Here is a 140,045-nt window from a genome sequence, read left to right as displayed (position 1 = left end):
GCTTTGCATTCTACAAAAGAGGTGGATTTGTTGTCCCAAACACTGTTCCTCTCTAACCTTTCCTCCCCTCCTTCCCTCATCCTCTTGTCTCTTGCTGTGGTTCCTAAATAAATAAATAAAAATTAAATTCAGGTTCCACTAGTGTAACTGTGTGAAGAGCTGCAGCTCTGGCACGGTGCTCCTTTGCCTCCCAGAGCTCTGGTAATAGCCATGGCCGGTTAGTTTCTACACTGAGATGATGAAATACAACTTTACAACACAAGTAGTGAGTTGTGACCCAGCCTGAGTGCGGTGCAGGCTGTTTCTGTAGTGCAGAGGGATCTGGAAAGGACAGACTAGAGCGGATGGCATCACAGCTGCAGGGCTGCCCCGCATCCTTTTGAAATGCTGTTTCTCACCCACGTTGCATGTTTTATTCCTTTTTCCCCTCCCCTGGGCACAATGTTCCCACATGCCTGAGTCTCCTTCCTCCTGTCTTGTACTGGAGCTGAGGCCAATGTTGCCTCCCAGAGCTGCCAATTACAGATTTTGGAGGCTACATCTCTGCTCTCACTGCTGGGACCCGGCAGCTTCTGCAGGACCAGTTCTGCCATTTCAGCATCGCCCTCTCCAAATCACTGATAATCAGCCAAGCCTTGCCTGCAGTCTCCAGTCCCCTCCAGCCCAAGTGCTATTCTGCTTGCCATCAAAAAAAATTCATCTTGCCTGCAGCTGGTGGGTGAATGGGGCTTTGCTGTCAATCGCTTGAAGGCTCTGGAGTGGTAAATGGGACACGATGAGCTGAGTGACCATCCCTGCTCTTGGGGAAGCTGTGCCAGCAGGGCCAGTGCTGGAGATGAAGCATGAAGGTTTGCAGGCAAGCTGATGCAGAGCCCGGGGCTGCGATCCCAGCAAGTGTCAGCCTGTGACACTGCTTCTCCCGCTCGGGTGCATCTGTGGGACGGCTCAGCCCTGCGGCTGCAGCAGGGCCTGGGTTATTCCCAGGGCCCCACGGCTGCGGACAACCCCAGCATTCCACCACAAGTTGTGGCAATGTCATTCGTCGCACCAGAGCGGTTTGTTACACACAGGCTTTCCACTGGACTTATGGGATTCCCTCACTTGCTTCCATTTTATATTGGGTTTTGATTAAATTAGATACAGCTGCAAAGGCGATCAATTCAAAGCCCATTTCCTATGAAGTCACACATGATTTATAAGCGGAAAGGAGAATAAAGCATGGAACAAGAGCAAAGGGACCTGGGTGGTGCATAACTGGTGCAAAGGAATCATAAAGTTTTTGTGGCTGCCAGTTCTACTGCAACAGGTCTGGGGCTGCAGGCTGCAGCTTGGCTGCATCAGTCCATGGCCATGCCCAGTGCTGCTACCTCCTCATCCCCACAGCTGGACATCTCTGGGCCACAGCGCACACTGGTTTGGGAGTAAACACTAGAACAATTAATAGAACACTTCCCATTAGATGGAAACAAGGAGACTTTAAACTTTGGCAGTTCTGCATGCTTAAGGGAGAGAACTGTTATGAGAAGTTATCCCCTGCAAAAATGGACTTAAAATTATCACTTCTCACCAACACCTAGTGCTGGATGCACTGAAGAGATCCAGCACAGCGTTTGCAACTCCTTTCCATCACACTGCATGCAAGAGACCCCAAAGCTTGTCACCTGGGGATATTTGCTTTGTGTCAATACCTACATTCTGCTGCTGCTCAATGGACAGTTTTTCACCCTGTCAAATTTTAGGTACAAATGGTTACCAAACCCACACTGTGTTTCAGTAGCACAGTCTAACAAAAGAACACCAGGGAATCCCATCAGTTGTGCCAGACAGCTCCTAGGGGCCCATATGGTGCCATGTAAAAGCAAATCAGCGCAGCCCCTGAGACAGCTCACAAGGGCTGAGTTAAGGTGATGCTGAGTTAAGGTGATCCTTAATATCTCGGTTCGGGATTGCAGAAGTTTGGCTCCCTCTGGGCTAAATGACACAGGGGAGACCCCACCATTGGGGTGTCCTTTGCTTGTACCCGAGCTTCAAGGGAGTATTTACCGGCACCTGGGAAGCAAACAGCCCCATAAAGACCAACAGTGGATTTTTAGGGCCCCAGCTCCATATCCCCGTACCAACAAGGCTTTGGGAACACAGCTGGGCAGGTCCGCAGTGGAGAGAAGGCGACGACGAAGCAAGGACCTGTTTTCCCAATTCGTCCTGGCTGCAGCCTGCCAGCAGCGTGGCAGAGGAAATGAAGATGTTATCGAGCAGCAGCACGCAGCAGTAATTGAAAGCCTTTTTGCTGCTGGAAACCCTCAAGGCTGCCAGTCTCTCGTCTGAGCTGCCACTTGCAGATACTTTTTCTTCTCATTTCCTCTCTCTTTTGCTTCAACTTTCCATCGAGTGCGCCGATTCCTCATCATGCATCCTGAATCACAATGTTAAATATGTAAATACCAGAGGTATTTACACCCCCACTCCTGGGTTATTTTGTATATAAATTTGCCCTGCTCGCAGCCTTCTTGTCTCTGCAAATGCTGTGAGCAGTGAGCTCTGCCTGGGGCTTGGCAGGGTGAAGCTTTGAGGAAACCAGTGCAAAAGAACATCCAGCATCACTCTGGCTTTGCTGGAGGATGCTGACAGCCAAATCTCTGGGTCTTCATAGAGAAAAGTATCAGCAAAAGGGATGGAGCAAAACAGGCTGCTCTCCTGCCTCCTCCCTGTGCCTTCTTGCTCCCCTCCCCCCCAAGGATTTTGGTGCTGGTGTAAATGGGTGAAAGCAACAACTGAAGAGCTAAAAATGTGAAGTATGAAGAAAGGCTTCAATTTTCACAAAATCTCTTAATCCATTAATCACAGTGAGACTTCTGTATGGAAACCTCCCTCTCGTTTAATACCGCCTAAAGATCATCAAGATAGTAATGACTGTTTTGCGGGGGAAGAGGAGGAGTGAGGTGGGACAGGCTGAAGGCGTGGGCTTGTCTCCAAGGAGAGGAGATCAGCCCTTACCAGCACTGAGCCAAGCACACGGAGCTGCTGCAGAAGCTGTGCAAATCCACTTGGGCATCCAAAACAGCTTATAAGAGTTTTAGGAGCAGTCTCAAACGTCCCCTCTCCCACTCCACCACTATGCCTTTCCTCCTCCACGTCCATGCTGTTCCTTCCCTTGCCCTCAGAAGGCTCCAGGATGCAGAAACTATCCCAGACACAGAGAGAAGCATCACCGGCTGACGCCCCAGCCCTGCACTGAGGGGAAATGGCCCTGGACACCTTTGGGATGTCTTTGCTGTGGACTGGATCTGGAGTCTTCCTTCATCCTTTCATCTTTTCATTTCACACAGCACCAGTGGGAATCAAAAGCAGCACAACAGCAGGGCGGAGATGAACACAGCCATGAACTCCCAAGCGGGCCCAACGCTCAGGCTCTGCTCCCTTTGAGAGGGCTTTTGCGGTGGCTCCAAATGTAAGAAGCCCCCAAAAACCACTGGGAGTCTCTGTGCCTTTCTGCTGGGCACTGGGGCTCTCCTCAGCAACTGAAGGGACTTTTTATTCTTCTGCCACCTACCACTGGATTTCAGCATTAACATAACAGCAAGGGGTGAGAGACCCCAGTAAATCCTGAGGACAGTAGGATTAACACAGTGGAAACGTTGTTTTATTGCTTTGCTGTTCTTCATATAAGGAGAGGAGAAAGGGGAGAGGAAAGGGAGAGCCAAACCCTGCAGAACGTGGAGGAGGAGAGCCCCTGAAATAAAGGCGATGCTGTAATCCCCGCTCCAGGGCTGCCCTTTGCATTTGGGTTTTCACAAGGCACTGCTCATGTTAACTGTAACACACCTTCCCCTTGCAAAGAAACATTTGCAGCTGACAGCTGTTGTGCGCTGTCTTCTCTGTGATGTCACTGGCACTAACCTCTGTTGCAGGTATACCAGCTGCAGAGGGAATGGTCTTGCACGATTCATTCGTGTTACAAGTTTGATAATGTCTCCATCCACCAAAACCACCTTCCAGCCCAGGTCCCCTTGTCCAGAAACAACCAAGGTATATTTCCATGAGAAAGGATGACAGGTGAAAAAAGATTTGCTTTCATGAGTTGTGTGGCATGTTGTAGGGGCTGCAGAGCACCTCGGACCCATGATTCTTCCTCTGGGACTCCAGCTCTCCAGGTGGGAAGCTAGTAAGCACCAGTTCCCAGTGCAGCAAAACATGCAGTGCTGGTCCCTTGGCTTGTGTGCCATGATGGAGACTGATTTTCTAAAATGTGGAAACCCTTTGATGTGTCACGAATGTAAACTGCAGTAAATACACGTATCAAAAAAGAGGAGAGAGCCGGGAAATGAAGTCCCTCGGAGCAGTTATACCACTCTCACCTCTTGATGCCTTCTCCCCGCTTCTCCAGGTGCATTCACACGACACAAACCCTACCCTGCACCCTGATCCAACCGAGGGTCACCACCGCTGGGGGCAATTTGCAGAGTGATCCATCCTTTGTCTTAGATGCCGCCAAGCTGCTCTTGCAAGGACACAGCCTTCAATTCATCCTAGGTTCAGCTTTCCTCAGGCTTAGCACATTCTGCAGTAGCTCCATGTGCTTCACTTTAGCAGCTTCAGACCCAGGAGCCAGTCAGAGCAGTCGAGGTTCCCTCCTTGCCACGATGGTTGCACAGACCTCAGACTGTCCTGACTGTGATGGGGAACACAACATCTACAAATCAGAGTGCTTTCCTGAAGCTGTTAGCCTGCTTTCCTCACGGGAAGAAGACAGGAGGAATTAGTATGCAGCATCTTCCTCGGGAAATCAATGTGATTTCAACTCGCTGTGAAGTTCCCTGACTGTGTTAGATATGCTGCACTGGTAAAAACTAATTCTTGGAGGAGAAAGAGTGGAAGAAAAAGAAAGAAAAATGCCTTTAGACAAGGCTAAAATATTGCAGAGGCTACATCTTGCCAGTGCTAGGGCTGGCCTGGAAGTCTCAGAGCTGAGAGGGCTGTGCAGTGCAGTCATTCCAGCTACTTATCACACAGCTAAGAATTGCTCATGATTGTAAATTCTGATTAAAGCTGTTTTGGGAAAAAAATAAAAAATCAAGAGTGTCCTTTAAAAAAAAAAAAAAAGAAAATCAGATATTTCAGCTAACTTAAAAATTCAGGTTTTTTAAAATAGGGAAAATGTTGAAAAATTTGAAACAACCCATTTCAGCACTTTTGGGATGAAAGGATGTATTTTGTGTTGTGAAATGCATCATCGATTCAAATGTGTTTTATCTTACAGTATGAATAACAAAAATAGTTTCCAAACCAAAGCAAAACGGTATTTTTAGGCTTTCTCTTTAAAAAAGCCTAACTGGAGGTTTCTGTCCTAATTAAGACTGATTTTTTTTTCTTTTTTAAAGAAATTGAGTAATTTATTTCCAGCTAACTCCAGTCTAAACCACTTGTTCTTTCTTGGCTCTCCCACCCCGTGTTTACCAGGCGTACAACCTGAGCACCCATCCGCAGTGCTTCCATCAGCTCCAGGTTCCAGCACAGCCAGAACCCCCCTGGGATTTGGCTCGGGCTTGGTAAGACCTCACAGAATCAAACCAGCATCAGCAAAATGGCTATCAGAGCACCTGGGTTTCAGTGTCTCAGTACGAGTTGGAGTGATTTCAGAATCTGTGTAGGCACTGTTTTTTGACATAGAAGGCTGAGATGCAGAACAGCCCAACACCTCTGCGGGATCAGCACATCGCTTCCGCGGTGCCAAGGAGGTGTTTTAGGATCTGTTAGATGAAAGGCACCGGGTAACTAAGAGGTGACAGTATGCAATGTATCTTCTGGATGAGAGCACGGGAGGGAAAGAGAAGAGAAAAATAGGGTTAAATGGGTACTGGGAAAAGAAGGGGGACAGCAGGGGAGGGCACTCAGCCAGAGGGGAGCTCAGAGAGGGGAGTGGAGGGGAGGGAAGGGAGCAGAGCATCTGCAGAGCTCTGCCAGAGACCAAAGGGAAAAAAGAAATTGCTCTGCAGTTAAATGAGAACCAAGGGAAAACTGCACAGATGCCTGAGTCGCCTGAGTGCACTTTGAACAGTAAAAGAGCCAGGCACTGGCAGCGAGAAGAGACACAGGCAGGCCTGAAGGGGGAAAATGCAGAGGGTCTGATCCAGCTACAGTCTCAGATCTGGCTTCCAAAAAAATGAATGGAAGGGCCTTTGGGAGGCTGTGGGGCCCTTAGCCAGGAATTGAGGTGCAGTGAGACCACTGCTGCATCTCATACGTTGTTCTCACAGGAAGCACTGGTGAATGAAGCCTGGAGTGCCCATTACCTGCAAGAAAACTGAGACTTGCATTAACACAGCTCTGTCACAGACAGGGAACATCGCAGCAGGACACCCCTTCCCACGGGGTGCCAAGTAGGCCCATGGTATTGTAGAGTCAATGGAGATGAAGAGTGTTTGTATTTGCTTTTGCAACAAGATAAGATCAAGTGTCAGTTGCCCCTAAGGGAGATAAAGCAAAGATGAGCCCGGCAGCAGTACCATCCTCACCAGCAGGCCGTGTCCCCCCAGAGAGCAGTGGGCAGAGCCAGGCAGTGATTACAGGGCCCAGCTGCAGCTCCATGCACAGCACACAGACACTCAGGCCCCACCATGGAGTTCAGGCAGGAATAAGATGCCATGAGACTGAGATCAGGAGACATGGCCACAACATGGGTCAAAAGTCCTTCTGGGAAGTGGGAGGGGACAGAGCTGCAATGCACGTCCAAGAAGTCTGTCCAGGAGAAAGCCTGGAATCAGACACTGCTGCAGCATCACTTACAGAGTGCATGTAGCTGCGGGCTGAGCTTAAATGGGGTCCCAGCCCATGGATACAGGTGGAGGCAGGTGGGGTCAGGGTCACTGAGAGCATCTGTGCCTTCAGAGCTACACAGTGTGTAACTTCAACAAAAATGCACTTGGGAAGCTTGAACAGGGTGCAGCAAGCTAACAGCAGCTGGAGGGAGCGCAGTCCCACATGAGCCAAAGGCTGTACTGATAACCCTTCTGAGTGTGAAGGAGGCGGCACTGCGGGGCAGGAGCTTTCCCACTGAGGGATGAGGGAGGCCGAGCTGTGTCCATCAGCCCTGTCCTGCTGAGGGTCGTGCCAGGGGCAGTGTTGAGGGACACAGAGGGGTAACGCAGCAGGGCTTTGTGTGCCGCGCTTGGAGCACTCTTTGGTTTTTAACAAGACATATCCAGCAGGAGCATTTTTTCTCTTTTGTCTTTATTTTACAGCTGTGAATTATTGAAAGCTTTACTATTGCTCTCCCAAATCATTCTTGGGCAAACAAAAGATAGTTCTGAATGTGCTTTCCAACAAAAGCAATCGAGATGCATTTCACTCATGGTTCAGCGTTGCCTCTCTTTTCCCACATCTTAAACTACTTCACCACTTGGGCTGATCAGCAGTGTCCACTCCACAGCAGAGGAGGCAGCGGAAGAGCCTGAGGTGTTGCAGGTCAAGATGAAAATGCTGCGTGTGCCATTAGCTGTCAAAACTATAACGAGCTTAGATCAGTGCAATTAGATTGCTCATGGATTACAGGAGCAACCGCTGCAGCTATCCATTGCACACGCTGTGTGATTAAACTGCGGTCCTGACATTAAAGTGACATGATTAAAAGCAAGTGTCGAAGGCTCAGATCTATGGAAAGCTCAGCAGGCAGGGTTAAGTCCACAGCTTCTTTAGAGGTCTTCTGGGGTTGAACACTCCAGGGTCTGGGAATGATCTCCAGCCCCTCAGCAGAGCCAGCTCTGCTTTTAAGTCTGTAATGCCATCTTGTGATTATATCCGGGAAGTGGAGACCACAGGTCCCCTCTGTGGAGTTTGATGCAGCACGTGGCTCTTGTTCAGGCAGATGGAAAGCCCAGAAGTACCCCTGTTTAACAAGTTTGGGGCTAAGAGGAAATCTGTCTCTGACAGAAAAGTCCCTACTCTTGCTCTGAGAGAGTGAAAATGATTCATTTCATTAATATTTATCCTTCTAGTCCAATTCTCTGGCTAAGAAAGCAATTTCTTCCAGGCTGAAGAATTTGATTTAGATCTCTCTTTAGGTACTGAGGGCTAATTTTCTCTTTCAGTGTGGAAGGAAACAGTGCCACATTCAAGCAGTAAAGGCACTTTTCTTCCCTGATTGAAGCCAGAGAGTTCAGTGAAGTCAGCTTTGTTGTAAGCATCCACGCTAACTTGAATGCTGAGATGCACTCTGGAGGGCATGGAGAGCCAGCATAGGAAACACAGGATCTGTGGAGCTAGAAGCAGCAAAAACAACCACCAGCTGCATCAGCTGTCAGGAAACGGCACAGGGCAGCTGGCTGTCTGCTCACCCCTCGCACTGCGCTGCAGACACACAAGGCAGGACGAAGCCATCAACTGCTTCTTGGCCAAGGGGGGCAGATGTTCTTCCTGGGTGCAGGGACACGTGTTCATGGAGGTCATTCTGTGTAGGCTGCTCCCCTCCTACACAGCCTACCCTGCCTCGTCCCAGGTGGTGCTGGGCTTGTTCAGCACACAGCAGCCACAGCTCTGTGCTGGGAGGGTCACTGGTGCTCAAGGTGAGGAGCACTGGCTGCTCTCCATTTAGCACTGAGGCTCACAACTCATTAACTTCCCCCATCCTATCCCTCGAATATCACAGCAAGAAGATACTGTGCCAGAACTGCACAGAGCTGCACCACAGGCCAACAACAGCCCATCGGTGGAGGCAGAGCCCTTGGTCTTGTCACATGTGAGCTGTCTCCATGGGGCTTTCTCAACACTGACTGCCCACAGAGGATGCGCTTGGAGGAGATCCTCCCAGCACAACAGGCAACAGCCAGCAGGCACATCACCCCAGCTGCACACAGACCAGACGGGATGGTCAAACTGGAAAGGGCCTGAACAAAAGTCACCAGAGGAGGCATGCCAGGAATGAAGGACAGTATTTTCTCAGCTGTGCTCCAGGATAGAAAATCCAGGGTTATCACAAGGCTGGTGCAAAGTTTCAGTGATGGAGGAACAAGCAAACAGAAGTACTTTGTGATCTTTTCTTGAAGTCTTTCTGCCTGTGATCAGGGCCCAGACAATGAGCCCTGCCAAGCCCTGACAGGCTGCTTAAGAAACCACTCCAGTTTGAACCAGTATAATTCATGAATGCAGTGTGGGCCCATACTCATAACCTTAAGATGTCTTCAGCAGCACCAAGGAGATGCTTCCAAAGCTTTCTGAATGCCAAATATCAGAAGTCGGCGAATCTGAATGTCAGGAACACCCTGTAACTTCACAGCAAGGGTTTCCTTGTGTTCCTGCACAGCTTTCCTATCTAGTAGTTGGGCACGGAGCATTGTTTCATCTCGTGCAGTGAGGCAGGCTCAAGCACACGCTTGCACATCACTTACAAACCCTGGATAAAGGCTGTCGCGCCAAGTGAAGCACGTCAGCTCTGCCTCGGGTATCAAGTCAAGCACAGCTCCTGCCACAGCTTCCTGGCAAACGTGCCTCCTACACCTACCACAGCTCTTCTGACTGCTGAGAGAATGCTCCTGGGACGGGCTGAGCCCAGCAACGCCTTGCTTGGAACCTGTGCCGCAGCAGCCCTGCCAAGCACCGGCTTGCTGAGCTGAGTACAGCTGCACAGTGAGCGCAAGCAGTGCCAGTCCTCCTGCGTGCCGAGCTGCCTGCTGAGCACACAGCGCTGCCTGCCTGGGCTGACCTGCTGCCAACAGCTTTCATAGAGGTTTCATCTGCTTAATTGTGCTGTCCTTCCTCCTCTCCCAGGCAGGATTTCAGCTACAGCCGATGTCGGCAAACATCTCATTATTCTTTGATACTCAGGCACTCGCCGGGCCTGTTGTTCATCATAGCCTGGTGGAAGCGGAACGCATTCTCTTTTTTTCCCACAAGTGTGGCGTCAGGGATGGACGAGCGCAGACGCTTTGTTTCAAGGCAGATTAGAGATAGAAGCTATCACAAACAGAAGCACCGCCAGCCTTCACAAGAGCTCTTCTCGTCTAGACACAGCATCCCTGAACTCCGCGCAGCCCAGTCAGCACCGCAGCGACACAAGCGGCTCCAGCAGCCCACCGAGCCAACGCTCGCCCACCTCAGAGCCGCGGGGACGGCGGCTTCCGGGCGGGTTGGCGCCCGCCTGGAGGAGCGGCCCGGGCTCGGACCCGCCTCGAGGGGCGGCGCCTGCGGAACCACCCGGGCGGCGCGGGAAGGCGCGGCCTCTTTGCGCGCCGGCGGCCGCGAGGTGAGGCTGCGTTCCGCCTTGCGCGCGTGTCCCGCAGCGCCGCGCTGCGCCCAGCGGTAGTCAGCCTCCCCCGCTGCCGTGCGCGGGCGGTGTTATGCCGCTGGCAGAGCAGCGCGCTGCCGCGCAGCCCCGGCGCGCCGTGCCGTTCTGGCCCCGGGGCGCCGGGGGTCGGCAGCCTCCGCGTGCCGAGAGTGGGGCGCTCCGGCGGGTGGAGCTGCTCCTAGATGGCGTGCGGACAGCCTCGGCTCGGCTCTCCGTGGGGCGCCTCGTTTAATGCTGCGTCTTTCGAATGAAAACGGAGGCCGGGGGGATGAAGCGGGTAAGGAAGGACTGGGTACGACTCGTGTTAACTCTTCTGTGTGTGCTTAAATTGCAGGCACGTGGATTTGCGCGCTCCTGCTGGCAATCCGAAGGCACAAAAGAAGCTGCCGGCTCTGCTCTGACGGTCCCACGTGGAAGGGTTTGTGTGGAGGAAGCTCAGAAGCCACGCTGCTCCCAGAGGAGCGATGGTTTCGGGATCCGGCCTTAGCAGATGGAAGTAGCGAAGGGCGCTGCGTGAGGTATAATGAGAATTTCACGGTCGGTTGGTGGTTAAGCCACGCTCACTGCTAGTTCAAAATCGTATGGTTTTCTTTGGCCTATTAAACTTACTTAAACGTGATCACTGTTGTTTCTGTTGTGTGGTACGGCTGTTGGATATGGAAGGATCTGTGGTGTTGAATGCAGTCGAGAGGGACAGGGAAGTAATGCAGCACCCCGTCCCTGCCGTGTGTGCACGCTTCCCTCCATTGCTTCTGCAGGGAGATCTGTGCCATGGCTTGCCTCCTGTCCTCCTGCACCGTTGCAGGTCTGGAGGAAGATGCTGCTTAATTCAAAAGTGGGTAACTGAGGAGGGGGGATATCGTTCCCACCATAGTGCCTGACCCATCTCAATCAGCGTGGTGAGCAGAGCCCCGTCTTCTGTGCACTGTGATGCTGCAGGATGAGCAGCTTTTCAGGGCAAAGTTTTCCAAGTTATTCTGTGGTTTTGAGTCACATTACGTTACAGTTAACATACAGATGCTGCCGTAGCTGATGTGCATCTGTGTACAAATAAAATGAGAGGCAGTGATGTGAGCCTGCCCCTTTCCCAAACGCCTGGTGCTGTTTCCTTGGGCACACAGTGCTGAGTGCTGAGCTGTGGGGGCACGCAGGCTGGCTGCTGCCCTCAGGAGGGACAGGGGCTCATGTTCTCATGGCTAAGGCTTTTAACCTGCCGAGAAAGAGACGTTCTGGGTCAGAGATCTCCTGCTGAATTTCTGGAACTTGGCAGGAAATAGGAATGTCTGCTCTCAGCCACAGGAAAGCATGGGCGATGTGGACAATAAACACGTGCCAGCTGGCTTCTTTCTTTGAAAAAAGTCTGATAGCTTCACCTCTGGGCTGCGCTGAGGCTTTGAGGGCCTGCTGCGCTCTGACACAAGAAGCAGTAGAAGGGGCGGAGATGGTTCATCGGTGTGACCCCAAAGCTCACCTGCTGCTGGCAGCAGTGCTTGGGGTGCCCTGCAGAGCTCTGCTCAGCACAGGGGATGGAGATTAAATCCCGTGGGGCGGGAATGGGGTCAGGAGCAGTCAGGCCCGGGGTGCTCCCAGGAAACCGCCTTTCCCCGGGAGCTGTGGGCTCCCACAGCGCAGCTTCCCGGCCGATGGAGACGTGGATTACACGGCCACGAAACGAGGCTGGAAACGCTCCGACTGCGAAGGACTTTAAATGATAAATGTTCCCGTCGTTTCGGCGCTGATGCCGGCGGAGGGCAGGAGCGAGCGGCGCGCTTCCCCGCTGTGGCGCGAGGTGGCGCTGTGGGCCGCGCCGAGGGAGGCCGCGCCGCCGGTTCGTGGTGCTTTTTTTTTTCTTTTTTTTTTTTTTTCTCCTTTGCCAGAACATTCTAACGCGCCCAGCGGGGCCCGGAGCCCGTGCTGACAGACGCCTCCGCGCAGGTAACGGCTCCGTCCCGCCGGGCGCCCGGCCTAGGAGCGGCGGGACTATGGGCGGCCGCGGCCCGGGGCAGGTAACGGCGGCGCGCGGGGCCGAGGGAGGCGGAGGGCGGGCGCGAACCCGCAGCCCCGCGGCCGGGGGGCGGAGAGGCGCGCGGCCAAGCCCCGCCCAGGCGGCAGCGCGCGGCCATGAGGCGAGGACCGGCGGAGCGGCGGCGCTCTCGCGAGAGCTCGGTGAGCGGCCTCCGCCTCTCGCGAGACCCGGGCCGGCGGCGCCTCCCTCAGCCCGGCCACATCCCCACAGTCGGAGCGGGGCGGCCGGCGCCGGCGAGCGGAGCGGAGCGGCGGGGCGGCCGCCGGGCACGTGAGCGGGGGGCGGTGGGCAGCGGGCACGTGAGCGGGGGGCGGCGGGCGGGCGTCGCTCTCGCGGGCGCGGCGGGACGCGCAGCCGCTTCTCTCCGTCCCTCCTCCCGTCCCTCCCCCGCCGCCGGCGCGACGGCGAACGGGAGGCGCCGCCGCGGCCCGCAGGTAGGAGCGGTGCCGCCGCGTGCCGGGCCGCGGCCGCCGCTCCGAGGGAGAGGAGGGGAGGGGGGAAGGAGAGAGCGGGAGGGACCGTTAGAAGCCGCGGCGGGGGAGGGGAGCGGGCCCGGCGCGAGGCCGCTCCGTGAGGCGCTGCGCGCATGCGCGCCCTCCGCCCCTCGGGATCGCCCGCAGCGCCCCCGCCCGGCGGCAGCGCCAGGCCGAACAAAGCCTCGGAGCGCCGCCTCCCGCCGGCACGGCGCTGCCGGCCTGCTGCGCGAGCGCCCGGGCGTCCCGTGCCCCAGCGGCCGGTTCATCCGGAGCTGGTTAACGCGCGAGGCCGCAGGAGGCTGACGGAGGAAATGCTCTTTCTATTCAGTTTCACTTTCGTGTAATTGGCGCTGCGGTTCCGAGCCGCGCTCAGCACTCGCTATGTGCGCGCAGCGTGTTTGAAATAAAACGTCGGGAGCGGCTTGAGCCTCGGCTGCCGCACTGCTCCGACGGAGCCTTTGTGCTACGGAGCGGAAGCTGAAAAATCCATCTGAAGTCTGTGGCCGTTTTCCTTTCGGTCCCTTTGGGAAGATCATCCGGTGCTGTTCTCAGCCACCCACCAGGGCTCTTCCTTCCATCCATCTCCCGGTTCTTCGGGGCTGTGGGTGGGTGGGTGGGTGCTCTGCTTCCCCAGCCCCGACTGGGCAGAGAGCTGCTCCTGTCGGAACGTCCTGTGTGCTCCCCGCAGCTCTGTGCCTTGCCAGCACGGCGGCAGTCTTTTGTGTTGCTGAGAGGGCTGCTCGATCCCTGTGAACCGCGGAGCACAATGTGTTAGAAGTTGTGATGTATCCAAGCACCTTCTCTTCAGAATGTAGCAAACCGTATGTTAACGTTTTTAGTGTGTTATTCTGAAGCTAATGAACTTTTGTCTTGGAATTGTATTTGGAGATGCAGGAAGTGATTCATGAGTGAATGATACGGAATAACGGGATGTGAGCGAGGATGCTGGCAACTGGAACTGACCCTGGAGGTGTACAAGGAACGTTTAGGCATTGTGGTGAGGGACGTGGTTTACTGAGAACTGTTGGTGACAGGTGGATGGTTGCACTGCATGATCCTGTAGGTCTTTTCCAACCCTGGTGATTCTGTGATTCTAACTGAGCCCTGTGCAGATGTGTGCTCAGTGTCCCTGCCCTTTGTCCTGTGCTGGGCAAGGAGATGAACTCAGAGTGCAAATATGTTCTCTTCTTTTTCAGAGGAAAGATCTCTTGTGGTTCTTATGTTGGTTGCAGTGCTGGGAGCCTGTTTTGAAAAGCTCTCTGAAGTTACTGTGTTCTGAAAACTTCAGTCCCCGGTGCTTGTGTGCCCATAAAAATGCTCATGAATTCAGAGAGAATTGAGCATGTATTGCACGCAGCCCTTCTGTGCCACACGCACACTGAGCTGAACGCTGGGGCAGCCCTAAGGTAGCTGTGGTAAGCAGAGCTGCAGGGAAACAGTTTTATTTCAGCCTCTTAATTTATGAACATATTGGTGCAGCCTCTTTGCTGCTTGCATTTTTTCTCAGCGCTCTCAGTCAGCAAGTCTTAATACCAAATCCCCCGCTGTGTTTCTCAGCTAACACGCCTTGCAGGGCTCTCCGTGCTGTGTTGTGCAGCCAGAACTCAAACAGGAGGGTTTTCCTTTGGGCACGCCTGCAGCTAGAATGCATCTCTGGCATCGGGAGCAGGGTTCTGCTTGGGAAGGAATGCACTTTTATGCCAGTTCTTGAAACGCCTGCAGGCAGACTTGCACTTGTTGATTTGTCAGAAGGCTTTTTAATTGCTTAACAGAACAAAATACAGAAGTTAAAAATTTAAAAAAAAAAAAAAAAAAAAAAAGAAGACAATTAGACCTCTGTTAGAATGCTGCTCTTGTTCTCTGGTTTGATCTGCCTGCTTTGAACAAGTGGTGACGGTATGGGCCTTGCCTGTGAGAGTATTCATCTCCAAAACTGCTGAGAACGAGTAGGAGCTGCCTCCTTTGATAGGAGCATGGGTGTGTGGTCGTTGACACCGGGGCGCACAGCCTGGGCTCACAGATGGTTCTGCTCTGCAGGGCTCCGCTGCTGGCACAGTGCTTAGTGGGGCAGTGCTGCAGGCAGTGTGTGTGCAGTGCTGCAGGCTGTGTGTGTGCAGTGCTGCAGGCTGTGTGTGTGCAGTGCTGCAGGCTGTGTGTGTGCAGTGCTGCAGGCTGTGTGTGTGCAGTGCTGCTGCTGCCCACAGCCACAGATTGCCGCAGGACTGGAAGGGAGCGCGTGGGAGCTAGAGAGGTACCAGCCTGTTTGTGGAGCGCTCAGTGCCCGTGGTGGCTTTTATTCTGTGTATTCTTGGCCACTTGTATTTCCGTTTCTTAAAATACGCTTTTTCCTTTCTTTACTCTTCCTGTGGTGTTCCAGGGGTGTTTGTTTGCTCCTGTTGTTTGTGTAAGGGAGTAAGTGCACTCTGCAGCTTTGCACAGAAAGGGATGCTTGAGGTGATGAAATTATGTAGTGAGCAGAAATAGGAGCTCAGCATCTTATTGTTACAGTGCTCTGTTGTGCACTGAAGCGGTAGAAACCTGGTCAGTTCTTTAGGATGTCTTAACTGCTGAAGTAGTTAATTTCCCTCTTATAAGCAAGGCTTTTCATGTGTAATTTCTCTGTTCTGAAGCAGTCTTCTGTTAGTAAATGCAGATCTCACCTGCTCCTCTGATGAAGCAACTCACTGAGATGAAGCTGAACGTAAGCCTAAGAATCGGGGCTGTTTCAGTTGTTCCACAAGGCCTGTAAGGCTGCCCAGCGCTGTGCATGCTGCCTTGCAGCTCGTGCTGCTGAACTCTTTTGAGGTCGTAACCTTTGAAGATCACTCCAGCATAAAACGCTGTTTCCTTGCCTGCAGTACTGTGGATGCTGTTACCTGAGATGGGTGATCATCTCTGTGTTCTGCTGGGCATTTTGATCTTCCTCCTTTACCTTTGGAAGAACGGCGGCCTTTTATTGTCCGAGCTGAAATGATTGCTGTCGGTTGGGATCAGTGCTCTGGTGGTTCAGCAGCAGAAAACATCTGCATCCAATTTCCGTGCAGGTCCTTGTGTTCACTGCTGCTGTTTCACAGAGCAAAGTGGGGAGCTGTCGGTCTGAATCTGTAACTTGCAGAGCTCCTATAGAAAACCTTTGTGCTGTGATGTGAATGGTTTGCTGAGAAACCTATGGCTTCTCCCCTGGTAGAGTAAGTTGTTGCAAAACAAATGGCTGCACTGTGAGTAACACCTCAAGGAGAGGAAAAATCTGCACCTCTTGGTCTGAAAAGTGAGGATTTCAGAGGGGAAACTTTATTTCAGACTTTCATTTCAAAGCTGCATGCTCTTCAAAAGTCTTATTGCTGCAATCTGAGGATGTATTTTTCAGCTTCTGAATTACTCCATGACTTCATTGTAGGTGGATTTACTCAAAGCACATTGAATTTAATCAAACTTTGTGGGTTTTTTTTAAGTGAAAGTGAAACTGAATAGAAAGTGAACATCATTTCTTATTTTTGAGACTTTTCTATCCATAGTGGAAGAAAAATGGGTAAAAGATGTGTTGTAAGAAATTAAGGAATTCAGGATCAATGTGTACACGCGTAGTAAAGGAACGGGGTGGTGAAAGGAATAGGAAGCTGAAACACTTCCACAGGAGGTGGTCATTTAACCTGGGGACCAAACTTTGTGAGAAACAAAACTGATTTATGTGGAACCAGAGCTCAGTCAGTTCTATTGGGGTAATCAGTTCTCCATAAAAAACAGAGTCATTCCGTAGTTGGAGAAACCAGCCTTACGGCCTTACCTGGGCCTTCGTTTGGCAGCTGTGTATCTGTAGGATTCAAATCCCTTGCTTTTGTTGTCTGCCTTTGCAGAAAGCTCTCGTGCAACTTTCAGATACAGTTTGATCATTGTCCACATTTGTCTGGAAATCTGTTAACGCTTTGGCTTTAAACTTATTTCAGGACAGCTTCATATGGTGTATTTTCAAATCTCGCTATGTCCAAATTTCTGACCACAGATCTTAAAAATGTATATCTGAAAGCCTGTCTGTTCCTGTTGTAGCTGCAATTACGTGAAGAGCAATTAGTGCAGTACTTCCAGCTGAGCTAAATCGTACCTGGATCTTTAGATGGCTTTGTTCAGCCGCACTCATCTTGTTGCTGGGACTCAGTTGATGGCACCCTTGTTGAAAGCCAGCCGACCTCGGCTGCTGAGAGCTTCTCTCTGCTGGATGCTGCTGTGAGGTCCTTCCTAAGCAGTCGGTGCACAGACCTGACCACGTGGGAGTTAAAGTTCTTCAGTCTGATTTTTAGCCTTCTCCCCCCTCCTTCGTTTGTTGTCTGCTTCCGAACGGAAAGAATGGGGCTGGTTGTGAGTGGAGCACAACAGCTGTAGTGAGATGAGTGATGTGACGGAGCAGCGAGTTATGTCACAAATGTTCAGCTCTGGGTAAATCACTCAGATGAAGTTTCCCTAACTCCAGCACTCGGATCGCTGCTGCCAGCTGCTAAGGGCAGAGCGTGCCACCAGCACACAGTGTCCTCGTGCTCTCCTTTCTGCTTTTCCCTAACATTGCCTCTGTTTCTTTGTCTCATTCTCCTCCTCATTTTCCTGTTTTCACTTTTCTCCTGCTTGCTTCTTCGTTCTGCGGGGCTTTGCATGCAGCAAAAAAAAGCAGCATGGTGAGGTTGTGCAGCTCTGTGTGGTCGAAGCCCTGCTAATCAGGCTCTGCAGCCCTGTTCCATGCTAGGCTGGGCTGTTAGGTTTTGTTCTCTGATAATCTCTGCAAAGCAGTGGACAATGAGCTGCCAATTGAAAATTGTGACGAGAGGATTAGCGAGCATCTGTTCGAAGAGAAAGGGTTATTTTGGAAAGCAGAGAACTTTCCTGATAGAGCAAAATCCTGACTTGTGGAGTCCTTTACCAGCAGGACACACCGTGCCTGGCCACAGGGCTTGTGCTGCCTCACTGTGACAGCCTGCTTTGCAAAGCTCTGCAACACCTGGCCTGATGAAGAGACTGTTAAGTTTGGTTTCCCACCATTCTGTGAATGCACGAAAGAAAGAGAAGGAAGTTTTCCATAGAAATGGGGTAAGGACTGTGGGGCTGTTAGAAGAGTGCCAACTACATGTAAGACAAAATGTGATGGATATAGATGGATATGACTGTCTTCTCTCGTTTGAATGACTCTTGATTCTTATAGCAGCCCTGAGATGCTGTTTGTTAGTCCTCAGGACGTTCAGCCTGTCCTGGATGCCTGCTCAGCATTTGCCTCTGCCCTCCCCTGTTCTGTTTCACCGTTTCCCCCTGCAGCTCTCTGCAGTGCTTTTGTGTCTTCTGCCTCAGATACTTCAAAGGTTCCTTTCATCCTGTGTTTCTCAATCTCAGAATCAACCAAATACTGCACAATTAAACTTGCTAGGAGCTAACTCCAAATTATGTGGGTTTTAAACCCACAGGTGAACCCAAAAGTTTAAACAACACAATCTGCAGGAAATTGTATAAAGCAGATATTTTCAGGGATGGAATTCTGGCTAGGTTTTGGGTGCTGTTTCTCTTGCAGTATTCATTATTTTTCTCCCTGGAAGTGCAGTTTGGTGACAGTGCTGCTTTTGTACGTAATATGAGAAGGAAATGGGAGGTGCTTTACAGAGTAATGAAAACAAAGTGGAAGAGCTTTATGCAGTGCTGGAACAGGGCTCTGAATGGAGCAGGCAGCTGGGCAGGAGGCACACGCGTAACCGTGACCTTTTTTCTTGTTTCCAGTACAAGAGAAATTGCCTTCTGCACAGCTGGACTGTTCAAGGAAAAAAATCCTTGCTTTTGTTTTACCCTTTCCATTCCTCCCTAAACGTGGCTGCTCTTAGGAGCTGGTTTTGTTTGGAGCTGTGCGATTTCTGCCTGTTTCTTCTTGAAGCCATAAGGAAATGAGGAGCAGCGCCAAAGCAAAACATGGCTGCAGAGGTTTGGAAGGACGTGACTGCATTGGGGGTGCAAGAGCAGCGTGTCCCTCGTGGAATGGCTTCATGTGTGTCAAATCACTTTGTATTTTGTGTCCGTATCCCAAGGCTGAAGGACTGTGGGAGAGAAGTGTCGCAGCTTATTCCTGCTGTGCATTAAAAAGAAATCCCGGAATACAGGCACTGGTCTGTAAAGCATACTGTTACAAACGTAGGCTAAATGGGGTTAAATCGGGCATTGAAGCACCAGGTTGGGATGTGTGTGAGGACACCGGGGGATGAACATCTCTCCTGAGTGCTGGCTTAGGATCTTTAACTGCCACGTGTGGTCACGGTCCCAGAAGTGCCAGGAGTGAAGCAGCAATAGGAGCCTCAGCTGCCAGCCCCACAGGGCCGCGTGGGGCCCAGTGCCATCTGCTGACTCCCAGGTCTTTCTGCAGGTTTCCCTTGGGCTCCCAGCCCACAACTAAGCCTGACCTTGCTTAGCTTGAGGTCTGAAGGTACGGGCTGATGTCACAGCTGCGATATAACAGTAAAGATTCGCTTCCTGTGTGCTGCTATCTGTATAACTGCAATTTGAGCAAGAGGTCTTATTTACTTCCTGACAAAATTGAAACTTGTTTTTCTTGTTCACATCTATCTTCACATCGGTAATTTGATTTTTTAACTGCATAAAGATTGGAATACTGTGGTTGGTCTTGTTTACCAGATCTTACAGCAGAAACTTGTTACCCAAACTTCAATTGCTTTTAACTTCCTTTCGTCCTGTTCTGTGGTGGTATAGGTTTCATTTTCAAGTGTGTGTTATATGCCAAAGTCATCTCTGATTCTGGGCACTGAAGGTTTTTATATGGTCTTCTCACAGAGTGTAGTGCAGCACTGCAGGCTAGAAACAAAGCCGTAAAACGGAGATCAGGGCTTACATGCTAGTAAGCTTTAGATGCTTTCAGACATCCCAAACTTCTGAAATTCACTTGTCTTCGGTATGAAAGTAGTCTGTTTATTTTTTTGTTTGTTTGTTTTGTAGAAGAGTGGTAGTATGTACAGGAAATACTGCTGTATTTTTGTCTGAAACAATATTTGTAGGTTCTGGGTACATCTTGTATCTGTTTTATTATATGATGAAAGCCTTATAAGATTGAGATCTTTAATGTTTTAGATCAACATGATGCATAAGTTTAAAACTGCATCTGTTTAAAGGGATTTATGACTAAAACTGCTTGTTTTTCTACAGAATTGTCTGGTGTTTCTCAGCTTGAAGAAGATCTGCAGTCATTATTGATCCTCTTTCTTGGCGTTGCCGCTTTCGAAGTGAAGTTTGCCTAGCTTTGTAGTGCGAGCTTTCTTTTCAGCCATCTTAAACCCAACCAAACAAACAAACAAAGATTTTGATCCGTAAAGTAGACAAGCGATAGCTCTACAATGTCCAAGTCATTCCAGCAGTCATCTCTGAGTAGGGATTCCCAAGGTCATGGGCGTGAGCTCTCTGCAGGAATAGGCCTTCTTGCTGCTGCTACCCAGTCTTTAAATATGCCAGCATCTCTTGGAAGGATGAACCAGGGTACTGCACGCCTTGCTAGCTTAATGAATCTTGGAATGAGTTCTTCATTGAACCAACAAGGATCTCATAGTGCACTGTCTTCTGGTAGTACCTCTTCCCATAATTTGCAGTCTATATTTAACATTGGAAGTAGAGGTCCGCTCCCTTTGTCTTCTCAGCACCGTGGAGATGCAGACCAGGCCACTAATATTTTGGCCAGCTTTGGTCTGTCTGCTAGAGACTTAGATGAACTGAGTCGCTATCCCGAGGACAAGATCACTCCTGAAAACTTGCCTCAGATCCTTCTACAACTTAAAAGGAGGAGAGCTGAAGAAGGTTATGGTAGAGATGGCAGATCATCCACACGGGAACCACCGTACAGAGTACCTAGGGATGATTGGGAAGAAAAAAGGCATTTTAGAAGAGATAGCTTTGATGATCGTGGTCCTAGTCTCAACCCGGTAGTTGACTATGACCATGGAAGTCGTTCTCAAGAATCTGGTTATTATGACAGAATGGATTATGAAGATGACAGATTGAGAGATGGAGAAAGGTGTAGGGATGAATCTTTCTATGGTGAGACTTCGCATAACTATCATAAATTTGACAGTGAGTATGACAGAATGGGTCGTGGCCCCGGTCCCGAGAGATCTCTCTTTGAGAAAAAGAGAGGTGCTCCTCCAAATAGCAATATTGAAGACTTCCATGGATTCTTACCGAAGGGTTATCCCCATCTGTGCTCTATATGTGATATGCCAGTTCATTCTAATAAGGTGAGTTATGCACCAGATACTTCTATTTTCCTTTACGTTGTAGTACCTGTTCTGTTTTTACCTATTTCTTTAATTATTTCTATAGCCTGGTTGCTTTTGAAATGATCTGAAAGTTGGTTTGAGAGTGAGAAAGGCACTTGGTTTATTTACAAGTAATTGTTAACAACCGTTGTAAACCAGGGCTTTACATTAATGTATTTTGTTTGCCCAGATTGCTTAACTTCCAGTCAAACAGCTATCATCTACTGGGATGTCTTATTTATATTTTACATCTACATGTTCTCTTAACCACAAACATCTGGCATTTAAGCACTTTTTTGGTGGGTTTTTTGTTGGTTTGGGGTTTTTTGCAGTGTATCTACTGTGCCCTTCAGGAAGCTAGTTTCAGCTCTCCTCCACATCTGTCTTGATTGCCGATTTATATGTAGTTAAGATGCACTCTTGCACAGTTCTGCTTTTTCCCTGTCCAAAGGGAAAGAGTTAATGTAGAGCCCTGGAACCTGTTTGCAAAAGTTTAAAATTGAATAAGTAAAAATGAATCACGTTTTAGATGAGCTCATTCTTGCCTTTTTAATTTCACTTTAACACTCTATCTCATACTATGGCTGAAATTTGTCGTCATTTTTCTCCTTTTTCACAACTTTCTTAGACACTTCAAACTCACTTTTTATTGTCCCATGTTGCATCTATCCCTGTAGACTCTCCGAGCAATCAGCCTGCTGCTGCAGTGTCTGCTCTGTGTTCCTAGTAGCGTTCTTTACTTGGCTGGCAGGTAGAGTTGGGTCTTCGGGTGCCTTCAGTCCCGCTGAGGCTTCCTCTCCGTTGTCCGCCAGCGGTTCAGCTCTGTGCAGCGGCAGCACCTTGCTCACAATGCCCCGGTTATTCAGACGGTGTTTTCAGAGCCTTCTCACTTTCAGCTTTTCCAATTTGACTCGTCTTGCTGATTTGCAGGGTGCTAGGCGATTTAATTGGCTAATTGGCAAACGCAGTGCCCCTCTTGTCACGAGCAGTGGCTCATTGGCCTTCAATTGGAAAGGCAGCGCATGCCGTGGCTGTGAAATTGGTACCCTGTGGAATTGCTGTTACTAACCGTTTCTTTACAGTTACCTCTCAAAGTGCCGCTTCGGTGCGTCCCATCTTGTTGAAACGTGAATTGTCCCCACCAGGAGCTGATGGACACACATTAGAGCACGTGCTGTGCTGCTCCAGTTGATCTGACGCTTTACAAACTTGTTTTGCTTTAATGACTTTATATAAGTTAATCACAGCAGTCTGGGTTTCTCGTCTCCGTGCTTTCAAGACATTCATTTTTGTACAAGGTTTAACTGAACAACTGAACTGCCACACTCAGTTTTGTATAACAGACTTCATTTGGTTAGATTGAGAACGTAAACTTCTGAGGCCCTTGGAGATGGCAGCCAGTACTCCTGTAAGTAGGGTTCTTTTTAGCCTTTATTCTTCGTTTGCTTTGGTATGAAGGTCTGTTTAATTAAAGGCTATCCAACCTGAAGTATCTTTCCAAGCACAAGAGACACCAAATTCCTTTGACAGCATGACTTACATGACTGACTCCTTCCACGACACACAAACCCATCTTTTTTAGTAACACGTTTGCCTTAAGCTGCTGAGAACACCACAAAATATTTGAGATTGGATCTTCTGTTTCTTATGACCCGAGTTCGGGTTTTGTTTCTGTTTCGGAAATGACGTTATGGCAAGAATTGTTCTCTTTCTCTCCTTTTTTCCTCCACTTTGCATATCTAACAGTTACAGAGTTTCCTATTCTGTATCTCTCACAAAATTAAATCAAGTAGAACTTACCGTTTGAAGTAATTTGATTTGAACCAGAATGTATGGAAAGCAGAAAGGGAATGCTTTTCTTAGCTAGGACAATATAAACTCATTATAATAATATCAAAACCTCACTTTCCCAACCCCAAATAAAAATACTATGGAATATAAAACAAGAAAAAGTATATGACAGCGCAGCGTATCTGTTTTAGCCCAAGGAGACAGGCAGCTACCCTTGGAGCCTGGCAGGCCAGTCCTCTTTTTGCTCTTTTAGTGATGTTACCACCTGCTTCATTAATTTGCTGCATACAGACTCTGGTCCAGCTTGTTTGGCTAATGAGGAACAAAGTTTAGCCCAGCTTTTCAGTCCATCTTGATCCCTCCGTCAAGGAATGGGGTGTTGAAGCTTAGCGACTGCTTTCCCTGCACGCAAAGAGCCTGGTGCAGGATGAGCAGAGGAGTTTGGAGGTTAAACGCTTGGAACTGTGATATATCTCAGAGGGAGAACACGGCTGTGTCCCCAATAAGGCAGTATCTAAAATTAGGCGCTTAAGTTTGGCCTGCTTTTCTAGAGAGCAGCGTGTCCTCTTGCATCAATTGAAGCCAAAGTAATCTCCATTTTAATAAACTCGATCGAGAATTTCCTTAGCTTAACACAAATGCCCAGAATTAATTAGTATCTGTGAATATCCAGGGCCCTGCAACCTCAGACAAGCGGCGCCTCAGCGCAGGTACAGGGAGGGAGCAAAGCAAAGTGTAGATGAAGAACTACTTAATATGAACTGAATAACATGGATGAGCCGTTGTTGTTCTGCAAAGTTTCCCCGGGGGAAAAAAAAAGCCCAGTTTATACATCAGATCTCTCCTCTGCTTATTTTTTTTTCTTTGCCAATTTAAAAAAGTGTTTGAAGTATGAGAATCAGATCCCCAAACTTTGGCCCTGGTTTGCAGATAACTTCAGTTTCAGTTTATAATAATCTCCAAGTACGTGTTAAGGCAGCTCCGAAGGTGCAGTGCTTGCAGTACTCTGTACTTGCAGAGTCAGCCATTGGGGCTTCACATTGAGGCTGAGTGCAGCTGAATTTAGGGGGCTGCTAGTGTTAGAAGGGCTGCTTTGTGTATCAGAGCACTAGAACTTGTTACTGGCTTTAAAACTGAAGAATATTTGCTTTAAAGTACCGAGTGTTTCACAGATAGGGGGTTTGCTGGTGGGGCTTTGGGGCTTCTGTTTGCATCCTAATTGCAAGCGTATTTGGTAATTTATAGTTGCAGAGCCTACATCTTGTGTGGTTAACAAGAAGTGCTCATTTTCCACCTTGTTTTTAAAAATAAATTCATCCTGCTCCATGTTCTCTTCTGTGTGTCATGGAGTGTAACAGCACAGCATGGCCTAATGCTGGTACTTAGGGAGATGTGGGATGCAGTTTGTTCTCCTGGTGGGGAGCACAAGGTGGGCGCTCAGGGCGCGCAGACGGAAGCCCCGCTGCAGGGAGGATGGCTGTAGTGTGGAACTGAACAAAGCAGGGAAGGGCAGGGCTTGGGAAAGCCTCTAGCTAAAACAAAACATGTATAAAACAGTCGCCCAATGCAGCGTATGCGTTTGCATCCCAAAATACAGCCGATGAAAACCCATCTGTTGTTAAACTGCCCCCCAAAAGATGTAATTACTCTCCCCTGTGGACATGGAGCCGTCCTGTCCCATCCGCCTGCTGCTGGTCGCTGGCTTACTGCACAGCAGCAGAGTGGAAGTAACCCCAGGGTGTGACACAGCCAGCTGCAGCAGTGACACTGAAGTTCTGTCACTGCAGTAGGGCTCACGCTGGGGCTGGTGTGTGTGAGAACACCGGGATCTGATGGTCAGGCTGAGTACCTCCCAGAGGAGTCCCTGTGCCCCTGCTTTGACATAAAAAACCAGGGAGGTGATCTCCTATCGTAACAAGTATAAGATGCAGGGAAGTAGAAGGCCTCGTTCCTTTCTGTGTTAAGGCCAGAAGCAGAGATGCTGGAAAGCCCCAGCTAGTACAGAAATACCAGTGAGAGGAGAAGAGCTCAGGTAGCCTGGAGGGTACAGCTACTGCACTTGGCCAAGATGCTGGCTCTGCTCTGGTAGCTTCAGCAATTGCATGGTGTGTTACCCTTTGTGCTGCTGACCTCTCCCAACTCTTGCTCTGTACGTGATGGATATTTCCACTAAGAAGTTCACTGTGATACTGAGGTAATTTGATGTAGTTCTATTATTCCTCCTTTCTACCATCTTGATTAGATCCCGTTTTTCTCGACTATTCCCCTCAAATGCTCACAAATTTTTATATTTCACATGTGTAGTTGTAGTTTGTCCTAGCTATGCACTTTTGTTTCTTTTAGTCTTTCCTTTCTGAATTCCTTGCAGTTTCTTGGCTCTTTCTTGGCTTTGGAAACTTGAGTCTGTAGTCCACATTCATCTTTGATAATCCGAGGAACGAAGCAGAGAGTAGAGGAAATTCTAAAATTCTAAAAAAAAAAAAGCACCAAATTAAAATGAAAAAATTAAAAATCTCAGCAATTGTGCAGGTTGGAACGTCAGCAATACACGTGAGCTATAGCAGGTAGCCTGCAAGCTGCGCATGTTGGAGGCAGGGTGAAGCCCAGCGGCATCTTTCATCAGACACCTTTGCACCCAAACTGGGGTTGAGAAGTAGGTCCAGTTTCAGTGTGTCTTCAGAACTCTAAAAAAGTATTTTGATATCTGTGCGTTCACCTGAGATGCTGAGTTTAGAAGAGAAGATGGTTTGCTACAGCAGTGTTACTGTGTTGGAAGTAGCTTGTGGTGTGTGGCCGGTAACTTTGAGTTGTTTACTTTGCTGCAGGAGTGGAATCACCATATCAATGGAGCGACTCACGGCCGGCGCTGTCAGCTGCTGCTTGAAATGTATGAATTTGAAGTACAGTAAACATTCTTGTGGCATGAGAGCAGTATAAGTAACCAACTGTCAGCTTGCTGTTGCTGCAGGGAATAAAGATACGCTACTTTAAAAGTGCCTTTTTGGGACGCAGAAGGAGTGCTGGTTCTTAAATTCTGAGTCCTGCTGCTGCCCCAGATGCCCCCAAGGATGGGTCTGCATGTCCCTGGGCAGCCCATACCAACCCCAGCCCATACCAACCCCAGCCCATACCAACCCCAGCCTGCCCTCCCTCAAGGAGCGTCCTGCCCAGTCTGGGCCTCCCCTGATGCAACTTGAGGCCATTTGTTTGCATCCTGTTATTTGTGAATCTGCTGCAGCTTTATTTTCTACTAATCAGGCTTGTGCCAAGATTTTATTTATTTATTTATTGTAAAATGAGCTTATTCTATGCAAATTATAATGTAAATCAGCAGCCGTGTTACTTTGAAGGTAGGAATTTTCTCATAAAGACGAGCACTCCCTTTTGTAATTAGGTACTGCAGCTTATGTAATATGTAAAGTATTGCAGCCTATATGAAAATAGATACAAAAATTACCACGCAGTGAGAGGAGATTGGATTTTTCTTACCTTTATTCTTTTTTTTTTTTTTTTTTTTTGCTTTTTTTCTTAAGATATCCAGAATGGAACCCTGACAGTGATTCAGGACATGGAATGTAAGTAATGAATGGGGACAGTGGACGTGCCATTCTGCTGGTTTAAGCAGTACAGTTCTAATCAGAGCTGTGTAGTTTGGGCTGCTGTTTAATTTAAATGCTTTAAACTAATTTTGAAAATTATTACTCTCATTTGGAGCCGTTTTTTTAACATTTAATATGAAACAACCAACCTTCTTCAAACTCCCCACTTGGAGTCAGTAGAAGCAGCTCAGGTTGACTTGTGCTTGGATCCTCATTGGGAATTGGATGGCTGGAGGAAAAAAGGCTTCACAGTTTTTGTTCTCATTCTTTTTCCCTTTTCCTAGGGGTGATCCCTTTATGTTGCAGCAGTCCACAAATCCTGCACCAGGAATTCTGGGACCCCCACCACCTCCATTCCACCTGGGAGGGCCTCCTGTTGGGCCAAGAGGTAACGCTGGCAGGCATCAGACTGGAGGCCTTTTCTGAAAATCACCTCTGAGGAATTACTGGGCTTCAATCACTTGTGTTCCTGAAGCTTTTTATTACATGCAGATATTTTGGTAGCAGGCAGTGCATAGTCACAGCAGTAAGCACCAGCTTTTCCACGTGTTGTGCTTGGGGCTTTAGTTGCTGTTTTTGAAAAAGACACAAAACCCTCTGCTTCTACCTGACTTGAGTTCTGCTCAGTGCTTCAGAACAGCACAGCAGTGCTCTCTGAGGGGTGGAACTGAAATGCTTTTGCCTGTTTTCCTCACCATAAATACTTTGTTTCCACACTTCCACCTTTCTTCCCTCTCCTAACTACTGGACACTTTATCACGGGTTTCTTTTTTCAGCTGTTGGGTTAATTGACCAGCGCATGCTTTGGGGTCACGCACGTTTTCCTGTGCACCAATCTGTTACATCAGATTCTGTTTTGCTCCCTGCGTGTTGGTGGATTCTTGTGAAACTGTGAGGAATTCAATGTCTTCAGTCTGTTCTCCATAAACTAATTTGAAATGGATTTGAGAAATAGATTTGGGGGCCTCATCTTCCCAGAAGGGCGAGATAAGAATCAGGTTCTCACCTAAAGTCATTATTACTTACTTTATAAATAACTCGAGTGAGTAAAAAGCAAAACTAATTAATTTACCTAATCCTGGCTGATAAAAAATCTCTCAGGCATTTTAGAGGAGCCTTTGAACGATGAATATTTAAATGTCATTACAGTATTATTGTAAACTTTCCAATGCATCTCAGACTTGATTTTTGAAATATACAACATTAACAGCCATTTTAGGCTTGGCAATACTAATTTATCAATTAGTAATACTACTTAAGTGGCTTTTTTAAAACTTGATGTAATACTGTTTTAGTGTTCTGAGTTCTGTCCAGAACTTGTAATGAAGCTGCTAATAGCAGCCTTGTGAGTTGAACTAAGCTTGCTCTTTTTTAATTTCTTGAAGGAGCTGGAAATGGAAACATGCAAGGACCCAGACACATGCAGAAGGGCAGAGTGGTTAGTATTAAATAAATGTAAAGTCTTTGAAGGATGTAAGTATTGTATGCTTTCTCTTTAATACAATGTATTGGGTTTTGTATTTTTTTTTTGTAACGAGTGGAGTGTCTTTAAAATAGTACGATACTAAGATTTATTGGTGTGGAAATATTGAAGCTTTGGAAAGAGATTGTTTCATTTTGCCAAATATCCTACAAAATGTTTCAGGAGTATATGCACTCTGCATGTTCTCTTATGAAGGAGCTAAGAGACAATCTCCTTTCTGCACAGCTGTCACAGCAGCATCTTCCTCGGAGAATCCCTGGAGGTGCTGTGTGTTTTCTGCCTGTCTAGTTTTGACTACTAATTAAGACTTTGTAAAACAATAACGAATAAAAAAAGAACAGATCCTTGCAAAATGTTACTTTAAGGTTAGCTGGTACATGTGTTGTGTGTTGTGTGTGCACTTCATCCTCAATAGGAAACCAGCAGAGTTGTTCACATCATGGATTTCCAGAGAGGGAAGAACTTGAGATATCAGTTGCTTCAGCTTGTTGAACCGTTTGGGATAATCACAAATCACCTGATTCTCAACAAAATCAACGAGGTAAGATTAGCCCTTCATTAGTGCTGTTGGAACTGCTGGGTTTCTTTGGTGTGCTTACTGGCTGAGTTTAAAAATTCTGGTAAAAGGATGTGCTTGGCTTCTAAGCCAGGTAACACGTCACCAAGCTGAGAGTGGCAGGAGTGTTTCTTTTCACAGATACTGTAGTACTTCATTTCAACTTAAATATTGTCAAGAATCATTTTAGCTGGTTATTTCTAGCTTTCTTGAAAATACAGTTTGCAAATTCAATTTGTGTTTTAATATTCTTCGGAAAACTCAGTCATAGTTTATACATAGTGCAGGAAGCAACTGAATGTTCTGAATCCAAATCTGAAATGCTGTGTTCATGCACATGAAGTGTGTGAAATTCATGCCTAGTCCTATAGGCCAGTTAATGCCATAGCCAAAAGGCAGTCTTTGGTTTTGAAGCAGACATTCTTATGAGAAAGGAAGGGAGAGTTGAGACCTTAAACAAAAACAGCAATTCCTTGAAAGTGTGGTGCTCAGTCTGCTTTGATGTTTTCAGGCATTTATTGAAATGTCAACCACTGAAGATGCTCAGGCTGCAGTGGAGTACTATTCAACAACACCTGCACTGGTGTTTGGTAAACCAGTCAGAGTCCACCTGTCACAGAAATACAAAAGGATAAAGGTAAAATGTTTCTGCTTATTTAAACACTATTTCAGTCTGGGGCAGTGATTGTTACCTGGCCACTGCTTTTAAATTGTTACTTTATGTACTTGACAGCTATATCAAATTTATCAAGGAGTATAATTTACTACTTGCTGTAAGTGGCACAGTGTTAAGTGTACTTCTTGCAGTATCTACTTTAAACAGTCCATTCACTTTTTAATTTTAGAAACCTGAAAGTAAACCTGACCAAAAAACGGAGCCACCAAAACCAGAACTTGGTCGTGTGATTCACCTCAGCAATTTACCTCATTCAGGCTACTCTGATAACGCAGTGCTCAAACTGGCTGAACCGTATGGAAAGATTAAGAACTACATACTCATGAGGATGAAGAGTCAGGTAACTGACTGCAGGAACTTAGCATGGGGGGATGGCAGCTGAGACACATCTGGGAAGAAATGCAGGCTGCTTCTATAGCACAGACATGGAAATTGTGTAGGTGGTTTGCTGCTCAGCTCACTGTGTGAGTCGCTGTAATGTGAGCTGCTTCAAAAAAAAGGGAAAAAGAGACACAGTAAAAACAGTCATTAGCTATGAGTTATAATTTTGCATTGAGGCTTTTTGTTGTGTATATCTCAAGGCATTTTGAACTTTTTGTAAGACTGAAGAAACTACCTGTGAAACATTAATACCTGTCTTCTGCTGTGACACGTTTCTTTCCCTTCATTCTTTAAGTAAACACTTCTGTGTTTCACTCAAAAAGAAGATGGTGTATTGCACATGCATAGTAAAACACTTTGAATGCATGTGCATACATGACTTCCACTTGTACACAAGAATTTTAGATATTTAGCAGAGTTGAAAAAACTTTTAAACTTCCCTGGTTGTTTCTGTTACCTTCAGTTACAGAGGAAATGAGAGTATTTTTGTCAGAGATGAATTCTGGAATCCCACAATGTTCTGGAGTCAGAAATAAGTAGAATCTATTGTATGACCCCTAAGATGTCCTCCCTAACCATACTGCACTGGAAAAACAAAAGGACCTTGCTCTGTTTGGTGTGGAAGCAGCTCTCTTCTGGCTGAGATGATGTGCTTTTAAAAGCTTGTTCAGCAAACTCAGTGTGTCATAGGCTTGTTTCATGGAGGAACACCTCACAAAGCAAGACTGCTTTTTTCTCGGCCACTGTCTGTTGCTTTTCTGTTTCGGACTTCTCTTAAAAAAGTACAACTTCTTCAGTACCTCAAAACTCCCAAATCCTTCAGCTCCACGTAAATGAGAGAAGTGCTTTTTTAGCTATTTGTATTTCACTTTAAGGTGTCATTTTTTTCCAAATGACTTAAATACCTGTTACTTAATTTGTAAACTTTGTAGAGGACAGATACTACTGAATTCAAAAGCAAGCTTACGTAGGACACTTCAGCATGTACTAAAATGTGTGGCTGGTTTGGAGGACCTGGATAGAGCCAAGTCTCCTAGGTTGGTTTCAGCATTTTGAAATGCTGTGTTGTAAGTTAAATAGCTTTGCCAGTGGAAGCGTTTGTATTTTGTAATTTGTGACGTGTGCTTTAATCCTTTCAGGCTTTCATTGAAATGGAGACCAGGGAAGATGCTTTAGCGATGGTTGAACACTGTGCCAACAAAGCTCTCTGGTTCCAAGGCAGATGTGTGAAAGTGGATCTATCTGAAAAATACAAGAAATTGGTGTTAAGGGTGAGTTGTATTTTTAGTTGCAAACTGTTTTCTGATTGTAAGTGGAGGTGTAAAGTGAGGTAGAAGGCACCTCGTTTCTTGAGAATTCAGCACAGCTTTGAAAATTCAGGATAGAATTTCTTTTTCTGGCTGCTTAAATGACACGCAGCAGGAGTGTGGTGCTCTGAGGTGGAGGACAGGATGAAGGGTCTAGAAGTCTTGCTATTGCATATGATTGTGCACCAAAAATGACTGTTGTGACAAATTCAAACACTGAGCCAGTGCATCAACGTGTGCCTTATGAGCATGGAGGATAAGTGGGATTTCCTACTCAGTAACTCCTAAATAAGCACAGCGATGCGAGTCTGCAGCTTCCTGCTCTGCCTGCTCCTAACTGTAGTGAGAAGGTTGGACTGGCTGCCCTGTGGTGCTGCCTGCAACGTGCTGAATCAGCTCACAGACAAAAGGTGCTGTACCTAACATTCTCTAGCAGACTGCCCTGTCTTTGTGCTGAGTTAGGGAGTTTTGGTGAAGACAGGTGGGGTTTCTCGATGAACAATTCAGCATTCATCGATTGGTTGCTGTCTGGGCACTGTAGAAGAGTACTTATGGATTAATGTAATTGGTAGTGCTTGACTACATTAACTCAGACCAGATAGAACAGTGTTTCAACATTTCTATAAATTATACTTTGCTGTGACTTAAGACTTCTCTTCTTTTAATTTCAGATTCCAAACAAGGGAGTTGAACTTCTGAAAAAGGATAAAACTAGGTAACTGCCTGTTATTAAAACATGATGTTCTTTAAAAGGAAATATGAAAGTACCCTACCCAAAGCATAGAAATTAGACAGAAGAAATCTGGCAAGCTCTGAGATCATCATGTTGTTTGTGCAAAAAGATTCACTGTTTTTATTATGGTGCCTATCCTTTTCCTCTAATGAAAGAGACTTCACAGCCTCCCCAGGCTGCTCAGGAAATGTGCTGCATTCCTTAATTATCCTTGTCTTCCTGCAGTTTAAACCCACGAGCAGTTGTCCTGTCTCGAAAGGACAGTTCCTCCTTGCAGCAGCCTCTTGCATGCTTGAATTCTGTTTCCCTCAAGCTTCCATCTTCTGATCTAAACAAACACAGTTCTGAAGCTTGTCCAGAAGAGCTAAGCCTGCTATTTTTTTAGTCACTTCTGGATGCTATTCAGATTCATAAGCAAGCATTCTGTCTTTACAGAAAGAGAACATATTCTCCAGACAGCAAAGACTCTCCAAGTGATAAGAAGTCTAAAACTGATGCTACTCAGAAACCTGAAAGTGGCACTGTAGAAGATAAAGCAAAAGAGGAGAAGCAAGATGATGCTGCTGAGCCATCGGGCGCTAAAAGCAGTGAGCAGGCAGACCAAGACGAGCCTAGTTTACTCCTTGAATCTGAAGATGAGCTCCTGGTGGATGAGGAGGAAGCAGCAGCGCTGCTGGAAAGTGGCAGCTCAGCAGGAGATGATGCAGATGTTGCCAATTTAACTGATGTGACTACAGAAGAGAAAAAGGAACCAGCTGATGATGTGACCGTAAAAACCGAGGGAAATGCTGTGGCCAATCCAGCAGCAAAGAAAAAGCTTAAAAAGGTAATCCTATTGCAGGCTACTTGACTCTAGAAAACAATTTAAGTTGAATAGTGCACCACAGTATTCTATCTCAAATCTTTTTCTGTGGGTCTTTAAAATGTGTGCATGTCACACCTGTTTGAAGAGAAACGGGTGTTAAAGCTTCTACGAAGAAAGAAGATCCCATTGGATGCAACTTGCAAATGAAATCAGTTACAGGTCAGTGTTTCTGTTTTGACAGAAGCCAACTTGTGCATTTCCACCCGTATTATTTCCTGGGGTTTTTCTTAGCTGTCTTTGCTCCTTTCTTCACTAATGCTAAGCAGCCAGGGAAGCTGTTTAAGCTGTTTATCCCTAACAAGCCTGTCTGTAGTTGCTCTTTTGAGCACTGAACAGAAAATGACATTTGATTGGGGGGATCGTAAGAGATTTGAGGCTGTTTTAGACCTGAACAGAATTGTATGAGTGTCTGCTAACTATGCTGAGCTGCAAAGGCAGGCAAGTCTTTGGGTTAGCCAAGGCCATTTCCAATTGAGAAAGGGAAAAAAAAACAAACTCTAGTTCTGAGGTCTTGGAAGCCATGTGCTTCTTGCTGTGGACTTAATTTATTTCACCAGATGACCACGTGCTCTCATAGTTGTTTCTCCTACCAGCTGCTTTTTTTCTTTTTTTTTTTTCAATCATACTTGGTTACATGGAGTGGGATGCAGAATGCTTGTAAAACTTCAGTAACATTATTGACTGGAATTTTTTTTTTTTTTTCTTTTTGGTAGGAAGGGGTAGAAAAAGAGCATATTCCCTGCTTTTAAATGAATTCAGTGTGCTTGTTATCAGCCTGGGGAATCCTGTCAGGAAGCAGCTGTGCAGTCTTGTTAACGTTGCCATTTCTTGTCGCGTGGCTCCGCGTCAGGATAAAGCACCTCAAAACCCAAACTACTGTCCTTGAAATTCCTAGAGCACAGATACAAAGCTAATGCTGCCTCTCTCACTGTTACTGTTTTGCTGTTAATTATGTGCAATACTGCTGTCTCCCTGTCAGTTTCGCTGTCTGATGGTGAAGCTGGTTTTTAAGAGACCTCCACACGCTTTTTGATGGTTTTCAGTGGAGAAGCTCCAGGCTTTCCACTGGTTGAAAGAGGGCTCTTAGTTTTTCTTTTTATGAACTTTCATACTATTGTACCTATTTCTGGTAAGAGTCTACCTTTCACATAGGCTTGAATTTGAGGATCTTGTGGGATTGTTTCAAGTAAAAACTGCATTCCAAAATGACATTCATTTAATTGAAAAAAACTTCACATTAGAGGGATTTTCAAAATAACAGATTAAAAAAAAAAAGAAAAGAAATTATCAAGACAGAGGTCAGATATTGATGTGATAAAACAGTGGACACGATGCTAAGGTGTTCATTCCAAATTGAACTCTTGACTCTGGAAGCGGTGCAGTTCTTTTAAAAGAGCCTGTTACACTTCTGCATGTCTGAGTAACGTTTTGAACTAGGGAACTTGTTAAGGTGCTTTGAGAGAAGCCGTTAAGAGTAAGGTGACTTAAGGAAAACGTTTTCTCAACAGCGATACGTGGGTGGCTTTCCACGGAGCATGGAAGGCTTTGTCACTCTAGATGAGGTTGGCGATGAAGAAGATTCAGATCATCAAAAGCTTCGGAAGTCGGGTTTGGCATTAAAATCTGCTGGCAAAAATGATGATAGTTTGGCAGAAATCAAAGTAGACAAGATTGAGGAGCCGGAACAAGAAAGTGAAACGTTAGAAAATGGTACCAAGACTGAAGAAAATGTGAAGGCTGAAGCTGTTGAAGCTTCCGACCCCACAGCAGCGCAAGATCCTGAGAAAAATGCCCACGAAAATACAGACACCCAGGAAGAACAGGAAACAAAGAATGTCCAAGAGAAAGCTCTTATTCCAGATGAATTTAGGATTGGGCCCTACCAGCCAAATGTTCCTGTTGGTAAGGCTGTTTCCATTTCTTTTCCGATCTGTCTCTGCACTGCAGTAGCATTTCTCATTTCATTTGGCTTTTATTTCTGGCAGTGTGTTGCCTCTGAGCCTCTCATTTTAGGGCTCTCCATTCTCTTCTTCACTCCTCCCCTACCTCTAGTATTCTTTTTTTTTTCCCCCTCATTTTCATTCAGTTTTCCATAACACTTTCCTTAGGCAGAAATTAAATTGGAAGAGCTATGTTTTAGCAACACTAATTCAATTAATAGCACAAATCACAGTAGTGATATTAGCCTAGATTCATACTGACTGCTCAAAAGGCACAGGTTGGTCTCAGAACGCTGTTAGTTCTTTAGAAGGAATCAATAAAACCCTTAAACTGAAAGGTTGATTTAAAAAAAAAAAAGTCTGCACATATTTAGCTATTACTGTAGGCCCCTGGCTTGTCTAAACTAAACCAAAGACTTCTAAGGACAAAGCAGCTTTTAATGTAAAGTGGGTTATGGTTTTAAGATTTAGCTTGAAATGACATATGACATTAAAGAAATGATGTAGAGTAGTTCTCTTAGTTTATTTTGTGGTGTTTACTTCTCTAGGTGTGAATTATGTGGTACCCAAAACAGGGTTTTATTGCAAATTGTGTTCCCTGTTCTACACAAATGAAGATGTTGCAAAAAAGACCCATTGCAGCAGCCTTCCTCATTATCAAAAGTTGAAGGTAAGGCAAAAACTTGTTCATTTTAAGTGGCGTGATTCTTTCCTTGGGGAATAGATCTGAATGAGGCTGGACTGAAGAGGAAGAAAAAAAAAAAAAAAAAAAAGCTTCCAGGCAGTTGAAATTGGCTTATTCTATAACTTCTAACTCAAGCTAGACTTCTCTAAAACATCATCTTTTGAAAAAAGTACCCAGGATACACACTGTGCAAGATGGGCTCCAGCATTTTTTTGCAAACTTGGATTGAAGAGGGCATTTGGATTGGAGCAGAGGCCAGGCTTAGAGTTAGTGGCACCAAGTAAATACTGGTGGCTCAGATCTTCTCCAGTTGGCCTTTGAGTCTGGTCAGCAGACCGTAAGCTAAATTTAAATATTTTTGTTGAAAATCCATATTTGCAACTTCTGATTTTGTGAGCATGTTTGACAGTTCCTAATTGGATGAGGTATCACATGATTGCATGGCATGAATGGTAATGCTGCTGCTGTATTTTGTATTGTGAGCTGCTTCTAAATACCACTTCCCAGAAAGGGAAGTTCTAAACAAGGCTCTAATAATGCAGTGTTCACATCATTTGATTTCATATCGGTTGATTATTGAGCTGAAATCAAAGCCCATGGGTTCTGTAGAAAGGGAGATGGTGGTATCTCAGACCTGGAAACGTCTGCTTTCTCCTGTGCAATGCGAGGCAACCAGGAACAAATGCAGGGCTATGCACTTAGGAGGCAGGTGCACAAACAAATGGCTCAAAGCAAGTAACTTTATCGAGGAGTAGATGAGAAAACCAATTACCATGCAGAATCCAGTAGTAAGAAAAACCCACCTCATCCATCACCCATAGCTTTTTTTTCTTTTTTTTTTTTTTTTCTTTTTTTCTCCCATTTGAGGTACCTGATCTGGGGACATTGAAGGCTTGATGTAAATGGGGAAGTGGGGCAAATGATGCGGAGACCTGTTAGCAACTTATTAGCTTTGATGCTTAAATGAATCCTGATTTCCTTTTTCCATGGCACAAATAGAAAGTGAGCTGCTCTTGAGTGCCTTGTAATTTTGGGGAGGGAGGAGGGAAAAGCAGCTTTTTATTTACAATGGCAAAGCACGTTGCTGGCTGGGAGTCAAAGTGATGCCAAATTGCTCAAATTTCTGACATAACCCTTCTCTAGAGAGGGGAGAGAACAAATGTCCAGCAGGTAAGTGGCACGGCTGCAGCCATAGATCCATGGCAGTGGGCAGGGCGCTCCCTTAGCTTGCTGGCCTGTTAGGAGGCCACGTGAGCGCTTGCACGGCTGCCGTTCAGTGCCTGCTGTTGGTGAGCTGTGTGCTCAGGGATGTAATGATAACCCAGTGCTTGAGAGGAGCTCTGCTCCATTTCTTCTTGTGAAGAAGTGCCAGTGATGTTTGTTCTTACCTTTGAAGGCAACGTTCATAAGTTTTTACAGGGTGAAAACGGGGTTAATCTTTATGGGCTGAATGTTGTGACTGTGAGAAACTGAGTATATCCAAAACGTGGTCGATTTCTTTTAACAGAAAATTCTGGATAAAATGGCAGAAGACTACAGGCAAAAGAAAGAAGCGTAAAAAGAAGGATGGATGTAAGGAAAACAGTGGCTTTGTTCTTAATGTTAATCTTTTTTTAAAAGCAGTACAAGTAGTAGATGGAAATACTGTATTCTTTTTGTTTTGTTTTAGTGAGATACAGTAGATGTTATAGGTCTGTTCATGTGTTCAGTGTTGTAGCAAAAAGCATAAGCAGTTAAGTTAATGAAAAAAATTTGTTCTTAATGTGGGAATGGCAACAAGTTTTCGTTTTGACACTGAGCTGTTAAAGAAAAAATCTTGCATCCTTGTGGAAAGCTCATCTACGGCAAGAAAATTTCCTTGAAGTGAAATTTACTGCTTTCAAGCTTCGAAAATTCGTCTATCCATTCTCAATAAAAAATGAAAAGTAACACTGCATTTTTATTTCATCTGGAACATTCCGTATTTCAGTCTGAGCCTAGCAGATACTTAATTTGGAGTGTAAGGCTGTCATTGCATTTCACTTTTGAAAAGTCTTTCAATGTAAGTTGCATTTTTAAATGTTGAATTGCAGTTTCTTTTAATGTCATTGTTGTTACATAGCAAATAGGAAAATTAGTGATTAGTCAGCTTTACAACTTTGTGATTTTTTTTCCTAAGCTCTTGATAGACTTTCCTACTCAGCTATACCTTGTATTTTTAGTGACAAGTAAATGCCCATTCTCTTCTGACCAGTATTATTTCCTCAAGCTCTTCCTGCTCTCACTTGAACCTTGCAGCTGTCGTACACCTCTGCTACATTCAAAAGCAGCATTTGAGTCCTGAAATGTAAAAAAAGAAAAAAGAAAAAAAATCAAAAAAAGCAGTATCTTTATATCCTTCACATGTAATTTTTCATACCTGCATTTTAAAACTGTTTCTGTTGATCTAGTTTTGTCAAGAATCTTTTAGAACTGTGCTCTTAATGTACCTGCACATGTGATATGTGAACAGGAATTTGCATGTGTAACCTGTGTTTATCCGTAGTTTTTGTTATTTACTGCTTATTTGTGAATTCAGGTTACTAAAGTGATTTACCAATAAACAAAGCTAGGCAACAGTAACTTGTACAGATGTTTGGCATGTTAACCATTGTGTTTACTGAGCTCTTGAATCCCTTGTTCATGATGGCACACTGAAACTCTAGCTGTCCTGAAATTGCATGTTTTAACTCCTGTGATTTCGAAGCTTACTAAATAACTTCTTGCTCTTTTCTAAAACTTCTTCCATTTCCAAACAAATTAAAATGTCACTTGTTAAAACACTGGTAGGTATATTCTGCTGACAGTTTTATTTCTTTAGCTTTGAGGGGAATATCATAAAAGTTAAGTTCAAGCCACACCACGTTCATGTGGGTGAAGATGACTCGGGGTGGTTATTTCAACCCAAAACTCCTGACCTGTGGGGATTCTTAAGTGCTAAGAACGATTTTTTTCAAATGCACGAGGCTGAACCCTGACGAAGTTAGCTCAGTTAAGTGAATGCATCTGGCAGATGTGATGGTGTGCTTTGTGAAATGAAAATCCCGATCACTTGTCTCCTCAGTACGTCGCCTCCTGCTGTTGGATCCTCCAGCAAAGAGGAGGATATGCCCCATGCCTTCTGTGTGAGAACAGTGAAAGTTGAAGTGTCTCATACAGTGGTGATAGCAGCTTGGCTGGAGACTACAGGGAGACAGTGGTGAAATGTCAGTAAACAGCTAATGCACAGACTGTACTTCAATAGCATATCCAAACAGCGAGATCTTAACATGCCGTGAGGACTTCTTGCACTTTCTTGAGAGCGAGTTACGTGACACTCATCAGTATAATGCAGTGAAAGTATTTAGTCTTAAAGCTGCCCCACTGCCCCCTGCTTACCCGAACCCCAGAAGGAAATGCACACAACAGGAGCTGTGCCATCAGTTCTGTTTGTGAGTCACAGGGATGTACTTGGACCTGTACTTGTTCATAATGACACTTGTTATTCTGCCATCTCCAAGAGGCCACCTAATTCATTGGGCGAGCAGAGGTCTTTCACTTCAAAGCAACGATTTAATCGTTGGCAGTCGTCCCACTTTCCTAAAACTGGTAGATGAGAATTTTAAACAAGAGGACAGAAGTGCAAGGTCCCCCCAAGCATTGTAACACTACTTGCATACAACATACACCGCTAAGATTCATGGTGAAATCGTGCAGCTCCATATGTTATATTTGTGAGGAAGCCTTTCCTCTTAGCAGTTGTGATCATCTTCAGTAGCTGTGCCATTCAGTGGTCCTACATGTAGTCCCTTTTCTTTTCTAGGTCCCCAGCCTGTGGTAAACCCTAACCTGGGTAACTGATGAGGATTGAACTGTAGTAAGATGTTAGGTCACATTTAGTGACTAAATGCCAGGCATAAAGTAATTGTGACATAGTCCAAATTCTCAGATCAGAAATCTCTTGCTCCCGTCACCTCTAATCCTGTGTCTGAAGTCAGTGGAAGTACTGCCAGAACTTTGCTAGGCTGTGTGCAGGTCTTCACGCTTGGACACAAAATACTGTTCAGGTCTGACTTATTCCTTGATGCACGTAGGTTGTTCTGAAAGTAATGCCTCCTATTTATTTCCATCAAAACCACAACAGGTACAAAGAGCAAAATAACGCTAATTCTCAGCTACAAAACACTATTTTTTGATGTAGTTGCCAACCATTAGCTACGTGTTTTAATCAGCAAAGAAAGAAAGCTTGCAGACACTCAACTCCGCATACACAAAGGTAACCCACTGTTTCACAGCTGCTGCGGCAGTGTCATTGCTAGGAAGACATTGCTCGTGAAGTCCAACTCTGTGCTCGCTTCTACTGCTTGGTCTCCATAGACGTTCACCAAGCAGTGGTTATTGTTACTGAGTGCAATTATTTCCACGAGCAGGAATTCAGTTCCACGCCTTTGCTTCATGTGCACTCCCGTGTCAGGCACCGTTTGGTCAGTGCCCCTCTGCTGCCATCTGTCGCACGGCTGCAGCACCTAACGATGTGAGCGGGGTGGTGCAAGCTCTGCTGTCACACCACGAACATCCATTGCCTTCTGTGGGCCAGCAGAATGCAATAAGGGGTTACTGATGGTCTGTCCTTGTCTGTTCTGCTGAGAAGTGTTTTCTCATGCGTTCTCTCTCTGGCCTTTGCATGTATGCATTGTGCTGATGCCTGATGAAAGGAAGGCTTCAGAAATCGTGAGGAGATGCCCGGGGCACGCTTGGCTGCAGGATGGCGTTGGTCTGCTGCTTGTGCGCAGAGGGTGGAGGGGAAGCCTACCAGAGTGTGAAACGCTGGATGCAGCCTTAGCGATCTGCATGTGAACTTTCACGTATGAGTTTACTGAGAAAAGCAGTTCCTGAGGCGGTTTGTTCTCTGCTACACGTGTAGTTCTGCGGAGGTGCACCGAAGACCTTTGTCTCTTTGTCTCGCTGAACACAGAAATAAGTAGAAGCCGCCTCTGACAGATGTGAGACCTCCTTGGCAACGCCACAAGATGGCGGCTCGCCCTGCTGCCGGCACTACGTTTCCCGGCGTGCCCCGCGGTGCGCCCCGCGAAATGGCCGCCCGGCGAGAGCTCCCGGCATGCCGCGCGGCGCGAGGACTACAGCTCCCAGCACGCGGCGCGCCGCACCCCGGCCACGGCGGCTCCGCGCCCGCCGCCACTTCCGGGGTAGGGGGGGGCGCGGCCTGTGAGGTCACGCAGGTAGCGGAAGTGATTTCACGTCCGGCGGGGCTGCGGCGCTGGGAGGGGAGCGGGGCGGCGGGCAAGGAGCGGAGCGCAGCGGCGCGGAGCAGCTCGGAGCCGGCGGCGCGACGCGGCCTTCCCTCAGCGCGCAGGTGAGCGGCGCGGGGCCGCGGCTCCGGCTCGCCGCGGGGCGCGAGCGCGAAGGCCGCCCCGCCTCCTTCCCTCCCGCCGTTCCGCCGCTCCGTCCCCGTGAGGCGGCGCCGGGCCGGGCGCCCCCCGCCGGCGGAGGCTCCCGCGGCGCCGCCTCCATTGTTCTGCGGCGCTCATCCGGGGCTCCGCCGCGCGGGGGGGGCTCCGCGGCGCGCGGCCTGACGGGACCCGGCCCCTCCCGCCGCGCGGGGGCGGCCCTGTGGGCGAACAAAGCCCGCCGCCCCGCCCCTGCGGCGAGCGCGGCGCTGCCCGGGGCCGAGGGGCCGCGTTCGCTCTGCGCGAGGCGGCCCGTGCGCGCCTGGAGGCGGCGGCGCTGTCGGGGCGGCAGCCGCGGTGCGGGAGGCGCCGGGTTCTGTCGTTGTCCTTCACGTCTTTATGTTCCCTCTTCTTGCTTTCCGTCTGTGTGCGCTTTGATTTCCCCCTGTCTTTTGTTCTCTCCTTTTAGTTCTCTTCTTTATTTCTTTGGCTTTTTTTTTTTTTCCCCCTTCTGTTTCGTGTTTGGTTTCCCTTCCTTTTTGTCTTTTTCCCTTTGTATTATCGCGGCTCGGGGCCCTGCCATGTGGACTCACGCCTTCCTATCGGCAGTAGGTGTCAGATCGCATTCCTTTGTTGTTGGCCTTTGGGCGCTCCTCAATGCAGCTCGGGCAGGGCTGTGGGCACAGCTCCATTGGCAGCCACAGGTCTGCGCTGCCCGTCCTGCACAGAGCGGTGTGCTCTGCTGGAAGTTCCATTCTTTAGAGGCAATTTCTCAGTTCTCTTAGTTATTTTTTTTTTACCCCGAGTCTTTCCTTAAACACTTGCACTCTTCCCAGCCCCATCCCAGGACAGTTTGGAGCTATATCTCACATCACCATAGCGGAACGCTCCGCTTCTCTATTTCATAGCACTACTGATGCTATTTGTCCCGTTGCAGCGCACAGGGCTTTAGATCCTTTGCTCTGCACCCATTTCCAGATGATAGGTGTATCCATTCCTATTCACACTGCAGTGGTTCCTGCACTGTTTCCTACAGCAGCCACTTTAGGTGCTGCCTTTTCTCAGGGCTAACGCTGCACTCTGCTCGGGGCTGCCTGCACCTAATGGCCCTGAAACAGCTGAGGCTGATCTCGTCCTCACAGCCGAGCGCAGGCTGGCTGCTGACTGGAGTGGGGAAACAGCAATGTCTTGTGAGTTACAGAAAATCAAAGGGCCAGCGCTGCTGTGACTAAGGCTCTGGCCTGGGGCTTAGTGGCTATTAGTGCAGGATAAGTGCTTACATGTGTGCCTGTTGAAAAAAAATGCACATATATATATATGCTAATTAGCAGACTTAGGGCATCATCTGGAACTTCAAACATTCAGTCGGAGCTCTGGATCTTTCTTGAGGATCAGCCACGTTGTCCTTGAGCAATAATGGAAGGAGTTCAGTCCAAACATGAAGCACTGCTCATCTTCCCTCTCCAAAACCAAAGAGCTCGTTCTGCTCCAGTGTTTAGGAACTAGGAAAGCTCTTTGTGCTTCAACACATTAACCTTTCAGGGTTTTACAGTCATTGTTTTGTGTTTGTTTCAGCCTTTATGAACTTTTCTGGGTGCAGCGTTCTCTGCACAGAAGCTCCCTGGAGTTTGGCCTGAGTGCCATACATTGCTGAGGCATTATTTCACCTGCAGCACGTGGTGGTGTGCAGGAGGCCCGGTGCGTGCTTCATAAAAAGCATGAGAAAATACATGCTAATTATATATATATATTTTAAAAGTAGGCTTTCTAGACTGCAGTCTTTTATTTCTTCCAATCCATATGGTGTGTGAGCTGGTGAACAGCTGAAGCTGCTTAAAGCCATTTCGGGCTTGAGTTGGGGTGTTACATGCAGTGCCTTTTCCAGGTTTGTGTTGAGCACTGCCTGTAGTCCCTTGCAGGTCTGTTTGGAAAGGGCATCAAGAGAGATTTGCATTCTGTTGCTGAAGTAGCCATTTGGGTCTCATTTGTTGCCCTGCCGGGGAGCTGAACTGACTTCTGCATGAAGGTTTGCCTTTCAATTAGGACCCACGAGTGGAGTGAAGTCAGCAGGGTCCTTTTCTTTGTGCTCTCCTCAGCTGGGCACTGAGATGTGGCAGGTCTGTAGATATTAGGGACAGCAGCAGCTCATGTTTTCCCTTTGTATTTCAGCATGAGAAGCCCCAGTACTGTAACAGCATTAGAGGCTTCTCTGTTGTGTATATGGTAGATAGTGGGAGAAGCAACTATCTGTTGTAACTAAGTCATTTCTGATGTGTAAGACAGCTAAGATGTTGATTTGAGAATAAGAGACAAACGAATTTTTCTCAGTGCTGCACTGATGGCAGATTGGTGGTACTGTTTGCTCCCAAACTGGAAATGGGTACCGGTCACTGCGGCCGCTGTTACAGCTTGGCTGTGCCCACGTGAGGCAGGGCTGGGCTGCTGGTGAGCACAGCTCCTGAAAATACACCAAACCACTCAAGTCTGACTGTTAAACGTCATTGCTGTGGGCTGCTGTCAAAGTACTCAGTGCTGCCAGTCTGAGTTCCAAGCAGTGCTCAGCTCTTCGCGCTTAAGCGGAGGTAGGAACGCTGGCTGTAGGAAGAACAATAGGATTGCCTCATGACAGCACAGATGTTTTTGGTGCAGAGCACAGGATATCAGCAGACGGGTCTCTGAACTTGAATGCTTTGTGAGCCTGATGGTAAAGCTGCAGTATTGTTGTGAAAAAGACAAAGTCGGGTTGGGTTTTGTCCCGCGGTGCCTGTGGGCAGGCACACCAGCTTGCTGCCTCCATTTTATCACTTTGCCTCAGCCTTGGTGCTGAGGTTCGAGTTGGGGAAGTCTCCGGAATGGCTCGGCGGTGTGCCGAGCCCTGGCCCTCAGCAGAGCTCCTTGCTGTGCGTGTTATCTGGGTGCCATCACACAGCGCAGCCACCTGCACCTTCATGTGGAGGTGCAGCCCTCCATGGGCGGGGCGACGGGCGAATGTGCACGTCTTTAATTACTGCATTTCTTAATTGCAGACTTCAAATCAAAGAGGCAGCCATGAAAGATCCCAGTCGCAGCAGTACTAGCCCGAGCATCATCAGTGAAGATGTGATCATCAATGGTCATTCTCACGAAGATGACAATCCCTTTGCGGAGTACATGTGGATGGAAAACGAAGAGGAATTTAACAGGCAGGCAAGTCCTTTCCCTCTCTCAGTGCCCTGTGCTTCGCCTTGCTGTGTTGTAGCTGCAGGGAGTGGTGCTGTGCCTGCTGACCGGGGTGCAGGGCTGGGAATCCTTCTGTGGTGGGATTTCAGATGGGTTTGCTAGAATGGTCCTGGGCAACAAACTAATGCTTCCTTCGCTTTTTTTTCCTTATACTTACTGTCTGTAATCTTGGTGAAAGTGGGGGAGGTGCAGGCTGTTCTGAAGCGTCCATTAATTCCTCACTTCTGCAGGTGGGAGGAAGATGTATAGCTGACAGTCTTTATGCGGCACTTCAGCAGGGACTGGTCTCACTGGGCTGCCGAGCTGCTCTGGTTTCACAAGCACAAACATGCCAGCTGCAGTTTGGAGCTGGCTGCATTCAGGTGCTTACCTGCCTCACCAGCAGGGCTGCTCTTCACACAGAACTTGATGGACGTAGTTGTTAGGTGACTTAATGCTTAAGTCCTGGTAGGGTTGCTTAACACTTAATTAACATGAAAGTAACTTAGAGCTGGTCTTCACAACCTGGTTGGAAGGAAGCCTTGACTTTTGCTTCCACCTTACACCTGGGCACAATTTTCTCTCTGTTAGGCGGCAGGGAGGAGCCCACCTCTTTCTGCTGCCCTTCTCTTAATGATTACTTGGTCTTTGTACTCAGGTTGCTGCTTTCTCTGTACTCCTATACAGTCTGAATGTGCTCAGAAGTGGAGCTTAGGAAACAATATGTCTGCAGCCCCCTCCTTAGGGCACCCAGCTAATCTGAAATTCAAGCTGCTCACAAAAAAAGTTTCTCTTTTGCAAGTGTCAGGATGGTCTCAGTGCTGCTTCCTGTTGGGTGGGTTTTTCCTCCTCCAGGACTGTGCTGCAACTAGCATAGCACCTGGGGAATGAGCTGGGAGGTGGGTGGCAGATGAACTGCTTTTCAGGTGCACTGTTTTCAGAGAGCAGGGCCAGTGGGGAGGAGGCGAGGATGCAGCAGGCAGGTGCTGTGTGACGTGCTCCTCTTTGGAGGCACATCCCACTGTGAGAAGCTGAACGAGCTAATCAGGGGCTGGAGGATACAAATGAGCAACATTAACTGAGAGACATTTGGGGATTAAGCATTTGTGACTTCTAGATTGGCAGCACGTGTAGGTATGCATCCGTGTAACAAAAACCTGGAGCTGGACAAGCCCTGCTGTAACACAAGCTTGTGGCTGTGTGCCCACGGCTTCCTTTTGCCCACGCACACAGGATGGAGAACCTTCACAGGAAGGATTGGCTGGAGGCTGCTGCCCCTTGCTGGGCTGCTTCACCAGCAGGGAAACTGATAAGTCAGTGTCTCGTGGGGTTTGAATTCTCTGCACAGTCACTTAGAGTCCCTGTTCCCCAGAAGTTGTGCATCTTGAGCACTAAGTGAGCTGGTGCGTGTGTTCCCAATCACTGAGGGCCTCAGTCTGTGGGAATCCTGAGCTCTGACACTAGCTTCAGGAATGCGCCTGAATTTCCACTTGAGGATTGAGTGCATGTGTGATTTGAGAGTGAAGGATGAATAAGAGAACTTACTTAAGCTTCCACTGAATGAATGTGTTCTGAATCTTTTTTTTTTTTTTTTTTTTTACTCCCTTACTTTTGGCAACTCAGCTTCTATTTCCCAGCTTTCCTCTCTTGAGCTCCAGTGCGGGACATGAAAAGTTTGTCAGGATCAACACCCAAAGCTTGTTTACTGAACAGCCAAGCAAAACCTGCCTTTAATCTTCGCCGCGCGTATCAGTTCTGCAGCAGTTGATCCGCCCTGCTTTTAGTGCAGCAGGGCAGCAATCCCAACAACTGCTCACATCATATAAAGAACCCGCAAGAGCTGCATCCTGCAGATGTACAGGTGTGGGAGAGGTGCTGCTTGCTCCCTGCTCCAGGTGACAGGCGGTCGCTTTTTCCCCAGGGAGCCTTACAGAATGTGCAGTGCTGTGTGTGTCACCCCTGGTTCCCTTCCAGAGGGTTCTGTCACTTGGAACCAACGTTCTGCCTCTCCTTGAGCTCATAGCAAGCTCCCCACAGGAAGCGCTACCTGAGCAGCTAGGGCTGCTGTTCTCTTCCAGCCATAAGCTCCTGGGACAAAGCACTTCTTGACATTAAAGAAACAAAGCTGCTTGCCTTTGTAGCACCAGTGGTGTTCTGCCAGAAGTCCTGTTGCTTGGCTAGAAAGGAGGTCAGCTAGGTGCGCAGACACTGAAGGGAAGATGTAAGCTTTCAGTAGCTTTACTAATAAGGCGTTTTCTTCCCGTTGAATAGATTGAAGAGGAGTTGTGGGAAGAAGAATTTATTGAGCGCTGTTTCCAAGAGATGCTGGAAGAAGAGGAGGAGCACGAATGGTTTATTCCAGCCCGTGATCTCCCACAAACAATGGATCAAATCCAGGACCAGTTCAATGACCTTGTTATCAGTGACAGCTCATCACTGGAGGATCTGGTGGTAAACTCCATTTCTTGTCATATTTCTAAAACTTGGCATCTCTTTATCCATGGCTGATTTTTCTTGCTGATAATAGCAGTAGAAAATCCTTTATGTTAGGCCAGGGACTCTTAAACCATGTGTGATGGAAGGGGAAATGTGCAGCAGCTGAGTAAGGTATGCTCCCCCAGGTGATGAAACCTGTTCGGTGGTTTTCTTTAAAACCACGTGGTGCCTTTTTTAGGCCATGGCATAAATTTAAGTGGGTTTGGACATGCATACCTCATTACGAGAGAGAGAGGCAGCGAGTGGAGCTCTGACTGAGCTGCCATGGCAGCACTGCATCAAGTTTAATTCTGCGTTTGTCAGCTCTTACATATTAGGTAGGTACAGATCACTCCAGGGCCTGATTTGGATCACTGGTACCATCGCAGATCTCTTTATAGAGATTCTAAAGGAGGAAGCAGCTAAGTAAACTGATTATTTCCCTCTTTCTTGCTCCACAGCTTCTTAATAAACTGAAAGGGCAGTGTGTACAAGTTTTCCTTAACGAAGTGGGGCGTTACTGGTGTGTGGCACAGAAAGCATGCAGTCATATCACACAACTGCTGTGAAATTCAGATACAAGCCTTAACCTTTCCCAAGGTTAAGCAGCTGCAGGTGGCAGCTTGGGACTCAAGAACAGAAAAGCCTGCTCCTCTCTTTATTTGTTGTTTTTTTTTAATAATGAGTAGCTTATTTTGGGGGTGCTGGCTGCCCACCTGTAAGTGCAGAGCGCTGACTGTAGGGGAGCTGCTGCCCTGTGGGGGGGACACAGGCACTGAACAATCTAGTGCTCGTATACACTGAATTCCTAGGGGTGGCTGAAGTTCCTGGAGCAAGTCTCTTCTTGCTTAAGAACAAAACGCCTTGTGGTGCATTTAACTTAACTTCAGAAGCTGTTTCAGCATTAGTGGCAGTTGCTGGTTCTGCTGCGTGCCTTGTTTGTTTTGTTACTCACTGAGCCCTCATCTGACTGCAGTGTGCAGGTGGGGCTAATGGAGGTGCGAGCAGAGCGTGCTTCCCTGGTGAGTGCAGAGGCTTTCTGTGTGCGCCTGGTGCTCTGGATGTCCTTAATGCTGTCCTCCTGGAACTGTATTTCAGTTTGGAAGTAGAGGATGAAAATAACGATTCAACTGGAGTTCTGTTTTTTCCTTCCTCAGGTCAAGAGTAATCTGAATCCAAACGCAAAGGAGTTTGTTCCTGGGGTGAAGTACTTAAATATTTGAGTAGACTGGGCCCTCTTTTGGTGGATGTAGCACAATTTCCACACTGTGAAGCCAGTATTAGAAGATTTAATTGTAAAAGCTCTCTCTTCTTGTCACTGTGTTACACTTATGCATTGCCAAAGTTTTGTTAGTCTTGCATGCTCAATAAAAAGTGCTGAGACTGTTACTAAGTAAATCTGTCAAAAGTTTAATGGAAACATAATTGGGCCCTGGCTCTCTGCAAAGGAGACAGTGAGGTAGGAAGCACCAGTCAAGTTGAGACAAAGTACCACGTTTATGAACCTTCTGCAGACTCTGTCTTTTTAAGTAGGACTTGGAATTTGCTTTGGATGGTCTCTTTTTAACTGAAGATGTGCTAACTGGTGCTGGCTCGCACCTGATAATGCCTTAACTTTAAAATGGAAGCAAGGTGATCTGATTGTTACGCAGATTAGCTAACTTTCTTTGAATTATCAGTATTGTTACTAATGTTACATTTTCCCCTTAAAAATATATATATATTCATGCTTCTTTTGAGCAGCCTGAGCTCTAACAGAAACCGTACAGACCTGCACAGAGTCATAGATCTCAGCTACTGAACTGACATCCCGGCGGTGGGGAGGAAGGGATTCCCTGTGCTCGCAGTGTGTTACCATGTCAGCAATCTTTCACTTCCTAATTATGTTACAGGACATGTGAGTTTCATCACAGTTTCTTCCAAGAGCCCACATGCGGACATAGCGATGTCTGTGTAACTTTTAGCGTACAACTTTATTATAGCTGGATTTAACCAAGCAAACCCTAGCATTAGTGATTTGAGTGGTGCTTTTCCCTTGCTTTGTTTAATCATCACTACACGATAGTCTACAGCACAACGACTTTTTTGTTTTTGTTTTGTTTTTTTTTTCTTTTAATAAAGCTAGAACAGTTTTGGCTTCTTAAACTTCATACTTGGGTAGGTTAAGCTGCCATACGTGTTCAGTGTGAATAGTGTTTAAGTTGAAAATATTGTAAAAAAATTATATTTTTTCAAAAATATTTAAAAAAATAAATAATAGTAGAAATGATTTGGTGACTGTCTCGTGAATGTGCATCTCAGGGAAACGTATTCCTCCTCCTACCTAGAGGGGTTGTGGAGTTTCCTCTGGAGATACCCAGAGCCTGGATGCCTCCCTGCGCAGCCTGCAGTGCCAGAGTTTGGACTGGGGCATCTCCAGAGGTCCCTTCCAGTCTCTGTGGTTCTGTGTTCATGTCAGATATGGTGTCTGTAAGGCTGCTTGTGGCAGGATAGTCCGAACTGATCTCAGCTGGGGCTCTGACTGCTTTTCCTTCCCTTCCTATGAAGCCTGACTGCTTTGTGTGTTTGCCTGAGCATATTTTCCTGCGTTCTCATCACTGCTAATCCCCGTTCTGCCCCACTCTTCTGGCAGCACAGGAAGTTCCAGTTAGCAGCTGACGGCGCTATATAAAACCCACTGCTTGACACGGGCTTTGGGAGGCCCTGGCTGGGCAGCTGGAGCTGGGTGCTCTCAGACATAAAGCCCCAGAGCTGCAGGAAGGGGTGGGCAGGCCGTGGGGTGATGTGCCAGCAGCCCCTGGCAGCCTGCAGGTGGGGCCTTGATCCACTCTTGCATCAGAACTTTGCCCAACCTTCCTGTTTTTATATATTTAAAAAATATATATATATATGTATTTTTTTTCCTCTTAAGCTCTGGGTAAACCAAATGGGAACACCTCAGAAATCACAGTGCTGTACAGCAGGAAGAGAGGCACTGCCTTTGCACCAGTACTACAGCAGAACCAATTTGCTTTGCCAGTCTCCTCCAGCTGGCAGATCTGCTCTCCCAAAGCATTCACATGTGCTGAGTGCTGCTCTGCAAAGCACCCATCTCATCTCCTGGCCTCCCTGGCCAGAGCTGCCTTTTCCTTTCCCAGATCTACTGACCTTCCCAGATGTAGCAAAACTCTTCTGGTGTTTCTGCTGTTTTGTTCAAGTTCCCAAACATGGGGTTGGGGAATAGCAGAGCACCACATACAGCTGACTGGAGCTGAAGCTGGGGTTCCACCAGAGTCCCTGCAGGGCTGGCAGCTGGTTTGCTTGCAGCCCTTGTCCCTGAGCTCTGGGCGTTTGGCAGCTGAATGCTTCAGTTGGGGCCAGCTTGCGAAACACACAGGCTTGCTGTGATTTGCTTTTGTGCTTTGTTCTTATCCCAGGCAACTCCATAACATAGAAGGGTTTATTGGAGAAGTGAATGCAGTGGTGGTGTCTGCTGGGGGCACGTAGCTGGCATGTAGATGTCAGTGGGAAGGTGCTGAAGGGCTCTGCTTCCAGCCAGGAGCTCAACCCCAGATGAGGAGTTTGGAGTGATCCCTGGCTCTGTGTCAGTTTGTGCTCAAATCAGCGCAGCGAAACAAAGTAGTCAGCCCCTGGCTCTTAGGAACTGCTGGCTTAGAATTGTTTTGTGTCAGTGCTGTGTTTGCCTGGGACAGTTATCTTTCTCTGCAGCTCTCCCAAGGGTGCTGTGTTTGGGTTTGTGACTGAAGCAGTGCTGATAATGTTGGGGTCTGGCTGTTGCTGGTGCAGCCCAATTGGTGGGAGGGCTCTTCCATTACTGAACCTGCTGGGCACCAGTGCGCCCATGGGAGGAGACAAGTGATTGCTTTTTTGATTGCTCGGATCTTCATGTTGTTGGTTATCTCCCTCCTGTTCCTTCCTTCACTTATTATTTACTTATTTTTTCACTGAGAGGGTGGTGAGGTGCTGGCACAGCCGGGGAGGCTCTGGATGCCCCATATCTGGAGATGTTCAAGGCCAGGTCGGATGAGGCTACGGATAAACTCACATAACATCTGACCTAAGGGCTGGCAGGCCTTCCTGATGCAGGGGTTTGGAACTTGGTGATCCTTGAGGTCCCTTCCCACCCAAGTCATATGATTTTATGACAAACCATCCTTATCTTCTCCCATGAGATCTCTTTCGCTCTTTGTGCTCTTCTGCATGGGGTGGGGAGGGAGGGAGAGGTTGCCTGTGCCTGGCTGTGTCAGGGCCGCATCAACCCAGTGCTGCCTTCAGCTTTGGGTTTCAGCATTAAACCCGGTGTCAGAATCACAGAATCACAGAATCACAAGGTTGGAAACGACCTGCAAGATCATCCAGTCCAACCACCCTCCCATTCCTATCAGTGCCACAAGCTACTAAACCATCTCTCGTAGCTCCTCATCCAGGCGCCTCTTGAACACCGCCAGGGACGGCGACTCCACCACCTCCCTGGGCAGCCATTCCAGTGCCTGACCACCCTTTGAGAGAAAAAGTTTCTCCTAATGTCCAACCTAAACCTCCTCTGCTACAACTTCTGGCCGTTTCCTCGGGTCGTACTATTTGCGTGGGAGAAGAGGCCAGACCCTTTTGCACCACAATCTCCCTTCAGGAAGTTGTACAGTGCAATGAGGTCTGCCCTGAGCCTCCTCTTCTCCAGACTGAACAATCCCAGCTCCCTCAGCCGCTCCTCATAAGGTTTGTGCTCCAGACCCCTCACCATTTCGTTGCCCTTCTCTGGACACGTTCCAGGGTCTCAATGTCTTTCTTGTAGTGAGGGGCCCAAAACTGAACACAGTACTCGAGGTGCGGCCTCACCAGTGCTGAGTACAGGGGATGATCACCTCCCTGCTCCTGCTGGCCACACTATTTCTAATGCAGGCCAGGATGCCGTTGGCCCTCTTGGCCACCTGGGCACACTGTCAGAAATGACAGGGGCTGTGGGTTTGGATTTTCTTTAATGCATAACCTTAAAACGGACCGCTCCGATTGCTGGACCCGGTGCAGCACCAGCTGCATCTGCTGTGCGGCCCTGCAGGAGCCAAGGGCACGGCGCAGCCTGGTGCTCCCGGCGCCTCGATGGAAGCTGCTGAGCCACAGCGGGGCTTTGAGCGCGTCTCAAGGCAGCGTGGACTGAGGCCGGCGCCTGGGAGCCCTGCTGTCACGGCAGCCCCACGCTAAACCAAGCCAATGCCATTCCCACAGGCAGCGCCTTCCCCCGGCGCTGCGTTGGGAGCGGAGGGCTCGCAGCCCGGGCGGTGCTCTGTGATGGGAGCCCAGCGCTTGGCTCAGCCCCTCCGCAGCCGCCGCCGTCACACCTTGGTGCAGACAGCCGTCCCGTCGGCGCCGTCCACCGCGCCGTCATCTGCCGTGTGGCTCTTCTTTGCCCGCCAGGCGAAGCCGGTGAAGAGCGGGCAGATGGGCACGTGCCGCAGCCAGCGGCTCCTCCTCACCGCGCTCATCCCAAAGGGGAAATCGTAGCTCCTCAGGTCGGCTGAGGCCGTGCTGTCTGCGTGCGCGCCAGCCTTCCACTGCACCAGTCCCCGCTCCTCCCGCGTGCCTGTGAGCAGGCGCAGCTGCCGTGTGCTGGGATGCCCACCGCAGCCCCGCGCCCGGCCCGCTGCACGTACCTGGGATGGTGTTGTCCAGGATGAAGGCCAGGGTGCCTCCCACAAACATCTCGGTGGTCAGCAGCACCGTCAGGATCTGGTCCAGCTCAGGGACGCCTGCGGGAGGGACAGGCTGAGCGGGACAGGGAGTGCAGGGATGGGAAGCACAGGGCTCATGGCGTGTGCTGCCTCCCACGCCGGGCACATGGTGTTCAGAGGTGCCGCTGCCCACTTGCAAGCTCTCCTGTGCTGCTTTGAGGTTCACTGAGCTGTATCTTGGAGCTGCCTTCCCAACTTCAGTCACATTTGCCCTACAAGTGCACTTACCGCTGCAGGTTAGCGAGCAGAGCCGCGTTAAGGTGCACAGACTGAGAGATCTGCCCTGCTCGCCCTAAGCACCTTCACACCAGGATGCTGCTGGCAAATAGTGTGAGGGGCTCCTGGTACCTGTGTCGATGGACTTGGGGTGGGCATCCAGGTAGTTGGGCAGCGTCAGCCCAAAAAACATGGAGAAGCCCAGCACAAAGAGGTTGCGGGAGGAGTTCATGTCAACAAATTGCAGGTTGGAGAGGCCGACGGCCGTGATCATGCCTGCAAGCAGAGATGTGGCCAAGTGCTGTGGGAGCTGCAGTGCTGTAGGACAGGACAGTCCTCAGTGCAGCTCCAGTGCCACCCACTGCTCCCTGTGCAGTGCAGTTACCAAACAGCGTGCAGAACATCCCGCCAAGGATGGGGTCGGGTAGCGAGGCGAACAGCGCGGTGAACTTTCCGATGGTGCCCAGGATGAGCATGATCCCAGCGCCGTACTGAATCACCCTCCTGCTCCCCACCTGCACGGGGGGACGCAGGCGGTGCGTGGAGGTGGCTGTGACCCCCTGGGGATGGGGAGCGCGCAGATCGGGGGGTACCTTGGTGATGCCCAGCACCCCGATGTTGGGGCTGGAGGAGGTGGAGCCGTTACCGGTTCCCATCAGCCCTGCGATGATGCAGGAGATGCCTTCTGTGAAAATGCCCCTGGGGGATGAACAGAGGGTGCCGTTCCCTGCGGTGGCTTTGGAGATGTGCCCAAGGTGTGGGGGTGTGCCAGTGGGGAGGAGGTGGCCCTGCACCACCGGGAAGTGGAAGCATGAAGCAGCCATGGGCACAAAATGGGAGCCAGGCGCAGGCAGTGGGGTGCTGCCGGGGTGCAGGGTGATGTCCCCGTCCCAGCAGCATTGCCATACCTGTTGATGGCGTGCACCGGGGGTGCAGGCGCTCCTGACAGCCGCGCACAGGAGTAGTAATCCCCGATGGACTCGATGATGCCGGCCAGCGTGGCACTGAACATGCCCAGCACGGCTGCTGAGGTCACTGTAGGCAGCCCCCACTGACCTGAGGGGAGCAGCACCGCCATGGGGCTGTGCCACCACCTTGGGGTGTGTGCCCCCGGTGAGGCCGTGCCCACTCCCTGCCCGTGTCGCCGTGGGTCACTCACAGGGGTAGGGGAAACGGAACCAGGGGGCCACCGAGAGGATATTCCCACGCGCGTCTGTCCGGGCCTTGTAGCCGTACTCCTCAGGGTTGCTGGGGAGCACGTCAGTACGTGTCAGCACGTAGCAGAGCAGCCACATCACCATGATGGCCAGGATGATCTGCAGGCAGCGATGGGGATGTGTGTGTGTGGGGGGGGAGACCCGCAGCAGTGCTCCTCAGCGCCTCCCCAGCCCCATCCCTACAGGGAACATCTTGAAGATCTGCACGCGCAGCAGGACGAAGCCGTGTCCCCAGCGGAACCCAGGCAGGCGCACGGTGACGTTCCGCAGGTACTGCGCAAACAGCACGATGAGAACGATGGACCTGCGGAGAGCAGAGGGCCCTGAGGACGCCAGGGGTCACCAGGTGCCTCTGGTGCTACCCGCAGCGTTGGCACAAGGGCCTGAAAACCATCCACATGCTCATCGTGGTGCCGTACAGCGCTGCAATGCCCCAGTGCGAGCCGGCCCGATCGCCAGCAGCCTGGAAGACGGAGAGGCCGATGAGGGACACGGTGGGGGTGACGGTGAGCGGCCCGATGTAGTTGAGCAGCGCGCCGGGCAGCCCCAGCAGCCCGATGAACACTTCCACCAGGCTGGACACCACGATGGCCCCCTGGATCTGCGGGGTGACACGTGAGCGGATGCGGGGCGGCATTGGGGCCACACGGGGCAGGGCCGGGCCGTACCTCCCGCATGCGGGGCTGCCAGATGTGGGAGGTGTTGAGCGGCAGCACCCAGTTGCCATAGATCTGCTCTGGGGACGGAGAAGGGAGGAGGTGAGCGCCGGGACGGCGGGCAGCGTGTCGTGCTGCCATCATGTTATTCTGGTTCTACCTTCAGGTGGGCACTGCCACTTCTCCAGTGCCAGGATGGCCTTGGCGGGCACCAGGAAGGCCAGCGCGCTTGCCTGGAACAGTGGCAGCCTGCGGGGTGGGAGGGTTGGCTGCAGCCCTTGGGAGGCATGCGGGCCGGGGGCAGCAGGAGCGGCCCTACCTGATGCCCACGGTGGTCTGGATGAGGGTGGTGATGCCGACGCAGGTGAAGATGGTGCCGATGAGGTAGCTGACGGTCAGCTGGTCCTTGCCCACACACAGGCTCTCGGCCAGCAGGAAGGGCACGGCGATGGTGCCGCTAAAGCAGGTCAGGTAGTGCTGGGGGGGCAGCGGTGGAGGGGCTCAAAGGGGAGCCGTGGGAGGCTCTGGGGATGTGGGGGCCATGCCATACCTGGAAGCCCAACAGGATGCAGAGATACCAGGGGGGCACGTCCTCGATCTGGTACAGCATGTCAAACTGCCGCCGGGCCGGGGAAGGGCTGGGGTCCGCCACGGGGCCCTGGGGAGGGTACGGCTGAAGGGGAAGCGCTGAGCCCGCCGCCAGCCCCGGGGGGCTTAGGGACAGGGATGGGGGCAGTGCTCACCCTGCCTGCCCCGGGGGGACGCTGAGGGTCAGAGGGGGGGAGGGCCGGAGTGGTGTCCTGGAGGCAGAGAGAGGCAATGGGTGGATCGGTGTTGTGCCGGGTGTGCCATGGGAACCGGGCTGCGGCCTCCTGGGGATGTGGGGACACCGCCCGGCCACCCCCGCAGGGCTCTGGGCCCCTGGGTGCTGCCCCAGGGTGCTGGGTCCCCGCTGTCCCCGTGGCAACCGTAGCACCCCCAACCGCAGCGTCCCACCACCTCCCTGGTGTGTCCCCTGGGCCTCACCCCCTTTGGGCTCCCCCCACCCTTTGCCATCCCGAGGTGCTGTGCCCCTCCCCACCTGCCCCCTCCCCAACGCCCTATGGGGACGGGTGAAGGGGTCGGGGTCAGAGCCGCGGTCACCTGGGGCTGGGGCAGTTCTCCCGAGCGGGTTCCCATCCTGGGCAGTGCGGGGATGTCACCGCGCGGTGGCTTATATTGTGCCGGGGAGGACTTTACTCTGCGGGTTGTGAAACCAGGGAGTGTGGTGGTGGTGAGGGATGAGCGATTAACTGCTTTAATTAGGGCTGGCACCGCCGCCCGCGCCACTTTGGTCAAACATTAAGGTGGAGGGTTACAGAGTAACAGCAGGATTGGGGCACGGGTGCCACTGGGGATGTCCCCACGAGTGCAAACAGATGTGGAGCTGGGATGGCGACAGCAGCAGCCCGGCGTCCCCGGCATGGTGCCGGCAGTGCCACCTCCCTCGGCGTCCCCTCTGCGTGTGTCCGGTGCTGCAGTACGCGGTTGGCTCCAAAGGTCGTCAGGCATTAAGCATTAACCATCCACAGTAACGGCACATGAAGGCCGCTGGCTACAGCTCGTTCTGCAGTGCCTTGGGGGGAGCCGAGCCCCCTGCCTTGGACCCCCCCAGGTGGGCGCACGGCCCCTTCTTGCCATGGCACAGCAGCTCCCGCAGAGCGGTGGGACCCCGTCGGTGCGCTCCGTACAGCTGCTCCTCGCTGTGCTCGCCCACAAGGCTGTGGCACATCTTGGCCAGCCTGCGGGCAGTGGGAAGCGTCGGGACGTGGAGTGCTCCCGTGTCCTCCCCCATCCCTGCAATGCTCACCTGCCCGGCCACGGCCCCCCCATCACTGCCACGCTCATTGCCTCCTGTCCTGGCAGGCCCGGTCCCATCAACCGCCGCTCTCCTCTCAGCTCCTGCACGCCGTAACTGCAGGGGGACGTGAGGCTGGGGTCTGCTCCCACGGCCCAACCACCCACTGCACTCTGCGGAAGGGTTGCACCACTCACAGCTCCCAGTCCTGAGAGCAGCTCTGCTCCAGCACCTCCATGTAGTCCGACTCGCTCAGCGCCTTCCTGCCCTGCTTCGCCTCCGCACGGCTGAGCCGCCCCTCCAGCTGGGGCAGGAATTGAGGAGAAAGTGACCATGATGTGGCCATGTGCCATGACCCCCCTCTCCATGAGCCCTGACCCCTCTAAAAGCAACACAACCCCTCTCCGTGCACCACGACCCCTCTCCATGTGCCATGACACCTCTGCATGTGTCACAGCCCCTCTCCATGCACCGTGACCCCGCTCCCAACCCAGTGCCCCCCTTATCCGCCCTCCAGCAGTCAGAAGCACTTGGCGCAGTGCAGGGCTGCTGGTGGATGTTCCCCCGCACCTGGAAGGCGATGGCGTGGCACGCATCACAGCGCAGGGCTTCAGGCATGTGGGGCGAGAGCCGCTCCTCAGCACTCATCTGGGGCGCAGGGATGCTGTGGGATGAGGATGGGGCCTCAGGGTCCCCACATGCGTTCTCGGCCCCCGTTCTTGCTGCCAGGCTGAGGGTCACACACAGCACCAGCACTGCCTGCATGCTGCTGCCCTGGCACTGCTGAGCCATGCTGGAAGCAACAGGGGCGGGCGCAGGAGGTATCACCCCCGGGCACCCATGCGCGGCCGATGCACCTGCATCCGGCTGATGCTCTGCGCAGCCGTCCGGCCCTCAGTTATGCTTTGTGGTTTAATTCAGAATTCTGGTTTGATTCAATCCTGCCATGCCTACACCGTCCTCCCCCAGACCCTCCCTGGGAGTGGCTCACCTCCTCCTCCTCCTGGGCTTGTGACCCCCAACCCCACTGGTGCACCATCACTATCTGCAGTGCCCTGCATGTGCCCTGAAAGGAACATCTGTGCCCCTCGTGTGCCCTTTACAGACAACGCGGACACGGATGGGTTTGTAGGATTAATGTTGGCCCGGCACTTTTATTGCTATTTTCAGGAGTCTGTGCTGTGGCTGCGCTGCCTCTGTTCATCGCCCTTGGGATGGGAGCAGCAGGATGGGGGCAGTGGGGCCATGCACATGGTCCCTTTGCTGCTGCGGCCACACTCCCACAACTTCAGGAACCCCCTGGGGCACTTTTCCCCATTCCTTCTAGGAGCCAGTCGGGCCCAGGCAGCGCCCAACACCGGCTCAGCCACAACCACGGGGTTCCTACAGCCAGGGCTGGGGGCGATGTGGGCTGGCACTGCATTTAGGGATCACAGCGAGGGCAGTGGTCCCTTCTCGGTGCTGGCAGGGCTGGCACGGGCTGGGGGCTGGTTGGGGCTGGGGCTGGCCCGCATCCCTGTGGGGATGTAATAGGGGCTCTCCAGGTATCCACAATCAGGACCCCCAGCTGCAGGTGGCCCCTCGCCCTTAGGATCGGGGCTGAAGGTTCCGGGGAAGCCCCCAGGGTTTTCGGAGGTCGGCGGCTGACCCTGCAGGTCAGGGTGTGCCGGGGAGGAGGCAGTGGGCAGCGGGGCTGCTGGCAGCCCTGGGAAGCTGCCATAGGGCATGTAGGGTGTGCCATAGAGCATGGGGTTGAAGGGAGCATGGTAGAATCCAGCGTGTGAGGCCACGGGCACCGGTGGGATGAGCACCTCCATGTACTGCCCTGTCTCCGGGTCGTAAAGTGTTTTCAGTTGGGGCTGCCGTGGCGCTTCCATGTAGTAGCATTTTCCACTGTCGGGATCAACGAGCATCTTGCGGTGTGCGGAGGGGTGGGGAGCAAAGGGCCGTGTGGGGCTCGGTGTGCTCTTGCTGCTCGGCGAGGATCCCTCGGTCCTCCGGGGAGCGTCTTCCATGTGAGGTTGGGGCTGGGCTGGGGGCACAGCAGCAGCCAGAGCATCAGAGGGCTGGGGGGGCTCAGAGAGGGGTTTGCTCCATGGGGCTTCCCCACCGGGATGGGGGGACACAGCAGTCCCCAGAGGAGCACTGGCCGGGCTGGGAAATAAGGGAGACCCAAAGGAAGATCTGGCCACGTTAGATATTGACGGGTACCCAAGGGAAGTAGGGTCTGGGTTGTTGGCCATGGGGGTCCCAAAAGATGAGCTGGCTGGCACGGGGACAGAGGGGGTCATAAAGGGTGTGCTGGATGGGTTGGGGACCAAGGGGGCACCAAAGATTGAGTTGAGTGGCCTGGAGAATGGAACAGTCCCAAAGGACGTCGTGGCTGGATTGGGGACCAAGGGGGTTCCAGAGGATGAGCTGGCCCGCTTGGGGACAGAGGAAGATGTAAAAGGTGTGCTGGATGGGTTGGGGACCAAGGGGGCCCCGAAGGATGAGCCAGCTGGGTTGGGGACCGAAGGAGTTGCAAAAGGTGTGCTGGGTGGATTGGGAACCAAAGAGGTCCCAAAGGCTGAGTTGGGCAACCTGGGGACTGAAGCGGTCCCAAAGGATGGAGTAGCTGGGCTGGGGACCAAAGGGGTCCCAAAGGGTGCACCCAGTGGGTATGGGAACAACGGCGTCCCAAAAGAGGAGCTGGCTGCACTAGGAACCAAAGGGGTCCCAAGGGATGTGCTGGTCAGGCTGGGGACCACAGGGGTCTCAAAAGATGATGGGTTGGGGACCATGGAGGCCCCAAGGGATGCACTGGCTGGACTGGGGACAGAAGGGGTCCCAAAAGGCATACTAGATGGATGGGGGACCAGTGGGGTCCCAATGGGTGCAGTGGCTGGATTGGGGACTGAAGGGGTCCCGAAGTGCGTGGTGGCCGAGTTTGGGACCGAGGGGGTCCCGAAGGACACACTGTTTGGGTGGGGGACCAAAGGGGTCCCAAAGGAGGTGGTGCCCGGGCTAGGGACCAGGGGCACCTTTGGGGAAGGTTTGGGGGCTTTCACAGGAATTGTCAAGTAGTTGGAGTTGTCTGCCTGGACAACAGTAAGGTGTGGATCACTGGCTCCTGGCCACTTCGTTACGTGCTCCACGGTCTCCCTCTGTTCTGGTGGCCTGCTGGCGAGTGGCACAGGGGGAACAGAGGGACCTTCACCAGCCTCCCTCGCTTGAAATGGCGCAGTGGGGCCAGCGCTGTCTGCGGGGCCGTGGTTCCCCACTGAGGCCAGCTGGCTGCCCGGCTGCTCACAGGTGGGTGGCTTCAGTGCACTTCTCACTGCTGGTTTCACATCCTGGACATTCCCTGGGCTGTCCCCGCTGCTGCGTTGTTGGTCCGCTCCAGCGCCGTCCCCTATGGTGACACTGTGACCACGCTCCTCATCCTCCTCTGTGGGGCTCAGTGGTGGCGGTGGGAGGAGAAGGGTCTTCTCCATCCTCAGCACAGCACTGCTCCGAGCCGGAGAGGCCTCCACAGCCACAGGCGGGGACTGAGGCCCGACCAGGACATGGAGGTGGCTCTCTACGTGCGTTTCCTCCACAGTCCCCACCAGTGACGGCACATGGATCTCACTGCGCTGGCGGCACGTGGCCGGGCCGGGCCGGGGGCTCTTGGTGGTGGCTGCCTCTCTCCGCACAGACTGCACCTTGCTGATTTGCACAGGTGAGCCCTGCGCCGGGTGGCTGCTGATGGATGCCGCCGTGCCCTCGCTGCGTGCTGGTGCAGGCTCTCGGACACCATCTGTCCCCACGTCCCCACCCACAGGTGGCACAACGCTCGGTGCCGGCTCGCTGCGTCGGACCGAGGTGCAGTGGATGATGAGTGGGGACGGCGGCTTGGGCTCCCCAGTGCTTTCCCTGCTGGGGCCGGGAGCCGGGGGTCCGCGAGCAGCACCGAAGCTGAGGCTGTAGCTGCTCTTCAGCAGCTTACGCACATCCCGTGGCTGCGGCACCAGCGCCTTGCCTTTGCTGCCCGGCTCGGCGGGGGTACCCACAGTGATCCCAGGTCCCTGGGGCTCTCGGGGCGCTGGCGGTGGCTTCTCCTCCCCACTGCTCTGTGGCCCCAACCTCACATCCCGCGCCTGGGAAGTGAAGATGCTCCGGGGCGGCACGTCGGGAGGCACCGAGCTTTTGGGCTCAAAGGGGACGAGCTGGGGCCTGCTGGGGCGGATGGCTCGCTGCCTCAAGCTGGGCCACGGTTTCTGCGGCTTCTCAAACTTGGGGGTGACGGCCGGCACCTTCCCATCTCTGCTGCGGCCTTCGAACAGGGCGCGCGCTCGCCAGTAGGGAGTCCTCTCTGCGGAGGGCTCGGCAGCAGGCAGGCGCTGGCACTGCACCACCTCCTGGTACCGCATCCTCTCGTTGAGCTCATTGAAGGTCTTCTTCAGCCTGCAGACGTTCTCCCGTGTTGCCTCGCTCAGCACCACACCCTTGGCCGGCCGGTGGGCACCGACGTGCCCCAGCCCCATGTCCACCAGCCTCACGTCCTCGGCCGAGGCGCTGAGGTCGGATTTGGACAGCGAGCTGGACTTGCCCTCCATGCCGTCCCCAAGTAGGTCAGTGCCGGCCGAGGACGGCCCTGAGGAGGTGGAGCTGCCCCGCAGCACCTTCTGCTGCTCCATCTTGATGAGCTGCTCGTACTGCATCTTCTTGGCCAGCACGTTCTTTACCAGGCTGGAGGCCATCCGGGTCTTGCTGCCATCACCATCCAAGGAGGCCGTCTTCACGAACTGCTTGTAGTTGAACCTGAAGTCCTCGCCGCCAGCCCTGCCCTTCCCCGGGGGCTCCTTCCTGGCGGGGGGCAGCGGCTGCGGGGCCGAGCTGTCCCCCCACGGGAAGAACCCCACCTCCTTCCTCTCCTTCCTCTTCAGCTGGATCTGCCGTTTGGGGACAGTCCTCCTCTTGCCGTAGCCCTTCTTGGCGTCGCCGCTCTCCAGCTCCACATCCACGCACTCAAACAGCTCCTTGGCCGGCACGCCGCTCAGCTCCGTACCGCGGGGCTCCCCGCACGCCGCCCACCGCCGCCCGCCGCCGCCGTCCTCGGACAGCGAGTTGGAGAGGCTGGACGAGCTGCACATGTCCAGCCGGGCGCCGGGGGGGCCCGACAGGCTGTGGAAGGACCTGGCCGTCAGCGCCCGCACCTCGCTGTCGGCCTCGTCCGAGTCGCTGGCCCCGCCGCCCCTCCGGGCCCGCCGCCCCTCGCCCAGCATCGCCGCCGGTGCCGCCGCGCACGGCCGCTCCACGAAGGCGACGACGGGCGGCCGATCTCCGCGGATGGGACCCATCCTGCCCCCGCGGCCCGGCGCCGCGCTATTCTTAGCCGTGACGGACAGCTGGGGCTGCCGGGCGCGCTCCTCCCGCAGACCGGAGCCGGGGCCGCGCGGCGGGGGGCCCTCGGGGGGCACGTAGGGCGGCGGGGGAGTGAGGTGGCCCGCATCGTCCTCTTCCAGGAACTCCAGGCAGTCCTTGAAGGTGTCGGTGGTCTCCGAGCACCGCGCCGAGTGGTAGGAGGAGATGGACGAGTCGGACACGCTCTTGGGAAGGTCGTCGCGGGGCAGCACGGACAGGCGGCCGTCCTCCTCCCAGGGGGACCCGTGTCGCTCCGCGCCGTCGGGCAGCTCGGCAGGGCGGCCCGCGTCCCTCTTGCCGCGGGGGATCATGGTGGGGACGGGCCCGGCGCTGCTCGACCTTCTGCTGCGCCCGCAGCGGTGCCCGGAGCTTCGATCACATGTGCGACGGCGGGCGCCAGGCCGGGGGGGCGATGCCAAGCGCCGTGAGGTGCAGGAATGCCTCCGCCGCCCCCGGCTCAGGGGTCTGCCTTGGGGACGGTGCTGCCGTGACCCCTCGCTGCTGCGCCGTGACCCCGCAGGCCGGGTGCCAGCACGGCCCCACGGGACGCATGGGCGTGTATCATCCCCTGGGCTGATGGGAGCACACGGAGTCCGTGCCGCTTGCCGCCCCCGGCAGCGTAGAAGGAGGCTGAGGGCCCGCGCCGCTCCTCCATCCCCATCCCGTCCCCACCCCGGGAACGCGAAGCCCGGCCCCAAGCGATCCTGCCCATAACATCCCCCGACCCAACAGCGAGCGACCAGAAGCAAGCGTGGGCTTTGAAACCAAACCGGCACCGAACGCCTCCGGGTCCGTTGGAGCCGAGCGAAGGACGGTGTTAATTAGTTGCCTAATTGCCTCGTTCAGAGGTGCGGAGGTCTCGGTGCGCCCGGCCCCATCCGGCCACCCCCGCGGGGTCAGCCCCGGCTCTGGGGGCTGTTTGCCGGCAGTGGCAGCAGGTGCCGCGCGGCGCTGCCAGCCCCGAGGCAACCCGATGCCCCTCGCCGGGTTCACGCGGGGGCTAAATTTAAACTTGGCACAGGCGGGACGGACTGAAAGCAGCCGGTGCTTAACCCCTCCCTGCTGAGACCGGGCTCCACGAGCGGCGGCTCGGCGCCGCGGTGCCCCAAATGGGGCGGTATGCACGGAGGACGCCGTGCCGGGCTTCCCAGCCGGACCCCGGCGGCCGCCCGTCCTCCCGGCCACAGCGCGGGGACGCACCGAGCACAGCGGCACGGCGCCCGGCACAGGGCGGGGGGCGCGGCCTGACCGGCGATCGCCCCGCCCACAGCCAGGCCCCGCCCCCCCGGCAGCTCCGCCATCTTCCGCACCCCCGCGGCAAATGGCGGCCGGCCGGTCTCCTAGCAACGGCCCCGCCGTGCAACGCACCGAGCGCAGCCCCTCCTCGGCCTGCTTTTAAGGGCCTGGCTGCGCAAGGGAGGACGAAGGCAAGACAGACGCGACTACACGGATCTCTTTCTTTGCAGTGCTAGTCTCTACAGTGAAACATTCATAACTGTTCAACAGAGTAAAAAGATGCTACATTAAAACCATACCGGAAAACGCAGGACCCCTGTAACAGCTGGAGAAGAGTTTGCCCATAAGAATCGGAATTACACAGCCAGCTTCGAAATATGTCACTGGAAACACAGGATGAAGTGAACATGGCTGTCCCTGCCCTGCAGCTGGGCAGTGCTGCCATCGATGCACTCTGCACTTCCATCTGCTGCTCTCGGCTCGCAGGCCCAGCAAGGCTCAGCCCTCTCCACGCAACCCCGGGCGCGCAGTCAGGTCCCTCTGAGAGCAGCGGCAGCGTGCTCAGGTCCGTAGCGAAGCAGCTACTCCGAATCAAGCACTGCAGGTCAGACTGCAGCAGGACTCGCTGCCTTTCACCCACATCTCCTCACGCAGCACCGCAGAGGCAGGGACAGCCAGGTGGCATCAGCAGGACGAGGTCAGTGCACCCGGTACAGAGCGGTGCTGTGACCGAGCGAACGGCAGGTCCATAGGAAACACAGCAAGCACAGGACACTTGTCTGCTCTCCTGGAAGCACACGCTGTTTGGATGGCAGACAGACTACCAAAGAGACACGTTTCAAACTCATAGCATTTCCCAGAGAATTAATTTACAAAGTGCCACTGGTCCTTGGAACCAAATAGAGTGTACAGTATATTAAAGCAAACACAGCTCCACAGCTCGTGTTGGCCCATCTCTGCACAGCACGAAGGAATCGGGTATTCAGACTTTGCAATAGACTCCTTCCCTTTTTATACCGAGGAAAATAAAAACATAATTTAAAACAGCAATAAATAAGAAGGACAGAGGCCCTGCTCAGCCCCCTTTGTGCATTCCGATCAGACTGGAGAGCTTCTCACAGTGCTCGAGTTTCAGCGACTCTGCTTTCTGTTTTAACCGCTCATCTCTGTACAGCTTGGCCAAATTTGACAAGTCAGACTCTGAAAGATGAAGACAGCACACATTAGGGTGAAGCTATGAGATGGCTTCAAGTAACTGTTTCTCAGTGCTTTGTTATCCTTAGGATCAGTTAAGTTCACCTTATAACACCACAGCTCCATGGAAATAACTTCCTTCCAGAGAGGCCGTCAACTTTCCATAATTACTTGAGAATTCAAAGAGTAATAGTAACCCAAAAAATCTACTAGAGCACCAGTTGGGCAGTAACAAAAAACTAAGAGTAATTTTTACTGCCTACAAAGAAAGCACAAAGTACAAAACTGTTCACAAACACGAAGTGTGCGTAAGCTGTGTGTGCACAGAATGGCAGGACGCCATTTGATCTGCTAACAGATCAAATCTGTTCTTAGTCAATACCAGCATTTACAACTGCGTGACATCTCATCCTGTCGGGCACTGATGTCCACCCATCTCTCCCCAGCACAGACCCCAGGGTGGGGTTACTCCACACCTGTCAGCAGTATTTCAGTGGAGCCAAAAGGACAGAGAACCTCGTGCCCACTTTTCCCACTGCTCTCTTAAGGCTGTCAGCCGCCTGCAGCCAAACAGGAGTTACCAGCCCTGCATCCCTGCCCAAAGAACTGAGAAATGCAACTCTTCTGGTGCACCCATTCTGCAGGGGCCCACAACACCCACCCACTCTGATACTTTGATGTACACACGGTGGGTTTTTTCATGCTCCACCTATCAGGATTCAAGCCGTCTGCCAAGAGGTTTGCCCAGAAGGCACTGTAAATTCCTTTAATTCTACTTTTTTTGTTGTTTGTTTTTTTTGTTATTGATGACAGAAGGTGAGCAGCTAGATAAGGGACTTGTCTGGCAGGTCTCCGTGCCCTTTCATTAACAATATGATTCTGAACGTACTCTGCAACATGTAACTGAAGTAATCCCACTGCTTCAATTACTCTCCCCCAGCAACTCAGGGAAGCATCTTTTGCTGATTAGCTAAGGAAGTCTTAATATAGTTTTCTCCCTGAAGAGTATTTTAGATGCAGCTCTGACAATGCCGGTGATTTGTTTCTGAAAAGGTCAAAATTCCCCTAAGCACAGGCTACCTGATGACATTCAATTTTTCAAAGAGCTTTTACACACTCTACAAGTCTCTCATTTTACAAAATCAGTTGGAGCACAAAGAATTTCTCAACGGGGCCTTTCATGCCTTATGTCCTCTGCCCTGTCCTACTGAAATTTAAAGCCATATGACCCTCTATCAATTTATCAAAAAGCTTTACAAACTGAAGGGCACAAACGTCTTATTGTAGGTCAGGAATCAACTTCCAGTCTTTGTAACTCAAGTGCCACTCCAGCAGAGCACAAATGTGCTACGTCCAGAGCCTTGAAGGCCCCTGAGCAAAACCAGACCCAGCTTACTGCCTCGCAGTTCAGAGTTCTGCAGTGGAGACACTTGGTTTGTACTCATCCAACTGGGCAAAAATTTTTACTGCCAATGTTTGCACTTCTTGCCAGCATTCAATCTGTCATGTAAGCTCATCGTGTTTTCCCATCTTTCACACAGCTGTTCTTCAACCTTCCCTGACTGAAGTTCTTCTCTTTACGGATCTCCTAAAATACTTACTTCCAACTACATACTCCTTTCTGCTTTCGGCTCCCTCCCTGTAATTCTCTCTGATTCTGAGCTCTTTGCAGTCTCACTTCACAACTGTGCTCCTACGCCTGAACAACTACCTGCAAAAACCTATGGCTTGCCTTTTGTCCATAACCATATCAAAGATGTTAGGAGACCAAAGCTGTCACGTTAGGCTGCTGTGAAGTGCCTGGCTGAACAACATCCTGATACATCAGTCGCTTTTCCAGATTCTGTGGAGGTAGATGGACATCAGGTAGTGCTTTTCAAATCATAAAAGCGAGGACTGTAATTTGAGCTGTTCCTGTAACTAATCTGTGTTCTTTTTGCTGCTGCTAAATGTACCTCCAGCAAATAGAACAAATGCACTATTAATAGACATTCAACTGGAAAAAAAAGAGGCTGACCACAAAGTTAAACACACAAGAAGCAACGGGCCAAAGTTACGAAACAGCAGCTGATTAACAACTGTCTCAAGGTCCCAGATAACTTTTCCCCAGCACTCCATCTTGTATTCAGTTCTATTTATCGACAAACTTGGCTGTACTAAAGTTAGCACAGCCTCAGCTGTGCTCAGTATCTGCTCTCCCGGGCCTAGTGGCAATCATGCTGAAAACTTCTTGTGTTTTGTTTGTTTAATTAGAGTGGTCTCCAGCTACTGCTAAGGGAGGGCATCATACACATTCCTGTGGTCCACGTGCACACAGTGAAAAGTAAGAGCAAAAAGCTCAAGAGGGGGTTGTTTTGCAGGCATGACTCGGCATTCAGCACTGGACCACCTCTGACTACCACCCCCCAGACTTGCAAACCCCACTGCTCATTTTGGGGCACAGCACTCCTCAGCTCAAGGTCTACATGAAAGGGACAACACAGTGAGTTTCATTTGCACGAGATTAATTAATATGATTTTCCTGTAGGGGAAAAAACCTCTATTCCTATAGCAAGCCCACACAGGAAGCCTATGTTTATGGTTACTAATAGGCAGATTGTACACAGAGGCTGCCACAGGTGTACTAATATCACAAATCAAGTACACCAAAAATCAAGGGAATGTTTGGGGTTTTTAAGGTTTCCACATTTAGGCTTCTTTTATTTATCCATCTTGTAAACTTCAGAGTCCACAGCTGTGTGGTTCTCTTCAAAGCATGATTGGTAATTTTGGTGTGATACAGAAGAACTGCCTCTGGATGAAGAGCACCTACTTGAAATGGTTCACAGACTTTGTGATAGGAAGGGCAACACTACTGCTACCTCTTGCATTGGATTAAAGAACAGCAGTGACTTACAAGTGCTCCAGTGCAGGGTTACAATGCATGCCTGCACATGTGGCACTGATTGACTCAGAATTAACATGAGAAGAATGACTCTGAATGCTCACATTTTTGTGGTCTCCCTCCCTGCATTCAGTTCTTGTTTTTAAAAGACTACAGTGAAAAACACGCTCTCAAATCATCTAAAGATAGAAAATGCAAATCAGTGCACAAAATAAGCACAGAGGCACTGTCTTTGAGAACCGATACCAGCAGCACTGCAAAATGTTCACAGCCACCTGAGCAGGCTTTGGGCTCCTCCTGATGAAGTTTTAAGGAAGAGCTGGAGGTCCTTCTCACAGAGCCAGCCAAAGGAAAACTGATTCTGCCTCAGTGAAGGAAACATTAATATCTTTTCTAGCCCAAACAATCTGTCAGAGCTAAATAAACGTAGCAGTTAGTGTTTAAAACATCTTCACTAAGAGCTGGCCAAGCATACAAGTGGAGTGGAAAAGCGTCTCAAATGGCAGAATCCACTTCCCACTTCTCTTTCAAACACCTAAAATGTACTCTGACAGCCCCTCAACGAAGTCAGTGTAAACAACAGATGAGAGAAAGACAGCTGCAAGATTTGAGAAGTTCGCCACGCTGGAAAATGAAGCTCAAATGGCAGTGCTTTGTGAAGCACAGCCACCACACAACTACTGAGGGGCCATAAGAAAAACAACTTACTTTGCTGCTTCTCTTTCCAGCAGCTGGTCTGAATATAGTCTATGTAATCTTTTTCAACTGTTCTCTCCAGCTCTTGAAGCTCTGCTCCTTGATAATTCTTCTCAAAGTTTTTATCAACATAGTAAGGCACCTGCAAGTTCTCTGTTTCTCTGCTAATAACGTGGCCTATGGACCTGTGAAAACACGATGGAGAAAACAGATTTTTCAGCTGTTCAAACACAAACAAACTGAGAGACGTATCTCGTTAGTAACATTTCCAGAAGAGAATTTCTGCAACTACTTCTGAACAGTTACTTTCTGCAGGACGATAGCTCCCTCAGCCATGCACTAAGGAAATTACAAGCCTCAGGCCATGAAGGCTTATCACTACAAACAGAATTCACTGAAAAAGAAAACCCACATAGTGAAAATACACAGAACTGGGAGACATCTACAAAAAACTGAATCAGAGCTGACACTGCTCCTTTCCAATACCAAGTTCTCAGCTGCTCAGTTCAGATAATTCCAGAGCCTGAGAACCAATTTTACGTGTAAACAGAAGCTCCACACCCTGTTTCTGTGTTTCAAAAGAAGTGTTTCAAACACTTCTGTTTGCTGTTAACTTCTGGCAAGCTAGGTTCAGAAATCCGTGGGAAACAAAAGTCAAATACAGGGACTATAGGAAAGGCATGCAGCCCAATATTGTGCAGAGCACAATGTAAATGGATTTACATTTTCCTGGCTTCTGGATCCTTTAGTAGAAATAAGAATTAGCAGAGGGGATTCTAGTTACACTTCCCTTCAGTGTTTTATAATTACCGGTAGCCTTGGTAGTGTGTGGAGCATCCTGTAGGAGGGATAGGCCACAATGGCACAGACAAGAGGCTAGACTATTCTTTTTGGAGTTTCCTTATTGGAACATAAATACGCAGGCATTTTTTCAAGTCACTGCCCAGAGAAAGAGGCAGGCAGCAAACAATGTGGAGGTTACATTCTCCCTATGGAATTCAGTTGGCTCCTTCCATTTCCTGGGCTCTTTTTAAACTTTTCTCTCACTAAGCCTTGGAGATGTATGCTTTCCTTACATCAATTCTTTTAGAGCTGCTTCTTTTTTTAAGATATGATTTAGAGAAACAGCATCTGTAACTGTACACCAGGCTCAAGCCTGGCTATCTCATATCAACACGACAAGGGAAGGCAGTGAAGCAGGCCAGGGAAGATTAGCTGCTCAGTCCCAGTGTGTGAGGTCCCACGTGGGACAGGCAGATAGCAAGAACACTTTCTGGAAAACAGAACAACAACCAAAAAAATCCAAACCAGAAAAAACGAGCCACCAACCATTTATTCTCATAGGTCTACATACTGACATCTGGTGGTAAAGAACAATAAAGGATGTTGGGCTAATTAAAGCTACACTATGATAGTGGAAAGCATACAGGCCTAAACCTGAGTAGTTTTGCTCCTAAATGGGAGCAAGGAGAGCTTGCAGGGTGCTCTGCCACTGCTGTATGCAGCAGGTGCCCACCTATGGTACTTCAAACCTTACCAACTCCCATTGCTATCTCAGGAAGAGCCAGAGAAGTTCACAAAACCAGCCTGGAGAGCTTCTCATCTCCCAGCACCACATGCCAAGAGGTTTATATGAGTTTTCCTCCTGCCCACCAACTCAAATTGCAGCAGGTCTGGCATTCCTTCTGCTTCTAGATTAGTTTAGATTGCCCTCCATAACCTGTGAATACTGCTTCTTTATAGACGCTAAACCACACCATTTCAAAACTTCCATCATTTGCAGCACTTGACAAATTTCCCAGTGGCATTTTGGCTGAAATCATACTGCAAGACCTGATTTCCTCATTGCTTTACATGGGAACATGAGAGGCAGTCCACAGACCTTGCGGGGCTTGGCAGGCCAGGGGCTGATTAGGACTGCAGCTAAGCTACACCCACATTCCTTCCACTGTGCAAAAGCATTTCACACCAGCTGGTTAAGCTTTCTGGCTCAGCACCTCTATCTGTTCAGTACCCAGAGCAATAAAGCTCACCGTAGTTTACTTAGGAGAACTTATCGATAGAGACTGCTGGGATTTCCTTACCTGACACCATTTTCTAGAAAGAGCAGCACAGAACACCAACTAGCAGCTCTTCCATTAAGACCCACTTCTGCCCACCTCCTCTGTCTCAAACAAAGAACTATTTCCAAGTGACTTACGACTTGTAGAACAGGCTGTAGGGGGGGTTGGTGGCCATCAGCTGAGTTATAACCGACACCACGATGATGATGAAAACGGGCATCAACTGAATAAATGCAGAATATGAGTTCTGAAAAGAACCACCATAATCAGTGGACAAATATACAGATGGAAACCAACGTGCCACGTTCACTGCAGTCAGGCTATCGTAAATCAACAGTGTGTTCAAAGCAAACTGAGGAAAGATGAGTATTTCCAAATTTTGACCAGGATGACATTCTAGTTCTAAAATAACTTTTACTAACAGTCTCTGAAAGCTCTTTAAAGCCGTTTTCTTCCAATTATGTTTTCAGAGCCTTTTTTTTCCTCTCTTCTACAGCTTCCTGCTCAAGGCAATAGATGCCCACAACACTGTGCCTGCCTGCCAGTTAAAAATCCAAGCCAAAAGAACATTACAATTCCCATCTGTGCATTTTCCAAAGTTTACACATGTATTCTAAAAACCTCCATCTTTGTCCAAACACTGGATAAAATGTAAAGGGTGAAGAGAACACAAGTAATTTAACTTGGAGCAGGATGCATTAAGCATTTTATTTGTTTGGATTTATGCAGTAGGGCAAAAGAGTGATAAATGCCCAAAGGATCGAAGAATTCTGCTAGTCAGCAACCAAATGCAGATCATCAGTCCGGCTTTTAATTGACTTTTAAACTTCCTTTTGTGATTAGGAACAAAACGTAGCACGTGCCTATTTAGGCTCTGCACTCTGCCCTGGGTTAGCAACAAGAACACCCAACACAGCAGCAGGTGGGATTCGTGGATTCATGTGCCCTAGCTTAGCTGTCTGCACGCTGCCTAGGACTACTTCAGAGCCAGTCTATAAGGGACTCCAAGGAAGAGCTCATCTTCCCTTGAGAACAATCTTGTTAGATACTGGACTGCCTGTGGAGGAAGATTTTTCCAAGGTAGGCAGCATGGGTGCACACACAGGTGTATTAGCAATAACTGACACCTGGTACCATATCTGAAGGTTTCAGCTGGTAGAAATGTAACCCAGACCCGTCCTGACCTGGGCTACAACTGTATGCTAATATACTGAAGGATTAAATATGCAGTGAGGACAAGGCAATACTACCTTATCCAGTATCAGTCCACATTTGGACTGATCACTGTTAGATTACTAAGCCCTTCAAGCCTGCAAGAACCAAGCACCAGCAAAATACTTGGTTGCTGAAACTCCAGGGCCTGTGATCCTATCAACAGATCTATTCTTAAAGCAGTGATCAATAAAAGAGAAACAATCTAGTTCCTTGTGTAATCACCTGTTTGGGTACAGCACTTGAAGAAAGCATTGAGCATAAGTCTGTAATGGTGTCAGAGGTGTATGCCAACCTCTCACCCTGGTGAAATGTTTAAGCCCACTTACCTGTGGCCTGTTTTCTTCTTCCTCTTGCTCCTGTGTCCACGCTCTTTCATTTCGGTGCCTCCGTGGATAATAGTGTGCATCTCTGGCTACATTGGAGAACATATGGATATTTCCTGTTAAAAGAAGCCCAAAAAGAGTCATAATTTTCATCCAGTCGCTGGTATTTACCTGTAATTTTATCTCTAGTTAATTACCCAGGTTTATACTACGTGGGCTGAATTACACTTGGGAGACCTCAAACTTTAATGTCAAAATCAAGTTATTCCAATAAACGTTCCAGAGAAATGTGAATTTTGCTCCTCATCCATCTCAATTTGCATCAAACTGTAGAAACTGCTGGATAGAGAGTATATACAGCAATAGTAAAAAACACATGTATATTATGTACAACAATGAATAAATGAAATACAGATGTGTGTGCACAAAATAATTGCACCTCATACTTCTGTCATACTCACTTGACAGACTGCAATCTGTCTTGCACGCCCAGCCTTTAAGGAGAATTAATTTCCTCCACCAGACTCAGGCTGTGAACTGTGGTTTCCTATAATTACTGCATACACTCTTTCACACTCAGCCCTATTTCCTCCTCCATCTAGCTATTAATAATTCCACTTAATTATTTTATAATGTGGAAAGAGATGAATAAAACAGCTTTTTGAGGGAAAAGGTACGATTCAGATTTCCTTTCCTGCACACTGACTGTAGCTGATTTATTTTTGACAATCCTAAAATGAGAAAAGAATACAACGTAGGCAAGCGATGTTTTGATTAGAAGTTTAAACTCTGATTACATCACCACATGAATATCTAAATAGCAACTTAGCTCTCTCACTTGGAAATTCAGAATATTTTTGTAATAAGGAATTGAAATGTATGGCCTTGTGACAACAGAAATGCCAATCTATTTTTGTGCCTTGGGAAAAAGGACTCAACACTTTATGCATTTAATACAGGGATGCCATCCAGACTTGCAGACATGGGATCAGGAAAGCCAACGCGCAGGCAGAATGAACTTGGCAAGAGGTGTGAAAAACAATAGGAAGACTTTCTACAGGTACATTGGCCAGAAGTGACAAGCCAAAGCAAGTGTGCCTCCTTTGATAAAAGGAGAGCTGGCTTCAACAAATGAAGAGAAGGCTGAGGTACTGAATGAGTTCTTTGCCTCGGTCGTCACTGGCGGCCAGGATTCCAGTGTTTCTCACATCCCTGAGCCCTGCATCCCTAAACCTCCAGGTGGAGACTGGTTCAGTAAATCCTGTGAATACTGCAAGTCCGAGACCACCTGATGAGACTGAATGTGCACAAGTCTGAATGTGCACAAGTCTATGGGCCGGATGGCTGCATCCCAGGGTTCTGAAGGAGCTGGCTGAGGTGGTTGCCGAGCTGCTCTCCATCATATTTGAAGAGTCGTGGCTGTCAGGTGAGGTCCCAGATGACTGGAGGAAGGGTCACGTCACTGCCATTGACAAGAAAGGGAGCAAGGAGGGAACTACAGGCTAGTGAGTCTCACCTCTGTGCCTGGGAAGATCAGGGAACAGATCCTCCTGGATGACATGCTTGATCACAGAGGAATGAGCGTGTGATCCGAGACAGCCAGCATGGCTTCACCAGGGGAAGGTCATGCCTGACCAATGTGGTGGCCTTCTGTGATGGAGTGACGGCATCGGTGGACAAGGGAAAGGCAACTGATGTCATTTAGCTGGACTTGAGCAAGGCCTTTGACATGGCCCCCAATACATCCTCATCTCCAAACTGGAGGGATGTGGATTTGATGGGGGAACCACTCAATGGATAAGAAACTGGTTGAAAGGCTGCAGGCAGAGGGTGGTCATCAATGGCTCTGTGTCCAGGTAGAGGCCGGTAACGAGCGGCGCCCCCCAGGGCTCTGTCTTGGGACTGATGCTCTGTAACACCTTTATCAATGACAGTGATGATGGAATCGAGTGCACCCTCAGCAAATTTGCTGACCACACCAAGCTGAGTGATGTGGTTGACATGCTGAAAGGAAAGGATGCTGTTCAGAGGGACCTTGAGAGGCTGGAAAGGTGGGCCCAGGTGAACCTGATGAGGTTCACTGCAGCAAAGTGCAAAGTTTTGCACTTGGGCCAGAGGAATCACAGGCATCCATACAGACTGGAAGGAGCACTCCATGAGAGCAGCCCTGCAGAGAAGGACCTGGGGATCTTGATGGATGAAAAGCTGAACATGAGCCAGCAGTGTGCTCTTGCAGCTCGGAAAGCAAACGGTATCCTGGGCTCCATCAAAAGAGGGGTGGCCAGCAGGGAGAGGGAGAAGATTGTCCCCCTCTACTCTGCTCTTGTGAGGCCCCATCTGCAGTGCTGTGTCCAGGTCTGGAGCCCCCAGTACAAGAAAGACTGTTGGAGAGGGCCCAGAGGAGAGCCACAAAGATGGTCAGGGGGCTGGAGCACCTCCCCTATGAAGATAGGCTGAGGGAGATGGGCTTGTTCAGCCTGGAGAAAAGAAGGCTGCGGGGTGACCTCATTGCAGCCTTCAGTACCTAAAGGGAGCCTACAAACAGGACAGCCTACAAACTCTTTGAAAGGGTAGATAACAGTAGGACAAGTGGAAACGGTTTTAAGTTGAGGGAGGGAAGACTTCGGTTGGATGTCAAGGGGAAGTTCTTTACTATGAGAGTGGTGAGGTGCTGGAACAGCTGCCCAGAGAGGCTGTGGATGCCCCGTCCCTGGAGGTGTTCAAGGCCAGGTTGGATGGGGCCCTGGGCAGCCTGGGCTGGTATTAAATGGGGAGGTTGGTGGCCCTGCATGTGGCAGCAGGTTGGAGATTCATCATCCTTGAGGTCCCTTCCAACCCAGGCCATTCTGTGATTCTGTGATACTTTTATGCTGTCCTTTATCCAAATTTCTAAAAGAATTCTGCAAGAAACCTGGGGGAATTGACCCTTACTGCTATGTCAAAACCTGTGCTTCCCAGCTCGTTCACAACACTGCACAGCACTAACAAAGTGCAGAAGCCAGCCTAATGAGGCTGGTTTGAAGAAGAGCACAGTCCTGAAAAACAAAGGTCCTATTATTTGATGCTACTCGGACAGTATTTGATCAAGCTGTGAAAGAAGAGAAGTTGAGTGGTTTTTGCAGGGCGTTCAGAAAAAACATTTCCAAATCCAAAGTTGCTCACAGAATTTCTGCCAGTTTTCTTCCTTCCATGCATGTTTGTCTTTTGTGAGAAGGAAGTGTAACTTCTAGCCCAGAGCCATTACAACAACACTATGCCCCAGGTAGAGCCCTCCTTTAGACTTGCAAGTTGTGCCATAGATAGATGAGCCATAGATCTACCCAGAAGCTGTATGAATGAGTTTTATCTAACACCAACACTTCTTATTCACATTTCTGGTGGTAGCAAGGTACCACAGGAAAACAAAACCAGCACAGAACTGCAGCTTAGCACAAACTTCAGCACACACACGAAAATCCTACTTAACATTACAATGGTGTGAAAGCCATTCTCTTTATGTTAGCTATTCCAGGGAAGTAGAAACTTTGCCTATTTGGAAAACTGCTGAATTGAAAAGTGAGATTTTGATTACAAAATGTCATTTATGAAAACACACATGTATTTAGGCCCAGCCATGTTTTTGGCAAGGAACCTTTTGTTTATTACTGACAGCTATGAAATAATATTTATTTTCTTATTCTTTGCCACTCAGATAAAAATTCCTCTGTACTTGTTCAGGTCACCTTACCTATTACGTATGGGTCATACCAGCATCCAAACCCCTGCTGCAGCTCCTGAGTTTTCTATTCTCAAGTCCAAGCAACCCCACTGCACACAGCCATACAACAGCCATGTTCCATAGTGGTGAATGTCTCACCAGTGGCCAAAGCAAAGTCATACGCAGGTGCTCACACAGCTGGGGGAGTTACTCCACACTGAGTCTGAAACACACCTTGCACAGTTACTGATTCAATACCAAAGGCAGTTTGAGATTCCCTTAGCTGCAAGATGCTGCCACACAGCACAGCAAGGAGGAACTTGTAAGTCATTACTCATACCCCCTGCTTTAGACTATAGTAATTGGCATGATACTTTCTAGCTTGCCTTTGAAGTGAAAAACGACAAGAGCACTACAGCAATTTGTCAATGAATGCTGACAGTGGCAAGAAGACATCTAGGCTCACCACACCTTCCAGATCTACTCTTAATCTCAGCCTCTATTCCACTGATCTGCTGTGGCTTCCCATTTCTACTACAAACACAATGCAGGAACACATCTCAAGGACAAAACCAACAGCAGAGATGCCTCATGCCCCTTGCATTCACATCTTATTTTGCTTCCCAAATCATAGCTGACATCAGGCAGTGGAGAGAAAATAAAAGAATAACAAAGAGAAGGGTCTTCAGCTACAGACGGTAATGAAATTTTGCTCACACAAGAGCCAACCTAAATCCTTGCCAAATTAAAACGTTCTTACTCCTAATTTGTGCTGCCAGCAATCCTTGAGAAACTGGGAGGTTAGGAATGTGTCACAGCAGCAATGGCCCTCCTAGACAGCAAAGCTGGGCTTTGAGCTATTTAGGGACTGGAGCTACCAAAACCTTAAACTGTGCTTTTAAGGAGCATTTACAGGCAGAATAAGATAGGAAGGAAAAAAAAATAATAATTCAAAAACGTTTTTTGCTCTTTTCCAAGTATAATTTAACTACTAGATCAATCAAAGTGCTTTACGGCCTAGCGTCAGTTCACGATGCTTGAAGAACAGCGTAGACAGATACCAACCTGTCGGAAAGTGCCCACCAAAAAACACGTTGAATATTTCTTCTGGTGTAATGTCTGCTTCAAATTCTGTGTAGTAATTATAGTGCCTGGCTTCGCCAGTGCTGACATGCTCGTGGTCACTTCCATATTCGTCGTATCGCAATCGTTTCTCAGGGTTGCTCAGAACTGCAAAAGCATTGCCTATTGCTGGAGGATGAAGTAAAAGAAGTGTTACAGTGCAGTACTTCTGGATGTAAGCAGATGAACAAAATGCTCAAGTCACAGAAAACGTGTTCTTGGCCAAAGACTGATTCACTTTCGAAAGAACTGCCTTTGCATAAGAAGCATTAGAACACCACGATTACCTGTATGAAACCTCTCTCCTACCAGGAGAAAGACGCAAATGTTGAAGTATATGGGGAGAGGTGAAGTTTTGGAAAACTTAAAGGCAAGAGTCCTCATCTATCAAAAGGCTGAGGAAGAATGTAGCTTTTTAACTAAATACTGACATAGAAGTGCACCTCCACGCGCAAAGTTCATAACTGCAGAGAGCAATTGGCACGCAGACCCACATTCCAAGCTTTTCTGCCAGCACAGATCTTTACGAAGCAGTACCTGTGCATCTATTCACAGTGCACGTCAAACCACCTGGAAGGAGCAGCCTGTCTGCTTCATCTTCTTCCTTCCTCTTTGTCAGAAAGCAGCTGTGAACAGTTCATACAGAAACACAACCCCAACACAACAAATAAGGAAACATCCTTCCAAAACCCCTCATATTTTGACAGGCAGCGAGTGAAACCTTTGCCTTTTTGGGGCCGACTCACAACGCTTCGCATACAGCTGCAACACAGCAAGGGTGCAGAGGATGCAGGAGTTTAAACGGCAGCACAGAACGGCTGAGGCTGGGAAAGCCCTCCACGATCACCCTCAGCAGCCCAACACAGCGCTCCGGTCGCAGCCCCACCTTTGAAAGCCTCCGTGGCTCCGGGAGCGCGGTTCTTATCGGGGTGGAACTTGAGAGCCAGCCGGCGGTAGGCCTTCTTCAGCTCCTCCTCGGTGGCATCCCGCTCCACGCCAAGGATCTCGTAGTAGTTCCGGCAGCTCTTTATCCTGGAAGCGCACACGGGAGCGCCGTCACCGCCGGGCACGGCGCATCCCCTCAGCCCGGCATCCCCTCGGCCCCAGGCCCGGCACCTCTCCGTCCCGCCGCCCCCGCCGGCTCGGCCCGCGGCTCCAGCCCCCCCAGCCCAGTCTCACCGCCGCACGCCGTCCAGCTGCTCCGCCGTGTAGGTCATGGCGGGCCCGGGGCAGCCCGACCCTCCAACCGCTCACCGCCCGCCGCCCCGGCCCGCCCGCACCGCCATCTTGTGCGCGGAGGCGGCGTCCGGGGAACGCTGGGAACGGCGGCGCCGGGCGGCCCGGGACTACAACTCCCAGCGGGCAGCGCGGCGGTAGCGGCGCCGGTGACGTCAAATGTGGCTCGGTGACGCCCTAGGGCTTCCCCTGCTCCAGGGACCGTGACTGCACGGCTCCCTGCGCTGCTTGAGGCGCCGCGTCGCCACTGCTTCTGAGAAGAAACGTTTCCTAGGATCCAACCCGACCCAACCTGGTGCAGCTTGAAGCTCCTCTCGTGTCCCGCTGTTTCCTGGGAGCAGAGGCTGAACTCAACCCCTCTCCCACTGCTTCCTGTCAGGAGTTGTACAGAGCAATAACAGCCTGCCCTGCGCCTCCTCCACACTGAACTGCCCCCGTTCCCTCAGCTGCTCCCATAAGACTTGTGCTCCAGATCCCTCACAGCTCCATGCTCTTCTCTGCACACCTTCCAGGTCCTCAATGTCTTTCTTGCAGTGAGGAACTCAAACCTGACCGTAGCACTGAGGTGCAGCCTCACCAGAGCTGAGTGCAGAGGGATGATCACACCCTGCTCCTGCTGGCTGCACTATTTCTGACATAAGTCATGTTGCCATTGGCCCTCTTGGCCACCCAAGCACACTGCTGGCTCGTGTTCAGCCCCATGTCCACCAACACAGCCAGATCCTTTTTCCCCACGCAGCTTCCATCCACTTTGCCCCATGCCTGTAGAACTGCATGGGACTGTTGTGGCCAAAGTGCAGGACGCAGCACTTGGCCTTGTTGAAGCTCATCCCTTTGGCCTCAGCCCAGCTCTCCGGCCTGTCCAGGTCCCTCTGTAGTGCCTTTCTACGCCCAGGCAGATCAACGCTTCCCCACAGCATCTTGTCATCTGCAAACTTTCTGAGGGTGCACTCAATGCCTCCATCTAGATGATCAGTACAGATATTAAACAGGACGGGCTCCAGTATTGACCCCCAGGGAACACAACCCATGAGCAGCTGCCGCCTGGGTGTAACTCCATCCACTGCCACTCTCTGGGCCCAGCCATCCAGCCAGGTGTTTACCCAGGGAAAAGTACACCTGTCCAAGCCATGGGCTGCAGCTTCTGCAAGAGAAGGCTGTGGGAGGCAGAGTCAAAAGGTTTGCTCAAGTCTACATTGATTACTTGTCCTCCCACATGCCAACTAAACTGGGCTGATGAGCTGTGAGACAGGACCTTTGGGTGCTGTGGCTGCTGACAGTAATGAGTTGGTGCCTTCCACCGCTACAGCTTGCAGGAGTGAGCCCAGCATGGGCAACGCACAGCACCCAGGAGAGATCCCTGCTGTGTGCTCCCAGCTGCACCTGGATGCCGGGTTCACATAAAACATTCCATAAAACATTCCACTGTTTTAATTCAGTTCTTTCTTTTGAACAGTGCCATAGCTTTGTTTTGCTTTTGGATGTGGTTCAGTTGCAGACTAGAGCAGGCTCAGTTTGTTTGTTTGTTTGTTTGTTTGTTTCTTTTTGTCAAGACTCTAGAGAGGCTGAGGGAAGAAAGATGATGATTTCAGGGGAAGGAAAACTAAAGCAGGGATGAGATCCCATGGGACTGCCCTATATAGGTCAATATGGCTTGTTGGGAAGTGGGGGGAGGAACTGGGCTCTTGCTGCTGTGTTTGATGATGCAGGTGTGCACAAGACAGCTCGACACTGTGTTCAACCTGCTTGTGAGCCTCCGTGCACTGGGTGAGATGCGCAGCTTCTTGAGTACACCGAGCTGGGCATCACCTGGGAACTAGCGTTTACACAAACTCACCTCTCTGGTGGAGGTAGGGTTTTACTTTGCTGAGAATTTTAACAGAAAAAAAACTTCACTAAAAACAAAACAAAACAAAACAAACCACTTGTAAAAATACCTGATGTATATGGTAAACACAGAAAGTCCATTGGCAATGATCTTAACAAGAGTTGTGAAAACATTGCATTTATTATGCTGAGCACTTCATTGTGTGCTGCAAAGCACAGCTACCTTTAGCACTGTGTGCTCCAGTAACCGTCTCATATCCATCCTATAAAATTAGATCAAGCTAAATTATATGTTTCATTGGACTGTACAGGGGAATGTGTTCAGTGATACCTATTTTGCCTGCTTGGATGAATCCTTTTTCCTTGATTTCACAATTTACCTTCAGGGCTGATAGATTTTGATACTTGTGGTAGGAGAAATCAGTTTCTCAGCAAACTGCTGCCGAGTAAATGAGGTGCTCCAAGGACTCTGACTCAGGAACTGGTAGAGCTTGAAGCCAGGAGTCTCACGAAGACGGGCAGAGGCAAAAGCAGTTGGAGAGTTAGTGCTTTAGTGCATTATGCAGCTGAGATCTCCAGAACTTCCCAATAGAGCCTTGTTTCCATTACAGTCACGTGGAAGCTGAGCATTGATTCCATCACGCCTGTAGCTGAGCTGATAGGGCTGTATTTTGCAGTGGGTAGGCAGTGATTGGCAGCTGGGCCCGAGGAGCGTGGGCTGTGAGCCAGCCAGCTCCTGGGGTGAGCTGTGGCACTGCACAGGTTAGCAGAGCACTGTTCTCATTATCACAGTGGGGATGCATCTGTGGTGCTCGTAGCTGCAGTAGTGTGGGTGCTTGGAACCACGGGTGTCTGCTTCTCTGGTCTTTTGGGAAGCTCTGGGAAAGCAGCAGTACAGAAGACTGAAGCTCTCCCAGCAAACTCAGGCTGCTGAACTTCAGGAGTTGGTGTAGCTCAGGATTTTGCTTATGACCACCCAGACAAAGTCCTGGCAAAGCAGTGTTGTTTCTTTGGTACTTCAAACAACTCTTCTTCACTGTATGTTGAACTTGTGGGAAGATACGGACAGTCTGCCTGAAGCTCAGATGCTGATAACGAAGCGTTAAGATGGCAGTTTGCACTTCAGCAGCACCTTTAATTCCCGGCTCTCCAAATGCTTTAGAGACACTGGTTCACATCTCCTCACAACGGCTCTGTGAGGTAGGTGGGCATGGCTGCACCCCTGACTGTGCAGAAGGGGCTTGGAGCAACTGTGCTATGATTTGACCTAGCACTTGGCTATTGAAGTCCTATTAGGCCTTCAGCTTCAGACCATGCTTTTCTAATGCACAGGTTTAGCTCGGTGGGGGTCTGCGCTGATGAACTGTCTGGCAAGGCTGTGGCTGTCTGGCACAGGCCGTGAAGGCCATTAATCTAAGACAGCAGGTTTTTAGCTGAGTAGCTGGTTCCTTCATACTTCTTGCTGCTGGAATAATCTGAGGGCCTGAGGGCCTATCAAAAATGCAGTTAGATATCAACCATTGAGTATGACAGGCTGTAAGTGGAGAAAGCCCTAATCCCCCCCAGGTGGGGAAACTACTGTATGTGTATTGATCAGGAAGAGCATAATAATTTACATAAAAAGTCCACCCTTGTCCTTTCCCCAAAGGAAAAAAAAAAAAAAAAAAAAAAAAGCCTAGAAATTCAAGTGTCAGCTTCTAGTTCTCCACTGTTGGTTTCATAGCACCTGCAAAGAGAACAAAATGTGGTACATCAGCAGCCTACCTGGCTGGCGAAAGAAATTAAGCAATGTGGTCCCTCAAACCAAGTCTAAGTGCTAGTTTAGTTTTAAAACCAACAATGCTATAAATTACTCATGTGGAATGGATCTGAGAGGACCGATAGGAATGTGCTCCAACATCACAAACAGCTCTGCAGAGCAGGAGTATATGGGAAGCTTGGACTAGATGGGGGGACACTGACTTCAGAAAGGTAATTTTTTTAATCTCTAAACTTAATGACTGTTACTCTGGCTGGCACCCATAAGTATGAAATATTTGAGTTCAAGCAGCTCGGATAAACTTGAAACGGGCACCCAAAATTTCATCAGGCTCAGTGGAACCTGGTTGGACCTGTGGGAGTCTGCTGGCAGCTGCTTGTTACTACATTTCTGAAGGAGTAAAGGGTTGGGATTATCTCAAAGGCACACCCTTATCCAGCAGGAGAAATATTCCCCAGTTTACTCTCTAAAAAGCAAGGCTTAAAAGGGAAACCTTTTCTGATGGTGGGTAAGTCATGCTGTTGTTCATATTGATGTTCTTCATGGAGATCAGAGTGATGCTGTTATCCTTCTCGCTTGTGCCTGCAGAGCAGCTGTCAATGAGAGAAAGCATTAATTACTCTGGAAAGTAAGAAGGGAGGTAAACAAACAGAGCTGAGGCCGGCTGGGATGCCAGGACCAGGGCTGATGTCAGTTCTGTTGTCCCAGTCCAGGCACACCCTTCGTGCCAAATTCCTCCACTCCTTGATACTTCTGCTCATGTATTGCCAGGCCCCAACTTCTGAGTGAGAGGTACAAGTGTTAGGAAGGGGGGATTTGCCTTTCTCCCTGCCCTGAGGGCTGGATAGGCATTCAGTACCAATGGAGGCTGGATGGTTTTGGGGATTAGGGAGCCTTAATGCCTCATCCCAGTTGTTGTGGATCACATAGATCGTTATCATAAGGGGTAAAAACAGGAACCACTGATGCTGATGCAGATTCTCACATAAATATTGAAGAACCCTGCTCCCTGTGCCCCCTGCATCTTTCAAAAAGGGAGTATTACCCAGATGGTAAAGGATGGGGAAATAGGAACAGTGTGCAGCGATACCTTTTGCCCTTTTTAGGTCCCTTGCTTCATGATGCTTTCTGTGTGCAGCTTCTCTATTTGAGTAGCAGTGATGCTTTGTGGGGTACACACAGATCATTCTCCACTTGACATTTTTCTTCCAAAGGGCTCTGAACTGAGACCCCTCTTTATCCTACTTGTGTTGGTAACAGCAATAGTGGTATTGGAAAATAACTGGGGGGGGATGGGGCTAGTTTATTTTTGCTGAGACTACTTTGAGCTTCAGAAGCCCAAGGTCAGATCTCAAGTCTGTATCTAGGCAAGAAAAGACAAGCAAACTCCTTTTTGGAAGCTGATGAACTTTCATCAGTATCAGCACGGCTGCAAAATGAGGTCCCCAAATGTTGAACTTCTACCTTTGATTCCATCGGACACAGGATGAGGTTTAACAGCACTCACTGTGTTTTTCACCTATCTCAAAGCCCTGAAATGTTTTCTTCCCCCCCATCTGATGTAACCAAAGTTGCCTTTTTCCCGTGCTAAAATTAGTTGTGCAATAAAATATAATTTTCAACAGGATATGAATAATGTAAGCAGCCTTACCTCTCTGACACCATGGAGCTCCCTGGCTTCTGTTTGTCTGGAGGGAGAAAAGCAGTTGGTGATGTGCAGGTGAGAAAACATCGCAGCTATGCCATAAAATAAGTCAGCTGTATTCAGAATCAAGTTGTACAGGGTTATAAATGAAATTAGAGACACCACTGGATAACTGAGAGTTGATTAGAGAAAACGCTTCAACTAATTTAACTTTATACAGGCAGGAGTGAATGCTTTGCTGCCTGTTTAATTGCTGGCATCCTCCAGCCTTCTGGCAGTTACCCGCCTTGCTGTAGAGCAGTCTTGCCCTCTAGTGGGCAGTGCTTAACGGGAAATGGGATTCTGAGGGAAAATCAGTGTCAACCTGTGATTTCTGCAGGAAATCTGCACACTTAGCCGGTCAGATGCAGCAAACTTAAGGCTGTTTCCTTGTGCACATGGGTCTGGACTGAGGCTCCAAAGAAGCGGTCACACTCCATTCCTAACTATGATACAAAACCTCCCCACTGAATAAGTTGCTGTTTTTGTATGTGTGTGCGTGTGTGCGCCTCCATCATTTTGGAGTTGCCAAATGAACTTAGAAAACAATGAGTTTTCAATTAGGGAAGGACAGGCAGCCGCAGACAAATACCTTCTGAGTCCTTGGAGCGATTGCACTTGAACCTCAGGCTGACCACGCTGACGAGGATGATCACAACCACAACCAGGATGACTATGAAGCTGATGACACCTGCGGGTGGATGAAGAAACCTTCTGCTATTGATCTAATAACTCTCCTGTCCTTGCCTTCTGGGGCAGTGCAGGGTCTGGACTCTCACCGTGATTTGTGTAGGATATCAGTATTTTCATTACAGCAAGCATGGGATGTAATTGGTAGAAAAGTAAATAGTTATTGGAGTGAATGACCTGATCTTGTGCTTTAGCTTCAAAGGGCTTCTGGTACGTGCTTAGTTGATAAGACAGCGATAGGAAGGCAGAAGTCAATTGATTGGCAATTAATTAGAGTCAACATGTCCCTGTTGCAGTTGGGAAATCTTATCCTAAAGGTGTGTGCAGTCAGGTAAATACATAATATAATGGAGAGGGACAAGTTATTGACTTTGAGCCAGTGTTAGCTATCTCATGGACCAATGGCCAAGTACAGGTTTGATTCTGACATCTGGCAACTATCAATTAAACTGCGCCTTGTTAAGATGGCTCTAGAGCTCTTAGTGGGACAGTACAGCCCAAAGAAAAGTGGGTGTCTTAAATCTACCCTGTGCCCATCCTTAAAGCTGTTGTCTGGATAAGTTATGGCATCTCTTGCTCCATCCTTGCACAATCTCTGAACGGTGTGGAGGAGTTGGCTGCTTCCTGCTAAGCAGGGGGGAAACGTACAGGGAAGGAGTGTGGTAGGGCTGGAACAGAGCTGAACAGGCTTTCAGGGTTAAAACTAAGTTGTCTAAGCTTACAGGAAGGTACGACATCTATTGTATGCCTTTTCAGGGAAACCAGGGCACAGAATGTGGTAATTTCTGCCCAGGTCTTGCTCTGGGAAGAAGATCCTGAGCTCAGACTCAGCCATAGTATACTCTCAGACTCCTTTCTTGTTAGGCTGGGTATGGCTAGGAGTGTTTATTCACTGCTGTGTTACTTGGTGGTAGCAAGTCTTTTTCTCAAGAGTTTTCCTTTGCTCTCTGAAACCTCCAAGATTGGGGCATGGAGAATGAAACTGACGAGAGCTGTCTCAAGGGAAATTTCTTTAAGGCTGGGTGTTCTAACCTGCATGAGTTGACAAAACAAGTTCCCTCCTTTCCCCTGGTTGCACAAGACCTTACCGAAAGCTACCACAGTCAGTGGAGACTCGTATTCTGTTGGAGTAGGCACGGGCAAAGAGACAGAGATTTCCAGTGCTGGGGTGACTGTTCTTGAGGTGCCTACAAGAGGGGGAAAATACCATCATATAAAGCCTTTCTTGCAAGGTTGGGAAGAAGATTCCTAGTGGTACTGTGTGGTCTAACTCTCATTTGCACTTTACTGAAGAGAATAACTGAGGATCGCGGGCAGCCCCAACCAATGTGAACAATCCTCAGTGGGAGTCAGATTGCATTGGTGTGGCTCTACTTATCCACAATCTGAGAAAGTGATTCCCCACCCACAGGCTTTTCTGCTGGGACAGCAACGAGGAAGCTGAGCGTGGCAGGTGAAGGACTGATCTGGCACGTTTGAGCAAGGAGCTCGTCCTGCCTCCCCATCTTACAGCCTTTTGCCACACTGTCACCTTTTCCTGCTGTGACTCACAGCCACTGTACTCAGGCGTGACATGTAACCCCAGAGAGCTGCTTCTGCAGAGCTTTGAAGGGCTAGATGGGATGGCCAGCAGCCCTTGGGTTCTTGTTATCTCTTCACCGTAATGCCTGAAAATAGCAGTGCTATTGGCTGTAAATAGGGCTGTGAAACATCTACTGATGTCTGTTTCTGTGAGAGAAAGGAGGAAGCACCTTGAGTTGCTGCTGCTGTAGGACTCTCTCTTCTCTTGGACTCTTCACCTGTGCAGAGGAAATGCAGAAATGAGTCTTGTCCTTGAATGTCACCTACTAAGCAAAAGAATGAATGTACGTGCTGGAGAGCGGGATGTGTTCACAGTGTGGCTGGTGATGCAGGAAAATGGGAAATTCATTCTCAGGCTGAATCCTTCCCACCACAGGATCAGAGAATCATAAAGACTGGAAAAGACAACTGAGATCATCCAGTCTGACCCCAGCCCAAGCTCACCATGCTCTCAGTGTCACATCTCCATAGTTCCTAAACACCTCTGCGAATGGTGACTCCCCCACCTCCCTGGGCAGCCCATCCAAATGCCCTTTTTACTGTTTTCCCAGACTTTTCTTCAGAGAAAGAAACAAGGGATTCAAATAGTCCTAAGTGCTCAGATTCAGTTTCTGCAATCACTCATGCATTTTTTTGGCAGGTATAGGGGTTAAACACTGGAATAGTGAACTGGGAAAGCTATAGATTTGCTGTTGCTCATAAATGCACAAACAAACTGGTTAGGGGAGGCAGTTCTGCAGAACATGGGTATGGATCAGCTGCTTGGCTTGTTTGACTTGAAGATGAAATTAGTGGGCATGTCTTGCACTCTATTTTACCTAGAACTAACTAAGCTAGTTTGAGTTGGGCTAATTGCCCAATATACAATCCAGCTGTGGCAGCACAGAGGTTTTTTCAAGCGGGGGCTCCAGGATCTTGTCTTCTTTTCCCATCCCCTACCTCCCAAAAGCAGCGTTGGCCAAAGTAGGCGCTGCCAGGAGAGGTGTAAATCAGCTCCTGGCAGTGGGGCACAGGGGGGCAGCTGTGTGGAACTGGGGCTCCTGCCCTTGGGAAAACATCAGCGTTTGGAGTGTTCTTTTGCCAAAAGTCAGAAGAATGGAGAAATACTGTGAAGTACCAAATTGAACTGGTTTGAAGTCAGCAATGACATGGAGCACAGTGCTCCTGAGAAGCAGGAGCAAGTTGTACAGCTACCAGCTGCATTGTTTTGTAGCCGTCATCAAACCTCTTGTTTCATTCTGAAATGGTTCTTTCAGCCACAGGTGGAGGACAGAAGCTTTGTGTGCTGAGCCTGCCACGGGTTCCTCAATCCTGGGAAATGCTGAGACTCACCCAACAGGAGCTCTGTCTTTTGGAAGCATCAGCAGCGTTTCTGTAGCTGAAGATGTATGGAGCTTTTCAGCTGAAGCAGGGTTATGATTAATGGCAATCTGCTGTGATGTGAAGGGCTCCTGGCTTAGCTGGGCACAGACACGCTGCTTGGACATCTGTCAGGCACGGCTGACCATGGGTTTTTAACCTTGCATGAGTGAGGGAAGGTCTGAGAGGCAAAACAGCTTTTCTAGGGCTGAGTCTTTAATGGAGAATCCAATCAGATCTCAGATTTCAGTCTTCCCACTTATTTGGATTCTGCCCTTACTCTGAGAAAACTCTTCCTGAATTCTCTAACTTTTGCATAAAAGCCAGATTAAACAAACCATCAGAAGCAAAGGAGGCTTTTTTAAAGGGTGCTAAAAGTGCCACACTGTTCTTAAATGTAAATCAGTCTCCTGACTGTTGAAGTTCATCCCAAACAGGGGATGCAAGAAGATTTCTCTTGTGTTTTGTCACCACCTGTAAGGATAGCAGAGGTGATTTTGGGTGGTACTGAGGGCTCCACACCAAGAGAGAGTAGTGCTTAAATAACAGGTGCCACATAAATAAAGCAAGCTAATTGCTGGGAAGTTGCCTGCACCTATGAAAACATAAAGTACCTGGAGTTGATGGAGCTGTTGTGTTTCTGCTTCCACTGGACTTCTCATCTGGATAAAGAAAACATGGCAAAAGAGAATTAACTTTGGAAGCTGCTGCTAGTTATGCTACAGAGAACTGTTGCTTATAGGCATGAAACAACAGGAGGGGAACTCCAAACCAAAATCAAGATGTCCAGCTGCCACGTCCAGGCCACACACATCCAGCCATGTGTATTTGGTGAGCTGGAATGAGCTGCTTTTTCAGCAAAAGCTGAAATGTATTTAGAAGTGTGCGGCATTGGTAGCACGGTGTGGTCCAGTGAGGGCTTTATGATGCACCCACGTTTGCACGGATGAGAAAGGGTGCATAGATAGGTCCCACCTGAGCAATAGTTGGGGTTTTTCCCACCTTGTGTACTTACCCTGTGCAGATGATATTAGCAGGGTTGGAGAGATTGAGGAGGATTTTGTTGTGGTGGTCTGGTCCATGTGAGTGAGATTCAGGTCAGATGGTGCTGTTGACTTCACTGAAGCCTCTGTAAGGTAAAGGTAGCATTACTTTAAAGAGCTCTGCTCAGAAACTGCTCACTGGGGGGCATTCCTTCTGCACTACACCCTCATGTTCTTTGGGGGCTGTGGGGAAGCAGCTAGCCTTGCTGAAGGAGTCAGGGTTTCCATGCTTTACTTCTTTTGGCAAGGTTGGCTGTGTGAGGAGGTGCTGAGCTGGCAGAGCTTGGGGTGCATGCAGTATGGCTTTCCTACCATCTCTTTTCCCTGCTTTGAAAATGAAGGGCTTTATCTCAAAATGAAGACAATTTCTTTATGTATGTTATCACTGGACACTAATTGGCTTGAGCTGCCTGGCACCCATGTGTTTATTTGCTCGTGATGTGAAATGCTAACTTCCATGTTTCATTTTGCTGAGTCTCTAAGCACAAATCATTTACTTCTTGCAGCCTGGAGGCTGACATCTTCCTCAAACATGTACTGAAAGGAGCCAGAGCATGAACCCTGCAGATCCAGAGCAAGATAGCAGGGGGAAAGGGAATGCTGTCATAGTCCTCTCCAAGAAGAGCAGATCACCAAGGTGAAATCTATAGGCTTGTTACTCATCTAGGTTTGTGGCTTTCCAGTAAAATGAGCAAAAAGTGAAAATGGTTTGAGGCTTTTTCCTTTTATCCAAATGCCTCGCTGAAATGTTGAAATGGGGTGTCTTTTTTTCTTGTTCTTTTTCTTTTTTTTTTTTTCCTGCAAGGCATGGCAGCAGAATCTGAGACCGTTTCGGGGATCTTTTTCCCTTGTTTTTTAGGGGTCTCTCTGTAAGGGGATCTCTTTCTAAGCAGAGAGAGATCTTTCCCTGTTACATTCCCTTCCTCAGGGAGAAACAGGAAACACATTGACCTGCTGTGTGGGAGGTGCTGAGGCTGTGTGCAGAACTGGAATTTTCTAGTCTAAAAAAAAAGTGGTTGTGCTTATCGAGAAAGTAATACTGAACAGTGAATGTAATGCAGGGAAACTCCTCTAACAATGGCTTAACTGCTGGTACTTCCTTTATGACACCCAACGTCCAAGGACAGACCTGCTGTGTGAGGCACTGTGCTTACACACACTGGGCACCAAGCTCTCTGTGCGTTAAGGGCTGCCCAGCAAAGCGGTGATGTCGGGTAGGTGTGGACACAGGCCAATCTTTTTCCCTCTTTGGAGGATTGCAGATGCCCACAATCCTTCCCTTGTTGGGATTTTTTACCTGAGGTATTGCTCTCTACTTCATGGTTGCGTGTCGTTGATTGAGGTTGATCTGTAACACAAGCAGAGACATGGAGGTGACATTGAGATGTGCTGGATCCCTGCAGCAAGGTTCGAAGGATGGGCCAGAAAGGGGTTCTTATGGCCCACAAAAATGAAAGGGGGTGACGGGAGTAAGAGGTGCTAAGGAGCGGCCTCTCCATTTGCATCCCCACATGGGCATGTGCACCCACATCCCAATGGGCATTTACATCGGATCCCAACCCAGGAGGTACCTGTGACATTGTGGATGGAGGAGGCTGTGGCAGCTGTAGTACCTGAAATGGAACAACAGAAGCGTTAGCAGTGCCAACCTGTGACCGTAACTTTCACCAGCACGTCAGTGTTCTTGCTGTGTGATTTGGGTTTCCCTCATCTTCTGAAGGAATGACTTTGAAATACATGATTTCCCGAAAAGCACTGGATAAGAAGTAGTAACCAACACTGCTGGAAATTATGTGCTTGAATACAAGGACATTCATTTCTGAGTAAATCAGAACTGCAGTTTGTTCAGTCAGGATAAATGCCCTTCTCTCTGCACAAAACCAAGCTCTTTAGTCAACCTCCTTCCTCTCTCATGGAGAAAATACAAGGCCATACAAATCAGTAGCACTGCTCTCTCCTTGTGAGCTTCTTGCCTCCTGCTCAGCCTTGGCACAGAAAGGCCATTTGACCTGTTTTTTTCTAGAGTTGTTTAAAAGAGTTGTTTTGGAATGCTTTGAGACCCTTGAGACCTTAATGAGTGGATAGATGAGGTTTGTGAAGGTTGCCAGGAGCTAATGGGACTGTTTTCTCAACTGAATGTTTCTGGGTTTACAGCAAGACATTCCTTCACCATCTTCCACATTGTCTACTCTCTGACGTTTTCTTTAAGCTTCAGCTCCTGGAATCCTATGATTAGACAGGTGCCAATTAAAAATGTTGCCATATAAAAAGGGAAAGAACTACCCAGTTCCATAACAGGGAATGAGGACTGCAGGATGTAAATACACACAATGCTTGAATCAAAACCAACTGGCTTAACTTTGAAGAAGTGACCTTTCTGCTGTTACTGAAACACACCTCCTATTTGTGTAACATTTTAATATGATTATTGCTGGTGATAGCAATGCTGCCCTTAGTTAAGAGGCACGAAAGAAACTACATTACAGCCACGAAACCCAAAAGAATCCAGCCCTGCTGGTGATCCATCCCACAACAGCTGATAGTTCCTCCAAGTTTTGGACAAAAAGGGACAGCAGTAAGGGCTGAGTCCTCTTTGCAAGAGCTGACGACCCATGGGGAGATCCAGCAAACAGCACAGTGCTTGCGTGCCTGCTTGCAGCCAGATTCTGTCCTCCCAGCACGCACGGTCCATCTCACCTGTTCTCGTACCTCTTTTGTGAGCCCGCCTGCAAGAGAGCTAATCTCCAGGCTCCCTTTCTCATCAAAGAGAGGATCAGGCACTTCTAAATCCCCACTGATCTGATCTATTTTAGATTGCTGCTGTACAGGGAGAGGAGACGCAGCCTGCGATGTCCCGTCTCTTGGTGGGAGCTGTGGAGGTGATGATGCACATCACGGTAGGTACCTGTGCTGTAGAGATTCTGGGAGAGCTCAGGTGAATGCCCTGATGTTGGAATGGGATCTGCAGCATGTGGGGGTCATCGCTGCTGGGCTCAGAGCTCACCCCACAGGGACTGCTTGGCTCTGGTGTGCTCCTGACTGATGTCATTTTTCTCATGCAACTGTCTTGGGGCCAGAATTGTTTTTTCCTCCGAGGCTTTATGACAACGATCCCAGCCAAACAGGAACCAAAACAGAGTGTAAATCACTGAGTACATAATAAAACAGCCTCTTTCAGTTTGGGGTTTGGCTATGAGCTTGGCTTTTCGGAACTCTTCCATGCTTTGATGTTCTGGTTTACTGGACATCAGGTTGGTGAAACATGTCTTGTCTGGTCCTTACAAGGGAAGGGGGAGAGGAGATGTGATTAGATCTTTAATTACACAGACAGGAAGAGACTAATCTGATTTCTGCATCCATTGGGAACAGGATCAGAAAACAAGGACTTACACTGCAGCCATAAAAAGGGGGGCAATAGGAAACTGTCTTGACATAAGGGTAGTGAGTCGCAGCAAGTGATTGTGTGGGAGAATTATGGGATAGCCTTTGGAGCTTTTGAAGAGCAGGCTAAATGAATGTCAGTCTGGTAGTGTGAATGGGAACTACAGGCAGACGCAACACCATTTTTTGAATCAACAGCACCCCAGGGGAGGATGAGATCTTTTGGGCACACGGTTCTCCTTAAAGAAGCAGAGATGCTTCTTTAGGGAAAGAGGAGTGCACACAATTGCAATGTGAGATGCTGCCCATTGATCCCAATTGTTTGCCAGGCTTTCTCTTTGGCACTGGCTTCTTCTAAAGCAGCTTTGCAATACAATTTCTGGATGCTGGTTTGCACATGCCTTAAAGTACTCTGCAAACAGCAGAGGTGATCATGGGACCTCTGGTACCTGCCAAACTCAAACAGCTTGTCTTTTTCAGACTTCCTTATAGAGACCATCTTGTTCCTCTAAGAGGAGAATAATTGCTTGTGACACGTTTGCTTCTTGAAGCTGTCACAGGTGCTTTTTAATGTACACATAACATGAAAGCATCCTCTTTGTTGAGGAAAAGGTGGGACAAAGGCTTCTGAGCTGGCAGTTTATTTTTGGCGTAACTGAGAAGAAATTCAAGAGCTTGAGCTGGGCCTCTAGGGGTGGGAAAAAGGAGATGGCTTTACTGCCCTGTGCTGTGATGCCCTGCACTATGAAGCTCAGGATCTCCCAGTGCTGAGATGAGAGGCAGATGTTCTCAGTACTCTTCCACAGCAGCTCAGCTCTTTGCTAACCAGCTCACCCCTGAGCACTGCCTCATAAAACGTCCTCAAAGATCACTGTGCCAAAATAAACCCTGGAGTCACTGCAGTTCCCCCATGCAGGGAGCTGCTCACCCAGGTTTGCTGCACTGGAGCTTTGCTGCACAGAAGTGACCATCTTGCTGCAAAGAGGCCAAGGGACGCAGATCTCTTTTTGGCACTTGGCTCTGTAATAAATAGCCCTTCTATAAACACAGCAGCACGTTGTTTCAAAGCAAAGCACGCCTGGCTCCGACTTCTGGCCCCTGCTTTTTTGTTACAGCTTCTCTGCCAACTTAAATAATCAACAGCCCCACTTTGTTAGGTGTTTTCTTCCAGCAAAGGTGCTCAGCATCTCACTGAATGACTGCAGACAGCCGTGTGCGCAGCAGGGAGCAGTGCAAGCTGTGCTGTGGGGCTGGGCAGCAGGATGTGGGCACAGCACGGTGCCACAGCTCCCTGGGGACCCCACTGCCAATCCCACCACGGTGTGACAGCAGCCTGTCCCAGCACAGCCCCACTCCCCCTGTGGCACAGTGGCTATATAAACAGTGAATGCAGCACGCAGCCAGCACAGCTGTAATTGCAATCAACATCAAAGCCATTCAGGCGACTTCTTGCTGCTGAGCAGAGCTGTTTGTTGAGTGTTTGGGTGCCAGTGATTTACAGAGGGATTGTGTGTTTCTAGGTGGGGACGGCGAGCTTGCTGAGGGATTTACAATGGAAAATCATGCTTTCTGCTCTTGCTGGAAAGGGAAACTCCTGATTAGTGACCAGAGCAATGGGGCTCTGGGGAAGCGTGTTGAGGCTGCAGATGCATTTTGTCTCTCTGACTAAGAGCTGGTTTTTCTTAGTTAACTTTTTTTTTCCAGAATATAAGAAGGGAAATTTGGATTTCTTTTATTTGCTGTAGTCCTTCTGAAATGGTGGAAGTGAGAGTTAGGCTGCGAGCAGAGGGGCCTTTCTATGGCAGCTGAGGTGTTCCCAGAGCCATATGGATTCACACAGGAAGATCTCTGGCATCAGTACAAAGGCACTGGTCCCATCCACTCAGAACTGATGGGGGGAGGGACCCTCTGGCCCTGGTGGGTAGTGCTGGGCTCATGGCACTCTTTTCCATTGCAACTGGGGGAGATCTGATAGTGCTCTGCCTGTGCTCATTGCGTGTCAGTTTGCCCTGAAACCTACAGGCTTGTTGCACCTCTGCTTGCAGCTTACATAAACAAAGGAAAGAGACCCAACCACCTAAAATTAGACAAGACAAAAATGTGCTGACCCACAACGCAAGTGCAGCTGTTTCCTGGGTGAAACACAGCAGCTGTTCAAGCAGCAGAGAGCAACAACACCAAACTGTCATCATTTCTACGTGAAAGAAAATGCTGCATTAGGAAACCTGGAAAATGAAGAGCTCTGCAAAAGTCTCAGTCCCATTTTAATAGAAATGGGAACAAATAAGAAAAGGTGCCTCTGCCTGGCAGGTCTCACAGGTTGAGGCAGAAAAGGTGGGGAAGAGAGGAAAAGTGTCATTATGCAGACTTGATAACTGACAGTCTAAATTAGGTCCCAGACCCACAGAGGTATTAAAACACCTAATTCTCAGCTGACATTCGAGGGGTTTGGCAATTCACTGCTATGTGGTTCTGAATGGTAATGACTTGGTCAAAGTGTTACGGAAAGTTTAGAGAGGCAGGAAGGCAGGAATTAAATCTGGACCTCGTTAGGGATTCAGAACCATCCCAGCCTTCCTCTGCCCCTCCCCCAGGTCTGCACCCTCTGATGAGCATCCTCTGCAAGCATCCTCCTCTGTGATCCTCTCCAGTGAGCTGCTGTGAGCAGATCAGGCTTCTTGTAGTAGGCAATTAAAAACCACTTGAATTTAGAAAACAAGCCAGAAGAGAAACAACGTGGGGAAACCACAGGGCACAGAATGGGCCCTGTAACATCACTGTGTGTGTCAGCATGCTTTTTTTTCCTGGCCTGTGCCCTCTGCACCCCTCTGGGCACTTCTCTGCAGGGACTGGGAAGTAAAGCTGCTCCCAACAGGACACTGTGCTGCAGCCCTCCCAGCTGCTTTCTGCTTTCTCTACAACCTCTTTGTTTCAGAATGCTGCTTTTGTATAGATGGGGAAAGCAGGGTGCAGAAAAGCACTGCGAGTTGCAGGCTGGTTTAGCACTGCTGCTTTCACACCTTAATTAGGCTCTCAGCCAAGGCCCTGCTGATGTACAGGTCGCCTTGCAGGTGGTCCTCATTATTTTGTAGGATTTAGTTCCTAACCAAATGTCGTGTGTTCCAGCTGGTGCAGGAGATCAGCTGCTGAATTTGCTCCTGTGCTGTACCTCTGGGCAGCTATCAGCAAAGCACACAAATCACCACCCCCTGCAGCAGCACAGCCAACGTGATGGATCAGGGCTGGTACCTATCAGGCATATCTCACTACCCTCCATCCATGGAGGCTTTATGCCACAGTTTATTCCCCAGTTTTCTCTTTCCAAGATTTCTCCCACGTTCACACTGGCAGAGTGGGGTGCTGCTGCTAACAGCTGTGTTCGTGGAGCACCACGCAGGAATAGGATCTGCTGGATGGGTTCAGTTCCCATCTGGTGAGCTAGGAGGTGAGGTGTGTCAGGGGCTGGAGCCCTGGGGAGCTTTCCTAATCCTCATTCTTTTTGCTTTCTCTTCTCAGATCACCTGCCTTCAACCTCAGGGGAGTGGCTGAAGGACAGGTGAAGCCTGCCCTGCTCAGATGCATTCATTTTCTCTGCATCAGTGCTGAGGAGGTACCTCCCTGCTGCTCCCTGAGACACCATGTCTTGTAGAAGAGGCAAGCAAAGCATCTTGACCTGACAAACTTCATCTGGCTTCAAATTTTAGGTGAGTGACTCCCATGTCACCTACGTTTTATTCCTAGATTCCAAAGCACTCCTTGGAGGAAGTCTTTTTATTATCCTTATCTCATATCTGGGGAAAACAAGGCACAGAAGTGTTATACCACTTGTTAAGTGGCAGGCACAACACACAGTGGTCCTTGGTCCCCATCCACTGCATTGTCACTATGCCATGCTGCTCCCTGACTTCTGATTGCTCTGACTCCAAAGCTTTTTTGCAACTCCAGAGTCACATCTGGGCAATGTGAGTGTATGGATCTGTTTGCCTGGAGCTGCTTGCCCAGAGCTGTGCTGCCCATAGATAGGTGTGTGATTTGCAGCGATGCCTGATGGTGGGAAAGCATCTCCTCCCTCACTGAGAACTGCTGGTTGCTGTCCCAGCAGTGGAGGGCTTTTCCTGGAGAGCAGGTGGAAGCGTTCCACATTTCTATGTCACAGAATTACAGGATCACAGGGGTCGGAAGGGACCTCTGGATGTCACTGAGTCCAACCCCTTACTAAAGCAGGTTCCTTACAGCTGCTTGCACAGGAACGTGTCCAGATGGGTCTTGAATATCTCCAGGAAAGGGGACCCCATCAGCTCTCTGGGCAGCCTGTTCCAGTGCTTTGCCCCCCAAAGAGCACTGCAGTCTGAGATGGTAGAGGGGGCTTTGCTCCTCCCACTTCCTGAAACAATTCAGCTGAGATGTAAAACAGCCCCCAGCCCATAAGTCTACAAAAAACACTGATGGGAAACTGCTTCTCGTTGTGGTTGGATCATGCTGAGTGGGGCCATCTGGGATGTGGAATAAGGAGACCTTCTAGCCAGGGCTTGGCAGTTCTTGTGCTGTGTGAGGCACTGATCTCCCTTCTCCAGCCTGGGCTCGAGCCCACGTGTGTGTTTTCCCAGCAGGAACATTCTTGCCTTTGGGTTACCAGCAGCGTCTCCTGCAAGGACACCTGTTGCTGACTCACCTATTGTAAGGAAACATAATTGCTGGAAACGATCCCCAGTCACTTCTATCATTTCTGCAGTGTCATCGGTGGAGTTTCACCTTACCAGAGGGGAGCAGTTTGTTTTCTGAACAAACACTTCAAACCGCTCCTGGTTTCTCTTCCTGGTACACCAGACAGGGCTGTGCTGACCTGCCTTTTTTGGCCAAGAAGAGTCAGGAAGGGATCTTGGGGATAACACTGGGTGTCACCTGCTGTGGGCAGAGATCAGCAGTGAAAATATCCCTCTGCAAAGACACAGGGGCGTTCTGCCACTGCTGAAAGAAGCAGGATCTGAACAAGATGCATTCCCTAGCATGGCAGCAAGCATAAAAGACATCTTGGCAAATGCATTTTAAGAACATCGTAATTTGGTGCGAGTGGAGCTGCACAAGTCTCTTCTGTTATGTGATCTCACGACCATTGGAGAACATAAAACTCGAGTTCTGTTCTCATTGCCTGAGGAACAAGACAGCACAAGCAGTAAGACTCAATGGTAGAGTGCCCTCGATACTTGTTAGGATGGAAGTCCTGTCTGGGAAATCTCCTGCTAGCTGGATGTCTGCCCTTTAGCTGCATCCCGTGGTTTGGATCATGTCTGTGGCACCTTCACTGTGGCATTATCCATTCACTCACTGGCTGCAGTGCAGGTAAGGGGAGCAGCAGTCAGTGGGGAAATGCTGCTGGGTTCTCCTCAGCTTGCAGAAGGAGTTTTCCAGTGGAAAGCTTTTGTCTGGGAAGTGCCTGCTGGTCGTAATGGAAACTGCTCATAGGAAGAGGTGTGTTTGGATACGTTTTCATTAAGCATTTCTTGGGGATGAAAAATAGGTTGGAAGAGTTCCAGAACTTCCCACTTGAGAAATTCCACAGTAACAGAAGTTGAACCTTCTTTTGGAAATAACTGTAACCAACCTTTAACGAATGAAAGAACTTGCAGAAGGTACCCAAGGCCTGCCTGGAGGCAGTTACAAGTTTACGGCTATTCTGACCAACTTTGGACCTCCAAAATGTAATTTCCACCTCCTCAGGTGCATGGAGACCTCTGAGCTGCCTTGTCTCATTTAAGAGTCCTTCATTCCCTTCAGCAGCCCATGTTTTGGGAGCAGCATTGCTGACCAACCTGTGCCCCTTGCTCTGAGCCTGCTGCTTCGCCTTTTGCAGCAGCTGCCCCTCGAGTACCAGGCCGTGTTGATGACTTTTCCATAGCACCAAAGGTGAAGTGAAAGTTATGACAGTTCTGAGCTGCTGTTTCAATGGCCGTGCAAGATCAGAGGCAAAGCACGAGATGATGTTGAAAGCTGATTCTACCTGAAGCCAGAGAGGTGCAAGTGCAGCACGGTAGTGCTGTCATGGTTTGCAGGTGCTGGCAGTGAGAGCAGCCCCTGCCCCATCATTTGAAGCAGAATGCAGAGGACAGAGTTCCCAAGTGATGTGGCTTCGGACCAGGGGACAGAGGTGACCCTTCCACCCAATCCTACAGTGCTGGGATCAACCTGAGAAGTGAATCCTTTGGGTGGTGCCATCAGCTGAAGGTTTGGTGCACTGCAGGGTTTGGGTCCTGGGGTAACGCAGCTGGTCAGAGCGAGTGCTGGCAACCTGCAGGACAGGTCCTGTCCTGTGCATGCCATAACTAATATTTTCAAGGAGAAAAAAAGCATTCTGGCCAGGTATTAAGAAGTGTAGCAGCAGAGCCAAAGGGCCTCAGAGTTCCTTGTCCAACACACTTCACCCCTCTGCTGAAACCAGCTGTGTTGCCCTCTAATTAAGTGAGACATTTTCTAATCAATGTGCTCTTCTTTCTGAGAATTGCACAGCAAGCAGCTGAATTGTCTTTATAGTCCCTGTCCTTTAAAAATCTTGTTTCTACCAATGCAGGGGCTGCAACCCATGGACATCTTCCATGGCTTACTGATAAAAGCTTTGGATCCAAGACACATGATACTAGTTCAGGTGGCTGACTAATAGAAGCAGCAGTGATACTGCAGCATCCGTTCCTCTGACTGCCTTTAAGCTGAAAGCTGCTACAGCTGTCACTGACTGCAGGACAGCGACCTGTCACACTTCAGCAGGAGCCTGGATCCTTGGGTATCCTCACTGCATCCCATACCGCGAGCAGAGGGCGACAGGGAAGTCAGAAGCAGAGTTATGGCAATAGTGTACTGCAGGAGTCTTAGTGCCACGTGCTCTTTGTGTTTACATCAGCAAGAGGAGAAAATAAAGGTGAGGAAAACGTCCCATACGTTTAAAATTCCACCTTCATCCTCAATTGGCAACAGTCACTTGCTATAAAACACCTCTGTATCACTAACAGAAACAATCCTTTCCTTAACCAGGAACAGGTTCTGTGATTTCAGCACGGTCAAATAAAGCCTGCAAAACCTGCTGGGGCCGGGTTGATCCCAGCACCCTGAACGTAAAGTCTGAGCTCCCTGCTGGCAGCCGCTCCTCCTCTGGCTGCTTCCCTTCAGTGCCCACAGCTGGGCTCCCCACAGCTGCCCCCTGCCCTTGCCCCATTGCTCCTTACCTCTGAGCAGCACGCAGCCAAACAGCCACAGGAGCGGATGGAGGGCTGGAGCCAGCATCGCGGCGTGGAGCTGAGCAGCCCTGCGGAGGTTCTGTCCATCCCGAGTGTGAGAGGGTGAGGAGAGGTCTGCCTGCCTGGGCTGATTCTTGCAGAGCTTCCTGTTAAAGAATAGAAGGAAACGAGCTGAATCCACAGGGGAACTGTGTTTTTTAGTCCATTATGGTCAAAGAGGATATGAGACATCGCTTACCGACGGCAAAGGAAACCTCGCCATTGATTGTTGGGGAATTTGGTTCTCATAGAGGGGGAGAACAGAGGCATAATGGCCCTGCCTGGATTTGGGCCTTGGTAACTTCTGTATGGTACTGCTTTTTGGAGATGTGTTTGGCATACCGCAGGTGCCACAGGTCTGGTTCTGCTCCTCGTCAGTCATTAGAGTTGTGCTGGGCTATGGGAGCTGCTCCTGCCCTCCACCTGAGAGGGGACTTCTTAGAATCCCTGAGAGAGATTTGGAGTGGGGCAGAGAATCTCACAGCTGGAGCTGCCTTGTGCTGTGCCCATGTCCTGTTCCTCCCTGTGCAGCTCCAGCAGGGCTGGGCACTGGGACGTGCTGGCTGTGGGATGCGGTTGTTTGGGCAGCAGCAGCATGGACAGCACAAAGCAGGCTTCAGCCTCCCCTAACCTGGTTCCTTAATGGGAGGAGGGTCCCAGCTGGGCTGATGGGTCAGGCTGGCAGCAATCCATCCCATTCCCAGATGGCTGCTGGCAGGGGCTGCTTCTCCCAGCCTAGGACCCTTGCAAGGCCATGCTCCGTCAAGGTGAAAAGCCTTTTGCTGCCGTACAAAATGCCCTACTTAGGAAAAATGGGGCTGTCCCTTTGGCAGCCCAGGAGAGGCTGGACGCTGGGGACAGGCGTTTGCGGGAGTGGAAATTTGCACCTCCTGACCTGGGCCATTGTCACAGCCCTTCCCTGTCTCCAGGGGCCACATCCAGCCCCTCCTGCAGCCCTGGAATGCTCCAGAGCCCCAGCTGTGGGTGTCAGGGCTGCTCCTTCACTGTGTGGTCACTGCACAGAGGGCACTGGGAGGTCCCGGTGCTGCTCACAGGGCCCTGCTTTCTGCAGCCATGAGGTGGGTGCAGGTACCCCACAAACCACACGGGCTCAACGCACACCAGTAAGCCATCAGGCCCAAAGCTTTGCTTTTACAAAACCTCTGTGAGCAGCCTCCCCCCACAACCCTTATTTTTTTTTTCCTCTTGCACAGATGTGATGCTCAGAGATTACGCTGTAGATTAAGGTTTTACTGAATCCTGAGATGAGTGCAAATTCCCAGAAGCAGCAGCTCTGATGTGCAGCCAGATCACTACTGGAAGCTTGCTGGGCTGTGTGGGGGACGGGGCATCCCCCACCCTGCAGTGCACAGGAGGGATGGAGCACAAATATTCAAGGACAGTGTGCTAAGAGACAGGAGCAGGTAGGACAGTTCTGTTCTGGGACGGGAGTGTTGGGAGGTGTTTCATAAGGGCTTTGCAAAAACAAATCATAGACTCATTACAGCTGGAAAAGACCTCCAGGATGCCAAATCCAATTGGTAGCCCACCTCCACCATGGCCACTAAACCATGATGCTGAGTGCCAAAGCTCTGTAAGATCCATCTTTTCTGCGTGGTGATGTGCTGAGGTCACTGCTGTGTGAGATCTGACCAGCCTGGGAACAGCACCCACCTGCACGGAGGTGATTGGTGCCGGGCAGTGCCCACGGCCACGGTGCAAAGGGAGGGACATGCAGGCACTGCCTTGGCCCTGCATTGCCCTGAGCAGCCCTGGGTCTGCAGAGCTGTTTGTGACCCTGCATCCCAGGAGTGCTCACAGACAGTGTGTGGTATTTCTGATGTGCTGGACCTTAAGATCTCTGCACGCCCTGTTTACAGCTAGCAGCAGCTGTGCTGTGAAGTGCTCATGACCGAGCAGCAGCTTTTTGTGCGCAGCAGCGAGGGCTCCTCGGCTGCCCTAAGGCGAACGGGAAGCTGGCCGCGTGCGCTCCATCCATCCGCGGCGCACGGCGCTCTGCTCGCCGCACCGGTCCTGCTGCAGGAGCGCTCAGCCTCGGGGCTGCCTGATCTGAAGGCGAGGATCCTCGCAGCTCGGGGAGTAGCGGAGACACCTTTTGCCGAATTGAGCAAAGAACTCGCGCAAAAAGCGGTTTTTACGCTAATTTCTAAACGCAACAACGTTTCAGTCCAAGTCAGGGAAAGGAGGGGGGCTTCCTGCGGTTGCAGAGCCGGGGCTGTGCGCACCGAGGGCCGGGAGGTGCTCTCTCCCCGAACAAAAGCCGCTTGTCTGACAGGCGGCAGCGCGGCGGGGCCGGCGGAGGGTGCTGCGGTGTCCCCGCACATGGCAGCCGGGCGTGCTGATGTGGCACTGCCTTAGGTAGGGCAGCACCTCTCGCTGTGGGATGAGCAGGCGCTTCCTCCTGCGCGGGGAGCCCCGGGCGTGACGTGGCAGCTTGAGGTGAGCCCGGCCGCCCCGCAGCACCTTCCTGCAGCTGCTCTGCTGCCCTGTCCCGCTGGAGGTGATGCTTCCCCCGGAGCAGGACGCCCAGGTACCCTGGGGCGGGCTTTCTCTCCTCGCTTTCCCCTTTCCCTCCCGCTGCTCCTCTCTGCCAGCTTTCTGCCCTGCCTGACCCGCAAATACTTTGGTAGGGTTGGGCCTCCCACGGGGTTTGGTCTGGTGTTGGCTCTGGGGATGGGGGAAGAGGGAGCGGTGGAGTCTCCCCCTCTAGGAGTCTCCATCAGCGGAGGCAGTGGGGAGAGGAGACCCCCACTGAAGGTGCCTGGGATAGGAGATGCAAGGCGGTGTCTTCCCACTGTTCTCTGCTGACCACCTGGCTGAATGGTCACCGCCCCTACAACGCAGATGTCAGCACCAAAATTTACTCTGTTCTGTGAGCCTGGGGGGGGGGGGGGGGGGGGGGGGGGGGGGGGGGGGAACACCCAGGGACAGCCCTGTTCCACTGGGGCCAGGTTTCTGCCAGCAAAAAGCACTCGCCTGGTCACACTGGGCAGCCAAGTGAAGGTTTTGCTCATGTTTGGTCTGGTTAAAGCTCCTGGGTGCCACTGCTCACTGTGCAGGGCTGTGTGACAGGCTGCTGCCTTTCTGCAGGACACGTGGTTGGGATGAGCACTTATCCTGACCATATCCAGGCTGGAGTTGCATGTTACTCCATGGGGCTTGCTCGATGCCCAGACTCCTTATCTCAGGCTGAATCTTTTCCCTGCACTCCGAAACAAAAGGCATCCAGTGCCTTCTTCCAAGATTCCATGCCTGGGGAGCTGCATGTGAAGCTACAGGCAGGAGCTACGGAGCCAAGGGCAGGAGATGAGGACACCAGACAGCCCCTGTCTGACAGTAACACTTTCCACCCTCTGTCCCAGGTCACCTTGCTCAGCCATGAACGCCTCAGCACCCGGCAGCCCGCTGAGGCACCCTGAGCCCCAGGATGCAGCTGCCTTCACTCCCATCACCGTGGTCAGGAGCATGACAAAGAAGTCTGATGCCCTGCCCGTCATCTCAGCCATCGTCGTCATCTTTGTCCTCCTGGCCATCTTCATCATTGTCGTGGTGCACTACGGCCCGCAGCTCCGCACCATCCAGATCACCCTTTACCATGAGCCCATGCCGCAGGACCTGGACGACGGGGTGCACCTCATGGACTGGAGGAAGCTGGGCTCCCAGAAGAAGCCCACTCAGCCTGGGCAGTGGGAGCCGGGTGGCAACCTGAGCTGCCAGTGCTCCTGCAAGCACCACCTGCCCTGTGGGAGCATCGAACCCAACGTCATCGAGGTCACGTATCTGTAACAAGGTTTGGGCAGGACCCAAGGGAAAAACAGTGACTGCGCTGTTGGCTCAGCCCAAGACTAGCTGGTTCCTGCACACTGGGGTTGTATCTGGCTCCAGATGGCCTCACTAGGAAGCTGTGTCGCTGCAGTGACCCATCGTCAGCCCTGACATCCAGGCCGCTATCACCAGGCAGTGCGTGGTGCCGGCCAGGCGATGACATTGGTGTCTGATTGCCCTGAGCCAGAGCTGGGAGTGGGTCAGCCTGCGTGGGACGGCATCAGCATCCCTTCTGGTTTTTCTTGCCCTGCTTTCACCCACGCTGCCTGGGAGCACCCAGGAGAGCTGCCTCAGTCTTCTCTCCATCTGGGGAGTGACGAGTGAATGCTCGGCCCCTTGGCACAAGCTGGAAGTTGCATCATTTGGAATTGCTTTATGGATTAGGGATGTTTTCACATACAGTGTCCTCGTTATTTTGTTTGCGTGGCACAGAAAAGCCACCTGTCCCATTTTTGCTCCGTGCCACGGCCCGCTTCCCCCTGCTGCAGAGCTGAATGCCATCCTCCTGCTGGCTGGCCCCGGTGCGGTCCCAGCTGCCCCGACAGCTGCCTGCAGTGCAATGTGTGCAGTGATGGGGATGGGACAACAAACTGGGGCTTCTTCCCATTCCTTCAGGTGCTGGATGTTTCTGACCCTGCTGATGCTCTGGCTCCCTTCAGCTCACATGTTTCCAGCTTGTTTTACTTTAAAGCAAAGTAGTGGTTGGACTTGTTGGAAAATGCTGGTGTTCATAATAAATGTAATTTATATTTTTGTTGTTTGTTTTCTCTTCCAATTTTCTTCTGATTGTTTCCCAGAGGTGACAGTGTTTCCAGCTCCCCTATGCAGATAAGGTGTGCTGTTTGGGCTGGAACCCTCTGAGAGTCCCTTCTCCAGAATCACAGAATCATTAGGGTTGGAAAGAATCGTTTAGTCCAAGCACAGATCCAAAGAATGGCAGCACAGAGTTGTTTGTAACTCAACACATCTGAAATTAACATGCCCTGAAGAGCTCGCAGCCTTCCAGTGGCAGCTCTTTATGTGATGCCTGTAGGTTGTGGTGGTCGCAGTGGTCATCTGCAGCACAGGTGAGCAGCCAGCGGATGAGCTTTGTAAAACGTTTCTGGTTTATGCCATGTGAGGAGTGGGATCACCCACGCAGGGCCATCGCAATGTCCTGGCTCTGCGGGCTCGAAGCTGGGGTTGGTTTTGACAGATGCTTTAACGGAGAACAACGGGAGCTTTGGTTGCAGCTCCCCCTAAAGGACAACTTCGGCACCGAGATGCCGTGTTTGCAAAGATGAGATTAAAAAACACGTGCATATTAAGGAGAAAGATAAAACGGGCAATTATTACTACGCTCATCAATCTGCAGCCACTCAGGGCTTTGTGCTTTGGCCCACATCTATCACTTGTGCGGGAGGAGCTGGAAAACCCCACCTCTTCCAAACTCATTGCCATTGCTCAGGTGTGTCAAGCTGTCCAAATCAAGCCAACAAAACCGGCTTCGTGGGGCTCACTCTCCTCTGTTTGCTCTGTGCTCAGGTCCCCGACCAGCCCAGCAGCCTGAAAGGAGGTTATGGGGAGGGGGGGTGGCCCCTGCTTCTGGGGCAGGGGAACTCATGTGGGGCTGGCACAGCGCTCTCAGCTGTAGGGTTTGGGTTGGGTGCTGGTGTGTGAAGCCAGGGGTTGGACTCTGATCCTTGTGGGTCCCTTCCAGCTTGAGGCATTCAGCTACAGGCATCCCTTCCAAAGGGATGGAAACAGGGACAGTGAAGCCCCAAATCATGATTGGTGATGTGATGGAGCTGGCTGGTGGGGAGCAGCCACCCTTCGCTCACCCCATCTCCACCCACAGTCGCCCGCCTGGGCAGCACCCAGCATGGGACTGAGTGCCTGCAACCCCTCCTAAGGCTCATCCCTCTGGGCCTCTGGCACTGCATCCCTCTGTGGAGTAGGGAGGGGAACAAACAGCTCCTGCATTCCCTCACGGATGTGGGATGAGGCTTTGATCATCTCAGTGAGGACAGATCTGGGGACCTCTTCATGCATGTCCGTTCTCCACTCCTCTCACTGATGTTACTTTTGAACTCTTCACTTCTGATGTTAATTTTCATAGACTTGAAACAATTCTTTTCCTTTCACATTTTCCTCCTTATGGTAATCATGAGAGCAATGCTCTCTGGTGTGACACACTCCCCTTCCACTGCACCGGAGCAGTGAGGACCCTCCTGCTGCCTGTATCTAAACCTGACCAAAGCTGCCTACAGCTCAGTCCTGGGGAAAATCCATCTTTTGAGCTCTCTGTGGAGCTGCTGGGAGATTTCAGCCCCAAATAACACATGAAATTGGAAAGCCTCAGCAGAGATTGATCCAGTGTGTCCAGGCTGGGTCTGCCTGGTGATGTGCAGCTCTGGGCTGGTGGGGTGTCCCCGTGGTGGAGCTTCAAGCAGCCAGGCTCTCACACCAGTGAATGCCTTCTGCATCCCCTTCAGGCATGAGCAGCATCGTGGGTGGCTGAAGATCAATGCAACAGATGAGCAGAGCAGGTGCTTATCCTGAGCTGTCTGTGGAGGGTGTGAGTTGCAGCCTCCCAGGGGAAGTCTGGAGCTGCAAGTTGGCTGCGAAGGTCCTGGAGCACCTGCAAGCTGGAAGCCTGCCTGTGAGTGAACAGGAAGCAAGAGCGGGAGGGGACCTCATTCATTTTGAGCACTGAATCTTATATTACTGGCGGTGCTCCTGGCACATCCCAGCTCATCACCCACTCACCTTCTCTGCACTTGTTTGCGTCACTTTGCTTGCCACACCACAACACACAGCAGCTCCTGAGGCCATGCTGACCCCAGCAGGAAGCAGCTCTATCCCTCCCCACCACCCAAAGCCACCCGGGGCTGTGGAACATCCTCTCCTCCCACCGCGGGCATCCTGAGAGCATCTCTGCCGACAGTCTGTGACTTTGCCTCCCTTGGCCATAGAGGAAGCCACTGCACAAAGAAGGGAAATGACTCGGCCAAGGTCATCTGGATACGAGGTTGAGCCCAGCATCATGAGTCCCGGTGCCATGGCTGAACTGCACCAGTCTGTACACTGCAGTGAGTTTCATGCATTGCCAAAAGTCTTCCTGGAGTGCACAGGGGAAGATCAAACACTGATTCACTCAAAAGTCATGTGGTGAAAGATGTGGACACATCGCCCTCAAAATCAACAGAAAAAAGCAGAGGAGTGAGGGTTACAGCTGGATTTGGACAAATCAGAACAAATGAGAGCAAGTCAGAAAGACAACAGTGTGGGGAAGGAGCTCCTCAGGTGATGCAGGAACAGATGCCCATTGTCAGCTCTGGGCTTTGCAGAGAACTTCCCCAAGCATGTATTCCTCCACAGGCAAAGAGCAGGATCCCAATTAGGGATGACGAGAATGTGTGTAGGTTTGCTGTTGGATCCAGGACCAGCACCATCTCTATCAAATGCATTTTGCAGGTGAGCGCAATGACAGTCCCCGCAGGCTGGAGATGAGAACTTCTGTACCTCATAGACCCCACAGCCTGCTGATCCATGAGCCCCCACCCCGCCGGCATTGTGCCGAGCCGGGCCTCCCTTTTCCTGTAGGTGGAGTTTCCATAGGAAGCTCAGCCGATCCACCTCCCACCGCCGGACACCACTCCTGGCTGCAGTGGCGGCCGACCCCACCGCTCCTTGTTGGGATGCTCCAGCCCAGGATGCTCGGCCTCCCATCCTGGGGCGATGGCAAGGCAGGGGACAGCCTCCAGAACCCCTCGCTCTTTCTTCTCCTTCCCAACTGGTGAGTGGCAATGGGCAACAAGTGAAGACACGGTGCCTTGGTGTTCAGCCTGAGGTCTGTGCAGGATGCAGAGGCAGGCAGCTGAGCCCACAGCCACAGCCCACAGCTGGGCAATGGGCATCCTCGGCGGGCTGCTGCTGCTGGGTCACTTGGCCCTACAGCTCCGGGCCCTCTGGTGGCTCTTCTTCCTCTCCGCTGATGCACAGGAGGTGGCCACCATCACGGTGCAGTACCGCCTGTTTGAGGAGGTGCCGGAGGGCACCGTGATAGGGACATTGGCTGAGCATTTTGAGCACGGTGAAAGCGGTGAAATGGGGGAAAACTTTCGTCTGCTGCAGAGCCCTTGGATGTTTCCTCTGCGCGTGGGGAGCGGGGATGGCGAGCTGAGCACGGCCGGGCGCGTGGACAGGGAGCAGCTGTGCCGGCACAGCGATCCATGCTGGGTGTCCTTCGACGTGCTGGCAGCTGAGCAGATGGCTCTGATCCACGTGGAAGTCCAAGTTCTGGACATCAATGACCACGCGCCCCGCTTCCCCATGCCTGAGCTGGAGCTGGAGATATCCGAGAGTGCGTCGCCGCAGATGCACATCCCGCTGGACAGAGCGCTGGATGCCGACACTGGCCCTAACGCGCGCTGCTCCTACGCGCTGTCCCCCAGCGAGCACTTTGCACTGGAAGTTGTCTCCGGCTCTGACGGCACGAAGCACGCCGAGCTCGTCGTGATTAAAGAAGTAGACCGGGAGCTGCACTCCTCCTTCGACCTGGTGCTGACAGCTGCCGACCACGGGGAGCCTCCTCGGTCAGGTACTGCTTTAATCAAAGTAATTGTCCTTGATTCTAATGACAACAGCCCCGTTTTTGCAGAGAGCTCCCTAGTAGTTGAGGTTCGGGAGGATGCTCTGCCTGGGACGCTGCTGCTGACGGTCACGGCCACCGATCCCGACCAGGGGCCCAATGGGGAGATTGAGTACAGCCTCAGTAAGCATGCACCTCCAGAGGTGCTGAGCACCTTTGGCATTGATGCCCGCATGGGCAGCTTGGTCCTGAGACGCCCACTGGACTACGAGGAGACCCATGCCTATGAACTGGATGTGCAGGCCAGGGACCTGGGCGCCAACCCCATCCCAGCACACTGCAAGGTGGTGGTCCGGGTGCTGGATGTCAATGACAATGCTCCTGATGTCCGTGTCACCTGGGCGGCATGGGAACCCGTGCTGTCCGAGGCTGTCCCCAAAGACAGCTTTGTGGCTCTGGTGACAGCCAGTGACCCTGACTCAGGGAACAACGGGCGTGTGCACTGCTCCCTGAGCCCAGGGGATGAGCACTTCAGGCTGAAGCAGACCAACAGCCACAGCTACCTGCTGATGACCAATGCCGTGCTGGACCGGGAGCTGCGTGCTGAGTACAACCTGACGCTGGTGGCACGGGACCGGGGCGAGCACTCCCTGGCAGTGTGGAAGCACCTCACCATCTGCATCAGTGATGTCAATGACAACGCTCCCTCCTTTGAGAGGACCTCCTATGAGTGTGTCGTGGAGGAGAATGGCGATGTGCCAGCCTTCCTGCTCACTGTCCACGCCACCGATCCTGACCTGGGCTTCAATGGGAAGGTCACCTACAGCATCCGGGACTCCGCAGTGTCAGGCCTGGTCTCCATCGATCCCACCAGTGGGGACATCACTGCCCTCCGAGCTTTTGATCATGAGCAGATGAGCAGCCTGGAATTCCTGGTGACTGCAGAGGATGGTGGCCACCCCGAGCTGGCCTCCAATGTGACTGTTCGGCTGGAGGTACTCGACCGTAATGACAATGCGCCCGTGGTCACTGAGCCGCCGCTGGTGGGGGGCATGGCCACGCTGTCCGTGCTGGTGGGTACAGAGACGGGCTGTGTCTGGGTGACCTCTGGCAATGGGAGTGCCATGGGGACAGTGTTGGCCAACGTGTCATGCTCCGACACTCCTCTGCTCTTCACCATAGTGGCCAGGGATGGAGACTCCGGCCGCAATGGGGCTCTGAGGTATGACATAGTGGGTGGGGATGGTGCAGGGCTCGTGGTGCTGGACCCGTTCTCAGGACAGGCCTTCCTCAACGCCAGCAATGCCAGTGGGCTGGCTGGCACCCAGCGAGACCTGGCCGTCCGCATCAGTGATGGCGGGGATGAACCCCTGCACGCCCAGGCCTGCGTGCGTTTGCTCTTCCGACGCCATGGAGCCTTCTCCAAAATGTCAGCTGGGGGGCCAGGCTGGCTAAGCCCACCCGTGGTGGCTGCCATTTGCCTGGCTGCACTCCTGGGCAGCTGCCTGCTCCTTTCGGCCCTCACCCTGTCCCTGCGCAAGAAGGAGAAGAAGGACGGCATGGCTTACAACTGCCGTGAGGCAGAGGACGCTCATAGGCAGCAGCAGCTGAAGAAGCCACCCCGGCAGATCCAGAAGGCTGACATTCACCTGGTGCCCACACCACGGGGCTGGCCCCGAGGGGCTGACTCACAACAGCCCAGCGTGGAGGACTCCCCACAGCCTCCCCCACTTCTCACCCCTACTCTCTACCGGACCCTGAGGAACCAGAGGGTCTCCAGGGACTCAGATGAGGAGCAGGGGATGTTCACCCTCCCCATAGTGCAACGCCAGCCCTGCCCGTCCCACAGGCCAAAAAGCAGCCCCACGGACGTGGTGGGGAAGCTACCGCCCGAGGAGCCTCTGCTGTCAGCCCCACAGCCCCGGCCACCCCAGCACATCCTGCGCAGCCTGGTGCGGCTGTCGCTGGTGGCCCTGGCGGAGCAGAGTCCCAATGGGGAATTTGCCATGGAGTCAGCCCCTGTGCAGGTAGGTGATGTCCCATGACCTGTGGCAGGCATGGAGACCCCAATATTTGCCTGGGAATAGGGGTGGGACTGTGCAGCCCAGGGAATGAAACGGTGGGGAGCCACCCCACCAAAGGAAGGGCCTGCGTATGTTCCCAGGGAGCTGGGGTGATGGTGGGGGAGGACAAACCATCTCCCATGGAGGGGGCTTCATGCAGGGATAGTGCCAGGGCACAGGGGAAGTGCTGGGGCCAGGTGGGCTGCGAGGGGCCTTGTTTTGCCCAACGTGGGGATGCTGAGCCATCTGCAGGAGGAGGAAACGCTATAAAAAGGTGGCGCAGCTCAGAGGGGACGTCCGGGCAGGAAGCAGCTTGTGCAGTGTTTGCAGGGCTCAACGTGCTTTTCCTGCCTTACAGCAAATCTCCCAGCTGCTGTCTCTGCTGCACCAGGGTCAGTTCCAGCCCAAAACAAACCATAGGGGAAACAAGTACACGGCCAAGAATGGCAGCAGGTAAGATCTGCTCACACCTCCCTGCAGGTCCTCCTCCCCAGGAGATGTTCCTCTGCTCTCACCTCCACACCAATGGACTCAGATCCCTCCTAGGAATGCTCTTTGTCTCTTCCCTGGGGCACCTTTTGCGGCTCCTTCTGTACTCACCCGAGTTCCCAATGGCCATGAACTGTCTACCATTGCTGAGGAAACATCAGTGTGATGGAAAGGTGAGCAGAGAGGGTCCCAGCTCCGGAGGGAGCAGCACACAGATGAAAGGATGAGATGTCACACTGCTCTGGGTGCATGTTGATGTTGGTTCAGGGCATCTCTTCCTGCACAAGGTCAGAAGACACTGCCAGAAGACATAGGAAAGTCTGAGATACCCCAGCTGTGTGCTGGAGACTTTCCCAGAGGCACACTTTATGCTGTTCCCATTAAATTATGTTGTTGACAGCTCTAGATGGAAGCTCCTGAGTATGCCAGGTCTTCATCTCCACTTCCCTGTGTCCCCCCTGTCCCCATTTTCCATGCCATGGCCAGACACAGCTTTCTCCACCTTTTCCATCACAGCTCCCTCTGCTGTGCTTGGTGAACGATGAAGACCTGCTTTGGGGCAGGACTGGGCTTGTGTGCTCCTCACCTGGTCCTGCACACAGGCAGTTTCTCCAAACTCAGGTTGCCCAGCACCCAGCTGGACTCCAGTTTTCAAAGAGTCTGTGACCACCCCGATCCCCATGCTTTTGCTCACATTTTCAAGCACAACAGACTAACATGTGGCATTTCTGAAGACACACACAGGCCCATCTGAAGGGCCATTCGCAGATGAACGGGGCGCGTGGAGCTGTGGGGTGAAGGGCAGCTGGATGCTCACAAACACATTTCTTGGTCATTTTATGGGGGATTAGGACAACCATCTTTAAAATAAGCAAGGCAGGGGCTGATGTGTGATTTGGGTATTTGGACCCTCGCAGGGCAGCGGGGCTGGATGCTGACTGCCTGAGCACGAAGGACAGCGGGCACGGCGAGAGCGAGGCTGAGGACCGCGACTCGGAGAGTGGCTTTGAGCTGTCGGTGCAGCAGCTGGTGGGAGAGGAGCTGGAGACCCTGCTGGAGCCACAGGCTGGTGAGGCTGCCTTGGTGCATGCACTGGGACTGGGCTACAGCAGTGGGATGTCCCCACACAACTTGCTAACCCCAGTGGGAAGTTAATACTGGCTGGGCTGAGGGATGTGTTCTCACGGAGGTGGTGGAGTCACTGTCCATGGAGGTTTAAAAGGAAAGGGTAAATGTGGCAGTGAGGGGGGTGGTTTTGTGGTATGGTGGCGATGGGTTGGTTGTTGGTCTTCCCAACCTTAATGATTCTCTGATTCTAAGGCAGGGGACAGCTCATCATAGAGTGCTGATGCACTCCGTGCTGTTGGTGCATTTGACACCAAAGAGACTTGCTAAGCTTCATGCTGGATTTGTCCATGCGTCTGACTGCCCTTGGCAGACTTTTCTCCTCCATAGATCCATCTGCTCTGATTTGTGAGGTTGGCCTCTGCTGTAGTGTAGGAGTGAAGTCCAGCTTAACAGCATGCTAATCAAAAACTCTGCTTACCATGTTGGTCTGAGACCTCTGTTTTATGGCCTCTGGTCCATGCAGAGTAAGAAAAGTTAAGAGCTCTGCTCCTTGTGATCTTCTAGAGCCCCTGAGCCCCACCAGGTCCCTCCTTCCTACCAGGCTCAAAAGGTTCACTCTTGTCCCCTGTTACATCCTGGTTATTGTCTTCTACATTCTTATCAGCTTTTTAATGTATTTGTTGAGATGTGCTGACCAGAATTGTGTGCAGTGTTTGGGATTCATCTGCCTTGGAGGTATAAGGAGTTTTTGGTTGTTCCTCATCCCTTTGCTGCCCAGGCTGCACATTGAGCTGTCATTGAACACGTTGGCCCCAGATCCCTCCAGGTAGGAGTAACCAACACGATGTGTGGGTTCCCATGCTGGTTATCCAGAGACAGAGAAACCCACCAGCCATTTTTTGCTCACATCACTGGGATTTAGGTCCTTCAGCAACTCTTGTTTGTACCTCTCTGGGTGTTTTAGTGGAATCAGTGCAAACACAGCCACTGCTCTGCATCGCTTACCCCTATGGAGAACAGTGCAGGTCTCAGACTGCTGAGACTCCTCTAATGACTCTGGGGAAGATTTACTCCTTCCCTTTCTTCCTAGCTTTTAACATTCCTTAGTTCCTAACACAACCTGGCTGTTAATTGTGGTTCAGCTCAGGTCCTCTGCAAACTCAGGTGTCTTCCATCAGCCAGGACTCATCATCTACCTTCTTCACAGACACATTTGGAGATTGCACAGTCTTGCAAATGCCGTGTCAGTTCCTGTCTGTGTAACAGGTATTCAGCTATTAGCTCTATATAATGATTCCTATGAATCTGCCCAGACCAGATTCACCTTTATGAGTTTAAAAGCTCATGTCATCATTTCTACCTTCTGCTCCTCTGATACTGTATTTATTTGAAGAAGTAGTTAACGAACAACAGCTAATAAACTGAGCAATTTCATATCTGAGTTCCTCCAGCACTCTGGGGTGGATACCATCTGGGCCTGACATTTTCTACATGTTCCTTTTATTGATTTGTTCCAAATCTCTTCTACTGGCATTTCCATTTGAAAGAGTTAGTCTGACTCACGTCCTGCAGCAGAAATTGCTTTGTGGAGCCTCTGTGCTCCTCCACAGCAAGCGCAGTGATGAAGAATTCATTGAATTTTGCTGCTACAGCTTCACCTTCTCCTTTCACACCGCAGTAAGACCTTGGGCTGTAAGGGCTCTCCATGCCCACCGATCAGAACAAGGTTATTCAGTGTTCCTCAGGAATGCTTATGACCTGCTGTGGTTTTTTTTTGTTTGTTTGGTTGGTTTTTTTTGCTTGGCTTATAGCACTGATTTATATATTCTCCATGCCACTTGCAAGCAGATGATTTAAGCTGGAGGGATGACTGCAGCAAATTGTGGTAACTTCAGCAATCTGCGCTATGGCCAGGCATACCCAAAAAGGCACGCCTCCCGTACTTCTTGCAGTTGGTAGGAAAGAAGCCTTTTACCAAATCACTTGAATTTCACCGTAAATACCAGTGGTGCATGCTGAGTCTGTGCTGGTGCCTTCCTGCTCACGTTGTAGTGCTGGACGTGACAAAAGAGGCTGTGGCAAAGAATAGTCCCAACTGTGAGCCCAGACCTTCCCAAAAAGGCAACAGAGAGCAGACAACAGAGCTGCTGGACTCCTTCCTTCTCTCCCACACACAAACAGAAGTGGACCTGCATCCTGAAAGAGGGAGGAAGGAAGCATTGCTTGTGCTCAGAAGTATCCTAACAGCTGGCTGGGGCTGGCTGGGCCTTTGTGTTATTCACAGTGGGGGAAAAACTGCAGGAGTGATCTGGCCCAGTCGGCTATTGGGTTGTTTACACTGTAAAGCAGCTAGCCCCCACCTGAGCTATTCACATGCAGAACAGCATAGCAGCACCTATCCCCTACCAGCAAAACAGAGCACTCGGTGGCTGGCAAGATACATCTTTATTGATAATAAAACAAAACACTGTTAAAATAAGGCAGTAAGGTTATCAGACAAATTCAACATACCTAATTGAAGGAGTTCACGGTCACAGGGACCAGAACAATCAGCCCACTGAGTCTCAGCTCTCCCTGCAGCAAGCAGGCTGCTCTGCTCCAGAGCTGAAGCATCACAGTACTCAGTGAGCACAGTGGTTGCACACAGACTGAGGAGAACAGAGCTGTGGCTGTTTTAAAGCAAACGCATGGGGCTTCAGCATACTTGGGAGAGCTCTTAAGGAACAGTCACTGTGATGAAAAGAAAATGCCGAGGCTGCAGAAGGAAAGCTTCAAACATGACAGAACTGTGAGGTTTTCACTGAAACAAAATGTAAGTAATGCGTCTGCCTTCCTCTCCTTCCGTAGTTTTGAATCCCAGCTCCCCCTCACCCCATGCATACCGAGGCACAGTTCTGTCTCAGAGCAAAAAGGTAACTACTTAGCTGGCTGAGGAAGGAGACTTGTCTTTGAGGCTGTCTCAGGTTCCAGCAGGTCGTTATCTTCTAGAAACAGCACAAGTGCGTGAGAATGAGGACATTCCCCCTTCTGAGCTCACCTAAGTCAGTGAGAGAGGCATACTTCTTATAATGACACCCACTCTTGCCCTCTGATTGAGGCTGTTGTGGTGTTTCACGTTTTTGTTAGGAGACACCAGTTGTTTTGCTGCTCCCTTACTGAAGATCTTGTTTCACAGACCTGCCTGTCCCTTCACACCTTCCAGCAGTCCTAGGCTCTGCTTAGGATATGGATCAGAGCAGGGCTGGAGAGCAGCTTCTGTGTACATCAGTCTGTTTATCAACTGCAAAACTCTACTTTAAAATAAGAATCCATTTCCTTCCCTGCTGCCTGGTGAGGAAGATATTCCAAGCTCACTCTGCTATGAGGTCCTTCCTTTAAATTCCAGTATATGTTTATTCACGGACACTTTTAATCATTTCTTCTGTTGCCAACACTATTTTAAGCATAGAGATTTCCTTTGTCGGTGCTTAACTCATCAAAATAATGGCAGGTTGCAGTCAGATCCCCAGTGAGCATTTGCTTCAGCAGGCTAAGCAACCCTACCTCTGGGGTCTCCATCTTGTAAGCTCGGCTCGCTCCTGTTTCATCTCAACATATTTCTCTGCACTTCTGTCATTTTAGATCCTCTTTCTTAGGGATGGATAATCAGATTTGTATGTAATACCTCTAATCAGGTTTTGCCAGACCTAATAACAATGCCACGGATGTGTCTTCATGCCAACAGGGAATACCTTGACCAACACACTGTATGATTTCATTTGCCCATTTCAGGGCAGAATCACATTACTGGTACATTAATGAGCCCGCAGCCAACGCCCACACTGGGCTCCCACTGCTGCTCATCTGTTTCCAATTGATGAACAACTACTTTATAGCTCAATATTTTGTTACCAGCTCTCAACCACCCAGCTGTGCATTTCATAATCCAGAATTTCATTCCACTTCTATTATTAGTGTTTTTGCAATAACCCACTTCTTTTCGGTCTCAACCTGACTACTCAGCAGCCAATCCCTACTCCAGAGTAACCTGGAAGGGAAGTGCAACGCTGACCTTTTTCTGTTCGACATTTCCCCTTTCTGTTGTTGTATCCCCTGTAGTCCTAAGCCTTCACTTTCTTTGGCTTTGCTTATCGTTTAGTGATGAGCACTAGAAACCACAACAAATGGGAATGCAGAGAAATCCTAATGGTTATTCAAAACAAAACAAAACAAAGGAGTTTTCAACCAAGTTTAGTTTGTTTTTTTAAGCTGTCCGTTTGAATTATGCTGCTGGTAGCTTAACTGTAGATTTGCTTACAATCAGTCTTCCAAGATTCCATTTCAGGAAGTCTCCTCATTTCTCCTCTTTTCTCCTTTGGTCTCCTCCACCTCACGTCTCACCACCAGTTCTTGCTTTCGCTCCCTCCAGAGCTGGCCCTCAAGAGGCTGACGGCTGATCCAGCATGGGTGGCACGGCTCTCCCTGCCACCCACTGGCAATTACAAGGACAACGTCTTCACCCCTGGCTCCCTGCACTCACCGCAGGATGAGGAAGCTGTGGGGCGGGAAAAACCACGGACCTTTGAGACCTTTGGGAAAGGCAATGGGTCTGACTCGAACGCTGCTGGGACAAGACTGGCCAGCACCTTCCTCTCAGAAATGAGCACCCTCTTCGAAATGATTCTGTCCCAGAAGGTCCAAGCGCACAACGAAACAGGCTCGGGGCTTCTGCGGCAGCTGTCAGCACGTGGGAAGAGCCTTGGACTGGATGACAGTGCTCCTGTTCTGTAGGCAGCTTGGCAGCTGTGGCAAGGAGACGAGAGTCAAACAAAGCTTTCTCTATTTGGGTGCACATGTGTTTGAAGAGGTCCAGAGCATCATTCATGTCTAGACTGATCATGATAGGCATGTATCTTCCTTTGCCTCACGCCATCAAATTTCCCCACGACTGATTTCACTGCGTTTAGCTCCCTTCCCCCTGCCTGTTCCTGTCTCTCCTCTTCTTCCACCCTCATCTTTCACCTTACGATCACACACAACTCACACAACAGCAGGAGGGCCCTCTCCTCCCAGGGCAGGCAGATTGAGTGAGGGGGCTTTGTCAGATCACACCCGAGAACGACACAGATAAACTCATGTGACTACAGGCTGTGCAGCACAGAGGATAAACCAGTATGGCCACGGACTTTGCAACACGCTGCAGAGTTGGGCTCCGTGATCTCAGTTCTTATTTAAATAAAACAATTTGTTGTGGTTTTTTTTTTTCCTAACGTTACATTTCTGCAACAAGGTCCAACATAGCTGAGACAATGCTGTGTTTGCAGAAAGCCTGAAAAGGCAACTCAGAAAGGGGTTTCTTCACCGATGCTTTCAGCTTTTTTCTAACACTGGGAGCTTGGCATTTTGTAAAATGCCCCAAATCACCCCCTTCTACTCTGGCATCTCTCCTGTGGTTACACTAGGTGCTCACAATTCCTTTCTCTGCGCTCTTTTTTGAGGGCCACTGGATTTTGGAGCCTAGTCCTTGCCCCGAAGCAGACAACAGATGGCTGGAGTCTGTCAAAGGTAACCAGGGAAAAGGGAAGCGTGAAAACAGCTTTGAAATATTCAGTCACAGACTTCACCCATACTGTAGGTTTTCATTTTGTTTCATGCGTATGTGAGCTCTTAAGACTGCTTTGAATAGCATGTGTTGAAAAACTGAGATACAGATACTAGTAATAGAAGAAGAGGCACACAAAGGTGTTGTTAACCATGGGAACTTGCACTCAAAATGGCAAGACAACAGGGACACAGGCACTGGGAGAGGCTTTGGCAGTGGTACACAGTTGGCACATGGGTAGAGGAGCAGTAGAAGGTCTGGGAGAATGGAGACCACAGGTAAGCACTGCTGGATCGCACACACGCAGGACTCCTTTCTCTGTACCATTGTTTTTGCTTTCCAACTAAGACACAAAGCACAGAACAAACATGTGTCACTCTAGCAAAGCAATGCTGTGTAGAATCATGCTATGGGAATAAAGGAAAGCCCTCACTCCCACTGCTAAGAACACACAGTGCAGTTGCTTCCTGAGTGACTACAAAAGATATGTTGAGAAGAGACTGCCAGCCTACCCCCCATCACAGCACAGGGCCGGCAGTGCTCTGCACACACTGCTTCCTTTGCCACACAACCTTTACATTAGAAGCACTGCACTGAGTTCTCCACAGGTTCCACACTTCACACAACAAAGGTTTCTCCAAAAGCAATTTGCTGGCACTGAAGCTGCTGCATCAGGTGTTTCAGGGGGTATTTTTAGCCTTCATTTTTATTGCTAAGTTGAATAAGAATGGGCAGTGCCACCCAACAGATACGAGCTTTTCAAAAGCATCCTACCCACGCTCCCTTTCCATGCACCTGGAGGATGCTGTGCCCTGTTTTTAGCATGCACATACACAAGCCACAGCAGCACAGAATCAGACACATAATTTTAAAGGAAACTAAACGAAACCTTTTTTTTTCTCCCTGTCGCTCTTGGGACCAAATAGCAAGAGCAACACATTAAGATTTCCCCAAGTGGCCTTCTTAATACCCCAGGTACCCACTGTTGTAGTCGGAATCTCCAAAGTGTTTCACAGATGACCCTATCTCTGTCAATAAATGACACTGATGAGTTTACCCTAGCATGCTCATCCTGCTGATACAAATGTCTTGCTGTTTTGTTTCACAAACAAAACAGGCTCTTGCACCAAAACAATGACAGTGAGTCAAATTCTGAGATGCAGCTGTGCAAACTATGAGGGTGGCATGTCTGCGACAGCAAGGAGTTGCAGCCTGACAGGACTCCTCTGCATCTTGGGGATGCACAGAGGACAAACACATGGCAGAGCCTCACATCTTCTTCTGGTACACTACTTCGACGTGCCTGTCAAAGGACAGTCTTTACACAGAAATACATTACAGCAAGCAGGTTAAAAGGGAGACAAATTCCCCTTAGTTCAGTTTCCTGCAAATTGCTTCCAGCTCCCCCCATCCCTCACTCCTGTCCTATCCTGATCACTGCGTAAGCACACAGTGGATTACTGCAGAATAGGAAATACACCCGAGGAATTTCCTGCTAATTATATCCTGCTTGATAAAGGAAACGGTCCAAGAAAGTTTGGTCTGGGCAGAAAGACCAGACTAGAAGAACAATCTGAGCTATCGGATGCACTGAGCTGTTGCTGTGCCCCTCCCTTGCTGAATGGAGACCACAGCAAGTTCAGGATGGGGCTGTCGCCTTTGTTTTCAGAGCCTGATCTACACAAAGCAGCAGAGCAGCACAGATAGCTACAGGAAGCTGGACAGTTTGTACAGATGCCCTTGAATCAGCTTAAACTTGTGTGGACAAATGCCTTTTTCCGGAGTCAGCTGCCCCAATGGAAGAAATTATCATACCAGCTGCTTGCCTCTGCCTGCCTGACGTTGGCTACTGCCTGCTGGGAATGTCCCTTAGCCACTTTGGTGGAAATGAGATGACGTGCTTAGCACACACGTACAATATAAATTTTGAAGCAAACCTTGCTTACTGTGACTCAAAGGGGTGCCCCCAAGAGAGCAACTCACTGCCAGAGCTGAAGGAATAATAACTGGGGACTGAAGGGCACCGACAAAGGCACAGAATGGCTGAAGACAGCATTACTCCCACCAGCACGTGTGGATTCGTCAACTGCATCCCACAGAAACCTGGGCACTAATAACCAGAAAACTCTCTTGCTTGCATTGCTTTGGACAAGGTCTTAAAGCAGACTGAACTGCTGCAGTGTCTGTGTAGAGAGAAGCCCAGACTGTACTGGAAATCCACCTTGAGGTAAGATCAAATTGCCTCAGGGACTGCAGGCCAGACTCACCCAGTTATTTGCCAGCATTGCCATATGGTGCCTTGCAAGCATGGCTCTGAAACCATGTGAAAGATGTACATAGCTACTGAAATTATAGCCCCAAACTCTACCCACCCTAGCAAGGTGGGAGATTAGCTTCACATGGAAGTGAAGGAGCATAAGAAAGGGCCTTGCGTTGGCAGGGAGAGAGCTAAGCTACACGGTGGCATAGGAAATATCACAAGCTTTAATTTGAAAACCACTCTATTCTAAAATAGCTTCCTTTTAATGGAAAAGGAATCTCCTCTTACCGCTCATTACTACCCTGCTTCCAGTCCCACACAACAAGAAGGCCCACCTTCCCTTTTGCTTGCCTGCTCCACTTACCAGCTGCTCTAGTAACCACAGTGGTGGGGCTCCAAACCTTGCAGCTCCAGCAGACTCGCCCTGTTTCCTAGGGCATGGCTCCATTCTGTGCTGCCAAGTGTCATCATGTGGAGCCTGTCTGCACTCCAGGAGTGGGGCAGGGTGAGGGCAGGTTGTCTTGGCTGGAAGGAATGGAGACCTGCAGGCATGCGCTCGGTGGCCCAGAAGCATGGACTGGAGGAAGAGGCTCTCATTCCGAAAGGGAACGGGTGCTTTCTTTGCACATCTGAAAGTACATTAAAACGAGATCTTTGTGATGCATCAGACTATGGGAACAGCTTTTCCACTTGACTGGAAATAGCTGCTAAGAAGTAAAAACAACTGAGAAAGAAAAGTGCTCCCTTGCCTTCAATAAAAAGGATTCCTTTTGCCATGGTACTGTGCCACCCTTCCTCTGGCAATACAGGCCCGTGTCACAATGCAGTCCCACAGACCCTCTTCACCCACGGCCCATTGTACCTTCCATCTCCTCTTCTATCACTCGCAGCCTCTCCTGAGCGTTTCTGTTCCCTGCAGCAGCTGACTGTCGATAGTGTCTCATCGCTTCTGCCAGGTTCTGCTGCACCCCAAGGCCCTTCTCATAGCAAACGCCCACATGGTATCTGCTTTGGGCATCCTAGCCACAGGAGACAGCACAGTAATCAGCCCCACACGATGGAGAAGTGACGACAGCACACAAAAGGAGAACAGACAGTCCTTAGCACCAACTTTGAAGTTTATTCCTCTATCTTTGGTTCCTCAAACTGTATCTTTGGTAATTTTGTCCCTTCCTTTGACAAGCACATCGTCAAGCAGAAATCCCCACCAGATACCTCTGACTCCACTCCTCCCTATCCCTTTCTAATTAGAGCCATTAATTGCCCTTCAATGTCCAGGTCTGTGTCACAGGAACAAAAGAGCAGCTGTCTCCCCAGAGCATCCAGACTGCCTTGGGGGTCAGAGCTAAGAGGCCTCACTGCACCCACATCCTGCTCACACCCAAACTGTGAACACACCCTGTGGAATACCGTACCACAGTTCACACAGATGTCTTGTAAAAACATAACAAATGCCAGAGGTCTTGTTACCAAGGCTGGAAGATTCCCCTTGGCAACCCTGCAGTCCATCAGGCCTGCAACACAACAGTGCACCACTAGCATGCTCAGCCTCACCTCATTATATTCCAGAAGAAATCTCAGGCAGCAGAAAGGAAGTCAAGCAAGTAAGTGTAACAGAAAAAGCATGAACTACTCAGGCACACACAACTGCTGAGAATGAACCAGAAACTGCAGATGGGTCAGCAAATCCAAACTCATGAATATGTTTGCATGTCAGCTGTGCACTTTATGTTTCTCATCTAATGCTGGGAACACGGTCTCACAGCAAAAAAGAAAGATGACAGTCCTGAAGACATTGAAAAACACACACAGGCAAGTGGTCATGCAGACCTTTTCCAAAGAAAAAGCCAGCAATGCTCCTTGAATAGTGTAACTGCCAGAAAAGTGATCTAAATAAGGCTTTGGGGGAAAAAAAAAGTAAGTGGCAAGTTTGCAAGTTTTAATAAAGCCATAAGAAAGGAACATATTGCAAGTGTTGCTGTCTGGGATCTAGCTGGTGGAGGAAAGCAAAGAACTCAACGAGTGGGCGCCCTGCAAAATGTTTCGAGTCTCGGTTTATGACAGCAATAAACTTCTTTAGAGATGAGGTAAGCATGTTGAAGGCTTGACTGCTCAGATATGACAAGATACAAAGTTAGATAAGGATGAAATATTCCACTAGTGGTTCCTTACGTGATGAACACCTCAAAGACCACCAGCAGGAGAGCAGATCTCCAAATTAGCATGGCATGTGTGACTGTAATACACTTTGAAATCTGACTCAGTTCTTTACGAACACTCTTTAACACATTTCTTATATTCTGCGCTTGTTCCCATAAAATTAGGGAGAATAAAATAGATAAAATGGTTACTTTGGTAACCAAAGTGAAACACAGTTCTCTGAAGTGTTGCAGTGTTTGGAAGAATGCTTGTCAGAGTTACCCCTGTGGCTTCTGCACAGCAAAAACCTGAAAAATATCAAATCCCTGAATTTTTGTGTTTGTTTTCTCCTTCTTAAGTTGTAGTTAAACAGTGCCATTTCTCCTCTACTCATAACCAATAGTCTTTTAGCCAACTAAACATAAGTTCTACTGAACTGAAACACTCCAGGGTGCCAAGGGTAATTGAACATACTCATGGAGGAATTTTTCCAGCTGAACACATGGGGTTACATCCCAGGGATCTTGCACATATGCCTGTCATCAAAGACAAGGCTGTGGTACGTCTGTGGCCAACATCCACTGGGAAGCAGAGCTGGGGAAACATGACTGGCTTCTGAGAACTGTCTTGGCTGTGACCTAAACTCTGACCTGCTAAGGAGTACTGCTGGGACCAGCAGTTACCTCTTGGATTTTCTGCTTTCAGGGGTTTACTGTGTGCATCCAGCAAAGGACAATCAACTGTTTAATGAGATGATTCATTGGTATTTCGTGCAGCCATACGCATCTGGCATCAGGCTGGAAGGAAGAAATCATCTATGAAGCTTACAGGAGATCTCTAGCAGAGCTGGAATTAAACACAGCCATCAAGAACGCGATGTCTGAGCATTTGGGGCTATCCTGGTCTAGTCTCACCACTGGTCTAATATCTGCATCCTTAAAAGTGGGTGAAAACTGTAGTCATAAAGTCTGCAAGAGATGTAATGTCATTAAGAATCATCAAACTTACTGTAAAGAATTAATTAATGAAGACCTCACAACACTATGAGTGGGCAACGCAATCACAGATGAAACTGCTGACAAAAGCAAAGGAAATTTGGGAATCCCTGTGATATCTACCTGAATCCATCAAGTCACCAATCACTGGCAAGCAAAAGGGAAAACAGCATCAGGAACTATTAGAAAGGAATACAGAACTAAGCAGAGGATCTCATTATGCCATAACCATGGCATGCCTTCATCCCAAGTCCAGTTTTAGTCCACGTATTTTAAGATGGATGAAAATTAGAAAAATACAGAGAAGACTGACAAAACAAATACTGCAGTTTAACTACATGGAGAGACAAAATAAACTAGTGCTCTGCAGCCTGCAAAAGAAATGACTCACAGAGGACATACTGAAGGCTGACAGAATCAGAAGTGCTTGCCAGAAGAGGGAAGTTATTCATTTTTTTCCAACAAAGAAGTTGTAGGAACTCAAGTTAAAATGAAAGAGTTCTTCAGAAAAAAAACCCAAAAAACCTAGCTCCTTATAATACACTGCAATCTGAGAATGAGTGAACAATGTCACAGTGCTGTAAAGAAAGCAGAAACTATGCTGTAAGACATGAGATGTTATACTTCTCCAAGTGTGGGTAAGACCACAGGAGCAGCATTGTGTCAGGCATCGTCCTTCAAAAAACCAAACCAAACAAAAAACTAAACAACAACAAAGAAAACCCACACAAAAAAGCATGGGTCACTTGGAGAAAATTCAACAGAGAGAAAGATGATGCAGACAACATGATGTGTGAGGAGAAACTGAAACAACAGGAGAAGGCTGAACGGGGATTTAAGTATTTAAGTACAGAAAAGGTCCCTGTAAGGGAATAGAAATAGTTTCTTCATCCTCTCTGTAGGAAGCAAGAAATAATGGGCTTATTTTGAAGAACAGATTCAAGATAGACACACAAAATTCTCCCAGTGATACAGTGTTGAAAGATTTTGACTGGAAGGGTGTAAAGGCTCCATAACAGGAAAGCTTTAAAATTATGCAAGGGGAGTATTTGTTGGAAACTGCATAAGCACCGGTTCTGTAAGAACTGCTCCTGTCTAGTACGGCATTTTCTGTGCTCATGTTTTGTAGGGTGTGCATCCCAGGGCCTGCTTCCTCCCCAGGGTGTGCCAGTTTTCCACTCTGACCTTTCGGGCAGCACAGTGAGGTCCTGGCAGTCACTCCCACCTCAAGAAGCCCTGAAATCTGCCACCTGTAACTTGCAACAATCCCAAAGTCAGAACAACCGCAGCTTACACAGGGATTACTTACACCATTCTTTGCTGCCAGCATTAGGTACTTGAGACCTCTCTTTTCCTTAGGTTGTAGCCCCCTCATGTAGAACACTCCGAGATAAGCCTGTGCCTGCAGCAAAACCACATGATACAAATCAGCCAGGATTTTCCACCTTAATTACTCCTGTTTTTGCAAGTTGTCCAAATGGCAGTAAAAGCTCTGCTGCTGGAGCAGAGCATAATCTCTGGCAACTCATCAGGGACACCTGTGAGACTCACGTGCACAGTATCGTGACTGCAGCAGAGCTTGCTAGGAGAATGAAGGCTGTCCTAAGAAACTCAGTCTGTCATTATAAACATGAAAAATCCCATCTGATCTACAAAACTTCACTACACACACAGAAACACCACCACACTAACAGTATGAGACCCAGAATCTTGTTTCAAACTGTACTGTGGAAGTCAGAGCCAGAGAACGGCTCCTACTTGTGAGCTGTCCGTTAGACATAGCAGATGTACTTCCTGGAACAGCGTGCTACATGAGATACAGTCACTGCCAGAATGGCTTGCATTCATAACACAAGATGCCACATGCCTAAATGTATCCCCTAAAGAGTGGGAAAGGAGGACAGGGTACACAGATCTATGAGGATGAATCATCCTGAAAAGTCAGAGACACTGTATGAGGATCTGTTCCTACTCAAAGCATCTCACAGAAGTTCCTCCACCAAAGCAACCTGTACTCTTGCAACTGAGGGGCAATGAAATACAGTTTTTCAACTGTAGGGTCAGTTTTCCTGAGCTGCTGGTCTAACCTAGGCATTGGAAAGAACAATTACACGCATGTTTGGCTCCAGCTTCAGAGCTGACGTAATTCAGAAGCAGGCACCTGAGTCATACATATCCTAAAGTTTTGCAGTCAGACTCATGCTTGTAGAGCAGGATGATAGACTAGTCTAAACGGGGCAAATGGGATCCTTGCACTTTCTTGTTTCTTTCTTTCTAGGAACAAAATATATTTTCGAAAGCTATCTCTACTATGGCTGCAGGCAAGAGAAAGATCTGGAGAGATTATTCTACCAGAGTTTGAACTGCCCTTAATCCTCAAGGTGAGAACGGCTTTTAGTGATGTAAAAAGTATGCCAAAACATGACGTTTGATCCAAATACAGATGTTGTGGAGATCTGTGGTAACTGAGGATACCCTTTGCATTCTAGGAACCTGAAATCTACTTTCATGAAGACCCCTATCTTTTGGATGCAGCAGCCTGTGTTCATTGACAGCTGATGCATCCACGCTGCACGTTCTCCAGGCATGGAACATAAAAGGCTGCCACCTGGCACTAGAGAATGGGCAACTTACCAGGCCTCTAAGAATTGGTGCATCAAGCTCTGCCTTCTTTTGTAAAGTAAAAAAGAGCCTTTATAGTTGGTATCAGTTACGGCTGCATCCTCTCTTCAACCAAGAAAGCTAAGAAGCAAGTATCTATCTCAGACGCATGATGGGACCAGAAATTACCAACAAGCACAAGTCCCATAAGCACACAGAAAATGTCCTCTTAAGGGGGTTTGTGAGAACCACAACAAAAAGCCCAACAGCAAAACAGACAACCAGCACTGTTGACAGAATGGGCACCTATATATGCCTTGCATATGCAGGCAGGGCTGTCCCCATACATGGGCAATAGTAGGAGTACTTGGGAAGAATTTTGCTTTTATTCCTAAAAAAACTTCTCTCTTTCCTATGAAAACGTTCAGCTTTTATAATCACTCTCACGTGGTGGACACCAACCTCTATAAGTCCAGCCTCTGCTGCTTGCTCCAGGAATGTCACTGCTTTCTGAAGCCTGTGCCATTCATTTTCAGGACTGCGGCACAAGAGGCACCTAGCATAGCGGTACTGTGCCATGGGGTGACAGCTGCTGGCTGCACGGTAGTAATAAAAAGCTGCCTGCAAACAGAGAAACATGCTTGTGTCAGTCAGGTAATACATGCCCTCAAACACGATGTGACTCCCCTCTGGCCAGGACAAGCTTAACCTCTCTGTCCAGACCTATCAGAAGCTGCACATGCTTACCCTGGCAACCCTCCCACATTTTTCTTCTGCAGTGGACTATCACTGCTCAAGAGCCCTCTAACCACCTCTGCCTTCTCTAGTCAAAAGTCCGAGTTTTGAAGGATATGGCACTGGGCCATCAATACCAAAGCTTACTTCATGCCAGTGGGGATCTGCACGATTACTCAAAACAAGCAGCCTTTGCAGATCTTTTCGGATACAGGAGGATGCTGACTATGGCTGCACTCACTAGGTGGCAGGCTGTAGTTAAGGTAGCCAAACTGGAAGGCTCATGATGTAAAGAAATGCTCAGATGTGTAGTGGTGTTTTAAATACAGCAACATGACAGGTTTCTCCTGGGTACCCTTGCAGCTGCTAGTGGCACAGCCTGTGTACCTGCAACAAGACCTCAGCAGCTATGAGAAAGGGGATTTCAGGAGCACATCTCCGAGGGGATCTACGATACTGAAGCCAGCACTGCAACCTGCAACTTATATTACTTCCAGCATTTTCCAGTCAGACTTCAGAGACTGTCACGCCCATTCAAAGGGAGAAAAGTGACTGCACACCCAATGAAGACTGCTTCCATAGTGCGTGCCACACACATACGTGACTGTACAAGCATTGGATACCTTTTCCAAGTCTTTTCCCGTGCCTCTGCCATGCTCATAACATAGACCCACATTGAACTGGGCTTTGCTGTAGCCTCGATCTGCTGCCAGTTTGAAGCAGGCATAGCCTGTCTGGTAATGGCCTTCTCTCATACTTTCAATCCCTGGGAAGAAAATGGTGTGAAAGTAGGGGAAAAGAGCAGAATGCAGCCTCAAATGCAGCAGACACTCCCCAGAGCTACTGACCATCCTTGCCCCATGCCAAATGGTTCGGCCCACTCCTAGCAGGCTCACCAGCCCCCATCCCACATAATCAAAGTTTCCACAGGGAAAACAGCAACACAGTATTTTAGGAACTATTCTGATCTCATTGCAAAGAAGGACCGTGTACTAGCACAGCATATGGTTAATGGAGAAGCAGTTTACTTTTCTAGTGCTGCAACTAGTGGTGTATGTAGGGCAGGGAGTTTTTTCTTAGATCACTACATCTTCCTTCAGCTCTTCTTAGAGTTGCAGTTCCGCAATTGCTTTTTCAGCTTGCCAGGAAGACTGAGATCTCAGACAATGAAAAAAGAGCTATGAAGATAGGACAGCTCATGTTGCAAAAAGGACAGAGATGACTTAATTTCCAAATACAGATGTCAGGACAACAGTGCAGATTTCAACCAAGCCTGGATTTAAAAATGCTGACATAAATCAGGTGGCAGGATGAGACAAAGGGCAATAAATCTCTGAAAGTATAGTAGAAATTGCTGAAAGAAGGCTTCAGTTTGGGTATATGCCATCTCTGCCTTCACATAAGGCCTGCAACCATTTGGAGGCCCTCCAAAAAGAGGAACGTGTGGTTTAAGGACAAAACAAACCTAAGTCCACATTACCAAGGATATTGAATGCAATGGATATATCAACCCGGAAAATCTGCTGCAACTGAAAAGCAGCTTCCTCCAAATGCTCTCGCTGAGCTGGGTTTTCCTGCAGAGTCAAAGAAGAAAGTTATAAGACAGCAAAAACATACAAACCCTACAAGAGATTCTTCTTGGAAATGGAGCAATCTGATATTTGTGCTGTCCTGTAGTAAATCAAGAGGGTGATGTAATCTGGTGTCACGTGTCCACATAAAAATCTCCCTGTTTTACACAGACATTGCTCACCTCTGAGCAGGGAGCCTGGTGTACTCACTCAGATATCATTAGAACATATCAGAATTTAACATACCACACGTTTTCCTCTTCAAAAGTAAGATTGGCCCTCATTTGCCCTCCAAGATCAATGCACAAGTGGCATTTCTCTCTGTCAAACACACACTGACACACCTGTATATCCTTTACACAATTCAAGCTGAGCCCACACTGACAGCTTACAGAACACTGCAGTCTCCCTAATAAAACTCTGAAGAAACAATGTATTTTCTTCCTCAGTAATGAACAGTATTTTTAACTTCACTGGAGCTCTGGGAGGTGGGAGGATTAGCCTGGCCTGCAGCTTTCATCTCCAAGCTTGAGTACAAATTTAGTGCCATCGAGCGGCGGCAGCACACACTGCACATAAGCTGAGATGCCTCTGCATAGGGAGTCACGCTGCAAAAATGCCCCTTGCCACCAGAGAGCTTTACAGCTCACCCAGCACTTTGAGCTGCTCACAGGAGGACAAGACACAGGCCGACTCATCTGCTCTCCAGAGAGCCTCCTGAGACCTGCCCCACTGCACACGGCCCTGCAGATGGATGGGGAGCTCATTCCTCACCTCCCTGGGCAGACCAAGTGAAAACCTTTCTGCTAGAGGAGGTCACATTCACGTCAGTGAGGATCTCACTTTGTTAACTGCTGAATATATTTCCATTCTGTTCAGAGTGTCCTTGAGTAATTGCTAAGCTGACTGACTTTTAAAATGGGGAGCTCTGGATTGCAAGGAATTAACAGGCTTAATCACAACAAAAACAATAATATGATTTACAACCTCTTGACTCAACCTGATATACCCTCTTCAAGCACAAAGTCTCTCTCTTCCTCTCTCTAACAAACAAGTCTCAGTCTTGATTTGCAGCTTTGGGAGGGGTGACACCACCTTCTCCAGTCACGGACTTGCTTGGAGAAAACCAAAATAGCAACAGTACACAGACACCTAGTGAACGATAGCATCAAAATGCAGATATACCACACTGGTGCTACTTGGTGGGGTTTTTTTGGCACATTTTCTTCCAGTGCTTCTTTACTAGCACTGCTGTTACACAGACACTCCAAAGGACATCAGTTTGTGGCTCTTGGAACTCTGCTCTGGCCAAAGGGCAGCACATCACATCTTTCATTCTCCCGGCCTCCAGCTATGCAGTGCAGAAAGCAGTCTTGCGTGTGAGTGGATTGCTCAGGCTCTGCTTGGGGTTGCACTGAGATGCCTTTCTGTAGCAAAGGGGCCTCAGGCACAGACGGAGCTCACGAAAAAATGAAAGCTTACCTTTGTACTGTGTGGAACTGGCCTCAGGCTGGAGCACTGAGGGACTGGGAACTCCCCTACATTAAAAGAGGGACAAAAAACAGGGTTAAGCAAGGCTGTATATTCACGTCTTCCTTCTGATACCTTTCTCTGCTCTTCAATTCTTTCCTAGACTACTGATGGTGTGCCCAGTTAGGGACACTGACAACAGAAGGAACTGTGACTGATCTGACCTTGGTATCACAATTAGCTAAGCACCATGTGAATGCAGCCCTGGATTCAGCCAATGCACCTCCTCCAGAAAGGGCCCAATCTTGACCCGCTGGTACAAAAAGACAGACAGTCTCCCATTTCTTTTGAAAGTTTGTTCCAGCAACTCATAATCATGGCTTTAAAAATCTGTGCTTCATTTCAAATTAAAATACATCTGGTTTCTGCTCTCCGTCACCCGCTCTCGTAGGCTTTTGTCTCTTCACTAAAAAGCCCATTCTCTTTTTCAAAGTCCTGTTACAACTAATCAACCCCTCTTGATTCTTTTCTGTGATTCTAAACAGACTGAGCTGTTCACATCTTTCAACTGAAGTACTTTTCTGCCTGAGTTGATTAATTTTATGACTTTTTTTTTTTGCCACTATTCCTGAAATTTCAACATTGTTATTGAAGTGAGGACACCCTCACCAGTGTCACGGAAAGGATAAAATTGCCTCCTTATTCAAATTCATAACTGCCTACTTTGCATGTGTCAGAATCATATTTCTGTTCCTGCTGGCCACAGCATCACACTGAGATCTTATGCCTAGGCGCCTGCCTACCCCAGCTCCTTTTCCAGGTAATTTTCCTTGCAGTATACAGTCCTGCTTCCGCAAGGGGATGCTCAGACACGCTGCTCTGGCTGTGCTGTTTGCAGGCTCATGTTATCACCCCCCCTACTCATCACCGCCCTCACAGGGCTGGTGGCACAGCCACCTGTTTAGCCACGATCTGTCTGAGTTCAATCAGAATCATCTAATGAAAGCATCTACAACAAAAGCTCAGGCACTTTGCTCTCGACAGCACCGTGCTGGAAGTGATTACACAAGCATTTATGCCAGCTGCTCCAAGAGTACGGTGACCTCCAGCAAGAAGGACGAACAGCGAGGTTTGACTGAGGCCAATTATTTTTTAACCTGAATCACCATAAGCAGCTATGTCCCACTGGGCACCTGACGCCAGGTGGTGAAGCTGGGATCACTCTAAGCTGGTGCTGCCAGCAGAAGTGGCTGTGTCCTCCCCACATCTCCTCCTCACCTTCTCAAGCTGCACGGCTGCAGAGCAGGGAGCTAAAAAGAGTGAGAAGTCAGCCCTTTTGGAGCCTCAGTGCCTTGACTGCCATCACCATACGGCTCTGCAAAAGCCTGTGCTGGCAACAGGGGCAGAAGTGAGCATGGGACAGGCAAGATCACTTCTTTAGTGCCTGTACCAAACTATAGGGCATGAAGCTGTGACCTGCCTTCCAGCTGCAGCCTCATTATTCCTGGATAAACAATTCCCCTCTGGCAGTATTAGAATGTATTTTATCTAAACAAGTCTCACTCACACAACGAGCAAGATCACTATGGCAAACACAAGTTCAATTTACCATTCCACCAGAAGTAATATAGTCTGCAAATTTATTAGTTGTACTTTACATTTATTTTCAGATCAGACATAAAATGATCTGATCTTCCTCACTGCAACTCTCTATCTTCTGTCAGTATCTCCCTCATGACGTAGTTTGGTGTTTTGTTTTTTTTCTAACAACAGTAAGTCTTGTGAAAAAATAAATAAATTGTCTGTATTAAAAAAATGTCCAAACCATTCATTTAAAAAACATTAATCCTTTCATGTGCTCAGGAAACTATCAGAATGTAGAAGCATCCCATATATCCTACACCTCCCCACAAATGGAAATCTCTCCTCAAATCTAATCCCAGCAATCTTCCCAGACTAGAGTTACCACTCCCAGAGATCAGAAGATCATTTGGAAGAAAACAGAGGGACCAGCCAATCCTGACACTCAGTCCTATCTCCTGATGGATTAAATCAATTAATTCTCTTGGAAGTCTCATTTGAAGCTGGGCAAGCCACAAATCAAAACTCCTCATGGAAATCATTACTCTTAGAACTTGTCTCACAGCAGCCCTCTCAAAACCAGGCACACAATCTAACACGTTGCTTAGGTTCCTTCAGTCGTGTGTGCAGAAATAAAGGCACCCCCAAGCAGCACGGAATCTTGTTCTGCTTCAGCAAATTGAGATTAGAATTTTCTGTGCAACGATATTTCTACCCCCTTAAATCTGTGTTATGATGTAACATGACTATGCACCCTTTTTTTTTCCCATGAGATCTTACAGCTAATAAATATTTTGTGTTTCCCCACTGTTCATCCTGCACTTACCAAATGTTACTCGAAGCTAACTCCAAATGCAGATTTATTAACCTTCTCATAGATAGTCTAGATTGCTCACAACGAAACATCCAAACACTTCACAGGAATTAATTCACAACAAGAGCTGGCCACAATCCAGGATTGCTGCCTCATGGAAAATTTGAGTGTTTCCAATTGGTTTCATTGTGCTTTGAAATGAAAACACACTTTGGAAATGCCTGTAATCTCAGAATTGAAATAACAAATTTTACAGTCCCGTCAGGGGTAAAAAACAACTCCCCAAGGCAACATTCAGCTGCTGTACCACTGAGAATGGCTGTAATCACCTGCTTCTGCACTACACGCCTTTAACTTTCAGAAAGAAAAGCTCTGAGCGAGACAAAAACTGGATGAAAAAATAGGATGTGATCATGCACCTGAAAACTTGCTGACAGTAATACCTGGAATTATATGTTAAGCAACTTTTGAACAGATTTCCTCAAGTTTTCTTTTTAAACACACTTTTTGGGTTGTTTTTTCTTTTTTTTTAAATAATAGATTCTATCCTACTGTGTTATACTGGAACTGGGACGGTTATCTGCGCAGCTGGGATGTTTGCATACATCACAAAGGTCTTTGCCACTCAAGAAAACAGAGGAGCTGCTTTTAGCAGTCTCAGAGTAGCACGTTTCTGCTGCCTACCACCCTTTGTCACTACTTTAAAGCAAAAGAGTCGGTCTTTCTTTACGGTTTGCTCTCTCTCATCCTTGTCTATGCCATTTTGGTTACTGTTTTTTAAGACAGAGTGCTCTTCCTGAATTGTTCAAGGCGCAGCTATGTTACACCTACACAGATCTATGATACTGTTTTGGCCTCAGCTCCTTCCTTTGCAACAAATAACATTTCATTTACCTCGCTGCTGTTGAGCACTGACTTCACAGTTTCAAGGCAATCATTAATTTGAGACTCTTCACTCCGTACGTATATTTACAGTTACAGTTCCCTGCACACAGTCCTTTAACCTACCTTGAGATCGCCCTCTTAGGTCTTGTGCCAATCTTTTGCTGTGACTTTTAGGTTTGACTGTCCTGAATAATCTTGTAATTCATTTGCTTCTCCTGTCACCTCAAGCATCACCTTTTTCCAAATCACTGCTGACTCTGCTAAGCAGAACAGGTTTCTGTAAAGCACTTAGGGGAATCCACCAGTAATGGTTTTCCATCATGAAAGCCATTTCTTACGCTTTAAGGAATTTCTAGCCGAAGAGCAGTCCCTCTGTCTTCCCTCACAACAGCTTTATTCCTCCAGATAGCTTTGGCTTAGGTCCTGGTTGAAAGATTTTCAGAAAGCTAAAAGCTGGATAATCTTGCTCCACATGCCTGTTGACTTCTCCAGAGAACTCTAATAGATTTACAAACTCCAACTCTGCTCTCTGTTAAGACTCAGGTAATGGAGCAAGCTGGTCAGAGAAATGACTTCCTAAGCCCTTCCAGACCTTTGATACAGTACGCTCATCCAGGTACCTAACATTTCTATTCTATAATACAGTTTCTATCACCCTATAATTACATTTTTTTGCAGTTCCATGGCACAAACAACCCTGCTTTTCAAAAGCTAGTGTTTAATTCGTCAGTGTTCAGTCTGGTCGTACAGCAGATTTCAGCTCTGGATTACATGCCATCATTAGAGACTTAGTGATTTCATAGCCTCCAGAGAACATCTGAACAAAGAGCATGTGGCCTTAGTGACTTGTCACGGTTCAATTTGTCAGTTTGCCTAAAAGCTCTCCCAATTGACTCTCAGTAGGAAACTGTTAAGATATAGACACAGATCCACTGCCAACTGTGCCAAGTGAAGACAGACCTGTCTCCACTTATTCCCCACCACCTCTCCCAGAGGTCCATGTCCAGTCATCTGCCAGCAAGGCAGTGTATCTGAATGCTTCTTAATACGCTTCAGGCAAAAGCAGATGGGTTAAACAGTCTAATTGGCAGTTTAGGTAAATTAACCTGGCTGTTTTCCTGGAGCTAATTAGGAACATGGAAACAAAATGCTCCATTTGCCAACTGAAGGGAATGGTAACCTCTGACAGGAGATGGCTTTGATAAGCAGTGATGGGCAGTAGCTTAAATCAGCACAGAAGCAAGCAGTGAATGGGGAACCCCCTTGACCTTTCTTGCAACACGTTACATCATCTAACATCTGTGAGCTGTTTATTTAATGTGTCTCATCTACACCACAATCATACGTTCCTGCAAAGCTACTATTAGTAGTTATGCGTCTAGTGAATAAACGTATTGTAGGCTTAATCTGACCTTCCTTGATATGACTTAACGTGTTAGATGTCCAGGCACATTTTCCTGGATGACATTACTTTTTTAAAAGTATATTTTCTTGTTTTTATAAAGCCTGTTTTAATAAGAATTCCTTTAATACCCCCTCTCACCACCCTGTCTGCAGCACAAGCACTCATTTTCATACTCCTGGAAGAAAATAATTCCCTTAGCATCATTTTGTATAGTGAGCCTCTCAGATCACTCTGCAATATTCTCCTGAACCCTCTTGATTGCAAATGTCTATCCACAATAAAAGAACAGAAACTGGATGTTGTATGCTGGTCACAAAGGCAGACCAACATTGGGAAAGTCAATACTGCTGCACAGTTATACCACGGGCTCCTCCCTGCCTTCAGGAGCTGTTTTCTCCCTGTCTCTGGACTCCTGATTCATCACTCCAGAGTTCTGTCTTTCCATTCCCTCCTCCACGTTTCAAGAAATGGCCACATGCTTCTTGGGTCCTAGCTTTGCCTTAGGAAAACTCTGAAGTCCTTCTGCTACAGGCATCCTGCCCTGCAGCACATTGCACATACCTTCTTCTGCCCACAGCTGCCTCTCTCCTGGCCCCGAGGGGAGGCCTGAGGATGAATTCTCTGGTGCAACCTCTGCTTTCTGCAGGAAGCAGGGCCCCAGCTGGGCACAGGGAAGGCCGGCTGAAGCGTCAGGCACCACTGAAACAGAGCACAAGTCAATTCCCATGAGCCACGCTGCCTCCACTCTAGGAGCCAAAGCAGAACTTATCTATTCTAGTTGCCTTCTATGCTCTGGCAACAAAGCCGAGCAGGATTGCTCACGGTGTAAGGCCCCGATCAGAGGACAAATATAATGGAAAGCAGAATATAACGTAGGATTGCATCAAACAGGTAGGAAAGAGTAAGATTCCCTGAGCAGATACCAGCCCTTGATCCCTCCAGAGAGCTTGAAATCTGCCTGTCAGCTTCTGACAGCAACAGGAGAGATACGAGCTGTCGGGAGGCAGAAATCCTGCCCACAGCCGGGTCCTCCCAACCCAGCGCTGCTGACCTGCGTGCCGTGCGGGCAGCGAGGGCAACCAGGGAGGCCTGGGCTCCCTCCTGGCGTCCGGCAGCGATCGCAGCCACGAGATCTGCCTGACCAGCTGCAGCAGGAGCGCGGCCAGTGCTCCCTGAAATAGAGACAACACAAGTCAGAGGAGTTTCCAGCCCACAGCGCTCCTAGACCCGGCTCCCCGCAGGGCACGGCGTCCCCCGTCCACCCGGCCGCTCCTCACCCAGGTGACGGCGTCCAGCACGGAGTAACGCGGCAGCAGGCCGGGCAGCGGCTGCCGCCGTCCCTCACGCTCGCGGCCATGGCGGGGCCCGCCGTGCCGACAGCCGGGCGCATCGCAGCACCTGCAAAACACAAGGCGGTGACGGCGGCCCTCGCGCCTCGACGGACGGGCAGGGCGCGCCGCCTCGAGCGAGTGAGGGCCGCACTCACCGCGCGGAGCCGCGGCTGTCGGCAGAGTCTCTGTCGGGGGCGGCGGCGGCCGCGGGGCGGGCGGGAGGCGGCAAGCAGCGCGCGAGGCCGCCGCGGCCCAGCAGCAGCCGCCACATGTCGCCCGAGGGACCATAGAGAGGGCGCGTCGCTGGGCGACCGCGGAGCAGAGCGGCTCCTCGCGGCCATAGAGAGGGTGGAGACCGGGGACGTTCTGGGTGTTCCCGCGGGGCTGCGGCGACAGCTCCTGCGTGGGGCTGTGGAGAGAGAAGAGTCCGCACGGGCTGAACGGGCTGAGGGCAGCGGGAAGGGGATGCGGGCGGTCTGAGGCCGTGAGGACGGGGATAGAGCGGCGCGTACCATAGAGAGGAGCCGGAGCGCCCTGCCCGCCCATCAGCACAGCGCGGGAACGGCGCGGCGGACCCGGGCCGCAGCCCGGGCGGCAGCCGGCAGCGGGAACGAGCGGGACGACAGCGGGGTGGTCTGATGTGGGCCTGGGGGGTCCCTGTAGCTCAGGGGTATAAATCCCGTGGGGCAGGCGGCTGTGCTGCACCTCGGGGGGCTCTGTGGGTAGAGAGGCCTCCTGCTTGCCTGACAGCGTCCCTGTGGGGGGAGGCATGAAGCATGCCACAGACTGCACGAATATAGCATCTAATCATCTCATAAAGAGCCTTATTTGGGCTTATCAGGGCCTGAGGCAGCATCTGGGCAGGCTGCAGTTCAGTTGCACAAGGAGAAGTGCAGGAAACACACAGACCTGTTGGAGGGCCAAAGAAACGGTCGCAGGACTGCAGCACCTCCCAGCGAGGCGTTGAGGGCTGAGAGCTGGGGCTGTGCAGCTGGAGATGGCTCAGAGGAGACCTATAGCAGCCTGTCAGTATCTCAAGGGGCTGTAGGAAAGAAAGGGACAGACTCTTCAGCAGGGTCTGTTGTGATGAGATGAGAGGAAATGGTTTCAAACTAAAAGGGGAGATTTAGAGTGGATACAAAGAAGATGTTTTTATGAGAAGTGAGGCACTGGCAGAGAGTACTCAGAAGTGCAGTGGATGCCCCATCCCTGCAGATCTCCAAGGTCAGGCTGGATGGGGCTCTGAGCACCCGATGGAGCTCTAGGTGTCCCTGTTCATTGCAGGGAGTGGGACTAGACGACCTTTAAAGGTCCCTTCCAACTCAAACGATTCTATGATTCTATGAAAAAGGTCATGTCAGGTGTGATCAGAAACTTGAGTAATCCTGCAATCAGTGGTTTGATTAGTTATGAACATTCATAAGTTGGGAAATTGAATACATGAAACGTTGGAGAATGGAAATGTATGAAATAATGCATGAAGTGAGCCTGCAGCACCTCTATTAGCCCACAGCCTGGCTCAGTGATGGAGGTGCTCACCGAGGGTCCTGGGCTCTGCGTACTGCTGTGTTTGGTTCAGCTGTGCTGCAGCAGGAGATGGCAGAGTTCCCAATCAGCAGCACCAGTGTGCACAGAAATTGATGTGCTTCCTATTCTCCTTACCCTGGTGAATTCCTTCAGAAGCATGAATGTTGCTGCTCCTGTGCTCATTGCAGCCGAACAGTGCACTTTCATATCTGTTTCTTAGTTCTGTAGGCACATAAATGCTTGGTCATTCTGGCAATTTGTCTCTTTTTCAAGAATACGGTTTTTCCCTTTGCTGGTAATTCCTGTTATGAACTCGTAGTTCTTGTTGAGCATTATTCCTGCTGTCTGTGTGGATGGCTGCAAGGTTCAGCTCTGAATGTGGCTTTTAAGGGGATATGGAATCACTCTGCTGTCATTCTGAAAGCTTTATCCAACCGCTAGATTTCTTTTAGTTCTTCATGCTTCTTTTTCTTTTTTTGTTGTATCATATGGGGCACATTGTTTACCATTTTCTCCACAGATCTGTCCTGATACTGTAATTATAAAGTTGTTTAGCTATCTGTTTTAGTGAATGTATCTGTATAAAACATTGGATGTTATGATTGTCTTGCTATAATGTTACTAGATGTATTTCCCAAGCTACTAAGTTTGTTTGGAGATGAAAATTAGATGCAAAATAGAAATATAAGCACCTCCATTCTGTAATCTTGCCATAATTTTCTCTCTCATCAATGTAGTATCAGTAATTAATGCTCCTAGAAACGTACACTTTCTTTGTTGCTATGGGTTTATCCGAGATCTCAGCTAATCACAGAATTATTGTTGCTGTTATCCCAGTTTTCTTTCAAGTCCCCAGCTGCCTGGTGTGTGATACTCTGTCTTTTCTGCAACTGGCAAGTCAATAGCGAAGCTAATCTGTTTTGATTCATATCATGAGGATGCCACAGGAGTTGGAACAACTTCAGTTGTGCAATTGCTGCGCATTTATGGCTTCTACTCTGGAAAAAGAAAATAGCTGAATGAGAGGAGATGAGAGAGGCTCTGAGCAATGAGGCAGGGGACTGTCCAGAGTGAGAATCAAGTGGAGATAGCCAAGGTTGGTGTGGGGTAACATGGCTAAGGGAGTAAGTGTGGTGGTGGAGTGATGTGACTGAGCTGTGCAAACAGGGCTGTGTGTTCTGTGCTTGCTCAGGTCAGCTGCTTTGTGTCCTTGCAGTGAGGGAGCGGAAAGGACATGGGAACAAAGGTGATAAGCCATGAGGAATTGCTGCAGGTGCTGGAGTGCCTGACTACAGCTTTTCTGATAGTAGGTGGTGGGATTTTATCCCTTGCCTCCAAGGATTGCTGAGGGAAGTAGGCAATCTCATTGCAAGGTCACTTTGAAAAGTCATGGTAATTCAGGAGAGGTTTCTGTTGGTTGGAAAAAGGCAAATATCTTGCATACATGCAGGAGGGGTGGGAAGAGGGATTGGACAGTTTTAGAGCAGTCAGCGTAACCTCAGTCTCTGGAGAGGTGGTGGCACATCTTTCCCTGGAAAGCCAGGGCATGTGAAGGGCGAGAAGGTTTGGGGAACAGCCACTGTGAGTTTGACAGGTGCAAATTGTGCCTCACCAGCCTGCTTGCCTTCTGTGGTGAGACTGGCTCAGTGAACAAAGAGAGAGCTGCATGTATTGTGTACATTGACTTTAGCAAGGCTTTTGACATCGTCCCCCATAGTACTGCTTTACCAGGTTGGTGAGGTATGGGCTGGATAAATGGGCTATAAATCAGATGTAAAATTGCTTGGATTCCTTGGCTCAGATGATGGGGATCTGTGGAATAGCCCACCGAGTGACCTGAATAGGCAGAGAGATCAGGGTTTGTTATCACGTAATAATTTAAAGAAAATAAATACTTTGCTCCTTAAGGAATATATTTATTTTGGTGGAAAGAAGAAACCAGGCTGGTTTTAGAAAGTAAGCTAAAACCAAACATTGAAGTTGTAAGAGGTCATACAAATTCTCAGATCTTACAAAAGCCTCAGAATTGAAGTCACTCTTTTATTTGTTGGTTTAAATACTTGTTAATGTCAGTTCCCCTTCAAACTCTGGGCAAAACCAACTTATCCAAGATCCTCATTGTTTCTTTAAGACTCATTTGCCACTGGAACTTCATTCCCTGCATGCTGGAACTGTTTCCTCCTGTCTCACAGTGGTCTTTGGTGAGTTAGATAATTATTTTGTCTGTTTCCTTTTTCTGCATCTTGAGCAAAGTAACCCAGTGGAAGATGCAAGCTTTGATGCGCATTTTTTTCTCTAGTTAGAAATTTATGGTAAAAATATCAGGCGACTCTGACCAAGTCTGCTTGAAACACTGTAATTACAGATGATCTGGTTTCACAGCTCACAGACAAAGAAAATGTGTTTGTTTTACTTTATTAGATTTCTTATAATATGTCCACACAAAAACAAATGTACACATACACACTCTGTCAATACTGCCAACTGCAATTTATTAAGGTTTATAAATTTATTCCACTAGGTCAGTTTATTGTTAAACAGACAATGAATGCAGGATCAATGCTAAAGATGGGAAGCCTACGTTTCCAAGTAAACAATCTCGTCTTTCCACTAAAAGGTTTATAAGGGATGCTTTTGAGAAGATCATAATTAATTACAGACTTAAAACCTGAGCTGTATTTCTCTTAATGTGGCTGTGTTTTTCTATTATGAAAATAAGGAAAGGAAGGTATTTGGGCATAAGCTGGAGCTTGCACTGCTGCTTGCTCTTCCCTGCCTGCTGCAGTGCCCCTCAGTCACTCACTGTAATCCAGAGCTGATGCTGGGAACGTGGTTGGGGGATATATCTTGTTGCTTTGTGATGAACTCCGAGGCCCTGGGAGAATCTCTTGGTGTTGACAGCCCCTGACAGTAAATGTCACATGAATTCGGAGGGAGCTCAGAGCCTTTTGGTGACTGCTATGAGAAGAGACATAATGACAGAAAACCTGATTGATGAGCAATGCCACAAGTAGAGGGAGTGCTGTGTGGTGATTGCCTATAATTGAATGGTCCATGGAAGTTATTTCTGGGTTTCCTTTGAACGGTGACATACACTCCCAAAGTGTTTTCACATGGGAGACCTGCAGATTTTAACCCTTGTACTCGGCAGCTCCCTGTTAACGCCGCGCTAACAGACCTTAAAATTTAATGGGCTGTTTTTACTTCGTGCCCCACGCTGAGCTCTATCACAATAATTAAACAAATGTCGACGACCAAAGATGGCCGGTCGCGCAATTACCTCTGGAAATGTTTCCTTGTCAGCTTTTGCCTCCTCTTTTTATTGCTTCCTCCTCGTAGCTCAGCTCTGTGATCTGACAGCACGGAGACGTTGATTATCAAGGTTCTCCCGAATCTGATGATGTGCTCCTGTACCACGGGCTTGTCGCAGCCATGTTAAGCACAGCAGCGATGCTCGTGGCATTAAATGGGAATGTGAGCCCTTCTAGACCCCTCACCCAGGAAAGCAGCTGCCCTCGCTGACCAATTAAATTGCCTTCCCTCTCATTAAAACCCTTGTGCAGGCTCTGGTATGTCACAGATCTTTAAAATCTCCATTATAAATTCCACTTTCTTCTGGGTATTTTTAGCTTTTACTTGAAGAAATGATTATTGTCTCTTGCACTTAACCATATCAATTTTGGCTCCACAGACATCTCCTCTGGGCCATATTGAAAGACCTGAGCTGATTGGAACTGCTGAATCTGTAGGGAGGATTTCAACAGAGCTCTGAGTACTGGGACATGGGAGGTGTGCAAGGAGTGGGGAGGAAAATTCTAGCCCTCCCCCTTCCCTTTGGTAAGTCAGGAGCACATCCCTTACAGATTTACTTCGTTGTGCCAATTTAATGTGATTTCTTCTGAGGACCGGGAACCACTCAAGGAAGGCTGACAGGTTTTATCAACAGAATGGAAAGTGAAGTGATAAGGTGAGAGTTATTGACCTGATAACTAACAAACAGAAAACTTCAGTGTCCCTCAAGCTAAATATTGCACTCAGCAGGTAACTAAAAGATGGCAACAGCTGTGGTCTTGTCACTGAATGAGAGTATGTTTTCATGTAGAGGAGCAGGAGGTGAACTGTGAAAACAAACACATTCCGTTTGCTACAGACTATTTCCCTCTATTACTTTTAATGAGAGCTAAACTCCAAAATGCACAATGGGACAATAATATTTTAGATAGAAGGAACTCTGCGCGGATCCTAAATTCTAGACACCAGGTTGCAATTAAAATGATTGCTTTCGTATTATTAATAGCTCACCAGTAGTTTAAGGCTGTCAGCAGGTAGGGGACCAATTGGTACAATCCACTGCACACCTGACTGGAAAGAAGTGCTGTCTTTGAAGGAGCCAAGCTAATAACCCGAACCCACAATGCTCAAATGAGTTTGAAAAATGAGAGAAGCATAAAAAGGTGAAAGGAGCTGTGTTAAAATGCTATGGAGGCAACCTGGCTGGGTTGCTGTAGTCAGTTAAATGTTAGTAAATGCTGCCTAAGTGTTCTGTGGTGATGGTTTTGTGGTGTTTTTTAGTCGTTTTTTTTTTTGCTTTTAATTCTAAAGTTGTAGTGTGGGAAGGGCAGATGGAAAAGGAAGCAGAGACCTCTAATGAGTGATGATTTAGAAGTAACAGGCACAGAAAGTACTGCAAGTACAGCAGTCTTTTGTTCCTCCTTTACTCCCCATATGTTTTTTCCTGAAACCGTGCTGGGGATTGTCTGAAATCTGTGCCTGAAACCTAGCTGTCGTCATTCCTACACATGCCTTGAAATTCCTGTGACAGAATATGAAGGCTTCAGTAGCTGAACAAAAAGGCAGGTGACAGAGTGCTCGTGCAATGTCCATTTCCCCTTGCTGGCACCTGGCCTGCTCAGTACAACTGGGAAAGACAAATGGCAAGTCAACACTTCCTATTCAACCTCTGCATGCTTTGTTTTTCACTTGGAAGCGTTTTTGTACTCCTTATCATGTTTGTCATTCTGCCATGTATCATTTCATTCTCCTTTAGAGATTTTTTTTGTTCCTTCTTTTTACTGAAGGTGAGGATACCAGAACTGCACTTGATATTTGAGAAGCAGATGCAGCATGAATTCACACAGTGATGTAGTCATACCTTTTTTTTCCCTAAGAATTCTGAACTTATGATTTTCTTTCTTTTTTTGACTGCTATTGAGCAATAAGGTGATGTATTCATAGAACTAACTTTATACTTTCAAGATGTGATTCCTAAATTGGGCAAACTGGTTCAGAGTGCACTGCTCTGTTTGGAAAGTCAGTGCTGCTTTTCTTGGATAGCCAGATTGTAGTTGTCAACACTGAAATTTCCCTTCCATTTTATTGTGAGTCCGCTCGGTGTCATCATGTCTTTCCATTTTTGCAGTAATTATTTTCCTAATGAATTCCATTTCAATCAGAAATCTTCATTTTGCCATTCCACCTTCTTTCCAGACCATTTTTGAATGCACTGAACACTACGGGCCTTATTACGTATCCCCATGGGACTCCACTGATGGTCTTTCTCTTCTGAGAAAACTCATCCTTTAGTCTAATCTTCAATTCTTATATTTAATGAGTTATTTATCTCTGTGAGGTCTTTGCTTGTAGACCACAGTTGATTAGTTTTGAGGAG

General features: G+C 49.4%; 10 protein-coding genes across 13 annotated transcripts; 4 read left to right on the top strand and 6 right to left on the bottom strand.

Annotated features, from left to right (window-relative positions):
- Nucleotides 1-20,142: 20,142 nt before the first annotated feature.
- MATR3 (matrin 3) lies at nt 20,143-36,628 on the top strand (the record flags this gene model as incomplete). Of its 4 annotated transcripts, none has more annotated exons than XM_079542458.1 (14): nt 20,143-21,033; nt 25,671-25,732; nt 26,379-26,420; nt 26,729-26,832; nt 27,830-27,879; nt 28,343-28,468; nt 28,995-29,120; nt 29,329-29,499; nt 30,680-30,811; nt 31,519-31,562; nt 32,016-32,406; nt 33,954-34,347; nt 34,934-35,055; nt 36,578-36,628. In XM_079542458.1, the coding sequence occupies 14 exons, from the start codon at nt 20,143-20,145 to the stop codon at nt 36,626-36,628; spliced, it is 2,706 nt and encodes a 901-aa protein (XP_079398584.1). The 4 variants fall into 4 exon arrangements, with proteins under 4 accessions (XP_079398584.1, XP_079398583.1, XP_079398585.1 ...); XM_079542457.1 differs by having other exon boundaries at nt 27,830-27,882; XM_079542459.1 differs by lacking the exon at nt 26,379-26,420 and having other exon boundaries at nt 27,830-27,882.
- A 4,428-nt stretch (nt 36,629-41,056) lies between these two features.
- On the top strand, nt 41,057-47,371 carry PAIP2 (poly(A) binding protein interacting protein 2; the record flags this gene model as incomplete). The annotated part of the gene is given in 7 exon segments (XM_079542415.1): nt 41,057-41,083; nt 42,395-42,442; nt 42,446-42,496; nt 42,500-42,501; nt 43,502-43,661; nt 45,945-46,124; nt 47,306-47,371. Coding segments are annotated over 7 exon segments (534 nt in total).
- Nucleotides 47,372-51,478: 4,107 nt separating this feature from the next.
- On the bottom strand, nt 51,479-55,142 carry SLC23A1 (solute carrier family 23 member 1; the record flags this gene model as incomplete). Its single annotated transcript, XM_079542441.1, has 15 exons — nt 51,479-51,726; nt 51,797-51,892; nt 52,223-52,366; nt 52,476-52,605; nt 52,684-52,789; nt 52,999-53,146; nt 53,250-53,406; nt 53,491-53,611; nt 53,727-53,908; nt 53,976-54,043; nt 54,124-54,212; nt 54,283-54,440; nt 54,514-54,636; nt 54,707-54,763; nt 55,107-55,142. The coding sequence occupies 15 exons, from the start codon at nt 55,140-55,142 to the stop codon at nt 51,479-51,481; spliced, it is 1,863 nt and encodes a 620-aa protein (XP_079398567.1).
- Nucleotides 55,143-55,557: 415 nt separating this feature from the next.
- MZB1 (marginal zone B and B1 cell specific protein) lies at nt 55,558-56,565 on the bottom strand (the record flags this gene model as incomplete). Its single annotated transcript, XM_079542200.1, has 4 exons — nt 55,558-55,744; nt 55,813-55,917; nt 55,998-56,104; nt 56,371-56,565. 4 exons carry the CDS (start codon nt 56,563-56,565, stop codon nt 55,558-55,560), a joined length of 594 nt encoding a protein of 197 aa, XP_079398326.1.
- Nucleotides 56,566-57,202: 637 nt separating this feature from the next.
- Nucleotides 57,203-61,499, bottom strand: PROB1 (proline rich basic protein 1; the record flags this gene model as incomplete). Its single annotated transcript, XM_079542538.1, has 1 exon — nt 57,203-61,499. One exon carries the CDS (start codon nt 61,497-61,499, stop codon nt 57,231-57,233), a length of 4,269 nt encoding a protein of 1,422 aa, XP_079398664.1. The 3' UTR covers nt 57,203-57,230.
- Nucleotides 61,500-63,499: 2,000 nt separating this feature from the next.
- DNAJC18 (DnaJ heat shock protein family (Hsp40) member C18) lies at nt 63,500-76,835 on the bottom strand (the record flags this gene model as incomplete). The annotated part of the gene is made up of 7 exons (XM_079542529.1): nt 63,500-63,624; nt 67,211-67,383; nt 69,399-69,508; nt 70,803-70,915; nt 75,562-75,747; nt 76,505-76,650; nt 76,798-76,835. 7 exons carry the CDS (start codon nt 76,833-76,835, stop codon nt 63,500-63,502), a joined length of 891 nt encoding a protein of 296 aa, XP_079398655.1.
- A 4,071-nt stretch (nt 76,836-80,906) lies between these two features.
- ECSCR (endothelial cell surface expressed chemotaxis and apoptosis regulator) lies at nt 80,907-97,450 on the bottom strand (the record flags this gene model as incomplete). The annotated part of the gene is made up of 10 exons (XM_079542331.1): nt 80,907-81,033; nt 82,092-82,128; nt 82,717-82,815; nt 83,903-84,001; nt 84,566-84,613; nt 86,369-86,416; nt 86,770-86,883; nt 88,095-88,145; nt 88,369-88,410; nt 97,393-97,450. The coding sequence occupies 10 exons, from the start codon at nt 97,448-97,450 to the stop codon at nt 80,907-80,909; spliced, it is 723 nt and encodes a 240-aa protein (XP_079398457.1).
- A 3,392-nt stretch (nt 97,451-100,842) lies between these two features.
- SMIM33 (small integral membrane protein 33) lies at nt 100,843-101,250 on the top strand (the record flags this gene model as incomplete). The annotated part of the gene is made up of 1 exon (XM_079542172.1): nt 100,843-101,250. The coding sequence occupies one exon, from the start codon at nt 100,843-100,845 to the stop codon at nt 101,248-101,250; it is 408 nt and encodes a 135-aa protein (XP_079398298.1).
- A 3,882-nt stretch (nt 101,251-105,132) lies between these two features.
- On the top strand, nt 105,133-114,252 carry PCDH12 (protocadherin 12; the record flags this gene model as incomplete). The annotated part of the gene is made up of 4 exons (XM_079542411.1): nt 105,133-107,889; nt 108,284-108,378; nt 109,332-109,483; nt 113,891-114,252. The coding sequence occupies 4 exons, from the start codon at nt 105,133-105,135 to the stop codon at nt 114,250-114,252; spliced, it is 3,366 nt and encodes a 1,121-aa protein (XP_079398537.1).
- A 3,443-nt stretch (nt 114,253-117,695) lies between these two features.
- DELE1 (DAP3 binding cell death enhancer 1) lies at nt 117,696-133,121 on the bottom strand (the record flags this gene model as incomplete). Its single annotated transcript, XM_079542374.1, has 11 exons — nt 117,696-117,952; nt 118,186-118,342; nt 121,767-121,859; nt 123,521-123,679; nt 124,417-124,559; nt 125,274-125,367; nt 126,847-126,902; nt 132,081-132,218; nt 132,571-132,691; nt 132,797-132,917; nt 133,006-133,121. 11 exons carry the CDS (start codon nt 133,119-133,121, stop codon nt 117,696-117,698), a joined length of 1,455 nt encoding a protein of 484 aa, XP_079398500.1.
- Nucleotides 133,122-140,045: the final 6,924 nt, after the last annotated feature.

Source organism: Tetrao urogallus (genome assembly GCF_951394365.1).
Source record: "Tetrao urogallus genome assembly, chromosome: 14".
Taxonomy (NCBI): domain Eukaryota; kingdom Metazoa; phylum Chordata; class Aves; order Galliformes; family Phasianidae; genus Tetrao; species Tetrao urogallus.
Note: the sequence above shows the minus strand (reverse complement) of the source record. Positions and strands in the feature narration are given on the sequence as shown.